This window comes from Thalassophryne amazonica, chromosome 18, assembly GCF_902500255.1.
Source record: "Thalassophryne amazonica chromosome 18, fThaAma1.1, whole genome shotgun sequence".
Taxonomy (NCBI): domain Eukaryota; kingdom Metazoa; phylum Chordata; class Actinopteri; order Batrachoidiformes; family Batrachoididae; genus Thalassophryne; species Thalassophryne amazonica.
The window spans coordinates 66,456,357-66,596,652 of NC_047120.1; the positions used below are offsets into that span (position 1 = coordinate 66,456,357).

A 140,296-nucleotide genomic window follows, 5' to 3' on the forward strand; every position below is an offset into this window, starting at 1 on the left:
AATTCTGGGCCAAACCCGAATAAAGGGAGAGAACCAGAATAAAAAAAACAAAAAAAACATTACAACTATATTTTGGGAATGATCCATATACATGGGAACACCAGGAACATTTAAATCCTTTAAATATGACCTCAATGCACGGAGTGAGTTTGAGGCCTTGGGAGAGGAAAGCACTCCAAGAGTTCACTGAAGATTCCGTAAGCTGCAAACGGTTCGTCTGGTGATCTGAAAGCACACATATGGCAGATGTTACCTGAGTGACGCCAACATGTCTGCTTTGTCTCTGGTCTCCACAGCTTCTCTTAAGGCATCACAGCCCTCCTCACCCAGACAGTTACCTGTTAAAATGTGCACAGTGAACCTCGTCAAACAGCAGAGTCGCAGCATCTCAGTTAACATGCGACAGCAGCAACTGTTTCATCAGTTAAACCCTGTCGCAAGAATTTGTCCTTTTTTTTTTGCATGAAGGAAGCAGCAAAAATTTCAGTTCCTGAACCTTTTATCCCAAGACCGAACTACTGCACAATGAAAAGGGCAGGGATGCAGCCAAAAAGTACCCCCCCCAAAATCGAACTTCATCACACACCATCAATTGTGACAAATGTTACTTTGTTCAAATATCCTTTTGATTCCTTGCAAGTTGCAGTAAAGCTCAACTGTAATTTCATTAAATTTGATCTCAAACAAAATTCTGTAAGTCTATTAATATTCCTTTAGAATGCACGATGTGCCTGTGAAGTGTGTATTTGACAAATACACTGAGTTCTGTGTATCTTGTGTGCACCAGATAAATTTAAATCAGAAAACTATCATTTGTGACTAAAACACACCCGAAAATGACCATTCTAACAAATATAAGTATCACAGCGGAATGCAACAGTGACGCCTGACAATTACTGAGAGTTTTTCTTCAGACTTTGCACCTTAATATAATTTTAGTGGGTGTACTGCGCTCCACAGATACATTACATTCATTTTGGTGGATATTGTCACTGGTGCAACACCAGCTTCACACAGCGCTTTGGGGATTTCTGTGTGTGAGTGCTGCTAACGCAGGTGCAGTGAGACGGGTTTTTGTGTACCGTTGAGATCCAGTTTCTCCATATGAGGTTTGTCCATGACAGCCTGAGCAACCATGAGTGCTGCTGTCTCAGTGATCTCACCAAAAGACAGATTCAACTCCTAAAAATCAGACACAAACCACAGGATTGCAGTCAGTCTGTTCAAACACACACATACACACAAGACCTGAAACTGGACCATGAACCAACCTTGAGGATGGGCAGACCCTCACTCAGGACTGCAGCCAGGGCGACCACTCCTTCAGAGCGGACCAGACAGTCTCCAAAGTTGATCACCTGGACATTCCTCAGGTGCCTCAGAGCCTGGCAGGAGATACAGTAGGACTCCCATAATGCTCGACTACACATTCACCCTGAATACACCAGAAAGAAACAAGCCTCACTTGTGCCATGACCACCGCCCCCCTCTTGATGAAGGTGTTGTCATTCAGGTTGAGGACACAGAGGTCTGGATTGTGTCTCATGGCTGAAGCTATTGCTACCACTCCTGCATGGTTGATACCGTTCTGGGGCATGTGGACCTCTTCCAGGCTGCCCATCAACTATCATGAAGACAAAATAAAGAGAATCATCATATAACAGACCTAGAAATCTGTTGGCATCTGATTTTTTTTTTTGTACCTTAAAGGCCTCGGCCAGGGCGCTCGCGCCTTCATTTTCCAGGTGGTTCCGTCCTGCTACAAACACTGTCAGTCTGAGCGGAGCACCGAGAAGCTTTGACTGTCTGTGACATTCAATCAGAGCTTCAGCCAGGATCTACAAAGCAGACAGGAGCCATCAGAGTCTTTGCTCCCACATAAACATTCACAAGCACCTGTTCTGTGTCTCATAAATACATGTTACAGGTGCAAGCGCCAGAAAGCCACCACTCTACAGAACTGATGCAATGCAGCTACCTACAAGTGAAGGCAGGCAGCATCACTGCCCACAAACAGCAGCTGCTCGATTCCCTTCACGCCATCTGGTCCGAAGGCGTTATCACTCAAGTCTAATTCAGTCAGTCTGGCTCCCGCAGTGATCAAAGCCCCACCCAGGTGCCTCTGAACAGAATACAGGTCAACACGCAGAACAGGAACACATGAGAAAGTGTCGATATTGATTGCTCAAATATTATGTTACTCCATTAACCCCCTACCACCCGCCTCATTTTGGCTTGTCAGTATCTCACAAATAAAAAAGTGAAATTTCCCATTGATGGGATATACAGGCTTAGAAGGGGTTAAAATTAACCTGAATGTTCTGAAGGTAGGAACAAACATGACATTATGAAAGAAGTGCACAATGAGCTAATGTGTGCACCTCACAAATTGCAATATTAAACAACAAAAAGTCTAAATTCTGCTACAATGTGCGCCCACTGGTCTACAAACCAGATGTAGTCAGAAGTAAAGCTGATGCATTGATATTGTCCTTTTCCACATTAGACCAACAAAACCATGTCCAAAAGTCAAGCAAAGTATAAAATGTGCACAACACTCAGACACATTTTACATAAGCAGGTTTCCAACACATAAAACCTATTTGCCTGCACACATCACCAACACAAAAGGTGTAGTACTACAGCACATAATGGCTATTTTAGGAGGTGAAAACAGCAAGAGGAGTGAAGAAAAATGTTTTTTGTTAGTATAACAAGAGCTTGCGCTCTTTCTTTTGGGTTTTTTTTTTTTTTTTTTGCATCTGTCTGTAAGATAGTGTGTGTGTGTGTGTGTGTGCATGTGTGTGTGTTATGAATGGATTTGTTGTATAATGGGGACAATTATTCTGTGGTGGACATTCTCACCAGTGCTGTTGGGATTTCAGAGCGCAGTCTTCCAGTGAACATGTCATTCCAATAGCACCTCTGAAACATACAAGAAGACAGTTGCATCCAAACTGATTTAGCCGGTTTCCACACTTTTTTGACTGGTTTGTAAACCTAATATGGACCCATTTTTGTGCACCTGATGCTAACCTTCCAATTCACTGTCATTCTGAATTGTCAATGTCCTGGTACTGGTGATACCTTGCTGGTCTTTGGGCTCCATAGGTCAGGATTCAAACACAGTTACTGCTTTGGCGCATTCCTGTACAGTGATTAAAACTTCACGTGTATCTGGAGCTCAGCTTTGCTCTCCAGAGCCTTGGCAATGATTCGCGCTGCTTCGACTCCTACAGTGTTCCCTTCCAGACGTAACGCCCTCAGATTGTGATACCCCTTTTTATCATGGGCCAGATCCTCCACTGAAAGCACAAACAAGCTATTCAGGATTGAAGATAAAAGAGACACCAGTCCACTGCTCTCAACAGCCAGACAGCACAGAACAAGTCCTTCCTTTACTGATAATTATGGAAATTACTTTTCATTTAATTAATCAGGACAGGGTGGTGGCCCCAAGTGAAAAAAAAAAAATTAATTGAACTCAATTCAATTTATTTCATTTATATAGCAAAAAATCACAACAAAGCTGCCTCAAGGCGCTAACCTTAAAAACCAAACAATTTATTTAAACCACTTGACTCTGAAAAATTCAAGGAACCCATTTTGTATCAATTAACATAACAGAGAATATTTATTTATGTGACTATACTGTTGAGGTCAAAAACTCAAAGGTCAATTCACACCTTTTTTTGATGACACCTTACACTGTGCAGTTAGTGTGTAAAATCAGTGGACAACTGAAGTGGACAGTAACTGTGGGGTTTTATTGTTGTGTTGGGTGTTATAATGCACACAATGACACAAAGTACGTTTAAGAAAGTGGAGCAAGAAAATGTAATTTGTCTCTGAAATGAAAGCTTAATTTAAAGCTAAATGTCTACACTAAAAACACATTTGTTTAATACCAGTTACATTTTAGTTTGTATAGTAGCAGCATTACATTACATATTTTTAAAGCAATTTTGATTATGTATATAAAAGGAGAGTCAGATTTTTTTGTCAAAATTTTTGCTAAATGGTTGATTACATTGATTATATAAATTATTTGCAGTCAAAGTTAGAGTCACTGAACTGAAGTAAAATGTCAGTCATTATAAAGGAAACATTTTTACAAAAAATTCTGCACAAATTTCTCTGTAAATGAAACCAAAAAGCAGTGGAACAAAAACATTCTACAACAACTGGCTCGATAATTTCCCCCATCATTTTTTCCCCCATTTGTGTTGCTGTGGGACTGACAGGAGAAAAGAAGCTGACCTGACTGTGCGTGGTCCCAGACCTTTATAGCTTAGTTCTCCATCACTGACGTGGGTTTTAGAAAAAGCATCAACCAGCTGAGAAATGTCTGAGGCCATGACTCTGTGCAGGTCTGCAAATTCAACAGGCAAGTAAAATGACAAATACAGGAACACAACAATTATGAGAACACAAAAAGTACAAGATTTATTTAAAGAAAAAAAAATCCAAAACTGAATATTCAGTTTTGGATTTTTATTTATTTATTTATTTTTTGAATAAAAACTATTAAATGTTCCTTTTTTTTAAGAGCTGACGTAACATGTGAATTTCTTCTCTGTGAGATCAATAAAGTTTATCTTGTGCTGAATTGACGAGTTTTAATGACGTTCTTAAAATAACACCTCCATTCACACCAGTGTATTTAAAACAACCTTTTCAGAACCTGAACCTGACTAGATCTTTTTGATATTTTTCTTTTAAAAAAAAAATAGGTTTATTGTGAAAAAAAACGACTAAAAAACGGGTTTTTTCCCGACATCAGATCAGAACACTAATGACGTCACGTAGCACCACCCACTCTGACTGTTACAACTGTTACAGTATCATCCTCGCGTCCCTGATTAATCGATTCAGTTATATCGACCTCGTTAAAAGTCCTAAAATGGTTTAAAGTAGTTTTAATTTACCACAAAGTTCCAGAATGTGAGCGAACAAGCGCCGGTTCTTCTGGACTCCACGGAGCGCGCGCCGGCGGAATGTGAAACCCGGTGACGTCACTGACTAGTCTTCTTCTTCTGAGTTTATTGGCGATTTGGAAACCGAAGCGGTGCAGTAGCGCCACCAATTGTTTGGGTGAGGTGCATTAATGGTGTCTGACGTGTATATGGAGAGATAAGGGAGGGGAGAGGAAGAAAAAAGAAAGGGGGGGGGGGTATCCCGTACATTCCTCCAAGTAGGTGGTGTAAGCGTAGTAGTATGTGTTAAACTGTTTTCTTCTCGTGTTCTGACATTGTCTAAGAGAATTTTTCTTTGTCTGTTATAGGTTTGGCACATCAGTAACACGAGCTCCACCGTCTTCCTTCTGCTGCATCTCAAACAGTGACCAGTTTCATGTTTTTCAGTGATGCTGAGAGTCTGATTTTAACCTGTGTGACCTCTACGTAGTTGTGCGATTACTTCTTCTTCCCTGTGGCTCCATCTCCCCCGTCTCCCTGATACAACCTGTCCTTGAACTTTATGTAAAAAGTGACCCTTAGATTGTTTTGACTTCAGATTTACTAAGTGGAACGCTGATCTGTGTTTCTGATTTCAGAGCTGCTTTTGCCATCTACTACTTCATGACCCTCATTTCCAGAATGAGATGGAACCCACATGAAACGTACTGAAATATTCTATTGTTGTAGTTTAAATAAGCTCTGAAGACTCTAGTTGATCAGATCTGGCCTGCAAACAGATTTGCCATTTGAAATGCTGAGTCATCTGAACAGATGACCAGGAGGTGACTGAACTTCAGCTCCTCCACCCACCACAGTGGAGAAAAATCAGTTTCAGAGAAAAAAAAGACGGCTAAATGATCCGATGGTCTTTTTGTGATCTGCTTATGAAACTGGGGAATACAAACCGCTGCTCCTGTTTTTCCTGTGACTGGATCTTTAGATCCATCTGTAAATATATGAATCATATCTGTATATTTATTACACATATTAACATACTGCTGAATTACACCGTCCATCCCTCTGTAGTTATTACTTTCCTTTGACAGTTTCTCCATCTTAAAGTCTACTTGAGGCAAAAAACCCAAGGGTGAATAACAGACCATGGTACTACACAACTACTGTATGTGCTAAGTTAGACAAGCCTAGTTTCCTAGCATGACTATTTCCTACCCAACCAAAACTATTAGACTTAATCTTACCATGCTCCCAATATGGGTTTAAAACAGATTTGTTCGGATGTGTCTGTGACTGTAAATTTGTCCAATACCCCATAGATGTCTCACTCAAGGTTAAAGGTAATTCTCCAACCTCTACCTGAAGATCTGTGATTGCTGACGTCTTGAAAGCTCCCCAACACGAGCTTGTATCACATCAAACTTTTGTAGAAGAGATTTTGCATCTGATCTGTATATGATGCATGCATAATCTAAGGGATTATTCTGGCAGTATAGCTTTGCTTCAGAGACTTTCCTCCAAACACCTCATTATACAGTATTTGCTGCCTTTTTACACCTTGTACAAGTTGTCATGTGACAACTCTCTGGGTATGATTTCCAAAGGTCAATTTACAAGCCATCCAGACACCCCCCCCCCCCCCCCAAAAAAAAAAACCACACTGTTTGAACCTGCTTAACTGACTGCACATAAAGATCAATTGGAATTGGTGATTACATTTTTTTTGGAGAAACATATGGTCTGTGTTCTTATTGCCCCATCTCTCCAATGTGTAGACAGACGCCTGAAGCTTTTTCCCGATCAGTGCAGCATTTCAACCCTTAATCCACAACCCACCATCATCTGCATACAAAGACCTTCCAAGAATAAAGTCTGCCTCTGAGAAAATATCAGTAATCATTATGCTAAACAACAGGACTGTACACTCTCCCTTGTGGAACTCCATTGTCTATTGGATAAATCCTAGATTGGGCTGCTACAAATCTTACTTCAATGATTCTGTTGTTCTTCAAAAAATCCATAATTCAGTTAGTCTGCCACCTATTCCCTTGGCTTCAAGTTTGATAAGGAGACCTCTCATCTCATGTTTACCAGGGAATTGTTTTCCGATAGTTTCAGAAGAACCACAAAAAATATTTTTTAATGTTGCACTTTAATCAACTGTAATGTTTTTAAATAATTTTACTAGTTAGTGCCATCTGTTGTCTATACTGTTACAGCGCACCCCAATGAATAAAATAATAGCACAAGAACACAGTAAAATAGCACAAAATACACGTTGCAAGGTTTTTATTTCTTTACTTATTAAATTAGCTCTTCTTTTAAAAAAACAATAAATCATCATTTCAGGTCAGAAAGATTGTTAAACACCCTTACAACTAGAAGGCACTCAGAGAGCACATAACTCCACCGAGGCCACATATGTCCCAGAAAATATGTTCTGGATCAAATTCAAATAAAACCCCTCATAGTCTAGGATATCATCCATGTGTTCAAAGTTTTTTCAACATATACTCTCAATGTTTTGAGTTAAATGTAATGTGGCAAATATCTCTCTGGATTTTAGTTCCAGAATATATTCCAGATCACCACCCAAAATTGGATCCCTTATTTCACAAAGTTTCATTGAAATCCATTCTTTACTTTTTGAGTTATCCTGCTAACAGACAAATGCAAGTGAAAACAATATAGTACCTCATTAGAAGTTGAGGCTACCATGAAGTTTTATTTTTCAATTTCAAATGTTCTGTTTACATTTGGCCTCTTAATTATTTTTGCACAAAACTAAACTGGGATTCACCAAGTTCTGACTCAAACTTTGCATCCCCTCCTGTCTGCCTCTTGAGAATGTGTTTGAGCACAAAGCTGCAGAATAGATATCAACATATGGTCATTTTAGTCTTTACATTCTCACATCGGTGATAGAAACTGACATGATGGGAAAATACTGTAAGCAATATTGAGATCACTGTGGGGTGAACTGTTCCTTTAAGAGGTTGAGGAGCAAGGAGCAGCAGCCTGCAGGAGGAGCAGGAGGAGGTGCAGGAGTCATGAAGGTCAGGTTTTAGTTTTGGATGAGAGAGCAGAGACCCGGACTGAACCACAACAGAACCACAGTGAGTCGCTTCTGCTTTTACACAAATAAGATAGAAATTCCATTTTTAAATACTGCAAATTTATTCACTTACAATGTGTGACAGATAACATGGACACAAAGAACCTGAACTGAATTTGAGATATTGTTTTTGTAATAGCCAAAATATAAATATATTTAAAAAAAAAACACCATAGCTGCATCTAATCTGATGAGACTTGACTAGTAGTTTTATATTTACGTCAGAAACTGAGCAAACACGGGTCAAGTAACAATCCAAATACAGCACAACAGTTTCTATTGCTTTTAAAAAAAAAAAAAAAACATCCATCCCTTTACAAATAATTTCACATTCTTGCACATGGAAAATGAAAGAAGTCTCAAAAGCTATAAAAACACACACGAGAAAATGATAGCCAGTTAACAGTTCAATATAAATAATAGTAAAAATAATTTAAATATTACAAATTACGTGCTCAATAATGAGTAATAAGAAACTTTTATTTATTCCTACCACGTTTTCCAACTAACCAGTATTTCACAATTTGGACAAAAATATTGACATTTTATTGTCTGTTTACATAATGCATCTTGATTTAGCTGAGCACTGCACTGAAATGGCAAGTTCTCAATATATATTATTGACCTTTTGATCAACAGTGGTTTGAAGAATTATTTTTTTTTTTTAAATCACATTGTATGACATATTTTGATAAGATTTAAACATCTTATTTGGTTGAACCATATTTATGATAACAATAATTCACTTTATTTGTGAGATGTTACAAAAAACACAATATAAGACAAAGTATAAGCAAATTTTTTTTCATGTTGATAGCTGGGTTTCCTCAAACTGCACTTGTACAGTTCCATCTGAAATTTTAAGTCAATTTACATAAATTGAACCGATACCCTGTTAAGGGGTTCCACAAGGTTCAGTACTTGAACCTCTGCCATTTAATGTGCAGTGTTCTGAAAGGATTTTGCATGAATGGTGTCACAGATAATTTAATGAAGTCAGAGCAAGAAATCAATATTTTATGACTGTAGCACAATCAATAGGAAGGATTTTGTGTAAATGTCTATGAAGCAGATTTTTCAGTAACAAAGTCAACTCACTGGCTTCCAGCACATTATAAAATCAACTTCAAAATTCTGGTCACGTTTTTAAAAATTAAATAATCTGGCTCTTTGTTATGTGCAGTAACTGACTGATTTATGATTCCTAATCCAACTAAAACTCATCAGTCAGTGAATCTGGAGTTTGCTTGTTTGTAGGGATGCAGATTTTAGTTGCATGAATGAAAACAGGTTGTGTAGCTCTACGGAGAGCCGTCTTCCCTGGACAGAGGCCAGTATTTCTCAGGAGAAACATTTTGGCTCAACCCCAGCGTGGAAAGACAGTGTCCGTCTTTGTGCCCAGTCGGCTCGCCGGCTCCTCTGCGGTCTGCAGAACTGATCCCAGGGGAACAAACAGTCCAACCTGAGGAAATTCCTTCTCTAGTTTCTTTGCGCCTGTCTGCTCAGCGGGTCTTTGGACTGAAGCAAGGTTCACTGAGAAGCTACATTCAGCTGGTTACTCCTGCAGTGTTAACTGAATGGTCACAATTCAAACTGAGGGCAGCATTCTGGGAATTCTATGATGCAAACACTATTCGAGTGTCAAGAGATCATTTCAAGTCATGAACATGAAGTCTGAACATACCTTTGTAGCTTCTTTCATCAAACCATGGTGTATGCTGGGATTTTTTGGGCTCACTTGAGTCCTTTGGTGTTTCAGTTTTTTGTAGAGAGCGACGGCACTCTGTCAACATCCAGCCTGGAGTCTGGAGCTGGAGGATTTTCACGACCATTCCTGCAGACCAAGACTGTTGATCCCACATGGGAATGTGGTTTTAATGCATTCCAGTGAGGACTAAGCAAGCTCGAGCCGACTAAAACGACACTAATCCCCAAAAGAACACAATAAAAGATATTTCTCAGATAAACAGCTTCAGTGAGACTGGATTTCTGATTAAATGTGACAGACGTGTTTGTAGGGGTCAGAGGAGACAGACCTCATCTGTGTTTCCCCATTTGACCCTTGAAACTTAAAATACATTGTTTAAAAATAGTCATCAACATTCAGAACTGTGGATGGAGCAAAACTGTCTAATTCAGTATTATTAACTTCCAGAGCGACTGGATCTTGATTACACTGATCCCAATTTACAATTCATATATCAGCTGTGGGAGGATAATTCTATGGTAACAGAACTACAATCTGAACAAATTTTTTGATGGTAAGCTACAGTGTGGTTACTTCCATTAATGTAGAATTGCCCAGTAATGCAATATAAACTGTTTATATAAAGTTTTTCTCGTGACACTGCCTGATATTTTTACAGTAGTGTTCAGAATAATAGTGCTATGTGACTAAAAAGATTAATCCAGGTTTTGAGTATATTTCTTATTGTTACATGGGAAACAAGGTACCAGTAGATTCAGTAGATTCTCACATATCCAACAAGACCAAGCATTCATGATATGCACACTCTTAAGGCTATGAAATTGGGCTATTGGTAAAAAAAAAAAAGTAGAAACGGTGGTGTTCACAATAATAGTAGTGTGGCATTCAGTTAGTGAGTTTGTCAGTTTTGTGGAACAAACAGGTGTGAACCAGGTGCCCCTATTTAAGGATGAAGCCAGCACCTGTTGAACATGCTTTTCTCTTTGAAAGCCTGAGGAAAATGGGACATTCAAGAGATTGTTCAGAAGAACAGCGTAGTTTGATTAAAAAGTTGATTGGAGAGGGGAAAACCTATACGCAGGTGCAAAAAAATTATAGGCTGTTCATCTACAATGATCTCCAATGCTTTAAAATGGACCAAAAAAAAAAAAAAAAAAAACCAGAGACTCATGGAAGAAAATGGAAAACAACCATCAAAACGGATAGAAGAATAACCAGAATGGCAAAGGCTCATCCATTGATCAGCTCCAGGATGATCAAAGACAGTCTGGAGTTACCCGTAAGTGCTGTGTCAGTTAGAAGACACCTGTGTGAAACTAATTTATTTGCAAGAATCCCCTGCAAAGTCCCTCTGTTAAATAAAAGACGTGCAGAAGAGGTTACAATTTGCCAAAGAACACATCAACTGGCCTAAAGAGAAATGGAGGAATATTTTGTGGACTGATGAGAGTAAAATTGTTCTTTTTGGGTCCAAAGGCCACAGACAGTTTGTGAGACGACCCCCAAACTCTGAATTCAAGCCACAGTTCACAGTGAAGACAGAGAAGCATGGTGGTGCAAGCATCATGATATGGGCATGTTTCTCCTACTATGGTGTTGGGCCTATATATCGCATACCAGGTATCATGGATCAGTTTGGATATGTCAAAATACTTGAAGAGGTCATGTTGCCTTATGCTGAAGAGGACATGCCCTTGAAATGGGTGTTTCAAAAAGACAATGACCCCAAGCACACTAGTAAACCAGCAAAATCTTGGTTCCAAACCAACAAAATTAATGCCTCGCAGATGTGAAGAAATCATGAAAAACTGTGGTTATACAACTAAATACTAGTTTAGTGATTCACAGGATTGCTAAAAAAGCAGTTTGAACATAACAGTTTTGAGTTTGTAGCGTCAACAGCAGATGCGACTATTATTGTGAACACCCCCTTTTCTATTTTTTTTTTTTTTTTTTACTAATAGCCCAATTTCATAGCCTTAAGAGTGTGAATATCATGAATGCTTGGTCTTGTTGGATTTGTGAGAATCTACTGGATCTACTGGTACCTTGTTTCCCATGTAACAATAAGAAATATACTCAAAACCTGGATTAATCTTTTTAGTCACATAGCACTAGTATTATTCTGAACATTACTGTACATACTTTTGCCGTAACATTATTGAAGAAAATAATAAAGTCCCTGGATCAAGACTGAAATCCAGGCTTTCAGTCACTTTCTGGACTCAGCCATTGTGAAGTGTCTCAGCAGTGGCATTTGTGTCTGAGTTCCAGGCCGGGGAAGAGCTTATGGAATCAGAAAGTCAGTGGACACAGGTGTTTGGCAATGCCAATACTTTTGCAGAATGGCAATGCCAAATCTTTAAGGTCCGAGTGCTTCTTGTGTGGTTGTGAGAGTGGGAACTGTAGCTGGTCACTGATCCATTTGGTCTATCGCCACCAGTCACCCGTAGAGATGAACCACCAGTCTGCCACTGTTTGTTATCCAGCCCCAAAAGGTGGTTCTGTAGGCTCGCTTGCACGCTCTCAGACCTGACCAGTGTCATGGAAATGAAGTTGTAATTTTTGATATTTGCTGGTTTGGTGACTAAAATGCAAACCCACTGGAGCAAAAAAAATACTAATCTACTTGTATATACATAAAGGGCTACGTCTGTCTGTCCGGGATAAACTCCCAAACTATAATATGTAGCCCTAAAAACTATACATATTCTGAATACTCATGACATGGGGAACAAACTGGTACCATTTTTTTAAAAGTTGAACTGAAAATTACCCCCAAAATACCCGGCTGCGGGTGTGACCAGGCAGATTCAAATTTCCAGCCCTGTATATGTGTTGGCCATCTCTGTTTATTTAATCCCTTCCTTCAGCTACTTTATGTTCTCAACGGTTAAGCACCTGACTGTCCGGTACAACCCAGTTTGCCTTCCTGTCTGAATACATTCATTTTTTTTTTGTAAAATTGCAATGTAAAAACAGTGAAATACACCACTACCTCAATTTTGATTCATTGATATTGACATTTACTGTTACCTACCTTTTGTGTGTAATTTTGTTATAAATTTGATTGCAAAACAAAGTCTGCATGAAGGACTTAAAATGTGTTTGTCTTTTAACCAATTATTTCACCTCACTGAGAATGATCTTTTTGAGCCACTGCAGTCTGCTTTTAGGAAATATCACTCCACAGAGAAAGCGCTCACTAAAGTTGTGAATGATCTTCTGCGAGCAATGGACTCAGACACCACTACGGTTCTGGTGTTGTTAGATGTCAGTGCTGCATTTGATACCGTGGATCATCATATTTTGCTCACATGGTTGGAGAATTTTTTTGGGATTACTGGAAGTGCCCTTGCCTGGTTGACGTCATATCTGTCCAGTCGTTCTCAGTGTGTCTTGTATAATGGCTCCCTGTCTCTGTGAGAGCAGATTAAGGTTTTGTTATTGACTTATCAAATCAAATCAATTTTATTTATATAGCGCCAAATCATAACAAACAGTTGCCCCAAGGCGCTTTATATTGTAAGGCAAGGCCATACAATAATTACGGAAAAACCCCAACGGTCAAAACGACCCCCTGTGAGCAAGCACTTGGCGACAGTGGGAAGGAAAAACTCCCTTTTAACAGGAAGAAACCTCCAGCAGAACCAGGCTCAGGGAGGGGCAGTCTTCTGCTGGGACTGGTTGGGGCTGAGGGAGAGAACCAGGAAAAAGACATGTTGTGGAGGGGAGCAGAGATCAATCACTAATGATTAAATGCAGAGTGGTGCATACAGAACAAAAAGAGAAGGAAACACTCAGTGCATCATGGGAACCCCCCAGCAGTCTAAGTCTATAGCAGCATAACTAAGGGATGGTTCAGGGTCACCTGATCCAACCCTAACTATAAGCTTTCGCAAAAAGGAAAGTTTTAAGCCTAATCTTAAAAGTAGAGAGGGTGTCTGTCTCCCTGATCCGAACTGGGAGCTGGTCCAGAGGAGAGGAGCCTGAAAGCTGAAGGCTCTGCCTCCCATTCTACTCTTACAAACCCTAGGAACTACAAGTAAGCCTGCATTCTGAGAGCGAAGCGCTCTATTGGGGTGATATAAGATGGGACCTGACTATTCAAAACCTTATAAGTAAGAAGAAGAATTTTAAATTCTATTCTAGAATTAACAGGAAGCCAATGAAGAGAGGCCAATATGGGTGAGATATGCTCTCCCCTTCTAGTCCCCGTCAGTACTCTAGCTGCAGCATTTTGAATTAACTGAAGGCTTTTCAGGGAACTTTTAGGACAACCTGATAATAATGAATTACAATAGTCCAGCCTAGAGAAAATAAATGCATGAATTAGTTTTTCAGCATCACTCTGAGACAAGACCTTTCTAATTTTAGAGATATTGCGCAAATGCAAAAAAGCAGTCCTACATATTTGTTTAATATGCGCATTGAATGACATATCTTGATAAAAAATGACTCCAAGATTTCTCACAGTATTACTAGAGGTCAGGGTAATGCCATCCAGAGTAAGGATCTGGTTAGACACCATGTTTCTAAGATTTGTGGGGCCAAGTACAATAACTTCGGTTTTATCTGAGTTTAAAAGCAGGAAATTAGAGGTCATCCATGTCTATGTCTGTAAGACAATTCTGCAGTTTAGCTAATTGGTGTGTGTCCTCTGGCTTCATGGATAGATAAAGCTGGGTATCATCTGCATAACAATGAAAATTTAAGCAATGCTGTCTAATAATACTGCCTAAGGAAAGCATGTATAAAGTGAATAAAATTGGTCCTAGCACAGAACATTGTGGAACTCCATAATTAACCTTAGTCTGTGAAGAAGATTCCCCATTTACATGAACAAATTGTAATCTATTAGATAAATATGATTCAAACCACCGCAGCGCAGTGCCTTTAATACCTATGGCATGCTCTAATCTCTGTAATAAAGTTTTATGGTCAACAGTATCAAAAGCAGCACTGAGGTCTAACAGAACAAGCATAGAGATGAGTCCACTGTCTGAGGCCATAAGAAGATCATTTGTAACCTTCACTAATGCTGTTTCTGTACTATGATGAATTCTAAACCCTGACTGAAACTCTTCAAATAGACCATTCCTCTGCAGATGATCAGTTAGCTGTTTTACAACTACCCTTTCAAGAATTTCTGAGAGAAAAGGAAAGTTGGAGACTGGCCTATAATTAGCTAAGATAGCTGGGTCAAGTGATGGCTTTTTAAGTAATGGTTTAATTACTGCCACCTTAAAAGCCTGTGGTACATCGCCAACTAATAAAGACAGATTGATCATATTTAAGATTGAAGCATTAATTAATGGTAGGGCTTCCTTGAGCAGCCTGGTAGGAATGGGGTCTAATAGACATGTTGATGGTTTGGATGAAGTAACTAATGAAAATAACTCAGACAGAACAATCGGAGAGAAAGAGTCTAACCAAATACCGGCATCACTGAAAGCAGCCAAAGATAACGATTCGTCTTTGGGATGGTTATGAGTGATTTTTTTCTCTAATAGTTAAAATTTTATTAGCAAAGAAAGTCATGAAGTCATTACTAGTTAATGTTAAAGGAATACTCGGCTCAATAGAGCTCTGACTCTTTGTCAGCCTGGCTACAGTGCTGTAAAGAAACCTGGGGTTGTTCTTATTTTCTTCAATTAGTGATGAGTAGTAAGATGTCCTAGCTTTACGGAGGGCTTTTTTTTTTATAGAGCAACAGACTCTTTTTCCAGGCTAAGTGAAGATCTTCTAAATTAGTGAGACGCCATTTCCTCTCCAACTTACGGGTTATGTGCTTTAAGCTGCGAGTTTGTGAGTTATACCACAGAGTCAGGCACTTCTGATTTAAAGCTCTCTTTTTCAGAGGAGCTACAGCATCCAAAGTTGTCCTCAATGAGGATATAAAACTATTGACAAGATAATCTATCTCACTCACAGAATTTAGGTAGCTACTCTGCCCTGTGTTGGTATATGGCATTGGAGAACATAAAGAAGGAATCATATCCTTAAACCTAGTTACAGCGCTTTCTGAAAGACTTCTACTGTAATGAAACTTATTCCCCACTGCTGGGTAGTCCATCAGAGTAAATGTAAATGTTACAGAAGGGGGTTTTCAGGGAATACTGTTAAGTCTTCAATTTCCATACTATAAGTCAGAACAAGATCTAAGGTATGATAAAGTGGTGGGTGGACTCATTTACATTTTGAGCAAAGCCAGTTGAGTCTAACAATAGATTAAATGCAGTGTTGAGGCTGTCATTCTCAGCATCTGTGTGGATGTTAAAATCGCCCACTAGAATTATCTTATCTGAGCTAAGCACTAAGTCAGACAAAAGGTCCGAAAATTCACAGAGAAACTCACAGTAACGACCAGGTGGACGATAGATAACAACAAATAAAACTGGTTTTTGGGACTTCCAATTTGGATGGACAAGACTAAGAGTCAAGCTTTCAAATGAATTAAAGCTCTGTCTGGGTTTTTGATTAATTAATAAGCTGGAGTGGAAGATTGCTGCTAATCCTCCGCCTCGGCCCGTGCTACGAGCGTTCTGGCAGTTAGTGTGACTCGGGGTGTTGACTCATTTAAACTAACATATTCATCGTGCTGTAACCAGGTTTCTGTAAGGCAGAATAAATCAATATGTTGATCAATTATTATATCATTTACTAACAGGGACTTAGAAAAGAGAGATCTAATGTTTAATAGACCACATTTAACTGTTTTAGCCTGTGGTGCAGTTGAAGGTGCTATATTATTTTTTCTTTTTGAATTTTTATGCTTAAATAGATTTTTGCTGGTTATTGGTGGTCTGGGAGCAGGCACCGTCTCTACGGGGATGGGGTAATGAGGGGATGGCAGGGGGAGAGAAGCTGCAGAGGTGTGTAAGACTACAACTCTGCTTCCTGGTCCCAACCCTGGATAGTCACGGTTTGGAGGATTTAAGAAAACTGGCCAGATTTCTAGAAATGAGAGCTGCTCCATCCAAAGTGGGATGGATGCCGTCTCTCCTAACAAGACCAGGTTTTCCCCAGAAGCTTTGCCAATTATCTATGAAGCCCGCCTCATTTTTGGGACACCACTCAGACAGCCAGCAATTCAAGGAGAACATGCGGCTAAACATGTCACTCCCGGTCCGATTGGGGAGGGGCCCATAGAAAACTACAGAGTCCGACATTGTTTTTGCAAAGTTACACACCGATTCAATGTTAATTTTAGTGACCTCCGATTGGCGTAACCGGGTGTCATTACTGCCGACGTGAATTACAATCTTACCAAATTTACGCTTAGCCTTAGCCAGCAGTTTCAAATTTCCTTCAATGTCGCCTGCTCTGGCCTCCGGAAGACAATTGACTATGGTTGCTGGTGTCGCTAACTTCACATTTCTCAAAACAGAGTCGCCAATAACCAGAGTTTGATCCTCGGCGGGTGTGTCGTCGAGTGGGGAAAAACGGTTAGAAATGTGAACGGGTTGGCGGTGTACACGGGTCTTCTGTTTAGGACTACGCTTCGTCCTCACAGTCACCCAGTCGGCCTGATTTCCCGGCTGCTCGGGATCTGCCAGAGGGAAACTAACGGCGGCTAAGCTACCTTGGTCCGCACCCACTACAGGGGCCTGGCTAGCTGTAGAATTTTTCACGGTGCGGAGCCGAGTCTCCAATTCGCCCAGCCTGGCCTCCAAAGCTACGAATAAGCTACACTTATTACAAGTACCGTTACTGCTAAAGGAGGCCGAGGAATAACTAAACATTTCACACCCACAGCAGAAGAGTGCAGGAGAGACAGGAGAAGCCGCCATACTAAACCGGCTAAGAGCTAGTAGCTGCGCTAAGCTAGCAGATTCCTAAAAACACACAAAGTGAATAATGTGTAAATAATTTAGAGGTGATTCAGCAGAGGGAGTGCTTTAGTTAAGGCACGTGAAGATTACACTGTGAAACAAATCGTTATCTAGTTAACTAGATCAATGTAACTGCGCAGATTAAACAGCTAACAGATACAGCAAAACACAGCTGTGCTCCGGAACAGGAAGTGATACAATACCACAGTGAGCCAACCACTTATAAGGTCGTTCATGGACTGGCACCATCTTATCTGGGTGACCTGGTGGAACTCTACGTGCCGGCCCGGGCTTTGCGGTTGCAGGATGCGGGACTTCTGTGTTCCCAGGGTGAAGAAGAAGTCAGCAGGTCAAAGAGCCTTTTCGTATCATGCACCCACCCTGTGGAACAGTCTTCCTGCGACCGTGAGGCAGTTTGAGTCTGTGGACATTTTTAAGTCAAGACTCAAAACCTATTTTTTGGGTGATTCTTAGACTACGGGCACTTACTATGTCCTTTGATCATATTGTATGAAAAACGGAAAAAAGGGGAAATGTCACACTTTTATAGTTATCTTTACAATGAAAGTGTGTTAAGAAATTTGTTCTAGTAGTCTGATGACTTTTTCCAGCATCATTATATGCAAATATTGCTGTTTTGTGCTTGTCCCACACCCAGAGTTATGGTGTTCAATGATAAAAATGAATGGTAAAGAAATGTTTTTTCTAATGTTTTAAAATATTTCTGAATATCAGTAAAATAATCAAAACATAATTGGGGTATTCAATGTCATACAACTTGTGATTTTTTTTCAAAATGTAGTTGTCCCACACTATTGCCGTAATTTCCACCACAACACTGTAATGTCCCTTTAAACAGTTTGTATGAAAGATTGTTTGGGTAGTTTCTATGGAGATAAACAGTGACATCAGAGCACATGTATATAGCGCCAAATCACAACAAACAGTTGCCCCAAGGCGCTTTATATTGTAAGGCAATGATGTGGTGGAAATTACATATACAAGGCCAATAGTGCCCGTAGTTAAAGAATCACCCTTTTATTCTCTTTCTTATGGATAGTTTTTGTTTTATTCTTTTGTTTTTATTTATTTGAATTTTTTATTCATTTTTAATTATCTATTCAATTTTATGTTGACTTGTTTTATTTAAGGCGCCTTGAGACTGCTTTTGCTGTGATTTGGCGCATTATAAGCTAATTAAATTAAATTATTTCCACTTAGTTTGGGGAGTAATACTCATAGTTCTGCTGGACAAACCTTAGCCCATTAACTATTATATTTATAAGACATCAGCATTACAAAAACAAATGTTGGGCAATTGTTTTGATTAAAATGATTGGCACTTGGATGTCTAAAACAGGTTAACCTGGACAATGCCGGGTACCCCAGCTAGTAATACTAAAGTACCACACTCAGTAATCTGAAGTAACTTTTTTCTTGAACAGATGTACTTCCACCTCAGCCCCGACACTCAGGGGGTTCTGCTGGCCACTCTGCTGCTCGTCTGCATCCCACCAGTTCATCTGGCCAAATGTCCACAGCCGTGTGTCTGTGACCAGATCCAGCTCACTGTCGCCTGCGTCAACAAGAACCTGACCAAAGTTCCTCCAACAGTTGATGAGGTTCCTCGTTCACACGTGCATGCAGATGTCTCACTTTGGAGCATCTAAAGTTACTGTTTGTGGAACAATAAGATTTTTTTGGTGAAAACTGGTGCAGTTTTGATCAGATCAGATCTTCAACAATGTATGAGCATGCAGTAGGTTCAGGGTGGAACACAGTCCCTCGCACCGTTGAGTGATTTAGAATTTGAAAGGCAGCTGCATCGATCACAAAAGATTAGACTTTACTGATACTGTAATCTGAGAAACATTTGTTTGAGCTATAACTCCCCCAAGGGGCTTGGATCAGTTTCTACCAAACCTACAGTCTGCATGCAGGGTGACACCAGATTCACTTCAGGGGTTAGTTTAGTCAAAGATCAGGGTAATCGGGGTCAAAGGTCAAAATTATAATTCCCATTCAATGTCCACCAGACCTGGTATATATACATTGGCGAGTTCTGGATTTGACTAGGAGATCAAATTTACCAAGAATCAACAGAATTGAGGTCAAAATGTTAATTTTTTCACTCAGATTTCCACTGAATTTGGCACACATAAATATAGGATCAGTCAAATTTGCCAAAGGTCAATCACTGGGGTCAAGGTCATGTCTGTCAGCTTACTCCATCCTTTTAGCCGTTTTGTAACCTTAGTAGGTCAGTGAAGGTTGACCGTGGATTTTTTTTTTTTTTTTTAAAGAGCTGAGCACTGAACTTGATTTCTAAGCCAGTGTGTTCCAAACGTGGCACACACACTCAAGCAGATTCCAGAATTGTGCTGGCAATTTCAGAGGTCAATCATTTGGGTGAAGTTCAAGGTCATTGGGGTTAAATGTCAGCTTGCAGAGCTGTTGCTGGTTTCACATCTACATGTAGTATTTACTACACACTGACTTTGCCTTAAATTTGAGACAGCAGACAAACTCTGTGGTCACATTTCTGACTCACCAGCAGCTCAACTGCACGTGTTCTAGTTCAGCCGCATCACATTGGACCAAATACAAACTGCATCAGTTACACAGAATTTTAGCTTGATCAAATCACTGCTTCTCCTTCCAGATCACAGTGAAGCTGGACCTTCGAAGCAACAACATCCAGGAGCTCCCCACAGGTGCGTTCAGACACACCCCCTACCTGACTCACCTGTCGTTGCAGCGCTGTAACATTCACAAGGTGAAGGAGGGAGCTTTTCGTGGCCTCGGGCGCCTCGTCTTCCTCAACTTGGCAAACAACAACATCGAGATACTCTACCAGGTGGTGTCTCACTCTCTCTCTCACACACACACACACACACACACACACACACACACACACACACACACACACACACACACTACGTCTGGACACAGTCAGTTTTGTGGAACTCTGTCCTTCCCTCGTTGCTGTAGGAATCGTTAGACGGCTTGTCCTCGCTAAAGCAGCTCATGATTGACCGGAACCGTGTGGAGGAGATCCAGCCGGGAGCGTTCTCTCAGCTCGGCTTCCTCAACCTGCTCTCGCTCACACACAATCAGCTGGTCTACATCCCAAACATGGCTTTTCAGGTTTACACACACGCGCACACCTGTAATTCAAATGCCTTTTGAAAAACAAATGAAAAAAAAAATGATGACTAGAGCCAGGTATCAAACGATTTGGGTCTTGTTTATTGTTTGAGACTTTAATCGTAATCCTATGCCAGCTCTTTGTGAGCAGTAACTCCATTATGATTTTTTTGACCTGTTCGTATTTTGCACAGCACTTAAGTATATGTGACCTAAACCTGATGAGCTCATATTGTCAGATGGACCACTTTGAGCAGTGGCAGCTCTAGTTTGTTTTTTGTTTTGATGGAGTATTGATAATTTAGTAGCGACAGAATTTTTAGAAAATCAGATACACATTTTATAGTACATTGAATGTGCCAACCGCATATTCAAACATCTACGTCTATAAGGAACTGGTTGGTTGTTGCTATGTCCCAAGGTTCTTGAAATGGAGCAGTATCTCCACCTGGTGGACATTTACTATTAATGCAGGTACAATAAAATTTCACCAAGGGCTCTAGTACAAGTAGATAGAACAAAAGTAATTTTAAAAAGCTCATTTAGAAACTGGGGAAATTTTCCAACAATGATGATAAAAACTTACTCAGCTAACAACAAACAGTCAGGATAGAGGTTGCTCTCCTTTAGGAGGCACTATTCTCCATGCCTTTTATCACTTTGTCTTGATCATCGAGCCTGCTATCAAAGTAGGATCTGGATCCACATGGTTTAAGCACCGAGGAGGCAGTACTGGAGTTAAAGGATTTCTAAACCTGAACATCATGCATTGATTGGCTGAAAGCTTCTATGTCTTCACTGCAACCTAGTTGTCACTCAAGCATGACAGACTTGATTATTTTAACTGCAGAAAAGTCAGGATTAATTATTAAATACAATTTAAAACAAAAACTACTCAAATGCTTGTAGCTATTTTTGAAAAAGAGGGATAACTTGTGCAACTGGGGTAATAGTTTTCTGTAGACCACAGCGCACTCTGGTGGTCAGATGTATATTTGTCAGCAGTCCGTTATGTCCGACTACTGTAGTGGAAAAGGTCCGACAGAGAGAGGGAGAATCACTAAGTCCTGCTTCATGGGCAGAATTCTTAGTTGATCCCAGTGCCGTACTTAATGTCTCTTTGATGCTACGGGAGCTGGGGGGTGGCTACAGGACCAGATCAGTCAGAATGATGCTCGGTGACCCAGTAACCTCTTGAGCTCAGAGGGTGCCGGGTCAAAGACGTCCACGTGTTCAAGGCCTGCCCCGGGGGTGAGAGAAACTGAGGTTGAAAACAGGACTTTAAATGGTAGAGGTCATCTCCTGGTGGGGTTACAGTGGAGGTACTGGTACTGGGAACAAGGTATCATGGCTGCAGCTGATCTCTGGTCCTTGCAGGGTTTACAGAACATCAAGTGGCTTCGGCTGAGTTACAACTCTTTAAACTACCTGGACACAGAAGCATTTGCTGGCCTCTTCACGCTTACCCGTCTCAGTCTGGACCACAATGAGCTGCAATTCTTCCCCACTGAGACCATGACCAGGTGAGCTAGTTCCCAGTGCGACAACACAAACATGAAGATTTACAGAATCCACAAGACCAACATCAGGAAAGCACAGTAGAGCTACAATAAAACCAAACTGTTGTTGTAACCGACTTCCACTTCTGGCCCCAGACTGCCTGAAGTGACCCGCTTGGACCTGAGCTACAACCCCATGACGTACCTGGGGGAAGAGGCGGTGTCCATGGCTAAACTGACCCACCTATTCCTGGATCATATGTCCCTGCAGGACCTGACCAACACCGCTATATCAAAATCACCCAGCCTTACTCGCCTGGATCTCAGCCACAACCAGCTGCGTGTCATCCAGCCTTTCTCCGTCGATTCGCCCAAACTCACTCACCTCAATCTGTCCGGCAACCCCATCTACTGCAACTGCTACCTGCGCCCACTCAGGTATGCAAGTCCTTTGAAGATTATCACCTCAACAGTCACAGTGCTTTGAACTGAAAATGTTGTACACAACAAGCAACTTGGAGATCAAAGATCACTGGAGGGTTGCTGTTATTGTTTGGTTTGTTCTTATATGTTCTCCAAAATCACGACAACCTTTGTGATGTGATGTCTAATTGTGAAGTTTTTATTGACTTGCAAAAAAGTGAAAGCCATTTTTCAGCTGTATCTCAGGCCGTATTGACTCATGAGCAGTGAAAGACAATCCCAACGTCCAGTAAGACGACTGATCATAAGAAAATCTGAAGTTTGAGGAAAATTGTTCAAAATTGAATTATGTTATCTAAGGTTCTTGGACACCCGGGTGAAGATATCTAGAATTGAATGAAAATTGCATGTACTTCTTGTTGTTGTGTTCATGATGTTTCACCACTCATCTACCTAACTTCTGCAGTCTAAACTAGTGTTTCTCAAACTTTTTCAGCCCAACGACCACTTAATCCCAGACCACCTAACTCTCCAAATATCCAAAAATAGGTTGGCTTAGCGCTCCAACAGTACATTACAAATCACAACCTAATCTTAATAGACAGGTTTTTAAACTCCAGCACCTACAGTAGTGTTCAGAATAATAGTAGTGCTATGTGACTAAAAAGATTAATCCAGGTTTTGAGTATATTTCTTATTGTTACATGGGAAACAAGGTACCAGTAGATTCAGTAGATTCTCACAAATCCAACAAGACCAAGCATTCATGATATGCACACTCTTAAGTCTATGAAATTGGGCTATTAGTAAAAAAAAAAAAGTAGAAAAGGGGGTGTTCACAATAATAGTAGTGTGGCATTCAGTCAATGAGTTCATCAATTTTGTGGAACAAACAGGTGTGAATCAGGTGCCCCCTATGTAAGGACAAAGCCAGCACCTGTTGAACATGCTTTTCTCTTTGAAAGCCTGAGGAAAACGGGACGTTCAAGACATTGTTCAGAAGAACAGTGTAGTTTGATTAAAAAGTTGATTGGAGAAGGGGGAAAACTTATACGCACGTGCAAAAAATTATAGGCTGTTCATCTACAATTATCTCCAATGCTTTAAAATGGACCAAAAAAAAAAAAAAAAAAAAAAAAAAAAAAGACGCGTGGAAGAAAACGGAAAACAACCATCAAAATGGACAGAAGAATAACCAGAATGGCAAAGACTCACCCATTGATCAGCTCCAGGATGATCAACGACAGTCTGGAGTTACCTGTAGGTGCTGTGACAGTTAGAAGACGCCTGTGTGAAGCTAATTTATTTGCAAGAATCCCCCACAAAGTCCCTCTGTTAAATAAAAGACATGTGCAGAAGAGGTTACAATTTGCCAAAGAACACATCAACTGGCCTAAAGAGAAATGGAGGAATATTTTGTGGACTCATGAGAGTAAAAGTGTTCTTTTTGGGTTCAAGGGCCACAGTTTGTGAGACGACCCCCAAACTCTGAATTCAAGCCACAGTTCACAGTGAAGACAGTGAAGCATGGTGGTGCAAGCATCATGATATGGGCATGTTTCTCCTACTATGGTGTTGGGCCTATATATTACACACCAGGTATCATGGATCAGTTTGGATATGTCAACATACTTGAAGAGGTCATGTTGCCTTATGCTGAAGAGGACATGCCCTTGAAATGGGTGTTTCAACAAGACAATGACCCCAAGCACACTGGTAAACCAGCAAAATCTTGGTTCCAAACCAACAAAATTAATGCCTCGCAGATGTGAAGAAATCATGAACTGTGGTTATACAACTAAATACTAGTTTAGTGATTCACAGGACTGCTAAAAAAGCAGTTTGAACATAATAGTTTTGAGTTTGTAGCGTCAACAGCAGATGTTACTATTATTGTGAACACCCCCTTTTCTACTTTTTTTTTTTACTAATAGCCCAATTTCATAGCCTTAAGAGTGTGCATATCATGAATGCTTGGTCTTGTTGATAACTTGTTTCCCATGTAACAAGAAATATACTCAAAACCTGGATTAATCTTTTTAGTCACATAGCACTACTATTATTCTGAACACTACTGTATATGCAGTTATCTATTTAGACTTGAGTCACTTTGAAAGTTTGAGAAACACTTAAGTTAGAAAACGATATAATTTTAAAAACACTTAAGTTAGAAAACGATATAATTTTAAAACTTATTTTACCAATATTCTCACAGACCAGTTAAAGAAAGGCTGGTCTAAACTTAAAAAAAAAGCCTATCAGGAAAATCAAAGCCACTTCACGTGTCTATCAAGAAATCCAAGTCAACAACCTACTTGAGAGACAGGTGACCTTAAGGAGATCCAGGGCAACAATGGCACGGTCCTCTATGGACCACATGAGTAATCCTGTTATTTTTCCAAGAGCAACTTCCATCCAGGAGGATTGTAATTTGGGTATATAAACCAGTTTACTTTTGGAAGTAAGAAACCACTCAAGTGACAAACCTTTCAAATTACAACAATAATTACAGGTGCTTCAGACTCTACTTCTAGGCTTGGAAATGCAATATTTCCAGTCATAACATGACTTCTAACTGAGCTCCTCTCATCTAAAAATCAACATATGAAAACTTAAGAGCTGATTTCTGACTACTGAGCAAGACATTGTCCCATGGCTGTAGACCCGACAAGCTACCTCTAGGCTTGGTTCCAGGAGGAGGCCCTGATTTTCCTAACCTAGCTGAGGAGGCCATCTCCTCATAGGGAGATCTTCCAGGCATATCCAACTGGGTGTAGGCTCTATGAAAAACAGAGGATATGGTGGCGGGATTGTATCTCCCAGATGGTTGGGAATTCCACAGACTCCCCCAAGAAGAGTTAGAGGACTTGGCCAAGAATAGGGAAGTGCGGGATAACCTGCACTTTCCATTCATGAAAGCACAGCATAAATGGGACACCATCTTTAAAGCCAGATATCATATTTTATTTCTCTTTTATTTTGATTATTGTTTGAGCTTGCTGTGTTTTGACATTGCCACAGGGAGTGGGCAATCCATAATAAGGTGAAGTTGATTGGGACATGCGGCGGACCGGCACTTTTCTCTGGAGAGAGCCTAGAGACCATCCAACCCCCAGACATGCGCTGTCAGAGCCAGGAAGCCATGCTGAAGGCGGAGTTTGAGGAAGCAAGCAGGCTTACGCCACCAACAGAAGAGCCAGAAAATAAAAAGATCCAGTGTCCTGCCAACTGTGTTTGCGAGGTGAGTGCAGGGTACAAGGTGGACAAGGACTCCAGGGGATTCCACATTCTGTGATTTATTTTGTACACAGCTCAGTGTTTGGTTCCTGGTTTTGTTTCCAACACCTCACTTTCCTTGTCGTCTCCAGGCTGAGACCAAACACTCCTCATGTGAGAATCGCGGTCATACCAAAGTTCCTCGAGGTTTTTCTCCCAGCACTCGCCTCCTTGACCTACGAGGCAACCACTTCCATTACATCCCCAGCAATAGTTTTCTTGGTGCCACCAACATTGTGTCCCTGCACCTGCAGCATTGCAAGATTGTGGAATTGGAGGGCGGAGCTTTCAATGGGATGAAGGGATTGATCTACCTGTACCTGTCGGAGAATGAACTTAGTACCCTACACCCTGATGCCTTTAAAGGTCTCCAAATGATTGCTAGTTTTGAGAATCAAATTTTGTGTCCATGTGAAAACACCTTCAATAACAGCATTTTAATTTGCTCTAAATGTTTAGTTCCAAAAAGCCCAAACTGAGATTATCTAAATCTACAGGTCTCCCTCAGCTGACTTACATCCACCTGGAGAAAAACCGCTTCACTGCTTTCCCCAAAGGAGCCTTCAAACTGCTGCCAAGCCTTCTAGCACTTCACTTGGAGAACAACTCCATTGCCAAACTGGAACCGGAGATCTTGACTGGAGCCGGAGGTCTTAGAAGCCTCTACCTCACAGCGAACACCATCAATCACGTGTCGCCGCAAGCTCTGAACCAGGCAAGCAACCTGGATACACTCCACCTGGGAGGAAATAAACTGAAGGTGGTGCCCACGGAGGCACTAAGTAAGGCGGAAAACCTCAGAGACCTGAGGCTGTCGAGGAACCCCATTCTCTGGGTGGGACCAAATGCTTTTCAACCTTTAGACAGATCACTGAAAGAGCTTTATCTGGATCACATGGGACTGGAGAAGGTAAGTGGACTTTTGAAAAAGACAAGCCTTTAAAGTCAATTTATCACACTGAAGAAAAAAAAAGTGTTATAAACATGAGGCTTTATGAGAGATTCATCTGGAAGGAGCAGGAATTTATAGCCCAATGAAAGAATCAGACCCTGATCAGGCTCAAATTAACATTTAACAACCAACATTTACCGACATGTTGTCAAGTACACCATCTTATGACAAATGTTCCGTTGATTGAAGCTAGCTTTGGATCGCCTCTCTAGTCCGACTGGCTGTGAAGATGTCCTCAAAAATGTGTTTGGCATTTAATGCCATGCTTTTGACATCATACATCACTCAAACCAATTGATTATAATGGATTTACTGATTCACAGTCTCTCAACCCCTTTTGTTGAGGATGTACCCTGGAAAGTGTTTTACAGACTAGTTCTAGCAACCTTGACCGCTGATCTGCTCTATAAATTAATCATCTGGAGTCACTCACCCAAAGAACATTCTTGCTATGTTTGGAAAAAATCTGGTCACCCATTTGAATTATTTTGTACACAGTCATAATTGATTATTCAAGACTGTGTACATTTTACTGAGCAGTTTTCCGTAATAAATTCAGAAGCGTGCATACAAAAAAACTAGTTTATTTTGTGATCTTTTTTTCTGTTGTACATCAGATGTCCCAGAATTCTCTGGCAGGTCTTGGTCCACGATTGAGGAGTCTGTTTCTGGAGGGGAACAAGCTAGAGGAGGTGCCTGACCTCCACCCCTTCACCTCGCTGGAGGTCATCAACCTGGCCGACAATCCTTTGATGTGTGACTGCCCCCTGCTGCCACTACGCATGTATGACAGCTAGAACATACAGAACAGTTCGGCCGTTTGTCTGATTCGTTTAAAATTTAATTTTTAATCAAATCCTTTCAATGTTGCAAAGCAGAGTGAAACGGGTTTTATGTCACAGTGATACCTAATTTTTGTTTATGCTGGTACAAAGGAAAAAAGATTTAAGCAGAATCCAGCAAGCAAAACCAGTTAACTTAAAGTCCTGGTTCCATGTGTGGTTCTAGTTTAATGACACCACCACTTTTGCGCTCCTAGGTGGATCGAGAAAGTCAACCTGAAGGTGCGAGCCACCTGCGGCAACCCTCCTGAGCTCAAAGGTCGCCGGGTCAAAGACGTCCATGTGTTCAAGGCCTGCCCAGGAGGCGAGAGCCTCCCTTCCTCTCCTACAGTCACCCTGAAGCACTCCAAACCACCCAAGGCATCCAAACCCAAACCGACTCACCTCAACGGCCTTCAGCACATCAAAATGCTCAAAGGCAAATTCAAACTCCGTAAGAGTCCCAACCAAAAACCAGCAAAGAAATCTGCAAAGACACGCAGCGTAGGTTAGACCTGCTGGATTCAGGACTTTGAGTGAACACTGCTCTCATGGACCGACCCTGAACCATGAATGCTGTGCTCCATTTTACCTCCTGCCTTCTACAACTACAGACAAGCTTTAAAACGCTGAAATCGTCAACCAGTTCACTGCCGTACTTCTTTTCTTCTCAAGGAACCAGTGTTTTAGGGAATCTAATGGTTCGGTCACAGGCTCTCTAAGCGCCTGTTGAAGCTTGCAAATTAAATCGATTGTCCAGATTTGCTTCATTTGCCAAAACAAACCTGCAGCTAACAAATAAATATTGATGTTAAAGAAATACGCCACAATTCTGCAAGCACCATACAGCAAATCCTAGTTATCTGCCCCGTGGCAAAGTCTTATTTTTAAATTAGTACAGGTCACAGCTCTCGGGCTCAAACTCATATTCTGGGGTTGCAGGGCTGCAACTTAATTATTTTAACAATAAATCAATTACTTGTTAAGTCTATAAAAATTACAAAAGGGGTGAAAACTGTCAAACACTGATCTTGTTTTGTACACAGTCAAAACATACTCCATTTACTGCCAGATAGGAGTAAAGCAGCAAGTAAAATAAACCAGAAAATGTTCACGTTTATGATAAAAAAACTTGAACTTGAAATGATTGTCAAAAATGGCAATTCATGTAACAGTCAATGCAATAGACCCTGTGCAATAACGTCACTGGGTACCGCCCCCCCCGCCATGTTGGAGGACAAGCAAACACTCCAACATGGCGGACGATGTAGAAAGAAGCGTTGAAGAGAGTGAATATCAAGCTAATTTACGCACGGAGGATAAAGTTACAAAGAAAAGTTGAAAATTGCGCACCAAACACATTAAAAAGCACACGCGCCAAACACTCGCGCGCACCAAACATTAAAAACACATTAAAGCACATGCGCTAAACACTCGGGGAAAAAAAAGCGCGCACCAAACATTAAAAACACATTAAAAAGGACACGCGCTAAACACTCGGAAAAAAGTGCGCACCAAACATTAAAAACACATTAAAAACACATTAAAAAGCACACGCGCCAAACACTCGCACGCACCAAACATTAAAAACACATTAAAGCACATGCACACACGCGCCAAACACTCAGGAAAAAAAAAAAGCGCGCACCAAACATTAAAAACACATTAAAGCACATGCGCTAAACACTCGGGAAAAAAAAGCGCGCACCAAACATTAAAAACACATTAAAAAGCACACGCGCTAAACACTCGGGAAAAAAAAAGCGCACCAAACATTAAAAAGCACACACGCACCAAACACTCGGAAAAAAAGCGCGCACCAAACATTAAAAACACATTAAAGCACACGCACACACGCACTGTGGTTACTCAACTGCATGTAGATATTATGACAGTTTTGCATATTCTAGGATTTATAAGTGAAATAAATACTGTACATGAAACACACTAGTTAAATAGGGAGACTGACCTTTAATGAAATGATCCGAACAGATCCGTAGAATGGCCAAACTGGACTCGGATGTAAGGTCACTTCTAGCTATCCGTGCTAGCCAGATTGCTCGCCTCTTTGAAGACAGTTCTCGCGTATTTTCTCCTTGATGCTCGATAATTGCCGGTAACCTGAAGAAACTGATTAGTTTCCCTGTTCTTACGATTACTACAGCCGATTATACCACAAAAACTCGGCATTTTATCGCAAATATCTGCAGCTAGCTAGTGTGCGTCTATAATGTGCGCATCTTGTTTGTCCCCCAACAAGACGGAACGGACGTTTCGTGACGTCATTTGCACAGGGTCTATAGGAGATTTTTCGTTGCAGCTCTCGGAGATTCAGTATCTTGCTTCCACAGCTACCAACTGTAGACGTTACTGAAATTTAGGACCCATTTGTGTCAGTTAAGATGTAACAAGATGAACAAGAGGTTTTAGGTTTTTTTTAGTGGTTACATTCTTATATCATCATCATCAAATATGGTAAGAAAACAGAAAATAAAAGTATTTACAAGTTCTCTCTGAACTGATTACAAGCTAAAGTTCAACTCAAACCAGAGGACACCTCCTCTGCTCACACAGCATTAACCTGTGGTCCAGACTGGCTAGAATGAAACAAGGGAGGTCGGTTTAAACTGGCTGAGAGAGTGATTATGGAAATATCCTACAGGCTCACTGGTGCTTATCCAGATTATAGAGTCTGCGACTTACCCTGGACGGGATGCCAGTCAGACACAGGTTCCTTCCCCAGCCAAGGATAGTCCCAATATACAGCTGGGTAGGTTCAGACAAGCAGCTTAAGTGTCTTTCCCCGAGGACACAGATGGGTAGCGTGACTAGGAATCAAACTCAGGTGTACATATTGGTAGCCCAACTCCTTATCCTACTGAGCTACCTGCTCCACATCGTGGAAATACAGGGTAGTATTAAGTTAAATCAACTGACCTACCAAACATCTGTACCTTATGTGTGAGCAACGTCTTCCTCATGTCACTGTTCGGACGTCTTTGTCCTTTCAGCAGACATGTTTGATCTGGTCTCCTTTAGTCGAGTTCCATCGATGGTGCACCAGCAGTTCTTTAGCGGACCAGTCGCCTCAGGCCTGTGTCGTTTACTCCCCTGCTGCTCACCGCTCTTCCAGGTCACTTCCATCACTTTTATCTCAGTGTTTTCCAAACTGCATCGTCACAAGTTCATTCTTCTCAACACCTTCCCTCCTGTTTCACCGAGGTGACAGAAACTTGTGGAGAACTATCCGGAGTAGCGATGGGGGTCTCCATCTCCACCTCTTCCACTTTCACGTGAACTGGAAAGACTGATGAGACATTAAGAATTCACAGTGAATACATTTTCTTTAAAAATGCTAGAATGTTAGAGATTTGTCCCACTTACTCTCCTCCTCTGGCTCAGTCTTGGGCTGGATGAGTGACATGTTTCCGAGCAGCCTGACGTCTGTGGGCCTGGAATCTCCAGGTAATGGTCTGGATCGGTCCTCAGAGATCACTTTGGTCACTTCACCACCTAGAAAATGGAATGAAAACATGATTTGTATCATAACTTGTAACATATGCAAAGTGAGAAGACTAGTCCAGTTTCTGGGACACCCTGGGAAGTTGACCATAAGAAGCTTTATTCTTATAGAAGGCATGAACCGGTCTTGTGGACGGGAATTTATCCACTTACTCCTTTCCGTTGGCTGCAGCTGCTCCTGGGACTTGAGCGATGGTTCTGAGGACATCTGAGGGCCCCTGGTGTCTTCAAACCCGGGATGCTGATCATCATTATCGCTGGTGTGCTGTTGGCCTGGTTCCTGACTGAGTAGTCTCCTCCTCGCATATTTCTTTTCTTCATCAGAATATTGATAAGATTGAAAACATGAACAAACTAACACTCTCATATAAATGTGACATAGCCTAGTTTTGACTGACTGGATGGTTAGATGTTCAAGGAAAGAATAAATAAATAAATAACTTACTCCTTTTTCCAAATACTGGCTTGTATTTCTTGTTCCGAGCCAGCTGGCTGTCGGGTACATCTGCTCAAAAAGACATTTTTATACAATGTGAAAAATAATCGATACACTACACAGCAACACAACTGCAAATGATAATTACTGCCGTTATTCTTTTCATTATAGTTTTACAAATATCAAATGAATCGTCATTCAATTTGAAAAATAAGACCATGAAGGTATCCTGGATGCTCAAAACATACCCCACCCACCCCCGCAATGTTCATTTCATTTTGATTCAAGTCAGAAACAGCTCCAAATTAAAGCTCGCTTTTACTTTTCTCAAAACCAGCCAATATCTGGCTTAAAAGGCATGTAAATTATTTCAAATCCACTTATTCCTCTAGATTAAACCACTGTAATCTTTAAATGAACAAAGTTACAATCGCCGTCCCTATCATATGACGGGCAAACAATGTAAAATGGATCACACGAATGTTTCCAGTGGCTGTAAAGCTTCATGTTGATCATTTTCAACACTCAGCTTCTACCTGTTAAATCCTCAGTATTCTACTCAAATAATAATAGAGGAAACACTTTTAATCTAAATAACCTCACAAGATACCGGTGGTGTTTACCAAGCCTGGGTGGTGGCTGAAGCTGGTAGCCTGTGAGCTCGCACCAGCCGGCTGGGTAGATGTCTGGAGAGCGGTTGTCAATCCATTGGTCGAATTCATCGTCCCAGCCGTCGAAGTGGATGAGCAGCAGGCGGCCCACGCAGCGCTTCACGGTGGCCACGCACACCAGGCGAGGTTCCATCAGGTCCACCGCTTCCAACTTCATGTTCGGAGAGAAACCGTGACCCGGGTAGTCCTGCAGACACAAAAAGGCAACGTGATGGCGTTTGCAGACACTTACAGCATGCACTGGTTAGAAGGAAAGGTGGAGTCACAGTCATGCTGTTAATGGCTGAAGACTCTTATGCGCTCCAAAATGGGTGGAGTTAGTTTGAAGTGAATGTTTTAACCACCATCCAGAAAGAGAAACACGACAGCCAACAGTCAAATGGCAGTAAAAGCAAACAGGAGCACGAACTGATGCTCACTAAAGGGTACAAATGACAGGATGAAAACAAAGCAAATAACACTGTCTTACAGTGTTGAATAGATGAGGAGGCACAGCTTCAGATTTAGTGTCATTCAGGTATTCAGGCCAGGTGAACGTCTCAGAATCATAACCTACAAATAAAACACACAGAATTCATACAAACTTACCCTCTTTGCAAATATTTATTTGGGGCATTCCGATTTCAGCATCTTGTTTCTTTGTGGTTTCTCTGGATAATTTTCAAAACCAAAAGATGAAGAAAATAGAGGACAAAGTAAAAAATAAAAAAGTTACCTTGTGGTACCGTGAGCTGGATGTTGTTCTTTTTACAGAAGCCCACGGGAAGGATAGCATGAGAGGAGGCATGGTAACAAAACAAGTCTGAGTTGGTGTGTGACGCGATGCCATCGATGCCGACCATCAGGTAACCATCTAACAGCACCTGGCAGAGTGAAAAACGGCCAAAATACACAGGAGACCGTTTAATGCTGGACTCAGAGTTGAAAATGTCAAAGCTCTCGCACTTTGGAAGCAAAGACTTAAATAGCTCAGTGTGAACAGTGCATAATCTGGATTTGCAGCTGATGTGTAGAACAGACACTTCTGCTCACTTCATTTGGCGTGAACATTTTTCGTACAACTCAGTGCACCCTCACACGGCTAATCTACTTACAGCTAGTGTAGAACTGCGATTTACCTTGTGTACGGTGGCCACGCAGATACTGCCCAAGTTCAGTGGGTCAATGGCCTCCAGCTTCATTCCTTCCTTGAAGAAATCTCCTTTCATATAGACAAACCGGGGCTGCAGGTGTCAATAAACCCAAACAACAGCAGAATACAGTCACATCAGCAACAATAAAACACTTATTTTCACTCTGAAACCAAAAACAATATTAAAGCTGTACAGCCCTTTAAATTTAATTTCTGACAAAACCCAAGAATTCTAATGACTTTGGGGGGGGGTGATACATTACAAAATCACAGTTCATTTTGATGACGAAAACTTATTTATCTAGGGGAAATTCCATGACGAATATTGTCTTTTCCTTCTGAAGAAGATGGACAGACAGACTCCAGGAGGAAGCGCATGTGGCTTTGAGATGACCTGTGACCTGACACATGACATAAAATGGCTTGTAAATCACTTCAGAGCTGGTACCTGGCTACAAAGACAGCATTTTTAGATTTAGACCCATTTATTTATTGCCAGCTTTTTCAAAATACATGAGAAACATATTAGATTTATACAAAAATAAGCAATTTCAGTGCATTTTCCGCCATCCTGGTTTATTTTGTTTGAGTGAGCAGCCAGCTGACGTCACACTCCCTTTCTTTACTCCAAATGGCAGTCACTGTGTCCTTCACAGCATCCTCGCACAGCTCGGTGGGAGCCCCCACATGATCTATGATGTCACTACCAAATATATGTCATGGCGTCCGATCGTTTGAATTTAAACCCATCGGGGTCCAATTTTAAATTATTTTCAGACAGCGCAAATTTTGATCATATTATGAATCCCTTATTTAAATACCAAGTAATAAAATTATAGTGATGTCAAAGAAATGTACATTTTATGACTTAAATCTTAAAAACAACAACAAAAAACTAAGGCTGCACAGCTTTAAAACAAGATAAAACAGAAAAATTAACATCTGCAGTTAGGTGTGTGTGTGTGTGTGTGTAAGGCCAATGTAAAACCGAAATCTATGAAAACATTTTTTACTACCTTATTAATGAATAGTGATGCATAATCACAGGTAGCCCTGAGAGCAGCAGCAGATTCCATAGCATTTCCTAAAAGGAGAAACATTCCTTTTCAGTATCAAATAAAAACTATAAAGATTAAAAGCAAAATGCACAGGATTTAACTCTTCTAGTCAGATCATCATCCACCTTTAAAGACTACATTTTTTCTGAAGACAAACTGTGATGAACACCTAAATCATGATGCAAAAGTGGATTACTCTTTCAAATGTGATTTTACTGGACATGTCCAAAAGACACAGACAGGGACACACAAAAATCCTGCACCCACCAGGTTCTTTAGTGGCATGTCCCACTGTCTTGGCCCAGCCTATCGGATGCAGCAGAGGACTCGCCATGTGACACCAGAAGTCAGAGACGATGTTTTCAGGAGCGTCACTTTGGTCCGTGTACACCAGCCTGAGACGTCCACCAATAATGGAGTCTACAGTGGCCAAACGGGTCCGACTGAAGCATCTGTTGTCCACCACCTCCACCCACATACCAAACTTTACCGGGTATTTCACACTTTCTGCCAACTAAGAAGGGGAAAAGACCAGACTTCACATTCTGTATGATGGTAAAATGTAAATAAAATGACACTTTTGACATGTGCAGCACATTTAATAGATATCTAAAGATTAACTCAGAAACCACTTTTATTCTAAATATATTTATTACACTTCTTTTATTGTACCGAGTGCTTTTGATTGTTACGCTTTTCAACTTTTTTATTATTATTGCCGTTTCCTTTTATGATGACGATGATGTTTCACCAGTTAGAGCAACGACAGTGAGACTGGCAACTTTAATCAACGGTTAGGAAAAATAATATGAAAGAAAACAAGAAAAAAAGAGATGACAGTTTCACATAGACGGAACCTGGCAATGCTTCCCAATATCAGGTCAGAAAGTCAGAGGACAAAACACCAAAAACAGACAGGACAGATCATCTGCCTGGTGTTTGATCACCAGTTTTACCTTGATGTAGAAGTCAGCAGGCAGCGTGCTGGCCCCCACCAGCTTCTTCATCAAATATGCTTTCCAATCTGAGATGTCCTGCTTCACATCTGCAAACACAGGATTTTATAAATATGTAGAAAATAAATCCTCTGTCACAGTTAAGCTTACAGAATGCAACAACTTTATTGAGCTTTGTTGTCTGCAAGGATTTTTTTATATATACACATATTAAACACTTGTGGTCATGAAGGTCCGTCTGTGTGCATCAGGTTTATGGATCAATTCCCACCTTGTGGTGGCACCAGCAGCTTGCTGGTCATGGCACACCATCCAACTGGGTACAGCACTCCTGAACTGAGGCTGCACCAGAAATCATGACTGCTGTCTTCCTCAAAGCCTTCATATCTAAGCAGGGCGTAGTATCCTGCAAACAGAGAGGAATAATACCTTACATTAGAATTACCACCGAGTGTCAACTATGAGCCTTTTATGTGAGATTAGACGCTGACTACTCGACTGCACATATTAATAATTTTTCCTGCATGTTTGACTACTACTATAATAATTATTGACCAACAATCTAAATTATTTTAATAAGTTTATAGTCTTTGTGCGACAGCTGTAGATATGTTGATGGGACTGATGTTACAATTGTTGGAGCATTCAAATTGAAACACTAGTTCGGGGGTTGGGGGGGGTTTCCATATGTCATTTATTCAAAAAGTGACACTTCCCTGAGAAAAAGAACAAGGAACATCTGATCCATAGTCTCTTATTGTAGCTGTATTACTCCAGACCTGCTGAATTAAATGTGGAAGTTGAAACTTTAAGGCAACCCACAAACCGCCCAACCATCTCATAGCAGAAAACCAGCCTTCTAACTTCAGGGAGGCTGACCCAGTGTCCTTTGAACAAGAGTCTCAGCAGAGCGGGTGTAAAAAAATTTTTTTTAATTTTTTTATTTTTTAAAAAGCAAAGAACACCACAACCGGAGGAAGAGAGAAATAGAAAAAGTGTGTGCCACCAAGTGAGGGATCACACACGGGTCAACCCTGGCCAGGCTTTCTTGGGATAGCAATAGCTGAAAGCTAAAGAAGTGCGCAAAAATGGATACAGACCTGATGTTTCTGCTGCTGCACTTCTAAGTACATTGAGACAAATTATGTTCTCTATGTATTTTTGTTGCTTTCTTGACTTGGCTCTTCGGATTGTATTCAGTTGTAAACAACTATATATGGACAGTGGGGGGCAGCAGTGAGTTTTTATGACAGTTTTGTGACATATATATTCCTGACCTGTAGGGGGAGCTTTGTAGAGGAAAAGTGAAAAAAGAGAGCAAGAGAGAAAGAGTGGAAAAACTGACCAGAGTTGGATAGTGTCTCTTTAAATGAGTTAACTTTTTAATAAATAATGAAAGAAAATTACAGTGAGGTAAAATACACTCTACATTTCTTTTTCCAAGACTGGTCAAGTTACACACACACACACCTTTTTTTGTGTGTTGGTGGAAATGAGATAAAACAGATATTAACCTGCGAGCTGGATGATGGTGGCAATCCAGTAGACTTTGCTGGGTAGGACGGCGTTTGTGTTCAGGACCTCTACCTTCATCCCTACAGCGATGTCGTCCCACTGTTCACAAAGAGGAGCCTGTAGGGCAGGAGGAGGCATTCTTTTCATAATGGACATATAACAGCAAGGATGGGCATTTTTAATAGGAGGCACGTCCTCTCTTTCCAAAAATATAAAGATGTTTTTGTTCTTATCAAAGGAAAAAAAAAAATAGATAAATAAATTTTAAAAAACCTCCCTTGTTATACTTTTTAACACAAGAAGTTTTGACCATGATACAATGCTTGAAACAGTTTAAAAAAAAAAACGCTTGTGAACTGACATGTTTTTAATTCTCTGAAATAGCCTTAAACCAACATTACAATTTCTGAAACTTCTTTTAATTGGGTAGATTTAAAGATAACCTGGATTTAACTGCATTTAAAACTCAAGAAGTTGTTGTAAACTGCTTTCAAGCATCTTCAAATAGCTTTTAAACAAGACATTACCAGTTTATAAAGGGGTTCCTGTAGAGTTCTATACCAATGACAAATAGGTTAGAGTTGGAAACTGGTTTTGAAATGACAAAATATCTGAAATTTAAACTGGTGAAAACAAGTTATTTTAACATGATCCTTCAGGTTTGAGATATTGTGATGGGCATGACGTGACATTTTAATAATTTATTTGTATCTTCCTTTTTAAAACAGACTGCAACATGATCAGCCTGAACTGCAAAAAAAAAATTCCTACATATTTCATTTGTTTGCCGTATTTGTTTTCATAATTCAGTCAGTTAACTACTGTTAACTTTGATGACAGCGTCTACTATTTACAGAAACTAACATTGCAATGAAAACCTCATCTGCTCAATTTAAACCTCAATCAACACTGCAAGAACTGCAGATTAATTTATTATGGTTTCTCTCCCGTCTTTGCAAATTGAACTCACATGTCTGAAGCAGGAGACAGATGCAGCCAGAGAGGTTTCCTTGTCCAAGTAGATGCCCCAATCAAAAGGTATACCTAAAAAAAAGTCACCACAAAACATTAATCTGAGCAGATTATGAGAAAACTGATATACCGATGCATCAAATTGATTATGAGAGCATAAATAATGAACTGGATTGTTCTAAATCACATTGTGAAGCATCGATGTTCTCACCATCATCCCCTGGTCTCGACAGACCTTTGGTCACCTTGTTTAGCACGCTTATCTTTTTTGATGGGTGTTTTTCCTGGAAACAAGCACAAACACAAATTATATAAAATATTTCTTATCACAAATATATTAGCCATAAAAACGTAAATCAGTCTCCAAAACTACAGACAGGCATCACGAAATTCATATCACATTTAAAAATGTTTATGTGGATGACAACATTCAATTTAAAAATCACTTGTAGGTCATATTTGTGCAGCTTAAAAAAATAAACACAAATATATGCAGAGTCAAATACAAACAATAATAATTGCAGGTCTCCAGGTTTGCTGTTGCTTGTGTACAAACATGGTTGTCATAAATGTGCTTCACTTAAGAAAAAGAGCAACAAAAAAAAAGTCACAAGAGGTGTGTTAATGTCTCATTAGATCTGAAGATTTCACGGTGTTGGCCGTGATATGCTGGCTAACATTTACTATACCATCTTAGGGAACAACATCAAATGCAAAAGCTGGGGTTACAAACCCTTTCCCAAAATTAGAGAAGAAATTCTGACCTCTGATGGTCTTTTCTTTGACCCCACCCAGCCATCCCACCCTAAGTGAGAAAACACAACTTCAAAGTTCTCACTTTCCATCAAATGCAGCATAATGCTCAGTGTCCCCGAACTAAAAATGTCTGGCTGCACCCATGTCCAGGAGCCAGATATCTACAAAATTCCAGTAACTTGTTGCAATTTTTTCACAAAATATTGAAGGGAGGGGCAATTTTAAAATAAATTAATAAAAAACAGATTTTAAATCTTGTCTTATCGAATGGAATTACAAATTTAGCATTGCAGCTGCAACACACTATTATTAATCGTCTGATTAACCGATTTGCTATTTGGTCCATAAATTGTCAGAAAAATGGGGAAAAATGTTGTTCAATGCCTTGTAGTGTTTCTTCGGCCCTTCTATGGACCATTTTCCTTCCCTCAGCTGGGAGTAGATCTGTATGGGAATTCAGCATTCATCCATCCTAATGACATGACCCACCCACCAAAGCTGGTTCTTGACACACTCAATGCTCTGGAGCTTGGCTTCAAGCAAGGGTGCTGATGTTGGCACATTAGTCTTCCTAGTTCCAGGTCAATTCGCCCACTCCCAAGTCAGCTTTTTTTTTTTAAATCATCTGATACCCACTCGTACCTTTTGCCAATTTCTGCTCAAAAACGAGCACAAACACGATATGCAAAACCCAGTACAGTCAATGAATGAATAACATGATCTTCACATGATAATTTCATGATGTGTCATTTTTGGCGAGTAATCGAAGTGTGTGCGCAACTTCGCGGCCGGCTGTAGTAAACAGCAAAGTTGTCCAATTCTAGGGTACGTGAATGTCTTTCACCATTAATTACTTCTTTATGGCAAATGATCTACCTTTGTGGCCATTTGCACGGAAAAATATAGCACAGCGTGAGATTTAAAAAAAAAAAAGACAACTTGAGAGTGGGTGAGTTTGTGGAATGGTGATTGGACTATGCGCTGTCTTCCCACCTGACACGGTGGATAATCCTCAGTCAACGTTGGTGGAATCGCTCGAGGGTCTTCAGACGGTGACAGTAAGTGGTCCTGGTCTCAGATCTACTCGGGGTGGAATGATAGACTATCCCATGCCGAAGTAAATCACTAGTCACACTACAGAAAGTAATCTGTGGTGAATTTTTGTTTTAAAAAGTCTAGTTTTTGAGGACAAATTGTATTGTTTGATGTATGAATAATTTATTATTCTGAAAGAGTTAAACATTTCTTCCATGCAAAGGTGACTTTTCATGGCATCACTATTTTTTTTAACGACACGATACATCGTCACTTGTAGCTACAAATTATATTTCTTTTTTTACTGACTTAAAGCCCGCTGCGGGTTGAACTGACCGGTTGGAGCGGACACTCGGTTCCGTTCGCCGCCTGTTCGGTGCTTCGTTGCTCGGACGGGACGGCGGTGTTCTTCAGCAGATGGGCCCGGCGACTCGGAATATTCCCGTAGTCGAGGTAGTCTTCGAGCCTGAAATGTTCTTGACAAACGAACTTATTCTGGAGCATGTGAAGCGGCGTGTCGGCGTCGATGTTCAGCGCTAGCAGCCACTGCTTCACCCGCTCCGGGTTGGCGATGGGAAACCGGTGGAAGACGAGACGAGGACATTTCAAATTCCGACACGACTCCACGCAGCAGTAGGACGGCATTCGTGCAGCTCAGGGGAGGATTTAAAATAAAAATATAAAAGCAGGCAGGTGGTAGTTTTTTGTTTGAAGTACGCGCGGTCTGTTTACTTCTTCTGTACTTTTAGGTTGGCAAAGAGCTTTTTGTGGAATACTGCCACCTATCGTCCAACAGGTGAAACTGTAGAAATTAACTTTTTTTTTCTTCTTTTTTTTTTTTAACTGAATAGGCACGCCCCATTGAGTGAGGCTGATTTATGTACAGTAATCCAAAGTAAAGATGGAACATTCCGGAACTGTACCTGAACCATATTGGTATTCAACAATAACAACATATATATTTGTTTTGCACTTTCATTTTCATCCTGAGGGGAGACTGCACTTTTAATTTTGTTGTGCTCACATGCACAATGACAATAAAGACATTCTATTCTATTCATTTTAACACATTTCAAAGTGCTTTACATCATCAAATTCGCAGTATTCCTTTCTCTAAAACTGAGAGATCATGCTAGAAGGAGACGAGTGAGGGAAGACACCAAGACACCCACACAGCCCTGAGGAATTTATAGGCTTCTGTAATTGTGGTTGGACAAACTCTGCAAAGTGCAACTTTTGTCTGTTGCTTCACTGGCAGCACAGTGGCTTAGTGGTTAGCAGTGTTGCCTCACAGCAAGAAAGCCATGGGATCAATTCCCACCTGTGGCCTTTCTGTGTGGAGTTTGCATGTTCTCCCTGTGTCTGCATGGCTTCCTTCCACATCTAAAGACATACAGGTTAGGTGGATTGGAAACTTAAAAAAAAAAATTGTCCAGGGGCCTCATGTACAAAGACTTGCGTTGACTTTCTACTAAAAGTTGGCATACGCCAAAACTCTGAATGAGGCGTAGCACAAATATATTAAGATACATCAAAGTGTGCGTAGGCATGAATCCACGCACATTCGGTTTGTACATCTCAGTGAACGTGGAATTTAGCACACGCACCAAACTCCTCCCCGACCACGCCTCTATCTGAATATGCAAATGCATTCAAATAATCTGATTGTGTTGTGCTCACGGTACCATAAGTGTGGAGTGTTGTGTGTTTGATGACACCTGCCGTCGTCTGAGTTTTGTGTGTAAAAATTAAAGAACTTTCAGAGGCTCATGCTCAACCGCTTTTCTGGGTTCGGATCGCGGGGGCAACAGCTCCAGCAGGGGACCCCAGACTTCCCTTTCCCGTGCCACATTGACCACCTCTGAGTGGGGGATCCAGAGGTGTTCCCAGGCCACTGTGGAGATATAATCTCTCCACTTAGTCCTGGGTCTTCCCTGGGGTCTCCTCCCAGATGGACGTGCCTGGAACATCTCCCTTGGGAGGCGCCCAGGAGGCATCCTTACCAGATGCCCCGAACCACCTCAGGTGGCTCCTTTCAACGCAAAGGAGCAGCAACTCTACTCCAAGCTCCCCACAGATAACCAAACTTCTCACCCTATCTCTAAGGGAGACACCAGCCACCCTCCTGAGGAAGCCCATTTCAGCCGCTTGTACCCGCGATCTAGTTCTTTCGGTCATGACCCAACCCTCATGACCATAGGTGAGAGTAGAAACGAAGATTGACCATTAGATCGAGAGCTTCACCTTTTGGGTCAGCTGCGCCAATTCTCCGGCCAATCTCACGCTCCATCATCCCCTCACTCGTGAAAAAGACCTTGTGGTACTTGAACTCCTTCACTTTCAGAGGCAACATACAAAAACAACAAAAGCTGTGGTTAGATCACCATTCTCTCAGCTCGCTGTAATGTAAAACCGAAATTAAAGAAGTATGTTTGTGTAAATGCTGAACTGTGCTGCGCGCACACACTGAAGTAAAAAGATATAAGGTGCACAACGGCACAGTGTGTGACATTAACATTACACAGTTTTACTGACAAATAAAATAATAAAAAATAATTACTGACAAATAGTGAACACAGTCAGGGGCTTGTTAAGAGGCTCTCTAGTTCCACCATCAGGAAAAAGAAAACACATTATTAATAATAATAATAATAATAAAACATATTTGAATGTACACATGCCCCAATGTGTCTGCGCTGGTTTTCTTCGTTCAATCAATCAACGTTTATTTATAGAGCCCTTTATAATACCGAAGGTGACCAAAGTGCTTCACAATAAAACAAAACAATTTAAAATGTATAAGACAATTAAAACAATACATAAGTGCACACAACTAAAAGAGGAAAATACATTCAAGTAAAGTGTCACTGTGCTACTGCATGTTGAAAGCCAGTCTGAAAAGATGAGTTTTAAGCCTAGATTTAAAGAGGCCAAAGTCAGTGATAGTGCGCATGTCTGGGGGCAGTTTGTTCCAGAGTCTGGGCCCCGCGACTGAAAAAGCCCGATCACCCCAGTGTTTATATTTCACTCGAGGGACGTCCAGCAGGAGCTGATCTGAGGACCTCAAGGCTCTGGTCGAGCTCTGAACCTTCAGGAGCTCGGACAAATACAGAGGGGCAAGGCCATTGAGGGCTTTAAAAACAAAAAGCAAAATTTTAAAATCAACTCTAAAAGAAACTGGAAGCCAATGCAATGAAGAAAGAACTGGGGTGATGTGCTGACGTCTACGTACGTTTGTTAAAAAACAGGCAGCGGCGTTTTGTACCAGCTGGAGGCGATTCAGACAGGACAGAGGGACTCCAACATAAACCACACTGGCAATCTGGTTTTCAAATCTTAAAGAACTGTTCAAAATGACACCAAGGTTTTTTACTGTAGATTTAAAATTAGAAGCCAGTAACCCAAAGTCTTCAAATGAGGTTCTTCACTAGGAACAATTACACGGATAAATTATTTAACCACCAAGCAGCCCCCCATTGCACACCATGCAGCCTTCAGCCTGACGCGCATTTGCGCACCACACGATTTGAACACTGATGGAATGAAAATGTTTCCTATGAACAAAAACAAACTCATCATGTGATGGCACCTTTATAGCAATATGTGTGCAGTTAATAGGTTTGATTAATAGGTCAGCGCTGTAAATCTGGATGAGATTTGGATGACTGCATTCCACACAGCTGCCATGGCTTGGCACAAAGTTGACTGGGACACTCCTGACCGATCAGCCAACTCACGCTGGACTGTCCATGATGCCACGATGCACAGCGGGGTCAGCACCTGTGTGGGCACCGACAACCCCTGGCTCCTCGCCGTATTGCATTCTGACCGGGCCGCATTTCTGTGCGCAACTCGAGTAACAGTGGCCTTGGTAAACGAAATTGGTTTATGAGCCAATTATCATCATTTGCAAGTAAATCGTCATGTTACCTGAGTACATGATCACGTCAGGTTGCACTATTTGCATGGTCCTCTAACAATGCTAACGCAGACACTGTTAGTGTCATTTTACGCATCACTTTGCGCATGTTTTATATCCACCCATATAACTGCAAACATGTGGGTGCGTTAACTGTTCATCACTGTGTCGCTGATGTGCACATCACTCTGATGACTTCTTGTTTTCACACTATTAATGGTTCCCAGCATTTTACGTGTCCACAGTGGAACAATAGCTGTAGAAATGTGCGTACGCGAGCCAGGATTTTTGCGTGACACACCGCACATTTCCACGGTCATTTAATTTTTGATACATCTGAACAATGGTGTGGAGACGGATGTACACGAGGTTTTTGTGCGTAAGCACACTTTGTACATGAGGCCCCTGGTCTCCCTTGCAAAACAGATCTCAATCTCAATGGGACTAAACTGGTTAAATATTATATACCCTAACTATAGAATTCTCTTCCTGCCCAAATTCCATCCATTAGATCAAGGGCCAGCTTCAGCTTTAATCGCTTTCTGGGTGCTACTTTCTAAATGATTTTTTTTGTCTCTGCTGTTAATCCCCAGTTATGTCATGTCATAAAAAAACCCTGGATGTAGAATTCCACCATCCTATCCAAGAATCAACCAAGAGGCAATCCTGATCGCCACCGAGGGATTGACACAACAGCTTCACAATGATGTGGTACAGAGGAACATTTTCTTAAAAAGAACATGTGCAATTTCAGCTGCAATTTGCCAGAAGGCACATGGGAAACCAGAGTGTACATTTGATCGGCTTCCCTGTTTTACAGTCTGTCTCTACTCCACTCCAACATGAAGCTGTGAATGGGGATGAGACAGGCAAATGTTGTACCATTCCCAGTTTCTCCACTCACATCCACAGAAGCCTATAACTGTGTCAGAGCCGCCATGTGAGTCTTGGTGGCTTCCCTCACTCATCTCCATTCAGCATGGATGACTACATTTTTGAGAACTGCCTATTCCAGACAAACTGACCATACAGCACAATAACTACACTGCTTTTATTTGTTAATGAGTGAATGTTCATGTTTGGGAATGTTCATGTGTTCCTCCCTGATTTGTCTCCAGAAAACCGGCTGTAAGAGTGATGACTTAAGTCTGTGAACAAGATGACTAAAAAAAACCAAAACAAAAAAAAAACAAGATAACTAAAAATTGGCTGGATGGATTTTTACCAAATTTGGTTGGAATATTACTTGGGCAGATACCCTGAGTTGATTAACTTTTGGAGAGGATCAGACAAAAGGTCACCAAAAACATGGTGCGATAAAGATATTTTCTGCTGGATCTCTGTAATCAATAGACATAGAGGGAGGAACTAAAGCTTATATTGATCAGCAGAATATCTGTGACTGGTTGGTGTAAGCGGTGTCATGATGAAGTCACAACAAAGTCATAAAAGGAAGTCATGTTTGCTGAGAGTGCGCAGGGTTTGCATCAGCCCTCTGACGCCTTCACAACCTGCTTTGAGGTCTTTGAGGAAAAGCTTTAGCAAAAGTATCCAACAAGCTTGTAATGAACACTAAGTTTGTAACTTGAAGTTGCAACAATGTAAAGCTTGAAAAACTGGAAAACCACAGTAACTAATGTCAGATACAGTAGATCTTATATTCTTCACTGTAAAATATTTCATCTTAAGCTTGAGAGAAAAGTGCCAACAATCAAGTTAGATATTCCTTACGGTATCTCTGTACCAAGGTCATGTCCTGTCTTACCTTCAAACAAGCCAATATGGAAGACTTCTTTGAGATGGACGAACAGGAGCGTGCGCAGGATATACTGCAGAAACGCTTGGACCTTGAATAGAAGGTGCTACGGATGCCGGTGGAACCACACAACTCGCACACCACTGTAAAAATAAAAGACTGTGTCATGTGCCTCCAATAAAAGCTGTTTTTTTTTTTGTTTTTTTTTACACAATAGCTCATGTCATTAAAAAGAGTCCCTGTAATTTAGAGACAGGATGATTAAGTGATCAGGTGATAGGTGGCTTGAACTGAAATTATTCATGAGGAACTTCACATTCAATGAGTTCTGTAAATATATACCTTGTTGCCACTTTAATACATTTTCACACATGAGGAAACACATTAGTTGTCAAACGCTGCATATAACTGTCTCTATTTTAGATTGCCAAAATTCTGTGGCCCATCCTCAACTGACAAAACAACCAAAACTGAAGTTTGTTTAATTTACTATAAGCAAAAAACAAGTCTCCACTTTCAGAGTTGAAGATCATCACATCAGGACATCTTCTGGCTCATTATATCAGAACACATGACTGTTGTTGAAGTCAATCCTAAACCTCATAGGATCAATCCGTGACCTTAAATTCTTTCCAGAAATTAAAGGTGTTCATAATCTTTAAAATGGCATCTAAATTGTGCAACCTCACCTGTTCTGTCATCACTAGGTTTTGATTTAAGCGGCAGCTTTCTCACTTTCCGATTCTTCTTGATTTTGTCCACCTGTCCATCAAAGTCATCAGACTCGCTATCGGACAGTTCGTCACCTTGTGCCTGTGGACGGAAAACAAAGATGTAAATGGAAATCAAAAAACTGATTTTTTTTTTTTCTTTTGCATCTGCTGTCACAAACATCAAAAACTTGAGTTCATGTAAGCGCTAAAGCTGTCAAAGTGCTACACACAGTGGCCATAAAAACAAACACACCTGCTCTTTATTACAGTCCTGCAATAAACAGTAACATGAAAACAATCATTTTAGTAAGTGTGCAATGTTGAGCACCATTACTAGATTGCACTGTACTCTATATTAAGATCAATTTTATTAGTTTTTTCTTCATATATGTAAATTAGGGTTCATCAAAATAATACAAAGTGATCCACCTTGAATGGCAGAAAACCACCAATTCACAATCCTCCAACTGGGAGTTTGCTATTTTTTAGGTTGTAGATGTAGCAGGAACTGAGTTATGGTGGGGAAAAAAGAAACAACTGCTTTTTCTAGACATTTTTCTTCTCAAATTTCACAAAGTAGGTCAACAGAAAACAGTTACCCTCTTGACAATATGTTCAGAGAACTTTAAATAATCTGTAATAATTATTCCTAAATCTGTTTCTTCTGATATGCAACTCAAAACATTTTCATATTACATTATGCCCACATGGAGAACTTTGCACCTGTCTTTGTTGAAGCCAATAGAATAGAATAGTCTTTATTGTAATTGTACGGGGGGTAACAACGAAATTTGGAACCACTCTTCTGACCATCATAAATTATTCAAGTCCTATTGCAAAAAATCATGGTACACTATGGTCAAGATAGGATGATAAATAAGACAAGCCCAAAAACAAATCCCTGGGGCACACCGCGAGTTACATCAACCCATTCTGATTTGGAGTTATTAATATAGATACATGCTGACTGCAATTACTTAAGTTCAATCCATTTACCCAATTAACCTGCAATACTGTAAGAATAACGCTTATTCACAAGTCTGCCATGAGGTACTGTATATCAAATGCTTTGCAAAAATAAACAGCCTCAAAAGGCATCCCATTCTCATATAAATATGTCCAGTGCTCAAGAGCTGGTAGCAAATTTGTAAGACATGAATATCACTGTATAATCCAATGTTGATCAGGCAACATATGACATGATTTTATCATTATTATTTTAAAGGTACATTAAGTCACCTAGGGTCTGTGTTGCAGTTAAACAATGAATTGAAAACAGTCAAATGTCAAATTTACATCTCACACAAAGGACCTAAACTTTGCAAGCGCCTTACTGCTGAGTCCACAGCAACTGGATCAGCCTGTGGGAACACTCATATCATATCTGGCTGCAGGAGACAGATGGACATTTTCAGGAGATAATGATAGTTCTACGCATCATACAATGTCAGAGCCTCTCACATGAGGCCATCAGGCTTTTGACACATTCTGCATGTGTAACTACGTTAAGTACAATAATCTGATTTATTGTCGTTTTGTAAAACTCCACAAAAAATCTCAAGCATTTTGCTCTTTACACTCTCATGATGACATTAATTACTTACTGGATTGTTAATTTCTCTTGATTCAGCCAAGGTCTTTTTGCATCCACCAGCAGGTACAGAGGCAGTGAAGCCAACTCCACTGACGTGTGGCCGGACAAACACTGTTGGAACAGCTCCAGGCCTCAACTTCAGAGCCCCCATGGAAGCTCTGAAGGTGCTAGAAGGTGGCTTAGACTCAAAATACTCCTTACCAAAATGCTCACTGCACAGGTGAGAGTTGGGTGTGGCAGACCAGTGAGGTCGACTGCGCTGGACCTGTTTCTCCCATTTGCAAAACTCATCAGCATCCTTGGGAAATTTAAATAGTGTCACATCATCATCGGCAGTTTTTCCACAGCCATAAGCCACGCAGTGGACAGGCATCCTGTCTTCTTCTGAGCCAGCGGGCTGTCAACGCTGATTGCAAGAAGCCTGAAACTGGATTCAGAGACAATGGATCCCTTTCTTCTATTGATCTGTGTCATGTCACATTTCATATTTTAGAGCAAAATAGCAGATCCAAAAATCCTATTATTTAGCCCCCTGTGCTTCCACCACCCCACCAACACCCCCCGATGATTCATGTATATGTTTACTCTTACAACACTTGAGATTTGGGCGTCTAGGTTTGTGCATAAACCTAATTAAGACAGAATAATTCTGTGTGGTGAAACAATAATTAATTTACAGCATCTGTTTGACCATTTTATTTACAATTCAAAATTAAAGTTCTGAATGTGATGTAAACATTGCTTGATACAATCATTAAAAACCATAAATGATAAAATGATTACTGGTCAATTATGGGTGATGATTTTTTTTTTATTATTATTATTGATTAATTTGCAATATTTTATTTTTTAAAGAACTGGTTAATCATTTGCTTTTCATAAACTGCCAGAAAATATTTTTTTCAAAATTCAATCACAATTACTCAGAAGCTAAATATTTTCAATGAAATCATAAACTAAATATTTTAAAAAGTGTTCAATTAAAATCCATTCTCAGCTGTCTACAATCCATAATGCTGGGAAATTATCTTAATATTTTAATTTTGTTTTGTTTAATTTTGTTTAATGTACTTCCTCATTACTATTTACTAATTAGTGTATTTTGAATGTTTGGTGTTTTAATGTCTATTGTTCTTTTTTTGAAAAGCACTTTGTATGTCTGACTTGAAAGCGGTAAATAAGCAAATAAATAATCATTATTATTATCAATATTATTATTTAGTGCAGAAACAACCACTTGATCAACAGAAGAAACTATCACATAGTTTGATGATCAACTAATTTTTAAAAAACCATTTTGTTCATTTTCCAGACAAGTCATTGCTTTCTTTAAAAATAAAAAAGCATAACTCAAGAAATGTTAATTTTCTTTTCACATTCTTATGATTGTCATATTTGGTTTTCGGATAGTTGCTGGGATAAAACTAATTTAAAGCTGCTGACTTTTTAAATTTTAGTCACTGAAATATTAGGTTAAATTATAAACAGATTCATTTACAATTAAAATAGGTTTAGGCCACCAAACAGTATATACATTATTAAAAACTACGACGTTAGTGAATAAACATTTTGAAAATAAAATTTCTTTTAAAGTGTCAGCAAATAACCAAGTTCACAGGCTAGCATCATAGGTTAGCATGCGAGCGTTAGCATCAGCATGTTTATTCAAAATCACTTAATTGGTGACTTAACTTTAAGAATATTTTGTAAATCTTCACTATCATGTTCCGTTTATCCAGCAAAACTACTATTATATCCAATGTTTGACAACATTTTGCCAGTATATCACCGCTGTCACATACCTTTTACGTCATCAACACTCTCATCGTCGTGCAAGGAATTATGGGAAATGGTGTTTTAATTCGAAGGTAAAGTTGATACAGTAAGTAATACACTCAAGAAAAATATAAACGCAACACTTTTGGTTTTGCTCCCATTTTGTATGAGATGAACTCAAAGATCTAAAACTTTTTCCACATACACAATATCACCATTTCCCTCAAATATTGTTCACAAACCAGTCTAAATCTGTGATAGTGAGCACTTCTCCTTTGCTGAGATAATCCATCCCACTTCACAGGTGTGCCATACCATGATGCTGATTAGACACCATGATTAGTGCACAGGTGTGCCTTAGACTGCTCACAATAAAAGGCCACTCTGAAAGGTGCAGTTTTATCACACAGCACAATGCCACAGATGTCGCAAGATTTGAGGGAGCGTGCAATTGGCATGCTGACAGCAGGAATGTCAACCAGAGCTGTTGCTCGTGTATTGAATGTTCATTTCTCTACCATAAGCTGTCTCCAAAGGTGTTTCAAAGAATTTGGCAGTACATCCAACCAGCCTCACAACCGCAGACCACGTGTAACCACACCAGCCCAGGACCTCCACATCCAGCATGTTCACCTCCAAGATCGTCTGAGACCAGCCACTCAGACAGCTGCTGAAACAATCGGTTTGCATAACCAAAGAATTTCTGCACAAACTGTCAGAAACCGTCTCAGGAAAGCTCATCTGCATGCTCGTCATCCTCATCGGGGTCTCGACCTGACTCCAGTTCGTCGTCGTAACCGACTTGAGTGGGCAAATGCTCACATTCGCTGGCGTTTGGCACGTTGGAGAGGTGTTCTCTTCACGGATGAATCCCGGTTCACACTGTCCAGGGCAGATGGCAGACAGCGTGTGTGGTGTCGTGTGGGTGAGCGGTTTTCTGATGTCAATGTTGTGGATCGAGTGGCCCATGGTGGCGGTGGGGTTATGGTATGGGCAGGCGTCTGTTATGGATGAAGAACACAGGTGCATTTTATTGATGGCATTTTGAATGCACAGAGATACCGTGACGAGATCCTGAGGCCCATTGTTGTGCCATACATCCAAGAACATCACCTCATGTTGCAGCAGGATAATGCACTGCCCCATGTTGCAAGGATCTGTACACAATTCTTGGAAGCTGCAAATGTCCCAGTTCTTGCATGGCCGGCATACTCACCGGACATGTCACCCATTGAGCATGTTTGGGATGCTTTGGACCGGCGTATACGACAGCGTGTACCAGTTCCTGCCAATATCCAGCAACTTCACACAGCCATTGAAGAGAAGTGGACCAACATTCCACAGGCCACAATTGACAACCTGATCAACTCTATGCAAAGGAGATGTGTTGCACTGCATAAGGCAAATGGTGGTCACACCAGATACTGACTGGTATCCCCCCCCAATAAAACAAAACTGCACCTTTCAGAGTGGCCTTTTATTGTGGGCAGTCTAAGGCACACCTGTGCACTAATCATGGTGTCTAATCAGTATCATGGTATGGCACACCTGTGAGGTGGGATGGATTATCTCAGCAAAGGAGAAGTGCTCACTATCACAGATTTAGACTGGTTTGTGAACAATATTTGAGGGAAATGGTGATATTGTGTATGTGGAAAAAGTTTTAGATCTTTGAGTTCATCTCATACAAAATGGGAGCAAAACCAAAAGTGTTGCGTTTATATTTTTGTTGAGTGTACAAAAGTGTTACTACTATGTCTGGTGTAATTAATAAATGCACATAATTATAGCTGAAACAAATAGTTAGTCCATTAGTCAGTTGACAGATGCAGAAGAACTACTAAGGAAGGTGAATGAGTGAACTATTTTAAATAAAATAAACTAAGAAGAGTTAACTTTACATTTTTATTCAAAGTAACATTTTGTGATGGAAGTACAAACTGTTTTTGTTGGCTTAACATAATTTTTCCAGGCAACCCTTGACATTATATTTGTAAGTTGACCCAAAATGTTAAACTGTGTTTTACAGAGCAAGTAGCTCAGTAGTATAAGGAGTAGGCCCGACCTGGGTTTGATTCCTGCTTACACTACCTGTCTGTGTCTGCATCATCTCAGCCAACCCCCAACTACAAATAGGTTCTGGCCTTGGCTGGGGAAGTAATCTGCGATGACCCGGTGTCCCATCATGGAGTCATAGACTCTCAACTGCATCACACCATAGTATTCAGGGATAAGCAATGTTGACCAATCTACCTCAGTACCTTTCTGCTACTTACTTTATCTTAACATGGGGATGGGAGTTTGGTTTTGATCTCACTCTGACCCTGATCATTGACTGATCCTCAACAAATTCAAATCACTTTTTCCCATCCATAGCCCCAAAGAAGCTCCTACGTATTATCAAAATTGGACTAGGCATTCTTAAAATATATTATTGTCACACATATAAATAAATACAAACATGAATGCAACCCCAAATGAGAAAAAAGGTGCAATGGTTTGGAAAATGTAAATTTTGAAAAAAGTGATTCTTTTACATTAACTTCTATTTCATTGCAGACTGTATGAACCCAAGATATTTCATGGTTTGTATGATCAGCTTCACTTCATTTATACATCCATTCCTGAATTTAATGCATGCAACACATTCCAAAACTCAAAAACAAAAATGAGGAAAAAAAAAGCAAGTCAGGATAATGTAATGTGGTGATTCCTTCTTACAACACTTAAAAGCATTTTTTCATATCAAAATTCTCCACACATTCTCTATTGGGGACAGGTCATGACTGTAGGCAGGCCAGTCCAATACCCATACCCACTTCTGCCTTTGTCATGTGTGCAGAATATGGTTTTGCACTGGCTTCTTGAAAAATGCATGATGTTGTCTTGAAGGCAGCAAAGTGAGATATTGTAACGGATGCTGGTTGGAGCTCTAAAATCTCAATATACATTTCTGCATTAATTGCTAAAAGTACTATCACAACCCCAGAACACGACAGACCCTGGCTTTAAGACTTGTTACTGAGTGATAACAGTCTGAATGGTCTTCTTCATCTCTGGTCTGGACCACACAGCCTCCATTTCTTTAAAAAAAGATCTGGAATCCTGATTTGTCTGACCACAATACACATTTCCACTGTGTGGTGGCCCAATACAAATGCCTCCGAGCCTCTCACATATTTATTGACAAAGCCCATCTTTGCTCTTCAAAGACTTTGTACCAAATCATGATTACAAGCACCTTTTGATATCAACTGTTTGAAATAGCATTATTTATTTATTTTACCTAATTTCTAGCCCTAAAGTGCCCCTCTCCCAACATTTTTCGAATATGCTTAAGGCCTTAAATGCAGGAATAAATGCACATTAACAAGAGAAATTAGGTCAAAACAAGAAATATCTTAGGTTACTAACTGCGATGAAACTGAAGTCAAAGTAAATATAATTATCACTGTGGGTTTTTGCTTGTTTGCATTTTTCATACAGTCATAGTTTTTTCTCATTTACAGTTGTGCTCAAAGTTTTACATACCCTGTGAGAATTTTTGCTTTTTTGGCCATTTTTAAGAGAATAGGAATGACAACACAAAAACTTTTTTTTCACTCATGGTTAGTGGTTGGGTGAAGCCATTTATTGTCAAACAACTGTGTTTCCTCTTTTTAAATCAAAATGACAAGAGAACTACCCAAATGAACCTGATCCAAAGTTTACATACCCTGTTCTTAATACTGTGTATTGCCCCCTTTAACATCAGTGACAGTTTGGAGTCTTTTGTGGTAGTTTGTGGACGAGGCTCTCTGATGGTGAAGCTGCCACTGAATATGTCTTGGATTTTATTTACATTAATTACAAAGAAATACAAGCAGTATGGCACTTTATGGTAAATCTGCATGGAGTAAACAGTTCTCAAAAACTGAGTGACTGTGCAAGAAGTAGAAGAGTGAGGAAAGCCACCAAGACACCCAGACAACCCAGAAGAAGTCATGGGCTTATGTGGCTGTGATTGGAGAAATTGTGCACAGTGCAAGCTTTGCATTTTGTATGACTACTCTTAGCTTCATAGTGGAGTAGAGCAGAGAAGGATTTTCTTTCACCAAAACAGATCAAATCCAGGCTTGCATCTCAGATGTACCTTCTGGCACTTTGTAGCTAAACTTTCAGGTCTTCTTTTTAAGAAAAACTTCCTCTTATAACACTTCAACATGAAGATGGATAAGTGATGATACAAAATGCAAAGCTTGCACTGTGCACAATTTCTCCAATCACAGCCACGTAAGCCTATAACTTCTTCTGGGTTGTCTGGGTGTCTTGATGGCTTTCCTCACTCTTCTTCTTGCACAGTCACAGTCACTCAGTTTTTGAGAACTGTCTACTCCATGCAGATTAACCATAGAGTGTCATACTGTTTGTATTTCTTTGTAATTAATGTAAATAAAGTCTGAAACATATTCAGTGGCAGTTTTACCATCAGAGAGCCTCGTCCACAACTACCACAAAAGACTCCAAGCTGTCACTGATGTTAAAGGGGGCAATACACACTATTAAGAACAGGGGTATGTAAACCTTTGATCAGGTTCATTTTGGTAGTTTGTGTCGTCATTATGATTTAAAAAGAGGAAACCTGGTTGTTTGACAATAAATGGCTTCACCCAACCACTAACCGTGAGTGAAAAAAAGTTTTTGTTGTCATTCATATTCTCTGAAAAATGGCCAAAAAAAAAAAAAAAAAAAAAAAATCTGCCAGGGTATGTAAACTTTTGATCACAACTGTACATTGTATATAAAAACACATTTTGAGTTTCATATTTAGACTTTTGTATTGGGGTAAACTGTTTTACATCAAACAACAGCAAGAATGCTTTGCAATAATTTCCATCCAAGTCAAATTAACTTAAATATTGAACTTGTTATAACCATGATATTCTAAGTAATTTATGAAGCAGCGGATATGCAGAAGACATCATAAATAAAATATTCAAGCCTGAAAATTGACCAACTTTGGCCTGGAATTATATGACAAGTTTGTCAAATGAAACATACAACATTCTTACCTTGGAACATTTTGAACACTCCCCATACTACAGAGTGAGACAAAATGAAACCGTCAGAGGTAATAAAAGAAAACCTGATAACAGGTCTGGAGCAATCGGCGTGGCAGAAATAAGACCTTCTGGACAGAACAATCTATTGGCACAATAAAAAGGATTATTGCAAATGAAACAATTGTCAAATGTGTCTACAGCATTCAGAAGCTTTCTTGTCAGCTCTTTTGATATGATAAAAATTTTGAAAATGTAGCAAGTTCCTCTGGGCATGGTCAGCACACAGTTCCATCAGTGTTGAAAATCCCACCAATTGGGAAAGGTCATGAGGACACCCACATTTAATCTGACTGTGAAAGATAGGTACTTTTAAGAGGGGGGAATGGACCGCTTGTCCATCTGGGTAGTACTCTCCAGGATCCAAGGCAGTTCCATAGTGAGGTGGATGCAGTGGCACATGGCACCATGAGCATGTTCCCAGACCTGACCTGCATAGAAAGTCATCTTATCCTGTATCCCAAGGATGATCTCCAGAACATTTCAGAGAAACTTGCAAACAACTCTCTGAGCCATAATGTTCACTGATAAACGTAAACAATCACATAACCTCCAACCTCCTCTGCAGGTTCAAGAATTAGAAGTACATCCTGAAGCCTCTCATCCGAATCAGAATCAGCTTTACTGGCCAAGTACGTACAAGAAATTTGACTGTGGTTGCCCTTGCTCACAATGATAACAGTGCAAAGTGGGTGGACTCAACTCTCAAGCCCCTTGAATGTTTGTATAAGACATCATTACAAGTATTCAACAAGAAATCGCGATCATATCATTATTGTAACATCTTAGATAAACATGATTTCTTAAGTTTTGAAAGCTATATAAATTTTAAAACAGCTTGCTTAGTCTTCAAAATGTTTAATGGCCTAGCCCCACCCCCCTAGGGTTACGTCATCAAAGCCGCTCCTCTTGCAGCCCCGCGGCCAGAACCACTCGAGCATCCAACTGAGGCAACTATGTCATCCCATGTAGACACACCACCTTTGGCCAGATTGCTCTATCTGTCAAGGGTGGTCATTTCTGGAACACCATACCATCCACTGTTAGGGAATGCCCCACTTTTAGTACTTTTAAAAAACATCTGAAGGGATGGTTGATGTCCACTCAAACTTGCCCTCACAGTTAGTAGTGTTTGCTATTATGTGAAACTTGTACATTGTGTAAAGGGCTGGGAATGTGATGCAATCTGTGTTGTAGCAGCGTTGAGTACACTGTGTTTGATATGGTTTCATTATGTGTTTTTTGTTTTACTATTTTAGGAATTTGCCTGTACCATCTGGCAGGGGGACTGACAATGGAAATCAGCCTATTGCTGCAATTGTGTAAATTTACATTTTTATTTTGTATTTATTTTAAAAAGGAAACGTTCATTAATGTACTTTGTCCCTCTTAGTAAATAAAACTGAAATTGAAATGTATGTGCAATGTGTGAAAACATATCTAGATATTTGATACCTGCTGTGTGGACTCTGATGAGAGTTTGATGTGTGTTGTCATAGGTTTATTTGTCACAGACAGTATGTCTAACTGTTCATTAGAGTGATGGCGTGGGGGAAGAAACCGTTCCTGTGTTTGTTTGTTTGTTTGTTTGTTTTAGTGTACAGTGTCCTGTTGCACCATCCAGAGGGTAGAAGTTCAAAAGGTTAAGACCAGGGTGTGATGGGTCTGCAGGGATGCTTCCTGTCCCTTTCTTCACCCTGCAGTTGTACAAGTCCTGCATGGAGGGCAGCTTAGCACCAGTGATCAAATCAAATAAATTTTATTTATATAGCGCCAAATCACAACAAACAGTTGCCCCAAGGCGCTTTATATTGTAAGGCAAGGCCATACAATAATTACGGAAAAACCCCAACGGTCAAAACGACCCCCTGTGAGCAAGCACTTGGCAACAGTGGGAAGGAAAAACTCCCTTTTAACAGGAAGAAACCTCCAGCAGAACCAGGCTCAGGGAGGGGCAGTCTTCTGCTGGGACTGGTTGGGGCTGAGGGAGAGAACCAGGAAAAAGACATGCTGTGGAGGGGAGCAGAGATCAATCACTAATGATTAAATGCAGAGTGGTGCATACAGAGCAAAAAGAGAAAGAAACACTCAGTGCATCATGGGAACCCCCCAGCAGTCTAAGTCTATAGCAGCATAACTAAGGGATGGTTCAGGGTCACCTGATCCAGCCCTAACTATAAGCTTTAGCAAAAAGGAAAGTTTTAAGCCTAATCTTAAAAGTAGAGAGGGTGTCTGTCTCCCTGATCCGAATTGGGAGCTGGTTCCAGAAGAGAGGAGCCTGAAAGCTGAAGGCTCTGCCTCCCATTCTACTCTTACAAACCCTAGGAACTACAAGTAAGCCTGCAGTCTGAGAGCAAAGCGCTCTATTGGGGTGATATGGTACTATGAGGTCCCTAAGATAAGATGGGACCTGATTATTCAAAACCTTATAAGTAAGAAGAAGAATTTTAAATTCTATTCTAGAATTAACAGGAAGCCAATGAAGAGAAGCCAATATGGGTGAGATATGCTCTCTCCTTCTAGTCCCTGTCAGTACTCTAGCTGCAGCATTTTGAATTAACTGAAGGCTTTTCAGGGAACTTTTAGGACAACCTGATAATAATGAATTACAATAGTCCAGCCTAGAGGAAATAAATGCATGAATTAGTTTTTCAGCATCACTCTGAGACAAGACCTTTCTAATTTTAGAGATATTGCGCAAATGCAAAAAAGCAGTCCTACATATTTGTTTAATATGCGCATTGAATGACATATCCTGATCAAAAATGACTCCAAGATTTCTCACAGGATTACTAGAGGTCAGGGTAATGCTATCCAGAGTAAAGATCTGGTTAGACACCATGTTTCTAAGATTTGTGGGGCCAAGTACAAAAACTTCAGTTTTATCTGAGTTTAAAAGCAGGAAATTAGAGGTCATCCATGTCTTTATGTCTGTAAGACAATCCTGCAGTTTAGCTAATTGGTGTGTGTCCTCTGGCTTCATGGATAGATAAAGCTGGGTATCATCTGTGTAACAATGAAAATTTAAGCAATGCTGTCTAATAATACTGCCTAAGGGAAGCATGTATAAAGTGAATAAAATTGGTCCTAGCACAGAACCTTGTGGAACTCCATAATTAACCTTAGTCTGTGAAGAAGATTCCCCATTTACATGAACAAATTGTAATCTATTAGATAAATATGATTAAAACCAGCGCAGTGCAGTGCCTTTAATACCTATGGCATGCTCTAATCTCTGTAATAACATTTTATGGTCAACAGTATCAAAAGCAGCACTGAGGTCTAACAGAACAAGCACAGAGATGAGTCCACTGTCCGAGGCCATAAGAAGATCATTTGTAACCTTCACTAATGCTGTTTCTGTACTATGATGAATTCTAAAACCTGACTGAAACTCTTCAAATAGACCATTCCTCTGCAGATGATCAGTTAGCTGTTTTACAACTACCCTTTCAAGAATTTTTGAGAGAAAAGGAAGGTTGGAGATTGGCATATAATTAGCTAAGATAGCTGGGTCAAGTGATGGCTTGAGAGGTCTGCAGAGAGTGATCCTCTCTGCAGACCTGATGGTCCATTGCAGACTGATCCTATCCTGTTTGGTTGCTGAACCAAACCAGACGATGATGGACGTGGATAGAAGAGACTGAATTGTTGCTGTGTAAAACTGGACCAGCTTCCTGAGCTGCATTCAGGAAGTACATCCTCTGCCGGGCCTTCCTGATGAGTGTGCATGTGTGTTTGCTGTTCACATGGGAGATGGTGGATCTCAGAAACTTGAATGTTTCTACCATAGAAACATTATTACTGAGAATAGCGATTGGGCAGCAGTGGGGAGCGGGCAGGGGGTGCTCCTCCTGAAGATCACTGTCATCTCCAGTCTTGAGCGTGTTCATGCCAGTTCATGGACAGGTAATGCCGTATTCATACTGCAGCTTGAAGGGGATGAGAGTCTCCTGCTCTTGACGGACTGGATACCAGTTAGTCAAAGGTTACTTCCCCAGGTAAGGTCACAACTGGGTGGACTGGGAAGATGCATCTTGTCCAAGGACACAGACAGGTAACCTGAAGCACAGACCAGGAACTGGTTTTTGGTTGTTGTTGTTGTTGTTTTTGTGAGGTATACTAAAATGTTTTGGGCTAAACCATTCTGAGACTCACTCAACCAGTGGTTAAAATTTAGAGAGTCTGAGTCAGGAAAGTCTGAGTCTAAGGGCTCCATCACACTTAGTACAAATGAGCACGAGCCAAACCTAATCAGGCGGAATGTCAAAAACAACACAATTTGTGCCACATCTGAGAGGGAATAGCAATTGCGGAGGACAGCCGTCCGAATACCCAGACTGCACTCCGACCGGCCCAGACTGATTCGTGGACATGCCGTGCACGAGCCCCAGAACACAGTACAAATGTAGGTGGAACACTGTCAAAGGATCTGGATAACTGCCAGAATGCAGTAAGAATAAGAAAGCACTTACAAGCCGTACAATTGCGATCCGACTGTGGTTCGGCAGAATATATTCCAGCAGCACTAGAGGTGCACTCATGTTGCGTTCAGGCACATTCGGGACATTCAGCCAGGATTTGGCGTGGTGGAAACATACCGAACACCCCCCCAAACCTGATCTGAATGTCACTCCGTCTGATTGTCAAGAATGCAGTTACACTGCGGTCAGACGGCACTTCGACTGCCGTTCTTTATTTTTCCACTTCGACTGCGCCCTGACTGTTTTGAACATGAGTACAACATTCAGGGCGGCTGCATGACTGTGCCCGACTGTTTGGATGTGCTCAGACTGCTGTCCAATGGCCACAAATGCACCTCGACACCTCTCGAAAGTGGGGCAAATTTTCATTCAGCCTCTAGTGTGATGGGGGTATAGCGATTCCACAGAGTGCCGTTCCTTCCCGTTTCTTCCAGAATAGCAAATTGGGGCGTGTTTTAAAGCATCACAGTAACTACTTGATCCATCTTTTGTCAGTCTTGAGCAAACTTGGCATACGCAGTAGTTACGGCCACCATCGGCACCAATTTTGAAATTGGGGTGAAATTTTCTGTTTAAAAAATTTCATCCTGATTAAACCATTCAACGTAATTACAGGGTCACTTCCGTGTGTTTGTAGTCTTAACAGCTTCAATCATATTCAAACATCTTTAAACGGGGTAGTGAGTACAGATACTTGTTTGATTGTGCTCCATCGGGGTACAAATTTGAAGCGAAATGCAACGTTTGTTGCAGTTCTGGCTGAGAATGCAGCCAGTTTCCAGGTCTGCACTTTATAAGCCAGCCTGATAGGAGACATGCTGGAATAAGCCATTTCATCCCATATTTGCACTTTTTCTGGATCGTGGGGGATCGTAATAGAATAGTGCAAAGGGGTGTAAAGTTGTGCATAACAATAATCGTTGTGAAAATAGGCTGAATTTTCTTGTCTTTTGCATCTATTAGATAACCTGGAACAATCTTGCTTTAATCAAATGATGATGTTGAAGTTTTCTGGTCCATTAGTCTTCTTGAAAACTTTTTGACCACAGCAGCTACAACTTGAAGTGGGTTCTTGAACTCATGAAGAACTCTTGAAAGTGCTCCTGCAGGATGGCTTAGAAAATTTAATCATCTCTTTCCTGAACCAAAGATCATGTAGCCCCCCCCCACCAAAAAAAAAAAAAAATTATATTGTGATCCTTTTTAAGAAAAATCATTATGGGCATGCTACCAGCAGCAGCACTTTGCAGCCAAAGCAGCTCTTTCTGGTGGACATTATCTTCATCCACATGCTGAAGGAAAGAAGGTGACCCTGGTGATCTTGGAAAAATCCTCTCTTGATGTGAGTTTCGCCTCCTGTCTATGCCATCTTGGCCTTAGACCAGGACCAACCAGGACCAACTGGGTGGTCTAAATTTTAGACCTTTCAACTAGGTCTAACTTGCTTAGTCCCCATAGCATGCCACCATTTTTACTCTTTGATTAAAGTTTGAGTAGTCTATCTCCCAGTACTGTTTCATTAAACTGGGGGCTGGAATCTAACCTCAGTCTATATATTTGTAGTCTACCAATTGGTGCTGCTCATAATTAAATGTGAATTAAACTGTTTCACATGATGAAACAATGTATAATTCAAATCTCTTGCTTTAATCAAATGATGATGCTGAGATTTTCCGCTTTGTTATAGTCTTCTTGAGAAGTTTTTTACCACGGCAACTAGATCTTCAAGACTTCAGGAAGTGGGTTCTTGAAAGAGCCCCTGCAGGATGGCTTAGAAAATTTAATGATGTCTTTCCTCAACCAAGGTCCTCCAAAATGACATTGTGATCCTTTTAAAGAAAAAATAGTATGGGCATGCCACCAGCAGCTGCACTGTGCAGCCAAAGCAGCTCTTTCTGGTGGACATTATCTTCATCCACAGGCTGAAGGAAAGAAGGCAACCCTGATGGTCTTGGAAAAACCTTTTCTTTTCTGAGTATGGCCTTCTATGCCATCTTGGCCTTAGACCAGGACCAACAGGCTTAAACCACCCCAACTGGGTGGTCTAAATTTTAGACCTTTAAACTAGGTCTAATTTTTCTAGTCCCCATAGCACGCCACCATTTTTAGTCTTTCACTGAAGTTTGAGTAGTCTATCTCCCAGTACTGTTTCATAAAGTCGGGTCCTGTAGTCCACCAAGGTAGCGAGTGAAGCCACCCCACTGAGAACTCGCCCCAAGTGAAGTCACCCCACTCCAACTATCCATGCTTATTTTTTAAATAATTAAGAATGACTAGTTTAAAATTAAGGACCTGCCAGTGTGATGTATAGAACTGGGCAGTGCTCCCTGCTTCTCCCATCATGGGGCTTGTTACCTGACAGTTACATTCCCCGACCTTAAAGCATCATCTCACTTACAAAATGTGATTAAGAACAGTGTATTATGCTATTGGTGTGTATAAATAATGTATTACATGAACATACAAGAATTGAAATATTGTGTTAGTAGAGTGGGGTGACTTCACCTGGGGCGAGTTCGCAGTCGGGTAACTTCACTATACCGTCCACCAATTGGTGAAGCTCACACACACACACATACACACACACACACTCTCATCTTCAACCGCTTAGTCCAATCAAGGGTCAGAGGCTGGAGCCTATCCCAGCAGTCATAGAGCGTGAGGCGAGGTAGACCCAGGACAAGACACCAGTCTGTCGCAGGGCCACAAACAGACAAACAACACATTGACACCCACTCACACACCTATGGACAATTTAAAGATTCCAGTTCACCTAACCCACGTCTTTGGATGTGGGAGGAAACAGAAGCACCTGGAGGAAACCCATGCATGCAAACACAGGGAGAACATGCAAACTCCACACAGAAAGACCACATGTGGGAATTGAACCCATGACCTTCTTGCTGTGAGGCAACAGCGCAGACCACTAAACCACTGCTGCCCCAGTTGGTGAAGCTCATATTTTTATTTAAGGTTTGACATGATGAAACTGCTTATAACTCAAATTATTGGCACAGCAAATGTGTCCTTTAATCAAATTGATGACGCTGAGGTCTTCCGAGTCTCCTTGTGAACTTTTTGACCACAGCAGGTAGAACTTGAAGACTTCATGAAGTGCGTTTTTGAAAGAGCTCCTGCAGGATGGCTTCCAAAATGTAACCTATTTCCTTAACCAAAGAACACGTTAACACACAAAATGACTGTGATATTTTTCTCTCTTTTTTTTTTAATTATTACTGGCGCGCCACCAGCAGCAGCAGTAGCACTTCGCAGCCAAAGCAGCTCTTTCTGGCCGACATTATCTTCATCCACACGCCTGAGGAGAGGAAGGCGACACCGTCCTGCACACTTTGTGTTCACGCCAAGAGGCGGCCGTGTAGTTTGGAGACAAGTCGCCGTGTCTGTGTCTCCCACTTTACTTTCACCTCCGCCTCCTCCTGCTCCTCCGCTGGCAGAAATTTATAAAGAACAAAAAATCGGAGCGGGGAGGAGGGAGGGGGGTTCATCTACGCCGAGGCTGAAATCGAGAGGCGAACCCAGGGAAAGAGGAGTCATTTCTACACGGGACTTTCCCCCTCTTAGGCCCCTTGAAGGAGGGGGAAAAGTCGCAATATTGGAAACAAAGAGGAATGCGATTGTAAGGGCGTGAAAACGCCTGCCATTGTGGATACTTTATATATTTTTATTTCGACAAAATATGGCCGAGAACGTTCTGGACTCTGGCCCGCCTTCAGCCAAGAGGCCTAAACTCTCCTCTCCGGCACTTTCCGCCTCCGCCAGCGATGGAAATGGTAAAGTATTGTTTGATGGTATCATTTGTGACGGTACTATGGTGTTTTGGGGCAGTTTTTGTTGGCTTAAAAGCCGAAAATGACGCAGGATTGCTGTTGTTTTTGTCGTAGTTGGCTAATGCTAACCGCGAGTGTCTGTGTCGTTCCTCCAGCTAGCTTGTCTGCTATAACAGTTAGCTTTAAGCTAAGCTAAGTAGCTGAACACGACGCTCCCGTATCGGAAGGCTGCTTCAGTCGGTCTGATTGTAAGATGGAGCATGAAGTTTCCGGGCGTTTTATAGTGATACCGATTGGACAGCGTGTCGCAGCTCATCCCGTGATGTTGTTTGAAATCGTTAACATTTAAATCTTTACGTTTTCCCCCATCATATTTCGGACCCTGGCGCTTTAGTCAAAGAAGAGGCTGTCGATGGTACAAGTCGTTTGGGAGAGCTAAATTTAGGCCCACGGGTCCGACGATTGTGCTCAAATTGCCATTGTTGGTGTGTTTTTGTGTGGCCCTGGAACGAAACTGAAGCACAGCCATGTTCAGCCACCAGCGAGTCATCACATAAATCATTTCATTTTCAGGACCTGCTGCGTATTTTGCTCAGTGGCACAGCATCTCGATAACTGGGCTTTTACCTATTCAGAAGTTGTTTGAAATATTTTTGAAGATCGTAGTGATGTCAGGAAATACCGATTTTATAGTTATAATAAACTTTGTGTGTAGCACCTTTTGTCCAATAACTACAGTTTAAGTGACAGCAACTACAAGAGGACAGGGATCTGTAGGTATTTATGATGTCATAAAGCAGGTTCTTTAGAGAGAGAAAAACTGTTTTTGCGGTGTTAAAGTGAGAGCCCAACAAGCAGAATGACATGGATCTGCTCACTTAAATAAATAAATAAAAGGGACAAGCCAAAGCAACTTCCTTACTTACTAATTAAAGTGAGAGACGAAAAAAATGCACTAGCATAACAAGCTCTCTGCATGTGTTTACAACTTTTTGCAGTACAGCCAGGTACAGAAGTATTAGGACAAGGGAAGTATGATGATGCAACCGGTTCATGCTACCAAAAGAAACGGTGCCCCATTCTCTGAGTACATCAGAAAGAGCATCCAGTTTAAAATGTACCAAAATGACACGCACATCCGACACGCACATCCACGTCAGATTCCCTGTGCTGACTACGAGTAATAAGAGAGAAGACAAAATAAATTACCCAAGTATTTGGAGAGTCACACAATTTTTGTAATTTTGCCTCTGTACATCCCCAAATTGGAGCTGAAATGATACAGTCAAGATGTGACTGTGAAACTGACAAAAAAATAAAACCGTTACATTAAGGGTGTTTGAATTACAACCATTTTTATACACATCCCCCCCCCCCCCCCCCCATTTTTAGAGCCTGTAAGTAATTGCATAAACTAAATATAAGGATTATTGTTAATATATTAGGGATAGATTATAGAATGTATTATTGAATATAAAATATAGCCTATATAGACATTTTTTAATGTATAAAAAATCGATGTAGTTATGTCAAACAGCCTGTCAAACGTGAAATGTTATTAACCATATCTCATTTGGTTCCAACCGGTTTGGTGACGCTAATTTTTATAGTGGACCCCAAAATCAGAATGAACCGATTGGTCGGTTAAAATATTGGTTTGAAGCCCTGTGTGTGGGCTGTTTACAACTAGCTGGCCGTCCAGCTTCGTAAATTAATTTGCCTCAAATACAAAATTATTTTGCATGCCATGGCTCTAGTTAGCAGAGGTGGGATGAAGTCACCAACAAGTCATTCTCAAGTCATGAATTGGCAAATCTCAAGTCTTAATGACCACCAGTTGTTTGCAGACTGACTTGAGACTTGCCGATTCATGACTTGACAGTGACTTCGTCCCACCTCTGCTAGCTAGGGCCACATAATGACAGTAATCCAAGCATATTCTCATGGACCACATTAAGGCTCAGTACTCTCTCTTTGACTGACCTCTTCTTCCTTTCCTTTATTTTTGCACATTCACGTGAATGTCCTGTAATTATACAGCTCACATTAACTTCACTATTGAGTAATATTTTGATAATTTAATCATCAAACAGCCAGAAAGTGGTTAAAATGGTAGAAATACACACTGCATTCTCCTTAAGATCAAGATATTTAATTTATTAGTTTTTAAGACTGTTAGGTGAGAGATGAGTAAATTGTAATATTCATGATGCTAGAACCAGTCAAAGTTCAGTTTTTTATACTAATTATTTACCAATTAATCAGTTATCAAGTTGGTCAAATACTTTGTATTTATCTAATCATTTCATGAATATAGTGTTGGTTGGTTATATCCTTTAATTTACTGTTATGTACCAGTGTCACAAACAAATGGACATCACACAGCAATTACTGTAAAGGTGATGACTTAATGGTAGGGATGTCCAGATCTGATGAAGGCAAACTGGGCCCAATCAAGGCATTTTTGGAGTGATCGTTGTCTGATAAATCAGACCCAAGTCACCAAATAAGTACCTGTCCTTCTCTCTTATTTTGTTTCAAACGCGTAGTGTCGGTGAAGCGAACAGGCAGTCCATAGTGCTGCTGTTACACAATAGAGTCATAGTGCATCTTTTAAAAACACATTAACACTTTCCTTTAAACATGCCACAAGTCTGTCTTATTCACACAGATCATCAACAGTGCGCATCAGTTTCGCTCGGTAGCTCCAGTTTCCTCCCTCCATCAAAAACATGCACATAAGGAACTCCTCCTTTCACTGCTTTTGACCAAGGTAGCGTCTCTACATGTAGAGTTGGTCCCCGACACGGGGCTGTGGCTGCCCATTGCTCTTAGTGGTTGGATTTGATGTAACTGTAATTAGGATGGGTTAAATCCTGATGTCAAATTTTGTGTACAATGACGTGAAAAGGCTCTTCTTTTTTGTCCCTTTCATAAGCATTGTGCTGTCAGTCAGTGTTACCCTATTTATGCTACTGGAGCAGTCTGTGTTTTAAAAATGTATTTCACTCTCCTTCCCTGGAAATATGCAACAGGTCTGTTTCTGACAGATGCCACATGTGATATAACCTTCTTACGGTTCAGGCGGGTAGCATTTTCCACATAAATAGCCAAGTGTTTATTATTGTTGTGTCTGTTTTCCTCCTCCTAATAGGCGCACTTTTGAAGACATTTTTTGCACATAATATTGATATGCACTGCATTTATGTTTGATCCCAGTCAATAAATTGACAGACCGGTGTCGCAGACTGGACAATCCCCCTGCCTTCACTGTGTATGCGTCATTTCGGAGCATCAGCAGCGATTCACCAATTATTGCCTTGTTTCTGCTTAAAACTGAGCTCCAGTCATCTATCTTAGTGACCGATCTCTGAAGCTTGTGTACAGCAATAATTTCCACATAAATTCAGCATTATTTCATAATGAAAGATGGGGACCGATCAGAGTGCGACACCAGCGCATGTGAGATTAACTCTCTGAGTCTGACTCTCTACCAATCAAAAGGAATAATGTTATTGATAATGAAGGCAGGGGGACTGATCAGACTGCGACAGCGGGTTTGCATATGCGCATATTAGTATAGAGGATTGCTCAGACTAGGGAAGTGCTGAGGCCCTGCCACTGGTATGAGTTTCTTGCAGATAAATTTGTATTGCCATTTATAACGGCCGATAAAGGACTATGAAAAGAAACTGAGAGATGGAAGATCAACTAAAGGATGCAATGATTCATACTTCAACGTGGCTCGTGTCATTGGCACATTAAATTTTTAAAAGAATGCATCGAAAAGCTCCAAAACCTGATATTAAAGGATTATTAACCAACCGTGAGGTCTGTATGGGGAAATATCTGACCGACGTGTTGACAGTACGTACCGAGTGTTCGTGAGCTCCGTGCAAAAAACACATATCCCGTACAGACCGAGCAAACGAGGTTAATAATTTGTTTATTATATGGCTGTTTTATTCATATATACGAGGTCTCTTAGATAATAAACCGACCCTTTTATTTTTTTTTTTAACTATATGGATTTGAATGACATGCGATTACACCAATCATGCTTGAACCCTCGTGCGCATGCGTGAGTTTTTTCACGCGTGTCGGTGACGTCATTTCCCTGTGGGCAGGCCTTGAGTGAGATGTGGTCCCGCCCTCTCGGCTGAATTCCTTTGTTTCACACGCTGCTCGAGACGGCGCGCGTTGCTTTATCAAAATTTTTTCTGGACCTGTGAGGAATATCCGAGTGGACACTATTCGAGAAATTAAGATGGTTTTCTGTGAAAAGTTTAACGGCTGATGAGAGATTATGGGGTGTTTCTGTCGGTGTAAGGACTTCCCACGGAGCGGGACGTCCTGCAGCGCTTCCAGGCGCTGTCGTCGGCCTGTTTCGAGCTGAAAACATCCTAATTTAAGGCTTAATTCACACAGGACATCGTGAGAGAACAGAGAAGATTCAGAAGAGGCCGGCATGAGGAATTTATGCGGACATTCCACTGTTTAAGGACATTTTTTTAATGAAAGACGTACGCGCAAATTCGCTGAGTCGTTTCCGTGACGACTCGGCAAATCTGTGTGCGCCGCGACAGGAAAAACACCTCCGTGTTGAAAACCATTTGTAGAATTCAGGCGGCTTTTAATGGCTTTCAACAAGTGAGTAACTGAGAAATTGTTTAACAGCTTGGGCATGTTCCAACTTGCCCGTTAAGATTTCCAACGGAGGTGTTTTTCCTGCCGCGACCCCCCGCGGTTGGGTCCAGCCCGACATGCGACTCTGCCCGCACGTTCTTTCATTACAAAATGACCGTTAACAATGGAATGTCCGAATAAACTCCTCATGCCGACTTCTTCTGAAAGTTCTCTGTTCTCTGACGACTTACTGGGTCAACAGAGCCTGAAATGTGGAAGTTTTCAACTTGAAACGGCGAGACGCTGCCGCCTCGAAGCGCAGATCGCCGTCAGGCGCCATGGACCGTCCTTAAAGCGACACTACCAGACCAAAATCTCTCATCAGCCGTTAAAATTTTTACCGAAAACCAGCTGAATTTATTGAATGGTGTCCACTCAGTTGTGCCTTACAGTTTTGAAAACATTTTTATCAAACAAAGCAACAGTCTCTGAGCCATTCCTAAACAATGAAAAAAATCGACGAGTGGGTGGACGACTCCTCACTCAAAGACTGCCCACAGGCGAATGACGTAACCGACAGGCGTGAAAAAACTCTCGCATGCCCACGAGGGTTCAAGCATGTCTGATGTAATCACACGTGATTCAAATCCATATGGTTTTTGAAAAAAATAATAAGGTCGGATACTTTTCTAATAGACCTCGTATATATATATATATATATATATATATATATATATATACCGTATTTTCCGGACTATAAGTCGCACCAGCCACTTTATCCATTGTAAAGAAAAATAAACCATAAATAAGTCGCACTGGACTATATGTTGCATGGACATACAGGTGTGTTAACATGAAAAGTTCAGATGATAATATTGTGACGGCTACCGTTTTCGGATGCATATTTCATCAGTCACAACTTGTAATCTGCAGAGTATGATTTTCTTTTTGGTGGCATTTTTTAGGGCCTTCCCCGTTGTCTTATTAAGTTATCAGTAATGTTGAAATTTTTATTTGTCTATGGTAGTCAGAAGTCGCAGGAACAGTCACACAATTCTTGAGCGCCCTCTCGTGAGCTGCATTTTACCTACGGATATGTTTGTATTTTGCGGACCACACTGCGAGTTGAACCATAACCCGTACCATCACTGAACGGTTCTTTTCTAACATATTACCCACTGTGGACCATAGTACACACCAGGTGTCAGCTGCCGATGTTCGTGCAGCACCTTCCTGCACAGCTCATGACCTCCCCGTGGTGTTGATGCCAGCTCCTTCCAAGTGCAGACGTTAATCCTCCGCCGTCGCTCACCCAGTGCTCCCACGCAGCTGTCAGCGTCAACTTAAACACTCTGCTCACACTGATATCCAAGGGTTGAAGCTGTTTTGTTAGCCCTGCCGGAATAATAGCAAGCACTGTGTCGTCTGCTTCACACGCTGTTTCACAATCATTGTCTGGGTGAGGTGAAGAATACGCGCCCAATTTTCTGTTCTCTGATTGGTTATCGTGACCACGGTGACCTGTTGGGCGGCCACCATACTACAGTGCCCATTATGCATTGCATTTCCGTTTCCGGTGGCCATTTTAAAACATAGAGCGACTCTCACGTAAAATTGTTTTATTACGGTAAATTAATTGAGAATCTACTGGTATATTTTTCATTTATAAGTCGTTCTGGAGTATAGGTTGCACCCCCGGCCAAAACATGTAAAAAAAAGTGCGACTTATAGTCCGAAAAATACAGTGTGTGTGTGTGTGTGTGTGTGTGTGTGTGTATATACGAGGTCTGTCAATAAAGTATAGGTCCTTTTTATTTTTTTCAAAAACCATATGGATTTCATTCATATGTTTTTACATCAGACATACTTGAACCCTTGTGCGCATGCGTGAGTTTTTCCACGCCTGTCGGTGACGTCATTCGCCTGTGATCACTCCTTGTGGGAGGAGTCGTCCAGCCCCTCGTCGGAATTCCTTTGTCTAAGAAGTTGCTGAGAGACTGGCGCTTTGTTTGATCAAAATTTTTTCTAAACCTGTGAGACACATTGAAGTGGACACGGTTCGAAAAATTAAGATGGTTTTCGGTGAAAATTTTAACGGCTGATGAGAGATTTTGAGGTGATTCTGTCACTTTAAGGACTTCCCACGGAGCGGGACGTCATGCAGCGCTCCCAGGCGCCGTCGTCAGCCTGTTTCAAGCTGAAAACCTCCACATTTCAGGCTCTATTGATCCAGCACGTCGTGAGACAACAGAGAAGTTTCAGAAGAAGTCGGTTTCAGCATTTTATCTGGATATTCCACTGTTAAAGGAGATTTTTTTAATGAAAGATCCGAGAAATTGTGCATGAGCTGGACATGCCCCAACATGTCCTGTGAGGCTTCATCACGGCGTTGCTTTGCGTCTGCTCCTCTTTCCATGACAAAAACTCCTGTAACAGTGGAATGTGCCATTCATTTCTAAACTGGACGCTGTGTTGATCTGGGACGTCGTCTGACTAGCACAGAAATTGCGGAAGACGTGGACATCAGCACTTTTTCTGCACATTGAGACAGCCTGTCGATCGGCGCTCGGAGTGCACCGCGCTCTCAGACGCTGTGGGCGGTCTTTAAACCGGCTGGAGCACTCCTTAATCTGTGTAATCCCCATAAAATCGTCGCTGAAAGCCATATGAATTTTCCGAATGGTGTCCACCTGGAGGTCTCTCACAGTTTCTGGAAAGATTTGATGCAGCAAAGCTCCAAATCGTTCAGACATTTATTCACAAAAAAAATCCGACGAGAGGGTTGGACCACTGCTCACACAAAGCCTGCTCACAGGGGAATGACGCAACCGACAGGTGTGAAAAAACTCACGCATGCGCACGAAGGTTCAAGCTTGGCTGATGCAATCACACGTGATTCAAATCCATATGGTTTTTGCAAAAAGTAAAAAGGTCAGATACTTTTCTAACAGACCTCGTTTGTGTGTGTGTGTGTGTGTGTGTGTATATATATATATATATATATATATATATATATATATATATATATATATATATATATATATATATATATATATATATATATATATATATATATATATATATATATATGCAAACTTACAGTATTGCTCGAATATGAAAGCTGCTGATTGTTTTGGGCTTGTAGTCAGACCTGTTCACCTCCATGAAGAAATTGCTAACAGATGGTCCCGTCATTAGCTAGTAAGGTTTCAATTTGTGTTTTTTTTTTTTTTTCTCTGAGATGCTGTTTAGATATTTATCAAATATGTTTATGTCCGACTTGGATTTTGTAATCGTGGTTTTTGCTTCCTGTTTAGTAAAGAAAATACATGTTGTGGACTGATTGTCATGGTAACCGATCCGGATATGGGAAAATATCCGACCGGTAATCAACCAATAAGACCATGCATAGCGTCACAGCCATATAATAACTTACCTTATTATTCTAAAAATATTAACCTAAAAGTATACTGAGCCATGCACTGTCCCTGTTCAGTCCACCTTACGGCCATCAGCAGCACGATATGACACCACTAAATAAGCCCTTTCAGCTTCTCCCTTTTTTCACCCGGGGTCACTGCAGCAGTTCAGAGATGGATCTGCATGTTGATTTGGTACAAGTTCTATTCTGATTGCCCTTCCTGATGCAACTCCATATTACATGGAGCACGGCCACAGGTGGTCTTTGAACCAGGAGCTTTCTGCTCTTGAAAACAGCTATGCTAATCGCTTGGGCAGGACAAGACACCTCCACCCTAAAGCAAAAGTTGGCGTTTAATATGAATGTGTATAAGATTTAATAGAAGGGATGTTTGTCGAATAGCGAGTCTACTTACGATGATTTGGAATATTTCCAGAGTGATGCTTTCTGAGATGGTGCCATTTGCCCAAAGTCAAACTTTTTTCAATCTCTATTACTCTGAAATGTTCTAGTTTTACTACTACAACTCTGCACTAAGTGGAATTGATGAGTCATATAGAAAAATCTGTTTACCTAATTAAAAAATATTAAGGAGCAGTTTGGTGTGAGGCCCCTGCCCTCTTATTGTTTTGCAAACCTTTTAAACCTGTGTGTTTTTTCAGATGCGGTTTAGATATTTATGGAGTATGTTTATGTCCGACTTGGATTTTCTAATCATGTTTTTTGCTTCCTGGTTAGTAAAGAAAATATGTGTTGTGGACCGATTGTCATGGTAACCGATCCGGATATGGGAAAATATCCGACCGGTCAGAGCGCACGTAGCGTCACAGCCTAATCTATCTAATCTACTTGCAGTGTGTCTGTGTCTAATAACTAGGAAAATACAAGTATCCAATTGGAGCTCTGTATTGATAGATACTCAAATAAAAAACAACAACAAAAAAAACCTGATTAGGACAGCCTTACTTAATGGTCTAGTTTTACCAGTAGTCAAAATGCAAGATTGTGTGTTTCTTTATATGAAATTGAGACTGGAAAGCTCCTTTTTTCTTCTTCTTCTTTTTCTTCTTGAGAAAATATGATTTGAAATTGTCTGGTTGTATCCATTTCCATTTTTCAAATATTAATTACTCAGTCTGTTTAATTTTTCTTTTGGCCTCCTTCAGTGCTTTAGTAGTTTGTGCTGGTCAGCTATTTACAGAAATAAGCCATGATTGGGGAAAATATTATCAACTAAATTGATTGATTATGCCATCTACCAAGTGTTCTCTGGTTTAATTGAAGTTCCTCAATGCAAGTTTTTTTTCTCTACATTTCTGTTTCTGCTAGAAAAGTGTCCATTGAAATTATTTTTTATTTTATTTTTTTTATTTTATTTTTTATTTTTTTTGCTTTGGCTGGTCAAAAATTTGAGGATGTGAAGGAATCTGTGAAACATAAAGACATCATTTTAAACTTACAGACCAAAACGTTAATTCAGTATAAGCAATGGATTAAATGGCAGTGAAAATAATGATTTAAGATCTACTTCGTGTTTAAAAGATGTGGTTTATGATAGGAAAGAAACCTGAATGAAAATATTTTGCAAGATTGGCAGCTGTTTGGTCAAGAATGGTCTTGATGTAACAGTAAAATGGCTTATTTCTTAAACTTACATGGGGCTCTCCTCAGAAATTTAGAACATGGTGGTGGTAGAGGTGAGGTGTGGGGAGTCCAGAGGAACCCATTTCCTGCAACAACAGCGTTACATCTTATCTAAAATTACAAACTAAGGCCTTGTCCCCACGGAAAGGGATATAGTCTTTGTCATTTTCAAAACTTGTTTCGTAACCACTGCACCATTTCAAGAAATATCTGCGTCCATGTGAATCCATTGAAAACATTATAGTATATATGCCAGGCCTGTATGTGGCACTGTAATGATTCCACCAAAAAACAAAGATGACAACATGGAGCATGTGCTTATGCATTATGAAATAAATGCAGTCAGATCTTTGGACCAAAAAATGACTTATATTTACACATAAGATCCTTCTGAATGTAGTAAAGTAAATCTGCAAGCCCAGATCTGTCATTCAATGGATAAATCTTCGTTTAAATATGACAAATTTACAGCTAAAATTTAGCCCTTCGCAAAACTGTCATCACATCCGGGACGCTACCGAGACGTCACAGAGAAGACCCTATCCCAGCATGCATTGCGCGTGCTAACTGTAATTTGTGGATTTACGTCAGTTTGCATCTGCACCTTTTTCTTGTCTTATACGGAAGGATTTACTTTTTTAAAACTTCATATTGTCTTGCGGCATGTTTGGTGAGTACACATTTCTTTTACTTGTGCTTGAATATTATTTTGGGGGACTTTTTCATATGCCCGTTTGATTGAGTGGTGTCGCATTGAAAATCTGTCTTTCACCTCCGGTGTTACCGTCGCGGGGTACGGAGGCGGGACCCGCAAAGAATCCAAGTCATTAAAAAGATATAAACCTCTCTCAGCGGCCATGGAGCTCTGCGGCTCCGATTACCAAGATGTGCTGTGCTGCGGATTTTGCCGCAAGAAGTCTTTCCTTGCGTGCAACAGGTGTCACCGGCCGCTTCGCATTAAAACAGCGAGCGTAGTATCTGGACTTGTGCCAAGTTGGCTGCACCTCCATTCAGTACACAGAGAGGTGGTGCCGGCTGCACAACAGACACGGGGGCGGTGTGAGTGGCCCGCTGCAGCGTTTACCGAGCCTGCAGACTCGGTAAGCGCATCGGAGGCAGAGAGTGAGGGTTTGGGGAAGAACGTCGCCCGCTGTCGATGTCACCGCTGACCTGAGCATGCAGAGCTGTATCTCACATTCATTGCTGCTTACTTTTGGATGTTGAAACCAGGATGTGTATAACAGTAACATTACTAACAGATAAAATCAATTTCAATGCGGGATCGGACTGAAGGCGCGAGTGCGCCGTCTTCTGCCGGACGTCACTGCAATGTCCCGGATGTACAAATAGTTTTCGCTGAGGGCCAAATTTTAGCTGCAAATTTGTCATTTTTAAACGAAGACTTCTCCGCTGAATTACAAATTTGGGCTTGCAGATTTACTTTACTGCATTCATAAGGGTCTTATAAATACATATCAGCTATTTCTTTCTGAGATCTGACCACATTTATTTCAATGCAGGTCTACTTTAACCAGTGTAAGGAGCTACTCAGTGTAGCATCATAGCAGCAGAAGCTAGAACTTTACAAAGTCTTTTAATCTGATCTTTTGTGTTCTTTTAGCCAGATTGATCATCATAGCCTGCCAAAAACTGTTATCCACATACTCTGTTTTAGAAGACTACGTGTGGAAATGCTTTAATTCCTTATCTTGGAAATTGCTTGTGAATAAATGCAAGGTGGAGGTGTTTTTAAAGAAATCCCTCTGTGTTTGTCTGATCCGAGTGCTTTTCTTGATATTTTGCAAGAAAAAAAATGGCACGATGGCACTGAGATTGTAGCTTGATGGTATAAGAAGTGTGTGTGTTGGATGCAGATTTTCATCCTTAGGGTACCTGCCTGCCTCCACTTTGTGGCATTCTGTGAAATGATCTATCCATTACGTCTTCTGTGTGCATCTGTCACTGCAGAATGACTTTTCATCAGGATTCAATATGATAGCTGGTCATTTTATGTTGCTTCAAATACAAGTGAATTATTCTGTATCTCACTTGCTGCTTTATGTTCAGATATGCGTTGTTGTTGTTTTTTTTGTCATTTTGGAGTATTTAATTTTTGAATGGTCAAATATTAGGCTTACCTGTCAAAATAGCTTTTTTCAGTTTCCAGTGCCATGCAAACAGTTGCATTTTCAGTCAGTCATTCTGAAAAAAATAAGGATTATACCAGATTAACATGGCTGTGCCCTTCTTTGTCCTTCTTTCACCCTTTTATACTCTGCCTCCCTCCCTTCCCACCATTTCTTCTCCATTTCAGATTTTGGCTCACTATTTGACCTTGAACATGACCTCCCAGATGAGCTCATCAGCTCTAATGAACAAGGTCTGGTCAATGGCGGTGACCTCAACCAGTTGCACACCACTCTGGGAGGAGGACCTGCTGGCCTTGGGCCTGGAGGAGGCAGTGGAGGGACAGGAGCAATGGGTCTTGGGCTTGGCCCAGGAGGGGGTCCTGGAGGTGTTGGTGGTGGCCAGGATGCGGTGGCCAAGCACAAACAACTGTCTGAGCTCTTGCGATCAGGGGCACCACAGAGCTCTGGTCAGCAGGGACATCAAGGAGCTATGGGTAGCCCGGGAGGCCTCAGTGGTATGGGGTCACACTTGGGGAACATGAAGGCATCTCCTGGCCAGGGAGCGCAGCAGATGATGGGCCAGGGGCAGCAGCAGCCGCAGCACCTCTCCCCTCAGCAGCAGGCCAATATGATGCAGCAACAGCAGAATGCTGCAGCTGGAATAATAGGTGGCATGAACAGAGCCATGATGGGGGTGCAGCAGAAAGGTAGTAATGGACAGCAGCAGCCGGGTATTATGGGGGGCCAGGTGATGAATGGCTCTCCCAGAATGGGCTTTGGCAATCAGGGGATGGGAAGCAACAGCAACTTGTTGGCTGACACACTACAGCAGCAGCAACAGGGACCTGGAGGCCAAGTTGGAATGAGATGTCAGCAACCTGGAACAATGAACAAGGTAAGCAGTCTTCCAGTTCCTTTTAGTGCAATTTAGAGTTGCAACTATTGATTATTTTTAGTCATGATTTTATTGACTTATTATTAATAATTTCTTAAAAGCCTGGTTTACTGAGAGGAATTGTAGTAATGTATTCTTACCGTATCCGCGCGTCAGAATGCCCTGGGTGTTCTGTGCAGTTTTTCTCTCCTCGAAATGAATAAAATGTGTATAGGAACGTCTCCCTAGTATCAAAAATCAACTATTCTGATTGTCAGTCATCAAGCAAAAATGTCTGATTATCTAAATCTTCTGCTTCTTTGATGAGAGGCACATTTTGATTTGCTGTCAATTTCCAGCAGTTTTTCTGTTAACACATATGCAGCAGGATTTCATGTTCTTGGTTATTCAGAAACTCAGTAGTGCTTTGGGTCTGTGTGTCTTTGTTCCCCCTTCTTCTCCTTCTTTTAAATAACCATGTGCAGTGTAGGGGTGTGCAATATGGACGAAACCTAGTATAATGCCTTATTTTCCTATCTGTGTTTGAGATTATGTTTTAAGCCATAACCCCAATATAACTGCATTGAATCATTTAAGTAAGGATTAAACAGCGAGAAGCCGTGCATTATATGGTTTGAATGCACGACGCAGAGTCTGAAACACCACAAAGCGGAGTGGTGTTACTCTGCGAATACCATGGTCCCACACAGTGAGCTAATACACAAATATTTAAGTTAACAGAACTTGATAAAAATGTGTGAGTATTTGGAACTATTTTATGTTTTGTCTCCGATGCGCTTACCTTGTCTGCGGGCTCGCGCCGCAGCGGGCCACTCACACCGCCCCCCTCTCTGCTGTATGGAACTGTGGCAAACTCTGGCAAACAGGTCCAGAAACTATGCTCGCTGTTTTGATGCGGAGTGCTCGGCAGCCCGCAAGGATAGAACCATTCCCTTCTTCTTTCCCGTCTTCAGTCTTGTCCAATTCGTCCAATGTTAAATCTTTACGTCGTTGCTTTTGCTGTTCTTCTCGTTTGCTCTCCTCTTTCCATTCCTCAAACATTTTATTTTGGCCAAAAATATTAAAATTCACTTGGAAATCCATGTTTTATCGCGTTTGTCATTCACCTGTCAAAACACAGCTGATCTGCGCCAACTGATTTGTGCATTGCTGTGGTGACAACCAGAACGGAGTGATTATAACAGTGACTTAACTCGCCAAACTACGTGTGCGTATACACGAAAATAATGCACGCCAGTTAGACATGGAATTCTCACTGACCATGGTATAAAAAATAATAATTGCATTCTTATTTTCATTTGTTGGCATCTTTGGATGTGGTTGGCTCCTTTTATATTGTCATTGTTGGGTTTCTGCAAAGCCATGATGTGTAGATTTTAAACCGGGTTTAAAGCAGCCAGATGCCGGCTCACTAGGATTAACATTTTTTATAAAGGACATGGTTTAGTCAAGAAACAAGAGAATGCTCTTGCCTAACATAAGATTCTGCTTGGCTCATGCAAGTAAACTAATGCAAAATTTCAAGACCTTCTCAATTATGCTGCATTCTCAACCCTGTGTAAGTGTTTTCAGCTTCTCAACATAAAGTTTTGTGGCCTGAAGGCACCCCCCCCCCCCCCCCCCCCCCCCCCCCAAATGACAATGCTGTTGTGCCATTTTTTAGAGAAGGTAGCTGAGTGGATAAGGAGCTGATCTGCCAGTATGTATAGATGGATTCGTCCCGTCTGTCCTTGGATAAGACATTTAATCTGCATTGTTTCAGTCCACCCAGTAAATGGGTACTGGCCTCATGTGATGTTGTTGAGGGAGCTGTACTCAGTGCTCTCTGTGAAGGTGTGACTATGATGTACAGCTGGAGCGCACTTCCAGCCCTCTTGCATATGTGAGTGAGTGATTAGTTATTAAATGGGTTCTGTTTTGGTTTGTGCAAGGCAGGACGTTCGAAGGCCCAGATAGGATAAGGATACCATTCTGATGAGGCTGTCTGAACCAGAAAGAGACACAGAGCGAACAGACCAGCGAGTAAGAGGGAAAGAGCAAGAATGTTCATTTGAAACAGTTTACCCCAGTTAATACACTGTAATGTGTCCCACACCATCCTTTTGTCTGTCTGTACCCTGATGGAAGTTGAACAGCTCTGATGTTACCCATAACTAGGAATTTTTTGTTTTTCCTTCTGGTTTACTTGCACAATGTGCCCTGTGTGAGTGTTTTGGTTATATAATCACTTCCTCATTTTCCCTAATCTTGCTGTCTTTTTCCTTTTTCATTTCTAGATGGGGATGATGGGCAGCCCAGGTGGCCCATTTGGAGGTCCGTATGCAGGACAAGGGAATCAAGGTCTGGGAGGGGCAGGGCTGGGCCCTCAGCTCCAGAGCAAAGGACCCATGACCAACAGCCTTGCCCAGTTTAATGTGGACAAAAAGAACCAGGCCATTCAAGGAATGACAAGCATGGTATGAAATAAATAACATGTACCATACTGCAGTTTATGCCAATATCAGATTTTGTAGTTGAGTCTCATTCATTTCATTTTTTGGGGATTCTCTCTGACTTCTCTTACCAGGCTTCCCAGCAGTCACAGACAGGTGTGAGCGCTCCCTCTGGTGCGCCTGTTGGAGGGGCTGCGGGAATGGTGCCCACAGCCCAGGGAGGACTGGTTGGTCCTGGCAGTCAGGTCTCTACAACATCAACAGCAGCTGGAGGGCCACCTACAGCTGATCCTGAAAAGCGCAAGCTGATCCAGCAGCAGTTGGTACTCCTGCTTCATGCACACAAATGCCAGCGGCGGGAGCAAGCTAACGGTGAAGTCCGACAGTGCAACCTGCCCCATTGCCGGACCATGAAGAATGTCCTCAATCACATGACTCACTGTCAGTTGGGCAAGTCCTGTCAGGGTGAGTACATGGCAAGACTGAGAAATATATGGAACTGGTCTGTAGGGGGAGAGCCAGATGCATGGCTCAGTCCTTATATGCTGTAAAATAGTAAGTCCCTTCAACTGCTCCCTTGTTTTCCCTCGGGGTTGCCACAGTAGAGCCAAGGTGGCTCTGCATGTTGATTTGGCATAAGTTTTGCGCCGGATGGCCTTCCTGGCGCAACTCAGTGGATAGCATTATTGCTTTACATAGAATTTTGATGCATTTTTGAGGATTCCTTTTCTGGTCTTTTATTTGCTATCGCTCTGAAGTGAACCTGTTCTGAACACAGTTGCAGTACACTACAACACTGTTGAAGTTAACTAAAATCCAGAAAAAATTGGAAATGTTGTGTCCATCCCCTGACATGTCAAAAAAAAAAAAAAAAAAAAAATCTGGCTGTAAAATCTTGCCATGTGGTATGCATGTTTTGGAGGACTCTGCACAGAGTTGTGATTGACACGTCAGTCCTTAGAGAGAGGATGTTTTTTATTTTAAAATATTATTCAAATATTGGACACCTGGTTTTCATTTAGGACCATCTGCAAAACTTTGGCAGTTCCTTTGTAATGAAATTGCAGTGACGGCAAAATATGGCCATAATTTAGCTTACCATTTAAAGATTGCCCCGATTGTAATTCTGTTACAGTACAATTACCCATTTATGGGTTTTCATTGGTCTTTAAGTTTTTTTAAAAAATGGAAAGTTATATATGTCCCCTCCCCCTTTTGTTCTGATCTGAAAAATGACTTGATGCGTAATTTAAAAAAAAAAGAAAAAAAAAAAGGTGATCTAAACCATGGATTGAGTGAGCCATTGCACCCTTACTAATATATGATTTCAAAGGATGGTCTTGTGAGTATCAGAAATAATTTGGGTCTTTTTGTTCTTACTTTTGCTGTTTGGTATTTTTCATCTTTAGTGGCGCACTGTGCATCATCGAGACAGATCATCTCCCACTGGAAGAACTGCACGCGACATGACTGTCCTGTATGTCTGCCGCTGAAGAATGCTGGGGACAAGAGGAACCCGCAGTGTGAGTGTCTGTATCTGACCAAACAGACCTTAAACTGTGTAGTACACCTGTATGTATCAGAACCCAAAATTTAATAGGCGAACATGCAGTAGTTCTTACGGAGTCACGTGCAGACCACCTCAGTGATGGACTGACCCCATTATTCCTATGCGTGACCTGCTAATCACAGAAATATTGTTTTTCCTCTCCATACACTCTTTCATTGAGAACCATTTATCCAGTTTTACGCTGTTCACAGCTAATAATATTATGTTTGCTTTTTAACGTGTCTTTGATTGCATCCATAATGCACCAAACACAAATCAATCCAGTGATATATTTTTGCTTGTGATCATAATCAACATTTTTTTAATTAAACTTTGTCCTCATTGGTTGTGTTCTGACATAACCACATTAATGTAAATTTGATGCATTCAATGTGTTAAAGGAGTTTAAATTGTATAAAGTTCAATGGATTCCCCCACATTGAGTCCCATCAGTCACATGAATTCAAATGTTTGCATAACATGTTTTTCTTCATATTAAACATCATTTTTAAATTTTTTATTTATTTATTTTGTTGGCAGACATTTGGAAAATGTTTTTTGGAATGGTCCATTTAACACTATACTCCCATTCTTTCATGTCCCCACAGCTCTGATGGTTGGAGCTGCTGCTGGTCTTGGCAGTTCTTTAGGGGCAGTTCCTGGTGGCCAGACGAGTACTCCCAGTCTCAACCCACCAAGTCAGATTGACCCCAGTTCCATAGAAAGGGCCTATGCAGCTCTGGGTCTTACCTACCAGGGTAACCAGATCCAGGGTCAAACTGCTCAGCCCAGCATGCCCAGCCAGAGCCTTCAAGGTCAACCTGGCATGAGGCCCTTGAACCCAATGGGTGAGTTAGGTTGAATCTTCCCACTGTCATCCAAAAAAAGGATTGAATGGACACATTGCATGTTCATGCAGCTGCTCTTCTTGCTAAGTCTTCCAGTTTTTGAGAACTGTCTACTCCAAACAGATTTACCTTACAGTATCACATGCTTTGTATTTCTTAATGATTAATATAAATGAAGTCCAAGACATACAACCCCTGGCAAAAATTATGGAATCACCGGCCTCAGAGGATGTTCATTCAGTTGTTTAATTTTGTAGAAAAAAAGCAGATCACAGACATGACACAAAACTAAAGTCATTTCAAATGGCAACTTTCTGGCTTTAAGAAACACTATAAGAAACCAAGAAAAACTAGGACTGCAAGCAGTCATATACGGGCCCTCGTTCCGCGCGACCGCCTACCCAGTCCAGTGGATGCCCTTGTGACCACATGTGGGCATGTGCGTGCAGGGGCAACCACTCATCACATAGTTAAAATTTTAAACAAATCACACAGTGCATCAAGGAGTTATGACATGTTGATTGTTCATCCACTAGGGGGCGCTCAGTGTACAAACAGAGGGGCTGGGTGTATTCAGGAGCCAACCGTCATCATACATGTGAAGTTTCACGTCAATCAGGCAAAACATGAAGGAGTTATCATGACTTGATGTTCCATGGCAAAGGGTCAAAATGGCGGCACCATAGCGGCCTTTCGATAACTTTTGGTCAGTATCATCTTTGGATGTTGTCAAAGAAATTTGAAGTGCATTGGACAAAATCCCTAGGAGGAGTTCGTTCAAATACAACATGTGGAAATCACGCCAAAATGAGAAGAAAATTCAAAATGGCCGACTTCCTGTTTGGAGTAGACTCATGGTGCAAGAGACTTTTTTTGTACGTCTATGCAAGTCACACATGTGTACCAATTTTCATCTCCCTACTCCAAAAAAAACCCTATGGGGACGTGTTTTTGAAAGATTAAAGGGGGCGCTATTGAGGCATTTTGCCCCGCCCATGGGCGAGGCCCCTATGAATTGTATGAGGTTGTCATGCTTGACCTGTGTATCAATTTTCATGATGATATGACAAAATTAAAGCCGTCAAAAGGAAGAACGTAATTTCATGGCGAAGGGGCGATATTTGGTACACCACCACACAGAAGCCGTTACTCGTAAGTTCACGGCGATCATCGCCTACGTTCAACAACTTGTTTTGCATGTTTTAGAAGTGGAAGGAAGTTCATGGGGTTAACTATGTGACTTCAGTACCTGTTTAAGTATAATGTTCCATGGCAAAGGGTCAAAATGGCGGCACCATAGCGGCCACACCCTTCAACATAGAGAAAAGCTTACGATAACTTTTGGTCAGTATCAACTTTGGATGTTGTCAAAGAAATTTGAAGTGCATTGGACAAAATCCCTAGGAGGAGTTCATTCAAATACAACGTGAGGAAATGATGGCAAAATGACAAGAAAATTCAAAATGGCCAACTTCCTGTTTAGAGTAGACCCATGGTGTAAGAGACTTTTTTGTACGTCTATGCAAGTCACACGTGTACCAATTTTCATCTCCCTACTCCAAAAAAAACCCTAAGGGGAGGGGTTTTGAAAGTTTCAAGGGGGCGCTATTGAGGCATTTTGCCCCGCCCATGGGCGACGCCCCTATGAATTGTAAGAGGTTGTCGTGCTCGACCTGTGTATTAATTTTCATGATGATGTGACAAAATTAAAGCCGTCAAAAGGAAGAACGTAATTTCATGGCGAATGGGCAATATTCGGCACGCCGCCACATGGACGCCGTTACGCGTAACTTCACGGCGTTCACTGCCTACGTTCACCAATTTGTTCTGCATGTGTTAGAAGTGGGATGAAGTTGATTGGGTTAAGCATGTGACATCAGGACCTCTTAAAGTAAAAATAGGACATTTCCCGCCACCACCGGGGGGTGCTATGGCGCAGGTGGGAACTTAAGATATGTAGACGTTCAGGGCGGAGCCCTCATCATGTTCAGCAAGTTTGAAGGATCTACGATGAAGTATGTGGGCGTGACAGCCGTTCGAAGTGAAATGGCGTGCTCCGAAAAGCTCGCCAAAGTTTGACGACCCCTAGCAGCCACGCCTTTTGACTTAATTAGAATCTTTTGATAACTTTTGATCATCATTGTGTTGTGATGATTTTGACCAAATTTGAAGACAATCGGATGAAATCCCTAGGACGAGTTCGTTCAAATGTAAGTAGTGGAAATGGCCAAAAGCGGCACAAGTTTGCTCAAAATCGAAACTTAAAATCAAAATGGCCAACTTCCTGTCGATATTTCACCATGACAGTAAGAGACTTTTTCGTGCGTCCTGGCATGGTAAATATGTGTACCGAATTTCGTGAGGCTACGACAAAAAAAGCCCAATGCGGAGGGGTTTTTGAAAATTTCTAGGGGGCGCTATTTCGCGAATTCGCTGCAACCATGTGCGACGCCCCCAAAATATCGAATTTCGGATCCGGCCGGATGACTTCGGAAAGTTTGGTGAGTTTTTGAGCACGGGAACAGGCCGAAATTTTAATTTCAAGAGTGAGAATAATAATAATAATAACTAGGACTGCAAGCAGTCATATACGGGCCCTCGTTCTGCGCGACTGCCTACCCAGGGCAGTGTGTTTTCTTGTGACCAGATGTGGGCATGTGCGTACAGGGGCAACCACTCATCCCACAGTTCAAATTTCAAGCAAATCACACAATGCATGAAGGAGTTATGACATGTTGATGGTTCATCCACTAGGGGTCCCTCAGTGTAGAAACAGAGGGGCCAGGTGTGTTGAGGGGCCAACCGTCATCATACATGTGAAGTTTCAAGTCAATCAGGCAAAGCATGAAGGAGTTATCATGACTTGATGTTCTATAGCGAAGGGTCAAAATGGCGGCACCACAGCGGCCACACCCTTCAACATAGAGAAAAGCTTTCGAAAACTTTTGGTTAGTATCATCTGTGGATGCTGTTAAATAAATTTGAAGTGCATTGGACAAAATCCCTGGGAGGAGTTCGTTCAAATACAACATGTGGAAATCACGCCAAAATGAGAAGAAAATTCAAAATGGCCGACTTCCTGTTTGGAGTAGACCCATGGTGCAAGAGACTTTTTTGTATGTCTATGCAAGTCACACGTGTACCAATTTTCATCTCCCCACTCCAAAAAAACCCCTATGGGGAGGGGGTTTTGAAAGTTTCAAGGGGGCGCTATTGCGGCATTTTGCCCCGCCCATGGGCGACGCCCCTATGAATTGTAAGAGGTTGTCGTGCTCGACCTGTGTATCAATTTTCATGATGATGTGACAGAATTAAAGCCGTCAAAAGGAAGAACGTAATTTCATGGTGAATGGTCAATATTCGGTACGCCGCCACACGGACGCCGCTACTCGTAACTTCACGGCGTTTATCGCCTATGTTCACCAATTTGTTCTGCATGTTTTAAAAGTGGAATGAAGTTGATTGGGTTAAGTATGTGACATCAGGACCTCTTAAAGTAAAAATAGGACATTTCCCGCCGCCACCGGGGGGCGCTATGGCGCAGGTGGGAACTAAAGATATGTAGACGTTCAGGGTGGAGCCCTCATGTTCAGCAAGTTTGAAGGATCTACGATAAAGTATGTGGGCGTGACAGCCGTTCGAAGTGAAATGGCGTGCTCCGAAAAGCTCTCCAAAGTTTGACAACCCCTAGCAGCCACACCTTTTGACTTAATTAGAATCTTTTGATAACTTTTGATCAGCATTGTGTTGTGATGATTTTGACCAAATTTGAAGTCGATTGGATGAAATCCCTAGGACGAGTTCATTCAAATGTAAGTAGTGGAAATGGCCAAAAATGGCAAAAATTTGCTCAAAATCGAAACTTAAAATCAAAATGGCCGACTTCCTGTCGATATTTCACCATGACAGTAAGAGACTTTTTCGTGCGTCCTGGCATGGTAAATATGTGTACCGAATTTCGTGAGGCTACGACAAAAAAAGCCCAATGCGGAGGGGTTTTTGAAAATTTCTAGGGGGCGCTATTTCGCGAATTCGCTGCAACCATGTGCGACGCCCCCAAAATATCGAATTTCGGATCCGGCCGGATGACTTCGGAAAGTTTGGTGAGTTTTTGAGCACGGGAACAGGCCGAAATTTTAATTTCAAGAGTGAGAATAATAATAATAATAATAAACAGCGCAATTACAATAGGGTCCTCGTAGGACGTTGCCTACTCGGGCCCTAATAATAATAATAATAAACAGCGCAATTACAATAGGGTCCTCATAGGACGTTGCCTACTCGGGCCCTAATAATAATAATAATAATAATAAACAGCGCAATTACAATAGGGTCCTCGTAGGACGTTGCCTACTCGGGCCCTAATAATAATAATAAACAGCGCAATTACAATAGGGTCCTCGTAGGACGTTGCCTACTCGGGCCCTAATAAACAATAATAATAATAAACAGCGCAATTACAATAGGGTCCTCGTAGGACGTTGCCTACTCAGGCCCTAAAAATTGTGGCAGTCAGTAACGGTTACTTTTTTAGACCAAGCAGAGGGAAAAAAATATGGAATCACGCAATTCTGAGGAAAAAATTATGGACTCATGAAAAACAAAAGAACGCTCCAACACATCACCAGTATTTTGTTGCACCACCTCTGGCTTTTATAACAGCTTGCAGTCTCTGAGGCATGGACTTAATGAGTGACAAACAGTACTCTTCATCAATCTGGCTCCAACTTTCTCTGATTGCTGTTGCCAGATCAGCTTTGCAGGTTGGAGCCTTGTCATGGACCATTTTCTTCAACTTCCACCAAAGATTTTCAATTGGATTAAGATCCGGACTATTTGCAGGCCTTGACATTGACCCTATGTGTCTTTTTGCAAGGAATGTTTTCACAGTTAGGGTTAGGGTTAGATGCATTATCATCTTGAGAAATTATTTCATCATCCCCAAACATCCTTTCAATTGATGGGATAAGAAAAGTGTCCAAAATATCAACATAAACTTGTGCATTTATTGATGATGTAATGACAGCCATCTCCCCAGTGCCTTTACCTGACATGCAGCCCATATCATCAATGACTGGACATTTACATGTTCTCTTCAGGCAGTCATCTTTATAAATCTCATTGGAACGGCACCAAACAAAGGTTCCAGCATCATCACCTTGCCCAATGCAGATTCGAGATTCATCACTGAATATGACTTTCATCCAGTCATCCACAGTCCACGATTGCTTTTCCTTAGCCCATTGTAACCTTGTTTTTTTTCTGTTTAGGTGTTAATGATGGCTTTCCTTTAGCTTTTCTGTATGTAAATCCCATTTCTTTTAAGCGGTTTCTTACAGTTCGGTCACAGACGTTGACTCCGGTTTCATCCCATTTGTTCCTCATTTGTTTTGTTGTGCATTTTCGATTTTTGAGACATTGCTCTAAGTTTTCTGTCTTGACGCTTTGATGTCTTCCTTGGTCTACCAGTATGTTTGCCTTTAACAACCTTCCCATGTTGTTTGTATTTGGTCCAGAGTTTAGACACAGCTGACTGTGAACAACCAACATCTTTTGCAACATTGCGTGATGATTTACCCTCTTTTAAGAGTTTGATAATCCTCTCCTTTGTTTCAATTGACATCTCTCGTGTTGGAGCCATGATTCATGTCAGTCCACTTGGTGCAACAGCTCTCCAAGGTGTGATCACTCCTTTTTAGATGCAGACTAACGAGCAGATCTGATTTGATGCAGGTGTTAGTTTTGGGGATGAAAATTTACAGGGTGATTCCATAATTTATTCCTCAGAATTGAGTCCATATTTTTTTCCCCTCTGCTTGGTCTAAAAAAGTAACTGTTACTGACTGCCACAATTTTTTTTTTTCCTGATTTCTTATAGTGTTTCTTAAAGCTAGAAAGTTGCCATTTGAAATGACTTTAGTTTTGTGTCATGTCTGTGATCTGCTTTTTTCTACAAAATTAAACAACTGAATGAACATCCTCCGAGGCCGGTGATTCCATAATTTTTGCCAGGGGTTGTACATTCAGTGACTTGAAATGTTCACGTATGTATCCTCTGTTTTGTTTAAAGAAAACTGCCTGTAAATTGGTAATTTGTATTTTGGGGGGAGCAGGGGGTTCTCCTTATTTAGTTTGTCCATTTATTTATGGCCTCTGAAAATAGTGGACCTGTATAAAAATCTGACTGTAATCTGACTGTCATTTGTACAGAACGCTACAAATCAAGTTAAAAGTCAGCAATAAAAGTGCATTGTGGTGGTGTACAGAGGAAAAATTACACAAAAAGCCACAGCCTAAATACTTAAGAATCTGACTATATTGGATTTACATGTCATAATTGCAGATGTGGTCATTATAAATGATAAATAGTTGCAGCTATTTTAATATCAGAAGATTCGATACAAGGGCTACAACTTGTACTTTTGTATATGTAGGTGCAAATCCCATGGGAGTCAATGGAGGTGTTGGAACCCCTCCTCAGAACCAACAGACCAACCTGCTGCAGGATACCATGATGCACCTCAATGTGAACAGCCAAGGGTGAGAAGGAACACAAACCATGATTTGGTGAAAGCTGTGCAGTTCAGACTGCAGCAGGAAGCAGAGATTCTTCTGTTTTTTTGTTTTTTTTCTTCTTCTTCTTTCTTATTAAACTAATGATCCTTCTTCTGTCAGTCTAATGAACGAGGCAGGTGGAGTTGGTGCCATGCCCACTGCTGCGCCTCCCTCTGCTGCAGGTATGAGGAAGAGTTGGCATGAGGACATCACACAGGACCTGCGAAACCACCTGGTACACAAACTGTAAGTAGTGAAACTCAAAGATGTGCATCTGTTATGTTAAATGAAATTGCAGTTATTGGTTTGCAGTATATGCTTTTGAGTTCATCTCTCTGATTTGTTTTAAGCGTTTTCTTGCATGAAGCTTGTTTCCCAACGTTATCTACCAGTACCAAGTGTTGTCGTCCCTGCCCAGGCAGTGCTTGTACAACAGTGTGCTTTGTAATGTTTCAGAATCCCAAGATTTAGCTTTTTTTTGGGGGGGGCTGTACCTTGAACAACAAAAAAAATTGTCTTGATTCCACATTTCACTGTTAAAAAAAAAAAAAAAAAAAAAAAAAAGATTTGAAGGACTTGCTCTTTCAATTGTTTAGTGCTATAAAATGGAAAGGATTCAATAAAAGAAGTTTTGCCCCAAATAATTGATTATAGTCTTACAAAAGAAATCGTCATTTTTTTAAATAAACTCTGGTTGTACCCGCTGATGCCCTTTGTTGCCACATCCACCACACTACAGAACTGCCTTGGGTCCTGAATGGCAAGAACTCAAGTGGACAAAATTAAACTTGGATGAGGGGATTTGAATGAGAGAGTGGGCTGATGCAACAGATTTATTGGGACAAAAGCTAAGTTTAAAGTCTGTTTTCAGTATAACACAGTGCGAGGTAATTTCTTGTAACTCCTCTTTCCCCGTTGTCTTTGTTGTACCGCCTGCAGTGTTCAGGCCATCTTTCCCACTCCAGATCCTGCTGCCCTAAAGGACCGCCGAATGGAGAACCTGGTGGCCTATGCCAGAAAAGTTGAGGGGGACATGTATGAGTCGGCTAACAGTAGAGTAAGTTGCACCTGTAACATTTTTTACATGGTCTGTCCGACTACCAGGATCCCTGTCCTCCCCTTCCAGTTTGGTTTGTTTTCGAAACTTTGTTCTGTAGCAGGTGTATAGCATTCTGACCACAACACATCCCCATTTCATGAAATATTTATGTACCAGTTTGTTGACTGTCATGCAGCTTGCGAACATGATAACTTGAGAACAAATGACGGCAGACCCACTAAACCTGGTGTGTAGATGTCTCTTATGAGGACCCTGGATGAGTTTGCATACCAGTTGCCCCAACTTACTTTTCAAGGTTAAAGAGGTCAATTTAGGAAGTTCTTAGGGAACATAACTTGAGAACAAATAACAGCAGATTCACCAAGTTTGGCATATTGATTCTTGGAAAAACCTTACTGACTTCAGCCATTATTTCATTTGTGGATACAGCTCTGGATACACCTACCACTTTCCTGCCTGTTTTGCTGCCTAATGATCACTCACAGCATGTTAAACAGTCCATGAAATGATGATATTATCATGAGGCATAAGCATGCCGCCACTTTAATTTACACAAACATTTGCAGGCGGAGTACTACCACCTGCTGGCGGAGAAGATCTATAAGATTCAGAAGGAGTTGGAGGAGAAGAGGAGGACTCGGCTCCAGAAGCAGGGCTTGGGCCTCGGGCCTCCTGGCATGGGTCAGCCACCCACTGGACTGCCTCCAAGTAAGTGGACATACAGCACATATAAATTAGGATGAACTGTGTACCAGTTTGCAGGCATTCATGTGAATAAATTTATCCTGCAAAGTAAGTGAGTGTGTGTGTGTGCGCGCGAATATTGTAGAATTGCCAGGGCAATATCACTTGTAACTCTGATATTATTAGTGGTGGGCACAGATAACCAAAAAATTAACTTCGATAACAGATAATCAGATAACTGAAAAGTTATCTTCGATATAGATAAAACAATAAACCACCCAAAAATGTATCGGAAGTTACAGATAACTGATAACAGATAAATTCCAATATTATCTCTGGTACATTTACAACTACTAGTAAAACAAATTTAATAGCTTCTAATAATATTAAAAATAACAGTCTCAAACAATAAGACCACACTTTTTTCTTTCAACAGTCTGCCCCTGCTGGAAGCTCTTGTTTACTACAGCGCTCCGAGCACAGAGGCACCCCGAGACCCAAACAATGAGACCACACTTTTTTCTGTCAACATTCGGCCCCTGCTGGAAGCTCTTGTTTATTATAGCCCTCCCAACACAGAGGCACCCTGAGAGCATTAATACCGATAGAATAACTCCATTAATGTCAATTCTGTCATTTGTACAAAGTTAAAATATAACATATCATTTAATGTTGAATAATGCACTAATTCTCACGTTTTGTAACAAAGAGACAGATCGCAGAGAATTCTGGGTAAACGTGCCTCTGCTAAACACTGATTGGTTCAGTCATTCATTATGTAAACCAACACTTTAATGTGAAGTCTGTTGTGTGTTGGTGTTTAAATGTGCTTTTGTAAAATATTCCATTTTTTATTTGTAAAAACAGGCATTTTACGGAGCCCTGGAAGTGTCATCACAAAATGTTTGTATGTGGAGAGAATGTGCGCATGTTTGCGCACATTCTCTCTTTACAACATTCATTTGATGTTGTAAAACATGCTTTACAGTGTGCGAGATGATTTTTCATGCAGGAATTTTTTGGACCAAGTTTCAGGTTAATCGTGCGTCCTGCATCGTGTAGTGTTCATGGAGTATCAAGCTGCGGTCAACATCTAACGACCACCTCTGATCGCCGATCGTATGGTCGAATGAGACTCAAACCTGTTTGATATATTATTGTGGTCGGCCGTCGTGAGGGTTTCCTGCTGCTGAAAGCTACAAGCAGCATCCAACCGTTGGCAATGTGCCTGTGCAAACACTGCAGAGCTGTCTTGTAATAATGTTATTATTATTATTTTGCAGTTGTTTTGTTTTTAAACTTCATTTGTAAAAAAAAAAAAAAAAAAAAAAAAAAAATCCATTTGCAAAGCAAAAAAGTTGATTTGACAATCATCTGACATAACCGGGGTCAAAATAAATAGAACACTGCCATCTACTGGTTCACTGCCATGAGCACTACTGACCAGTAGATGCTAGATGGCAGTCGAGGCTTTCAAAACAAATTCTAGAGAATCCCTGTCTGCTCACATTTAAAATGCGTGGAATTTAACAAACGCAATTAAAAAATCGTCTATAAACGCAGAGAATATATTCGAGAGAGTTTTAGGCACTAGAGTTTAATGCTGTTGTCCGTGGAGCCTGAACAGAGTGTCTGAAATGCATTTGTCCTGTCGTGACGTACTGAGATTACATCATCCTACCCAAAATGCACTGCGGGGCAGAGCATGTGCTCACAAAACCTTAAAAATTCGCACATTACTTTAAAACTAAAACATATATCTGATATTTTTACTTTATGAAACTTCAGACATGACAGTAATTTAAATAACTTGTCCAAAATTAGTTTGGTTAAAATTTGAACCATAAGTTAAAAATGTATGCCTCTGGATGACTTAGGTCATATTGCGAGCATATCGGTATGGTGTTAAAGGAAATGTTTTTTGTTTTTTTTCCTTTTGGGGCTGTTTTTCCTTTGTTTGCAGAGGATTGAGATGCTTTTTATACAAGCAGTTCTCTTCTGTTTGCAAAGGTTATAACTATGCGTCTGTTACAAAACTTTTAACAGGTGGGTGCTGAACTAATTTTAAAAATGCTCGTCGCTGTTCAGCTTTGTTTATTTTGTTTATCGGTTTAAAAGTTATCGGATAAAAATTAATCGGAAGATAATTGGTCCGATAATGGTTTTTTAAAGTTATCTAAAAAGATAATCTGATACTGAAAACATCATCTTTGATAATTATGTTATTGGATTATCGGAAGTGTGCCCACCACTGGATATTATGATGCTGATATTGCAGATTTTTAACTCGACAAAGGGGACAACTCCAAGAACTATACACGAAGAAACTTGCATAATTTTCCCTATTGCTGAGGCGATTAGCCAATGTGCAGAAAAATCAATGTGGTAATCAATAAATATTTTGTCATCTTTGATTTAAAAAAAAAAAAAAAAAAAAAAAAAATTTGTTTCAATCTTTCAAATGTGGGAATGGGTAATTTACCCCAGCCTTGGAGCTCAGGGGTAAAGAAAGTTGGCCTTTTTTTTTTTTTTGTCTTGTGAATGTGATTATTTGATCATCTGCTAACTGCATGTGAATGTTCTTCACATTAGATTTCTCAGATTAATTTAACATTGGTGTTCCTGTGACTGTTACATCCAAGACTGGCTGGCTGTGCACTTACAGAACAATATTCTCCCCCCCCCCCCCCCTCCCTATTTGATATTGCTATAAATTTTGTGCCTTGGATTGTTGGTCAGACAAAATGAATGTCACACCTTGAAAACACTGAAGTGATTATTTGCAGAACCCACAGAAGAGTTGGACTGCCACTCAAAACTCCAGCTGACACTACCATTCTCTGTCCTTGAATAAGACACTTCAACTGCGTTGTCCCAGGCCACCCAGCTGTACATTGTTACCAGCCTCAGTTGGTGCAGTAACCTGTGATGGACTGGCATCCTATCCAGTGAGAGTCTGGGGCTTTCTTTCTCAACATGCTGCAATACCCAGGGGTGGTCATTGGTCAGATGGGCATCAGGACCCAATTTCTTTTGATCACAATGCCAGGTTCAAAAATGTGAAACTGTCACATTTATTAAAAATTACCCCTGACCTTTTGACATAATCTTGGTTTGCATTTTCAAACATCTCTGCATAGTTATTTGGTGTCAAATGAGTTAAAGTACTGGTCATCTCTTCTCCCCCCCCCACACACACGTCTTGTTTGCAGTTCTCATAATCAGAACTATTTGGTTGTTTACTTGGATCCATTCTGGTATTTGACATATTGACACACAGACATTGGACTCATACAGTGACACTGGCGTTGGTACAGGGTTGCGACCAGTGGAAACCAGTAGACTGTGGACCTCTGTTTCTCGGTCTTCCACTTGTATATTTGTTTTCTCCAGACAATAACTGGACTTGCTTTATCTCCCCTTTCTCTGTTTAGATGGCCCCCTCCCAGACCCGTCTATGGTGCGACCGACGGGTCCAGGTCAACTGGTCAACAGGATGCAAGGTCCAGGTAAATAAAGATTGGTAAAATGTTAATTTTCAACTGAAAGGTTTTCCCCTTACAGTCATGACATAAGATTTTTATGATGATTAACTTGACAATAAATAACATTACAGCTGCTGGACAATATCAGTCTTTAAGCTTCTGGCACCACCTGCTTGCAAGGAAGTGCAGATTAATTTCATACTGCAAATTGAGAGTGGGACCACAGTAATATTTTCTGGGAGATGATGAAATATGGCACAGAAGATAATGGGGTTCGATTTCACTTGAAACCCTATTGTAATTGTATTCTGTCAGGTATGAATCAGTTCAATCAAATGGGGATGCAGCCCATGGGCCAGAGGTCGACCCCTCCTCTTCCCATGGGCCTTCTGGCAACCAGGTGAGTACTGCAGTCTAGGATTGTCGATTCCAGAATTTTATAAGAATTTTTAAGAATCCTTTCCTTGCCTCTTTGTTTGATCAAGATGGGAATGGTTGGAGCCAGGATGGGACAGCCGGGTGTCAACCAGATGCAGAACCAGTTTTTGTCCCAGGGACAGTTTCCAGGACCAGGGGCCGGCACAGCTCAGCCTGGAATGGCCCAGCCTAGAGGACAGGGGGGCATGGCTCAGGTAAAGTGTAGTCAGAACTGCATTTTCATAGATTGTGATAAGTTGCTGTGTTTTATTTATTGTTATTGAGAAGGGTGGTCAGAATTGGCCTGTGTTTTAAACATGTTTGATAAGATATGTAATGCTAAAGGGGTAACCAATGTAATTGCTTCTTTCTATGAGGCTGGGGTTTCCCTGTTGGTCAGAACCCAATTAAAAGTCCTTAACAAAATAAGTGTCAAGACCTCCTTCAGACTTTTGTACCACTCTGAACTAAATCCATCTGCTCCTGGGAATTTATTAGCTTTCAATCTGACAATCGCTGAATGAATTAATTCTTTAGGTATTTGTGAAATTAGTATTTTCTTCTACTGTAAGTTTAAAGATCTGAGTAATGTTTCCATTTCCTGGTCAGCATTTACACTGACTTGAGGTCTGGTCTGCTTGAGGGAGTTTTTTTCTTACAGCTTTTACCACTGTGCTTAGTCAGAGGGTGGGTAAGGTTAGACCGTACATTTGTGAAGTGCCTTATTGTGATTTGGCACTGCATAAAAGAATGGAATTTTTGTAATTTTCACACTTTTTGTAAATGTGATGTACAACCCCTGGCAATAATTATGGAATCACCAGCCTCGGAGGATGTTCATTCAGTTGTTTAATTTTGTAGAAAAAAAGCAGATCACAGACATGACACAAAACTAAAGTCATTTCAAATGGCAACTTTCTGGCTTTAAGAAACACTATAAGAAATCAGGAAAAAAAAATTGTGGCAGTCAGTAACGGTTACTTTTTTAAACCAAGCAGAGGGAAAATAATATGGACTCACTCAATTCTGAGGAATAAATTATGGAATCACCCTGTAAATTTTCATCCCCAAAACTAACACCTGCATCAAATCAGATCTGCTCGTTAGTCTGCATCTAAAAAGGAGTGATCACACCTTGGAGAGCTGTTGCACCAATTGGACTGACATGAATCATGGCTCCAACACGAGAGATGTCAATTAAAACAAAGGAGAGGATTATCAAACTCTTAAGAGGGTAAATCATCACGCAATGTTGCAAAAGATGTTGGTTGTACAGTCAGCTGTGTTTAAACTCTGGACCAAATACAAACAACATGGGAAGGCTGTTAAAGGCAAACATACTGGTAGACCAAGGAAGACATCAAAGCGTCAAGACAGAAAACTTAAAGCAATATGTCTCAAAAATCGAAAATGCACAACAAAACAAATGAACGAATGGGAGGAAACTGGAGTCAACGTCTGTGACCGAACTGTAAGAAACCACCTAAAGGAAATGGGATTTACATTCAGAAAAGCTAAACGAAAGCCATCATTAACACCTAAACAGAAAAAAAAACAAGGTTACAATGAACTAAGGAAAAGCCATCGTGGACTGTGGATGACTGGATGAAAGTCATATTCAGTGATGAATCTCGAATCTGCATTGGGCAAGGTGATGATGCTGGAACTTTTGTTTGGTGGCGTTCCAATGAGATTTATAAAGATGCCTGCCTGAAGAGAACTTGTAAATTTCCACAGTCATTGATGATATGGGGCTGCATGTCAGGTAAAGGCACTGAGGAGATGGCTGTCATTACATCATCAATAAATGCACAAGTTTACGTTGATATTTTGGACACTTTTCTTATCCCATCAATTGAAAGGATGTTTGGGGATGATGAAATCATTTTTCAAGATGATAATGCATCTTGCCATAGAGCAAAAACTGTGAAAACATTCCTTGCAAAAAGACACATAGGGTCAATGTCATGGTCTGCAAATAGTCCGGAAATAATAGTCCAAATAGTCCAATTGAAAATCTTTGGTGGAAGTTGAAGAAAATGGTCCATGACGAGGCTCCAACCTGCAAAGCTGATCTGGCAACAGCAATCAGAGAAAGTTGGAGCCAGATTGATGAAGAGTACTGTTTGTCACTCATTAAGTCCATGCCTCAGAGACTGCAAGCTGTTATAAAAGCCAGAGGTGGTGCAACAAAATACTAGTGATGTGTTGGAGCGTTCTTTTGTTTTTCATGATTCCATAATTTATTCCTCAGAATTGAGTGATTCCATATTTTTTTTCCCTGTGCTTGGTCTAAAAAAGTAACTGTTACTGACGGCCACAATTTTTTTTCCTGATTTCTTATAGTTTTTCTTAAAGCCAGAAAGTTGCCATTTGAAATGACTAAAGTTTTGTGTCATGTCTGTGATCTGCTTTTTTTCTACAAAATTAAACAACTGTATGAACATCCTCCGAGGCTGGTGATTCCATAATTTTTGCCAGGGGTTGTATATCATGTTAAATTGGTACACAGCATATATTTTGCTTCTATGTATTTTGATCTAATATATTCCTGTGTACGTAATTCCATAAACTAAAATGGTTACTAAAGTAACTTTTGTATGGAATTGAACCAAACTGGATGTGATCTCAGTTTTAAATATGAATTTGAATTGATATGAATATTTTGTTTTCCTACTAAGTGGCAAATTTTAAAAATTAATGTAAAATAAAATGCAGCTATTCCTGAAAAAATGCATTGATATAGTGATTACTATCTTAATAATAATAATTATTATTATTATTAGGAATTATATTATCCCTTAATTTAAAAATGTCAGATGTCAATTTTTGCTAAAGAAATGTTCAATGCATTTTACAGTTGTTACTTTATCAGTTACATATTGAGCTTCCTTGTGCAATTACTGCTGAATCTTGCATCTTAATGTTGAATGATCAGTTTCTATCTATCACTTTTTATGCAGATGGGCACTCCTCCTCTTCCAGTTACCAGTCCCCTGCCACAGCCAGGTTCAGCTGGTGGACCACCCACAGGGGGGCCTATTGGTGCCCAGAGTTTAAGTGGTACAGGTCCCAGCTCAGTTGTTGGAGGCCCGGCCACATCTTTGACTCCATCTAATACAAATCAGCAGCCTGGCTCCATCTCCCATCTGGGAGCAATGCGTGGCAGCTCTCCTTCTCCTGCTCATAGCCGATCTCCTACCCCTCACCAGACTCCCCCCAGACTAGCAGGGTCCCAGACCCCACAGCCACACACCCCGAATGCACCTCAGCCGGCTCCACCTCCAGCTCCTCAGCAGAACCAACTCGGTCAAGGTCCAGGCTCAAACAAGTCCCTCCAGCAACAACATGTGGGGGCATCTGGTTCCACCACTCCATCTCACCCTGGGTTGTCCTCCAGCTCAACGCCACATGGCACTCAGCTGCCACGCACTCCGGTCAGTGTCTGAGTTAAATCAGTTTGTGTGAACTCACAGATCGGGAGGGGAAAAAGGATTTAAAAGTTGCTCAGTTCATATCAGTAACTCATGAAGCGTAAATGTACTTCTGATAATAATAGTGTTGCTTTATGTCACTTTGCTGACCGTAACACTTGTTTTAAAGGGATTTGCAAAATTCCATTTCCCTTCGTATTGGATCACAGTTTGAGGAGAAGAAACTTAATATCTGGTTTAAAGCGTTACTTCAGCCCATCATTGATACAGAACAGTTTTTAAAACCAGATTATTTGTAATTTAGCCAAATTATAACTAGTTTAAAACAACCCACCCATTGATACAACAAAAGGAGCAAATATTACATTTGAGTAGCAGACACAGTTCAAAATTACTTCCCTCCCCAAGAAAAATAATTTCACTAATTTGTCATATTAATTCGCTATTCTAGCTCTCACTTGTTGAAAACATCTAAGTAAAATGTCTGTACCATGAAAGCATGCATTTTCATAACCTCAGATGATATTAAACTTTGTCATGGTTTTTCCTTTCTGTGTTTTGGCCTGTGCAAGGCCTTAGTGTTGACATTATCAATTTGTTGATTTCCTGTTGATGCATCAGTGTTATACTTTTTTAAATTCATTAATTTGTTTTTAATGTAGTTGTCCCAAAAAGGTTCATTCCCACCTGACAGTCAGGCCCAGACTCCCAGCCTCCGTCAGCGGCCTGGACACTTCCTCTCAGCTCCCACAGTCTGATACGACGTCCGGCACCCTGGACATAAAGATGGAAGTCAAACAGCAGGATGATGATGATGAAGGAGAAGGGGACAGTGGCTCCAAAGGAGGGAAGCCCAGTGGCCTCAAAATGGAGGAAAAGCCTGTGAAAATAGAGTTGAAAAAGGAAGACTGTTCTGGGGAGGGAGGTAATGGTGTCCCTATGGATACGTCAGCACCACTGACGTCAACTGTCAAGATGGAAGACAAGAAGCCGGAAGTGAAGAAGGAGGAAGAAGAGTCATCAGAAGCTGCTGTTCCACAGGCTCCAATGAGAAAGAAGAGTAAGAATGATTTATTTTATGGAAACAGACCTTTTTTTTTTTTCGTATCAACCAATCAGCTTTATTTGTTAAGCACTTTAAAACAACCACAGTGGAATAAATAAAAACCAACATAAAATACATAATTCACTTAAATTTGTAAACAAAATACAACTAAAACTAGAAGCACTTGGAGAGCGCAAACCTCCACCAAGGCCATGGGGTCACTGACATCACATGGAATACCCTTTGGCAAAGAGACTTACAGTAGTGTTCAGAATAATAGTAGTGCTATGTGACTAAAAAGATTAATCCAGGTTTTGAGTAGATTTCTTATTATTACATGGGAAACATGGTACCAGTAGATTCTCACAAATCCAACAAGACCAAGCATTCATGATATGCACACTCTTAAGGCTATGAAATTGGGCTATTAGTAAAAAAAAAAAGTAGAAAAGGGGGTGTTCACAGTAATAGTAGTGTGGCATTCAGTCAGTGAGTTTGTCAGTTTTGTGGAACAAACAGGTGTGAACCAGGTGTCCCCTATTTAAGGATGAAGCCAGCACCTGTTGAACATGCTTTTCTCTTTGAAAGCCTGAGGAAAATGGGACGTTCAAGAGATTGTTCAGAAGAACAGCGTAGTTTGATTAAAAAGTTGATTGGAGAGGGGAAAACGTATACGCAGGTGCAAAAAATTATAGGCTGTTCATCTACAATGATCTCCAATGCTTTAAAATGGACAAAAAAACAGAGACGCATGGAAGAAAACGGAAAACAACCATCAAAATGGATAGAGGAATAACCAGAATGGCAAAGGCTCACCCATTGATCAGCTCCAGGATGATCAAAGACAGTCTGGAGTTACCTGTAGGTGCTGTGACAGACGCCTGTGTGAAGCTAATTTATTTGCAAGAATCCTCCGCAAAGTCCCTCTGTTAAATAAAAGACGTGCAGAAGAGGTTACAATTTGCCAAAGAACACATCAACTGGCCTAAAGAGAAATGGAGGAATATGTTGTGGACTGATGAGAGTAAAATTGTTCTTTTTGGGTCCAAGGGCCGCAGACAGTTTGTGAGACGACCCCCAAAGTCTGAATTCAAGCCACAGTTCACAGTGAAGACAGTGAAGCATGGTGGTGCAAGCATCATGATATGGGCATGTTTCTCCTACTATGGTGTTGGGCCTATATATCGCATACCAGGTATCATGGATCAGTTTGGATATGTCAAAATACTTGAAGAGGTCATGTTGCCTTATGCTGAAGAGGACATGCCCTTGAAATGGGTGTTTCAACAAGACAATGACCCCAAGCACAGTAGTAAACAAGCAAAATCTTGGTTCCAAACCAACAAAATTAATGCCTCGCAGATGTGAAGAAATCATGAACTGTGGTTATACAACTAAATACTAGTTTAGTGATTCACAGGATTGCTAAAAAAGCAGTTTGAACATAATAGTTTTGAGTTTGTAGCATCAACAGCAGATGCTCCTATTATTGTGAAAAACCCCTTTTCTACTTTTTTTTTTTTTTTTACTAACAGCCCAATTTCATAGCCTTAAGAGTGTGCATATCATGAATGCTTGGTCTTGTTGGATTTGTGAGAATCTACTGAATCTACTGGTACCTTGTTTCCCATGTAACATAATTTTGGAGCCGCAACAGTGAATGCGTGGTCCTCTGAGTTTCTGCTTGATTTTAGGTGCACTCAGGAGCAGCTGATCAGCTGACCTGAGAGCAGGTTGGTTTATAAGGATGTAGTAGCTCAGAGAGGCAGGGTGGAGCAAGAGCATTCAGGAATTTAAAAACAAATAAAAGAATTTTAAAATGAATCCTAAAATGTGTGGCCAGTCAGTGGAGTGAGGCTAAAATTTGGGGGGGTTTGCTCATATTTATGTGTGTTGGTTAAAAGATGTGCAGCAGTGTTCTGTATCATCTGAAGTTGGGTGATGGAGGACACATTAACCCCCACATACAGTGAATTATAGTACTGTACAGTAAATGTTCAGTACCAGTACATTGTGGGTGATTCTTCTTTGGTCTACTGTAGTTTTTAATGTCTGTCAATCTGTTCATTCTCGTGTTTCTTTGAAGTTTTCAAACCAGAGGAGCTCCGGCAGGCCCTCATGCCAACTCTGGAGTCTCTGTACAGACAAGACCCTGAGTCGCTGCCCTTCAGAATGCCTGTTGACCCACAACAGCTGTGCATACCTGTAAGTATTCTCAATGAAGGTGGGAGGGCTTTTTCTTCTTGCACCTTGTGTTTTACTCAGGCTTTGGTATGTCATGCTTGACTGCGTTTGTGTGGCTGGTGATAGTGCAGGAGTCTTGCAGGAAGTGGGCTTTGCCTTTTCACAACCCTTGGAACAGCACAAAGGCCATGATGTTGGCTGTTCAAAATGGAATCAAATTATCATAATCTGCATTATGGAACCTTAGTGTCGCACTTGCTATCTCAGCTCATCTAGATTATTTATTTATTTATTCACACCCCCCTTGAATTTCCAACTTGTTCTGGATCTTAAGTTTGATTTTTGGAATGAGCATCAACCTCTGTCTATTCCATTTTTTAATCTTTCAGCTATTCCAAATAAAAAGAAGAGACAGAATAAAAAACTGCAATGATGCCAATAAACTCAGTGTTTTTGAAGCAGTCCCCTCAATGTTTGTCTGCTCCGGGTGCGTTTCTCAGCATGAAACACATTTTTGGAACATAAAAGTGCAAAATACCAAAAGTTTTTGTTTTCGTTCCACGAACCGGTTCAAAGCCTTGCTCTCTTTCACCTCTCTACCACACTTTCCGTTACACTGGCTAGTTGACCCCAAGTATTTAAATGCATCTGCCGCCACCAACTCTACTGTTTGCAGTTTCACTATTCCACCACACTCCCCTTCTTTCACACACGTACTCTGTCTTGCTCCGACTGACTTTCATTCCCCTTCTCTCCAGAGCATATCACTGCCTCCCTAGGCTAGTGCTCTTTCCAGAACTATTACAGATTGTTGCTTATGATACGAAAGCATTCATATGTTTTGCTTTACTGTTGTCTATAATTAGTCACTGTGACGTATACTGTATCTGTTTTGAATTTGTAGGATTACTTTGACATTGTGAAGAACCCCATGGACTTGTCTACTATCAAGCGAAAGCTGGATACAGGTCAGTTCCAGCAAATGTTCCACCATTTGGAAATTACTGGTTAACTTAGTGGACTGTTGCATTTGTTTGCAGGTCCTACACTGTGTTGTCACTTCTGTATAATTTCCTCATGTAGATAGATAGATAGATACTTTATTAATCCCAAAGGAAATTATGCGTGTTCCTTCACTGTAGGTCAGTACCAGGATCCATGGCAGTATGTGGACGACATCTGGCTAATGTTCAACAACGCCTGGCTGTACAATCGCAAGACATCCCGAGTGTACAAGTACTGTTCCAAGCTGGCTGAGGTTTTTGAACAGGAGATTGACCCCGTCATGCAGAGTCTTGGTTACTGTTGCGGGAGGAAGGTGAGACGGAGTACGAGTAGACTTATAATTGAGATGTGACATGCCTGTAAAAAAATATATATATGTAGAAAGTGGTGGTGAAAGGTAAATCAGATAATCTGGAGTTTTGTCTTTGTAAACCACTTCAGCTCCTCAACTGTAGTTACTATTCTGGTGTAAGGAGCCCCTGACCGATCTAGAGCTGCCACAAACGACTATTTTGATAGTCGACTAGTCAATAATTATTTTTGCGATTAGCCGACTACTCGGATCACACGTAAATTGCAGCTTATCACATTTTATTGATATTGATACCATTATTGATGCCGCTTATCAGTCCGATTCCCTTATCGATACCTCCTGTGAATTTTGTGTATGCTACAAGTAGGCTTTACGGGTTTTCTATGTCAACAACATTTTATTGAGTCTCAAAATAAATAAATATGAAATTGGTCACTGGATCCTTAGAAATAAACAAAATTTGTAGTTTTTCTCAAAAGCATTTTATTTCAGACATTAACGGCATTGATGTCATTCCATACGTCTGAGCTGAGCTCAGCTGGCTGCTGGAGTCTGCAGGTCTGCAGCCATACAGTCTTGGGGTCATGCATGTCAGTCAGGACGTCTCATTTTGGGAGAAAAAAAAACATTTTGATTGATTGCAGTTTCTAAGTTTGTATTACAACATTTGGAAAGAGGTGTCATTTGATTTAAACAGCGATTTGCTTTGAAGTTATTAATTCCAACCGGACTCTATCTTTCTAAAATGACTCAGCAGCACAGCGTTTGGAGCAATGGAATGGAGGACGATTCTCATTTCTTTCTCACAACAAGACAGAAGTCCCAGTTAGTCACTTTAATCTGCACAAAAGTGATTCAAGATTGACATACTTTAATGGCTGTGAGAGGGGATAAGAAGCGGAGTTGCCATTTCTGAAGAGGAGCAAAGCAAAGATCCAACGAATCAGTGGATCAAAGCAGTGCTTCATTGGTTCAAGGTTCAAAGCAAATGACTCGACTACTAAATTAGTTTTCGATGGTTGGAATAATCGACGTAGTCGTGACTAGTCGATTAGTCGTGGCAGCCCTACCCCGATCAGACACAAATTCCCACTAGCCAAAGCACGTCTGGACCAAGCGGCAACACTAGAGCTTGCATTTTTACCCCAACCAAGAAGTGCAGTTCCTTGACTGGCCGCTTTAGGCTGGCTCCAAAATGCAGCACGTTCCTGTAGAAGCCCATTTTAACACATCCAACTTTAGAGTAGAAATAAACATGTTTACAACCTGGTACAAAAAATGGTTTTGGTCTCAATAGATAGTTTCGTCCTCCATGATAACTGTACAAGGGGATGATTTTTTTTTTTCTAACTTTTTAGTTTAAGACGTTTTGATTAATCACATCCTGTATAATTGTGGGCATGTTTGCTTTGAGTGACAGTGGCTGTGTCCATCAACTCATTTCATAGTCTCCAACCGTAATGGGGCCACTTATTTTTGGGTCTGTTTTGAGAATTTTATTGGCTTGTTGTGTAGTGAAATGCCGTAACGGATCATCTAAGACAACCCTTTTGCAATATTCATGCTGAGTTGAACTCTCATCTTTAGAGGTGTTACCGTGCACAAAAGTGACGGTTTGGTTCATATTTGTTTCAGCATCACGGTTTGGTGCGAGTTCAGTACAAGAGCTTTAATCTGATCAGCACAGAGCTGCCATCAGGCACTTTAGCGTTGTGAGACAGTGTAAATGTAAACTTTTTTCATTAAATATTTATGAATTGATTACATCTCTCGTCATCGGTGTTGGAACAAATTTGGAGTTAAATTTGGCTTTTAATTACATTAATGGGAAAAATATGCATTGAGTCAAAGCTACTCCTCAGTGTTTTATTTGTAGATTTATTTAAAAAAAAAACGTTAAATACATATAATGTATAAAATGTTTAAATTGTCTTGTCAATTCCACTTAATGCAGATTATAGTAGTAAAAGTAACGCACTTGGTATAATGTTGATTATACAGTGTTTTAGCTCTTATAAATATATTTATTACTATCATCAAAAGTGGACCTTAACTTGAAAGGGGTCATGTCAATCCTTTGCCCCACTGGCTACGCACCTATACACTCTGTTATCAGGAGGGGAATAGACATGACAGGAAGAAAAATTCATTTATGTGGGAAGCTCCATCTCACTGAGTGGTAAGAAGGTTTTATCACATGCGCCGAGTGTCAGAAGCGGACTTTGTGCATATTTGAAAAAAAGCAAAGCCTAACATGTTCTTAAAACTTGCACCGTGGGTACGCTGACTGTTACCACTGCATTTGGGCTGTGCTATGAAACAGAGCGAGACTAATGCGAGCTACTGATGATCTGTCTGAATAAAATAGACTTCTTGCATATTTAAAGCGAAGGAGAGTGTTAATGTACTTTTAAAATGTGTACCGCTGCTCTTTAGTGAACTCAGCACTGGGTGGCTGCTCACTTCACCGGCACTGTGCATATGAAACAAAACAAAAGGGATCGAATGATACAGTAAATCAGGTAAAATTTATCCAATACCGATCAGTTTAAAAAAAAAAATGCCTGGATCAGACCTGATTTAAATGGCTTCAATCAGATTGGGACAATCCTTAATGAATTTTATCCTTACTTTAAAGCCTTTATTGTAAACGTAAATGGAAATTTCTTATTCTGATGCTCAAGAAAATAATATCTCCCCCACCCCCACCCCCAAAAATCTCTTGTATTCCTCAGCTGGAGTTTTCTCCTCAGACACTGTGCTGCTATGGGAAGCAGCTGTGCACTATTCCACGAGACGCTACGTACTTCAGCTACCAGAACAGGTATGGCAGGAGCTAAACACCATGGAAATCATGGGATACACAACTGGATGGATGGGTGGCAAACATTATCTTGTAGATTAATTATAGATTAAACCAGTTTGGGTATCAAAACATGTAATTTGTCTCTTGCCCTTAATTGTATTCTAAGATGTGTAAATAATAATAAATAAACACTTCATTTCTTGTACCTGGCTCTTTATCCTGAACCCAACTCTAAATTTAATGGTTTCTCTTTCACAGCAGATTCAACTCTTGGGAGTTTAGAGAAAATCTGTCTTAGGTTTTAAGTGATGCTAACAAATAATAATAAAATGCTGGTTAAATCATAATCTGCTTCATATGGGTATTACTGGCACAACACCGAATATTGAAGCAGTTTTTGTTTGCATAGAAACAACAAATGGTACTACACAAAACAAATTTTCCCCTTTGCTGCTGTTTAATGGTTAATGCCTTTTACTGAGTAATTTTAAGTTGTAATCAGTGCACAGTACGCTATTATTTCTTTTTTGGTAAGAAACTGCAATGATGCTAAAATATTTTGTTGCTGTGCTCAAACTCTAAAACTGCTCCTCTGTTAAACCTGGAGCTGAACTAGTCAGACAGTTGACCATGTGATGTACAAAACGGCCAGTTTCGGCAGTCTTGCTTGACGTATGAAAGGTAAAATGGCTAACTTTGATTGGATATGGCTTCTTTAATGACCAATATTTTTGTAGGTTTTAAACTGCTGTCTGGATATAAGAAGTAATGTGAAACTGTCACGTAGGTCTCTGGAAAATAGAATAGGCTTTTTTTTTTTTTTTTTTTTTAATAAACTGTCTTGACGAATAGTTTAATTGTAAAATAATCTAGTCTACAGTGATAATGGTCATTATTTGCAGTACTTTAATGGCGTCTTCATTCTTGCTCCAGTCACATGATGTTCAATGAGCAGAATATGAAATAACAGACTTCAGAATGAGCTGCTTTCTGAACAGCTGAGCAGTTACTTGTGCTTTCGTTCATGTTTGTTTACGGCCTGCATTATGTCTTGTGTTGCTTACTCCTTTGCGCCGTTAGCTGTGGTGGTGACTGTTGTTGCTCTTCCAAACCCATTATTCCCTGTGTCCCTACCCTCAACCCCCTCTGCTATCCTGCATTCCTACTTCCTGTTTGTTCTATTTGTGGCCCCCTCTCCTATCCTGTCCTGGTGGCTGCCCTCCCGTGTGCTGTCTGTGATTGACTGTGCTGTGTAGAATGGTGTATTTCACCAAAATGTATGCTTTTTGCTGACAGGTACCACTTCTGTGAAAGTGTTTCAACGAGATCCAGGGAGAGACGGTTTCCCTGGGCGATGACCCAACCCAGCCCCAAACGTGAGTGCTAGTATGTTGATTTACAAAAAAAAAAAAAAAGTAATCCAATTTTACAAATGCATATTTTCATTGAAATTCATTCAAAATTTTTGCATTTTATTGTTGAAACATTTGACCTGGATAAATTTGATAATGGAACAGTAAAACATCGGATGCAGCCCTGTAATGGTGTCACCCCGAACATTTTGTAGGACCCCTTGTTTGAGGTTGGAGAATTTGAACGTTGGTATGAGTGTTTCTTGTTGTAAACATCTTTGTATTGAATCTTATCGATTACAGGTCCATTAACAAGGATCACTTTGAGAAGAAGAAGAATGACACACTGGACCCTGAGCTGTAAGTGAAACACCAACATCAGCGGATATTAGCTGGAGAAACCCAGGCAGATGGGAGTTGAGGACGAGACATGAAAGTTTGATGCAGTTTTGTTAAAATCTTTGGAATGTGCAAGTCGTATCTTATGCTTTTTCCTTGATGTTTTTTAGACTTGCTGAATGTTTGGACTGTGGGCGCAGAATGCACCAGATTTGTGTCTTACACAATGAAACAATCTGGCCAACGGGGTGAGTGGCCATTTTTATTTTTAGTGTTTGTATAGCTACAAAAACAACTTGATGAGTTTAATTTAATTCAAACAACCTAAAGTCATTCTCCACCTGCCTCCTTTGCTTCAGTTTTGTATGTGACGGCTGCTTAAAGAAGACCAATAAGACAAGGAAAGAGAATAAGTATTCTGCCAAACGTAAGTATGGGAGCTTCTTCTGTTCATCTGTGGATATTACACCTTTAGAAATCTGTGCCTGCTGATTACCTTATTGTGGCTGTTCTGTGAATGCACTTACCAGAGAGTGATGATATCTTCACACTGAACTGTTGATATTGTCATCAACAAATGGATTTTGGTATCCTGTGTGTTGAAATTGCATAGAGTTGAATAATATCTTGGACAATTTTAAGAGTCGAAAGCTTAATGATTTGTTGTTGTTTTTATTTTTATTTTATTTTTTTGCTCAACTCAAGATGCTTTCAGTAAGAATGATGCACCTCTATGTTATTTGCTATTTTTGGAAAGCTGTAACGTTTCATGAATTTCTCTTGTTCTTTAATCCTTGTGACTCTTTTATGGTGTAGTTGGTCCTCATCCTCTGAACTAAAAATGTTATTTCCTGGCTACACAGGGTTGCCTCAGACCAAGTTGGGCTGTTTCTAGAGACAAGGGTGAATGACTTCTTAAAGCGTCAGGGTCACCCAGAGTCTGGAGAGGTCTCCATTCGGGTTGTCCACGTGTCTGACAAAGTAGTGGAGGTCAAACCTGGCATGAAGTCCAGGTACAGGAACTGATATAATAACAGCAGTTGTTTGAGATGTGTATTTTATTTGTTTATTTTTTAAACAATAAATTCATGACTAAACATACAGTAATACACATTTTTGTGTGAGAAAATTTGTTGCAAGATTTTTCCTAAACTGTGTAGTTAAAATGGCTGTATGTAGAGCTGCATTGTTTTAAAGGTTGTTAAGCTTTTAATAGTATGTTCGTGGTAGTGAATTGGTACAATATGTCCAGTATTTCTCATTTTTGAGCCCATTTTTGTGTTATAAGAGGAAGGTAACATTTAGAATCAAGGGCTTATAAGAACACTCTGCCAGTACATCATACATTGAATGCATACACACAAATATGGTGTAAAGGTCTAAGTTTGTTGATCGAACACACAAGTACCCAAATAATAGGTTAATATATTATAAGGAATGACTTCATACTTGACGTTTAGTCATTTAACATTGAACATATCCTCTCTTTTAATATCTAGATTTGTGGACAGTGGAGAGATGTCAGAGTCTTTCCCGTACAGGACAAAAGCTCTGTTTGCATTTGAAGACATTGACGGAGCAGATGTTTGTTTCTTTGGTATGCACGTACAAGAGTATGGATCGGATTGCCCTCAGCCGAACCAGAGGTGACGACATCGCCATGCTACTTTCTCTGCTTAAAGCTGAAGTGTTTCTGTGGTTGTGAAAGAGTTAAATAAATTCCTTTCTCTGCAATCACACAGGCGAGTATACATCTCCTATCTGGACAGTGTGCACTTCTTCCGACCTCGCTGTCTAAGAACGGCCGTCTACCATGAAATCCTTATTGGCTACCTGGAGTATGTCAAGAAGTTAGGGTGAGTGCTGACTCATAGAAAACATATAGTCATGAGTACTTGAATGCAAAGTAACCAACCACCAGAAATTGTATAATTTTTTTGAAAAATTGCTAATCCTGCATTATTGTAAACCTAATAGGACAGTGTTTATGTATAGTGCCAAATCCTGTTCTCATTCACAGCATTGTGTTACTTAATTTGTGAATGTATTGTGCTCATCTAGTCTTGCTTATTGTGTGTCCTCCTCAGCTACACCACCGGCCACATTTGGGCCTGCCCACCCAGTGAAGGAGATGACTACATCTTCCACTGTCACCCTGCAGATCAGAAAATCCCCAAGCCCAAACGCCTCCAAGAGTGGTACAAGAAGATGCTCGACAAGGCCGTATCGGAGCGGATAGTACACGACTACAAGGTAGACTGTGACAGGACTGCACGTTTCCCAATCTCTCTGGTGGATTTCAAACAACAGCTTTTCAATTTACCCATTTTTTAACATGTTAATTTACAGTGTGAAGATGTTGGTCTTTAAAAGAATTCTTAATAAAACAAGGCTTCAGTATTTTTGCCCATTCAGGTATAAATGTCAACAGACAATAATATTGTTTCATATTAAGGATTTGAGCTGCACCTGAATTTATAGGCAGTTTCTAGAACCCCTAGGCTGTTTTTCCAGATGTGGGTATCATAGTGAAGATTAAAATCCATCTAAACACTCATGTCTTTTGTTGTTGTTGTTGCTTTTAGTACAGCAGGTAACTGTAAGAATCATTCAGATCTGGTTACAAGCACCAAAATTTGACTGCATATACCTTTTGGTACATATTGGGACCAATTTTATTCACTTTATACATGTTTCCCTTAGGCATTATTAGACAGCATTGCTTAAATTTTCATTGTTACGCAGATGATACCCAGCTTTATCTATCCATGAAGCCAGAGGACGCACACCAATTAGCTAAACTGCAGGATTGTCTTACAGACATAAAGACATGGATGACCTCTAATTTCCTGCTTTTAAACTCAGATAAAACTGAAGTTATTGTACTTGGCCCCACAAATCTTAGAAACATGGTGTCTAACCAGATCCTTACTCTGGATGGCATTACCCTGACCTCTAGTAGTACTGTGAGAAACTCTTGGAGTCATTTTTGATCAGGATATGTCATTCAATGCGCCATATTAAACAAATATGTAGGACTGCTTTTTTTGCATTTGCGCAATATCCTAAAATTAGAAAGGTCCTTGTCTCAGAGTGATGCTGAAAACTAATTCATGAATTTATTTCCTCTAGGCTGGACTATTGTAATTCATTATCAGGTTGTCCTAAAGTTCCCTGAATAGCCTTCAGTTAATTCAAAATGCTGCAGCTAGAGTACTGACAGGGACTAGAAGGAGAGAGGCATATCCTCACCCATATTGGCCTCTCTTCATTGGCTTCCTGTTAATTCTAGAATAGAATTTAAAATTCTTCTTCTACTTATCAGGTTTTGAATAATCAGGTCCATCTTATCTTAGGGACCTCATATTACCATATCACCCCAATAGAGCGCTTCGCTCTCAGACTGCAAGCTTACTTGTAGTTCCTAGGGTTTGTAAGAGTAGAATGGGAGGCAGAGCCTTCAGCTTTCAGGCTCCTCTCCTCTGGAACCAGCTCCCAATTCGGATCAGGGAGACAGACACCCTCTCTACTTTTAAGATTAGGCTTAAATCTTTCCTTTTTGCTAAAGCTTATAGTTAGGGCTGGATCAGGTGACCCTGAACCATCCCTTAGTTATGCTGCTATAGACTTAGACTGCTGGGGGGTCCCATGATGCACTGAGTGTTTCTTTCTCTTTTTTGCTCTGTATGCACCACTCTGCATTTAATCATTAGTGATTGATCTCTGCTCCCCTCCACAGCATGTCTTTTCCTGGTTCTCTCCCTCAGCCCCAACCAGTCCCAGCAGAAGACTGCCCCTCCCTGAGCCTGGTTCTGCTGGAGGTTTCTTCCTGTTAAAAGGGAGTTTTTCCTTCCCACTGTCGCCAAGTGCTTGCTCACAGGGTGTCGTTTTGACCGTTGGGGTTTTTCCGTAATTATTGTATGGCTTTGCCTTACAATATAAAGCGCCTTGGGGCAACTGTTTGTTGTGATTTGGCGCTATATAAATAAAATTGATTTGATTTGATATTGTAGAAAAATAACTTTAGCCATTTGATTTTCACTAGGGGGGCTAAGTAGGTGTCAATTGAAGAATTGCACAGGGTCAAAATTAAAAAATGTTCCAATCATATTGAAGCTATATCACATTATGTGTCGGATGATAACGATTCCAAAAGGTATAGTTTGGACTATCTATAACTGAATGTTCTGGAGTTATGGGGGTAATAACCGCATGAATGGCGACAAAGGTCAGTTTCAGTTGGTACTGGGGGTCAAAGTTAAATAGTTTGCTCCAGTTTTGGTTAAAACGTGGTGCAAATTATTGGTTGAACCTAATAGGATTAACAAATGGATAGTTTGGACTGTGTTGAATGTTTGTTCTCCAAAGTAAAGGTCAAACAATGTCAATGTCCATTGGATTCTATGACATGTTACATATGTTACATGATAACTAAGCACGACACATGCAACTTTACTTTTTGACCCCTGTACAAACTGAAAGTGACCTTTGTCGCCATGCTTGCTGTTTTTACCTCTTAACTCCAGAACATTCAGTCAGATAGTCCAAACTATACCTTTTTGGATTGTTTGTGATCAGACACGTAATGTGGTATAGCTTTCAATATGATTGGAACTTCTTTTTTTTTTAACCAGTATGCAGTTCTTCAATTGACCCCTACTTGGCCCCTATTGAAAATTCAAAGGGCTAATGTTGTTTTTCTAAAATATGTACCAAAAGGTATACACAGTTAAACTTTGGTGCTTGTAACCAGATTTGACAGATTCCTCTGCAAATATTCTGTTACCTGCTGCACTATTTGAGTGTAGCCATTTGCTAGACCTTTAGAACTTAACCTGTGGGTCTTGATCTGAATTATTTGTCAAGTCATCTTCACCATTCTTGACTGTAATTTGTAAATTTCACTGTTTGGGTGTCCAATGACGTCATGTCACTTGTCGCAACAAGTGGGTTTTTTGTATTGGAGCTGCATTCAGCAACATTTGAGGAAGCATCGAATTCACTTGTGGTAGAGATGCTTATCTGGTGATAGAGTTGTTTATCAGGACCTCGATATTAAAGGATTATTAACCGAGCACGAGGTTTGTATGTGAAAATATCAGGCCGAGGGTACATACAAAAAGACCGGGGGTCTGATAGTCCCGTACAGACGGGGCTACCGAGGGTTAATAATTGCTTTATTATATGGTTATTCGGAGCTGTGTTTTCATCTTACTGGTCTTCGTTTTGTCCACTTTGAGCTTGTTTGCTCTTAATTCCTCCAATTCAAACTCGTCAGTTTAATAAAATTCGCTCGGAGAATGGTCCTGTTTGTCACTCATAATCTCTTTGTTCGCTTGTTATTTTCACACCATGAAAATTGTAAACAAAGTCACAAATCTGATACGCATTCTGGACCGATTGTCATGGTAACAGTCTGATATGGGAAAATGTCAGACTGGAAATCAGCCAGTTACAGTGCGTGTACCGTTGTAGCCATATAATAAAGTGGCTTCTATGAATTAATTACAATGAATTCCAGGTAAAAAATTATGTTTACCTTTCATTCACCCCATCAGGACATCTTCAAGCAAGCAACTGAGGATCGTTTGACCAGTGCCAAGGAATTACCTTATTTTGAGGGTGATTTTTGGCCCAATGTGCTGGAGGAGAGCATCAAGGAGCTGGAGCAAGAGGAAGAGGAGAGGAAAAGGGAGGAGAACAGCACTTCCAATGAGTGCATTGATGTAAGAATGGTGTGGTTCTGTATGTTGGAGAGAAATGGAAAAAGGGCCTGCTTTGAGAACAAATGGTTTAATATATTGATTCACTTAAAAAAAAAAACAAAAAAAAAATGCTTTTTTTATATGCAGGACACAAAAAGTGACAGTAAAAATGCAAAGAAGAAGAACAACAAGAAAACGAGTAAGAACAAGAGCAGCCTGAGCCGAGCCAATAAGAAGAAACCTGGGATGCCCAGTGTCTCCAGCGACCTGTCGCAGAAACTATATGCCACTATGGAAAAACACAAAGAGGTATAAGAAAAACACTAAGTTGCTCACATTCTTTTAAATATACTTCTGTCACTTTAAGACAAATCTGCTTAAGTGACCTCACAATATGTAATAATTCTTTTCTTCTGTCGCAGGTGTTCTTTGTTATCCGGTTAATTGCAGGCCCGATGGCAAATGCCTTGCCCCCCATTGTAGATCCAGATCCCTTAATGGCATGTGACCTCATGGATGGTCGTGATGCTTTCCTGACATTGGCTAGGGACAAACACTTGGAGTTCAGTTCCCTGAGGAGATCTAAGTGGAGCTCTATGTGCATGCTCGTGGAGTTGCATAACCAAAGCCAGGACCGCTTCGTCTACACCTGCAATGAGTGCAAGCACCACGTGGAGACCAGATTCCACTGCACTGTCTGTGAGGTGAGTCATGGAATGGAGGTTTTGTTACTGGGTGTGATTGGATGTTATGACACGAAAATTAAACAATTACATTGCTATTAAACCAACTACATATCAGTCCTAAACATTTCTAACCAGCGTTTGTATTGTCCCTCACAGGATTACGACCTCTGCATCACCTGCTACAACACTAAGGGCCACGAGCATAAGATGGAGAAGTTGGGTCTTGGTTTAGATGATGAGAGTAGCAACCAGACTGCTGCTACCACGCAAAGCCCTGGAGATTCTCGCCGCCTCAGCATCCAGCGCTGCATCCAGTCCTTGGTCCATGCTTGCCAGTGTCGAAATGCAAACTGTTCATTGCCGTCCTGTCAAAAGATGAAGCGCGTTGTTCAGCACACAAAAGGCTGCAAGAAGAAAACCAACGGTGGCTGCCCCATCTGCAAGCAGCTCATTGCACTGTGTTGCTACCATGCCAAACACTGTCAAGAGAACAAGTGCCCAGTGCCTTTTTGTCTGAACATCAAGCACAAGCTCCGCCAGCAGCAGCTGCAGCATCGGCTCCAACAGGCACAGATGCTCAGGAGGAGAATGGCCAGCATGCAGCGGGTAGGCCAACCCACACCTGCAGGAGTTCCTGGGGGCAATGGCCTGCCCTCCCCAGGAACTACCAACAATTGCGCAACTGGTCCAGGTACCCCCACGTCTGTGGGCACTCAACCTCCCACACCACAGACACCCACCCAGGGGAATGTATCTGCAGTCCCCCAGCAGCAGGGAGTTGGCATTGTGGGAATGGCAGGAATGAGTACTCCAGGAAAGCAACAGCAAGTCCAGCAGCAAGGTGGTACTATGCCTCCCCAACACCACCTCCATCACCAGTTTCAGCCAATGGGTGGAGGAGCAGCAGCGGGGATGATGAATTCTCCTCAGCAGCAGATGGTGTCACAGCTTCAGCAGCAACCTCAGAATGTCCAGCAGCTCCAGCAGCCACATCCTGGTGGTTTGCCGCCGTATAACCCCAGACCACCAGGGGCCTCTACTCTTCACCAGTCCATGGGAAAACCTGGACTTGGTCCAGCCACCCCACCTCAACAGCAGCAGCAACACAACCAGGGTCAAGGGTCAATGTCTGCGCAAGGTCAGCAGCCAGGGCCCCCTCTGGCTGCTGTAGAGACGGCTCTTAAAATCCAGCGTCTAGCAGAGACCCAGAGACAGATGGCTCAAGCACAGATCCTGCAGAGACAGGGGCAAGGGGGAATGATACCCACACATTCTCACCACCAGAATCCACAGGCCCAGATGGCTATGTCCCACATTGGGGCCCAGGGTATGCCTCCCCAAGCTCAGGGAGTAGTTGGCAGGACTATGCTAGACCCACAGCAGCAAGGAATGTTAGCAGGGATTCAGCAGGGAGGTCCTCAGTCTCAGTTACCACCTCAAGTTCAACAGCAGCTCCAGCAAGTCCAGCAGGGAGCCGGTGGACAGCTTCAGCCTACAACCAGCAGTGGGGTCCAGGGGGCCCAACAATGAATCCACAACAAAGACCAGGCTTGATGGTCACATGGCGTCACAGCAGCAGCCAGCGGTTACCCAGCAGCAGCAGATGACCCCGCCAGCAGCAAGCAGGAAACCGTGGGCTGATGCAGCTGATGGGAGTGTCTGCAGGGGCAGCTCCTTCAGCGGCTGGTGCAGGTGGATCAAGTAACCCTCCCCAGGCAGCACTACAGGATCTCCTGCGTACACTTCGCTCTCCAAGCTCACCCCTTCAACAACAGCAGGTTCTCAGCATTCTTCGAGCCAACCCCCTCCTTATGGCTGCTTTTATTAAGCAGCGAGCAGCCAGGTATCAGGAGCTCAGGCTGGAGCCGGGGCTGCTGGAGGTCCTCCACAAGGTGGCCCTGCCGGGGTGAGGTTCCAGGGGCCTGCTGGAGGGCTATCTGGTGTAGGAGGTCCTGGCGGGAACCAAATGCCAAACATGGATGGGCAACAGCAAGTTAATGTGAGTCAGGCTGGCCAGCCTGGGATGACCATTGGTCAGGGTGGAACACAAGGAGGGAATATGCCCACCATGGCTCAGCTTCAGCAGCTCCAACAGCAGCAACAGCAGCGCCCAATGCTACCCGGGAATCTACAGCAGCAAATGGCTGCACTGCAACAGCAACAAGGGGGTGATGCAACCGGGACAACAAGGAAACATGTCTACCATGAGTCCACAGTACAGAGAGGCTTTGCTTCGGAAACACCTGCAGCAGCAGCAACAACAGATGGCAACCACGGGCAGTTTCAGCAGCAACAAGGGCAGCAAGCCTTCATGCAGCCTGGGCATGGACAACCAGGTATGCCTATTTCATCCCAACCCCAGACTGGAGGTGGAGGTGTTGGAGGTCCTCAGCAGCCGCAAGTGGGTCCGCAGGGAGGTCCAGGACAGCTAAATCAGCAAGGTTACCCAGGCTCCATGTTGCAGGTAACAGCAGCTTTGCAACAAAAGCTGCAGCATCAGATGCAGATGCAGCAGCAGCAGCAGAATTCAATGGGTGGGCTACAAGGACAAGATGGAGGGCCCAGTGGAGGTACTGGAGGATCAGGTGGACCTCCACTGCAGCCTGGACATGGGCAACAACAGCAGGGTGGAGGTGGTGGAGCACCACAGCCTCAGGGGTCCCAAGGCATGTTCCAGCAGTCCATCCACCAGAGGCTCCTCCAGCAGCAGCAGCAGCAGCAGCTTGGAGGGGCCTCCCCAGCCCACCATAGCAGTCCTCTGAGCCCACAGCAACAGATGGCACAGTCCCCCCACCTCCAGGGACAAGGAGGACTCGGTCCAGCAGGGTCTCTCAGCAGTCAGGTCCGCTCCCCTCAACCCTCTCCACGACCACAGTCACAGCCTCCACACTCCAGCCCGTCCCCCCGTATGCAGCCCTCTTCCCAACCTCAGCCCTCACCTCACCGTATCTCCCCACAAACTCGGACTGGTTCGCCCCATCCGGCTCACATGGGCTCACATCATCCCAGTATGGCTCCACCTCAACCTCCACAACCCCAACAGCAGCAAGGAGGTTCTGCAGACACTAGTCAGTTTAGCTCAGACCAGAACTCAATTATGTCCCAACTGAGCGGCATGGCTGGGATGCAGGGCGGACAGGGGCCGCAGTCGGACATGTTGGGTGGGAATAACAATAACAGCAGCAACAGCCAAGAACTGGGAACGAACGTGAACCACAATAATTTAGAACTAATGTAGCCTTGACTGCACACTGTCAAAGTTCTGATCAGTTTGCCCAAATGACAGAAGGGAGGCTCAACGACTGCTTTGGGGATCTAGAAGTTTTTATTTTATTTAAATATTTTTGTCATGTGTAAAATAAGAACTGAAGCTTCCTCCTATGGGAGATGTAACATGAATCATAGAAGTCAATAAATGAATAAATTAAACAATGGTAAGTTATTGTTGTTATATATATCAATATATTTTTTTGCCAAGTGTGTACAAAGGTGGGAGGGCAATGTTTCAGGTTGAAGATATTTCTTACATAGTCTGTCATTTTTTGAGGGACTGAGATTTTTTTTTTTATGAATATTTTTGAGACTTTAAATGTGGCTTAAAGTGTTGACAAAATGTCCCATTTCTGAGGGTTTTTTTTTTTAATATCCAGTCATGATTGTATCAATTTTGCAAAGCATATCCCCCCCCCCCCCCCCCCCCCCCCCCAAAAAAAAAAAAACACCACAGTTAAAAATGGGCATCAGCAAACTGTGTGTCCGGAAAGTATTCACAGCGCTTCATTTTTTACACATTATGTTATGTCACAGCCTTATTCCAAAATGGAGTAATTAATTTTTTTCCCTTCAAAATTCTACTCACAACAGCCCATAATGACATGAAAAGTTTTTTTTTTTTTTTTTGTTTTTTTTTTTTTTTTTTTTTTTTGCCAATTTATTACAAAAAAAAAGAAATCACACGTACATAAGTATTCACACTCTTTGCTCAATACTTTGTTGATGCACCTTTAGCAGCAATTACAGCCTCAGGTCTTCTTGAATATGATGCCACAGGCTTAGTGCACTTATCTTTGGGCAGTTTGGTCCATTCCTTTTTGCAGAACCTCTCAGGCTCCATCAGGTTGGATGAGGAGCGTCGGTGCACAATTTCAGATCTCTCCAGAGATGTTCAGTCAGATTCAGGTCTGGACCACTGAAGGACATTTTCATGTCATTATGGGGTATTTTGAGGGGAAAAATTAATAAATTTCATCCATTTTGAAATGAACCTGTAACGACAAAATGTGGAAAAAGACGCTGCTGTGAATACTTTCCACATGCACTATATGTTCCATTGCTGTTTCTGGCGTTATGTTGGTTTTGACATGTAGAACTTGTAGTTTGTTTAATGATGTGATTGGATAGGTGAGTGACATTAAACTTGAGCAGTGTCCTTTTTTATTTTTTTTATTTTCTGTGCTTACTGTATGGGTGGAGTAGACTTGTACTGAAAAATGATGGCTAGATGCGCCTTGTAGCAATCTTGACGCTTCTGGTAATTTGACCCACTCCTAATTCAAAAGCCTAAACTTGAGTGGACCATAACAGTTCCCAGTGTGATGCACCAAAACATAGCTTTCTCACACTCTAAATGTGTTGATATTGAATCAGAATTCTATAGCTGGAGTCTCTAATTTGAAAAGACATTTAACCTCTGATTTTAATTATTTAAAATTGCTTAATTTTGGTCAGAATTTTGCCCCTAAATTGTTTTTTTTTTTCCTCCAGAGATTAGCCACCACATGCTGTCTGTAACTGTAAAAGTTATTTGCACACAAAAGCTTTTTTTTTGCTCGTTAGTCAGCGATTAATTGAACTAGTCTGGACTGTTGCCCAGCTCAAGTTGTTTGCTTTTGTCAGAGCCAGCTATAATTTTTAATTTGATTCACTCAGGTATTTGACACAAACCCACATTAGAATGAGTCCCGACTAGGACCTGCTGAGCCAGATATCTTTACACCTATGCCATCGCACACGATTTATTTCTCTTGTGAATGTACACACCCACTGGCGGTTGCATGTGCTTCTATTCCGCCTAATTTACGACCTGTGAAGACGAGCACGTGGTTAAAGTCCATTTTCTGCAGCAGAGGTGGATTTCCCATTTGTTCCTAATAAAGTTTAATTCAATATTAGTACTGTACAATGTAAGGAAATTAATTTTATTTTCTTTTTGTAGTGAAAGGATAGTGTAAACAAAAATAAAAAAAACAAACTTTAAGCCCTTTTTGAGCAGAGAAACTATTACCTGCTGCGTCTTTCCCCTCTTTGAAATCGGATTGTTGTATCTAAAAATTTCTAAAGTACTTGAGCTACTGTACAGTGTTGAGATTGTTTTTTTTTTTTTTCTTTTTTGTAAAGGTACAGTATGGGGTGTCGTAGGTCACAAGCACCAATGAGCCTTTTTGTATATATTTTTTCTTTTTGACACATTTGCGTTTGGGGTCGATTAGAGGTGTGAAATAATTTACATTGGTTATTTTAGCTTTTTAAGGGAGAGAACTGAAGATGAGTTTCACTATTTTTCTCAAACGTTGGGGCTTGTTGCGTTGTTGCGAGAAGATGCATCAGAACGAGGTGGCAATATATCTTGAGACTTATTTTATAAGGAAAACAAAAAACAAAACAAAAACTCTTTTATATATAGATATATTTAATTTTATTTTTTGGAAATAAAACTTGAAGCTTCATGGACTATTAGAATAAAAAAAAGGTTTTTTTTGTATTATGGTGATGCAAAAAGACACTGCAGACAGTGGAAGAGTTTGACCCTGGGCAGGCTGCCGATTTCACCTGTTTGAAGAAATGTTTCATGTACATGAATATAGATGTAAACATACTGAATCACTGTATAAACTGATGGCAACTGAACAAATAGGTTTTTTTATTCTATCATTTCTTCTCCCAAAAGAGACTGGAAATAAGACTATTTAAATATATGTTTAGTATTCAAATGGAATCTCTGACCACTTTTTTTTTCCTCTTGTTGACTTTTTGGTGCTTGCTGAGAAAGCAAAAATAACTGTTGCTCCAATTTCATCTTTTTTAAGTTATTTTGGTCTGTTTTTTTTTTTGTTTTTTTTGGCCAATAAATTAATTGTACAATAAAGTATGTTTGTACCATTGGAAAATTACTACACTGTTCTTTTTCTTGAAGGGGGTTGGGGGGAGGGGGTACGGTTATATTTTCAATCTTCATTCAGCTAATCCCTTTAAGATGCGCCACAGCAGATCACCTCAGCCTGACCTCTGCATCTTCTGTCACCTTGCTGCATCTGTAAACTCCCTCTTTGACCCCCCCTCCTGTTGCCTGATTGCTCCCATTTATCCTCGTCAGTCTGAATGAAGATCACATCTCTGCTGTGTCGTTTTGTCAGCGCAGTTAGCTCCAAGTCATTTTGACGTAGCTACGATTACATTACTCTTGCCAGTTTCCACCCTGTGTGCACTCTTCTTCGCCTTTCTGACACTCTCATTACATTGAACTGACTCAAAGTATTGAAACCCTTCAGCACCTCATTCACACAGCTACTCAGTCTTGCTTTGATACTGACTTTTTATTCCCCTTCTCTCCACAGTTGACCCCAAGTATTTAAACTCATCTATTTTCACCACCTCTGCTCCTTGTAACCGCACTATTCCACTGGGCTCCCTCTTATTTACACACATGTACTCAGTCTTGTGCCTACTGACTTTCATCCCTCTGCTCTCCAGAGCATATCTCCACATTTCCAGGCTAGACTCAACTTGTTTATTTACATTTACCTATAGCAGTGAAATTTAATTCCTACTCTCCCGTACTCTTCCTGAACAAAACTGTTAACTGAAATGAGGCTAACTTTAAGATCATGTTCTAATGCATTGAGATTTTCATTTAGACTCTTTTGTGGCATTTAGATTTTAGAGTTATGCTTGTTTTTTTGGGGGGGGGGGCAAATTTTTAACAGCCCTTTTTCAATGGACAGTGGCTGACAGGTGAAACAATCAAATTTATCACTGCATTTACTGGGCAGCTGTGGACTGAACAACCTTATGGAACTTTGTAAAGACGGAGGCTGATCTTGTCTTGAAATAAGCAGCTTTGGTAAATTTAATTGATTTTTACATATTATTGCTGCTGGTGTGAATGTCTAGCAGCTTTGTCAGAATCTGTTTAATTCTTCGTGTTTGTGTTTTTTGTTTGATTGGTGGTTATATGAATATATATGGCTGTTATTTTGTATAATGACTTGCATGACTGTAGTTGGAAAGGTTTTCTCTTTTCCTGTGCACTGCACACTCTCTTACTCATCCACCTAATCCATGCACGTGCTACCCATCTCCTAAAGGAGCCATGCAGTTCTTATAGCGTTTGGTCATGATAGTGATTAGAAGATGTGTGATGTTTAATCATTAGTGATTGATCTCTGCTCCCCTCCACAGCATGTCTTTTTCCTGATTCTCTCCCCTCAGCCCCAACCAGTCCCAACAGAAGACTGCCCCTCCCTGAGCCTGGTTCTGCTGGAGGTTTCTTCCTGTTAAAAGGGAGTTTTTCCTTCCCACTGTCGCCAAGTGCTTGCTCACAGGGGGTCGTTTTGACCGTTGGGGTTTTTCTGTAATTATTGTATGGCCTTGCCTTACAATATAAAGCGCCTTGGGGCAGCTGTTTGTTGTGATTTGGCGCTATATAAATAAAATTGATTTGATGTCTATTTGTGATGCTGCATCACATGATGCTGTGTTTCACTAGTTGGGGATATGAATGCATGGTGCGCCACTGAAACCCAAATGCACAGTGTAATGCCTTCTAGCCTTCCCTGTACTTCACCATATGCACTCAGAGCAAACACTGCATCTGTAGTGCTCTTGATCATCAACTTTATACTGCCTCTACAGTTCCAACTCCTCTGCACATCACCCTTATTAAAAAACAAAAGTACACTTCTTAACTCCGGTATCAGTCTGGATAAAAACTAAATTTATCTCAACTGATCGTCTTTCATGAAACCTAGTTAAAAGGTTGCATCTAACTTCCAATAAAAGCCATGTTTTATGTTCTGATGTAGATCTGCAAGAAGAAAAAAAATGGTGGGAAAAATGTAACACTTCACAATGAGGTGTTTTGAGGCTTGGCAAATGTGTGCTTTGTCATTCTGTGCTAAATGTGTTGTTGCTGTCCGCTGCTCCTAGTGGTTGGATTGTGTCTAACTGTACGTAATTAGGATGTTATGTACAATGACAAAGGCTCTTCTTCCTCTTCCTTTTCTTTAAAATGTTAATGCCAACATGTTGGGAACACCAGAATAATCTTAGTCTATGAACAAGGGACCAAAATGAGCTTAAATATGAGCCACATTTATTTTTCCGTACAAATATCTCATATACACAATGACGATGGATGGAGCAGCTTCACTACATCACAGCAAGCGACCTTCTTTGTTTGGTGGGAGATGAAAGCAACACAAGTGACCACATTTAAACTGGTGTCACAGAGGTATGGCATCATCTCGACACTTTAACACAATATTTCATTACAACCGCCACAAGCCTCTGAAGAATAAATAACTTTACATTCACGTCAGCGTAAAAAAATAAATCCTCCCTTCATCTCACCTGTTTCCTTGTACTTCAAGTAGTGTTCAGACAAAAAGAGACTGCAGTAATGGTGCCATGGCAACGTTATCCTCTTGACAAATCCAGCGTCCACATAAGACTTTTTTTTAAATGCATACAAAAAAAATCTAAGTTAATTTTTTAGAAGACACAAACTCTACAGTCAAAGCTAAATTATGAAACAGGCACTTCCGCTCCATGCAGCTTCACAACTGCATTGAGACTGTTTAAGGGTCACAGATGCTGACCCACAACCCTCTGTGCAAGATAAACAACATCCAGTGCAGCGGTCAAGTCAGCAGGCTCACAGCGACAGACGGGACCCGTGTTTGTACTGCGAGTCGGAATCTGTTGTTTCCGTCGGACGTCTCCGTGGAAACTCACGTTTCACGCCGTGTGTTCTTGTTTTACATCAATTTTTACTTTGTTGACTCATCCTCCATGACGTTTTCATGCAGCTACCAATCTGTCACCACGCTGCACGCGCAGCCGTAGAACTCATGAGGCGACAAAACCAAAAGTCACTACAGCTGTTTGGGAAGTATTGAGGTGACATTACTTGCTTTGCTCACTGAAGGAGTTTCAGAAGTCATGTTCAAGGATGCAAATTAATCCTTCAATGTGGGTTTTGAAGTTGCTGATAATAAAACTTTGCAAAACTAATTTTTTATGAAAACAATAAAATGGCAAAAAAAAAAAATAAAGCCAAACGCAAAACCACAAGTTGTCCTCATCACATCCAACATGAAGGAAGTCTACCAAGTAGCTGCTAGGATACTTGGCAGTTTCATGGATGTAAAATTAAATTTTTCACTTCACTGACTGAGTGGCATCTATCTGAATTTTAGTCCATGAGTCCAACAATTTTGACCTAATCCGTACCACTTAAGGGGACTAAATGATACAATCCAGCCTCAGTGTACCACGGCCTACTCAAAAATGTATGACAGTCATCCCAGGGTGGCAGCTACAGCCAGCAAGGTTGGGTAGGATTATTTGAAATGTAATCCAAAGTAATCAGATTACAAGTACTCCAAATGTATGTACATACATACGTGTAATCCACATGTATTCTTTCAAAGTAATACTACCCAACCTTGACAGCCAGGTAGGGGTCAAAGAAGGGTTACACAGAGATCAAAATGTACAAATCCTCCAATCATGTTGAAAAATATACCATCATTTGATCATAACAATTCAAAAAAGGTTAGTTTGGAGTATCTATAACTGAATGTTCTGGAGTTATGGGGTAAAAACGAGAATGGTGACAAAGGCCAGTTTCAGTTTGTACAGGGGTCAAAAGCTAAAGTTGCTCCAATTTCACTAAAAACGATGCAGATTATTGGCTGAAATAAAAGAAGTACTAGTGGAATAGTTGTGACCGTGCTGAATGTTTGGTCTCCAAAGGTCGACATCCATTGGATTCTACTACATGTGACATATGTTACCCTGGAACATGATAACCAAGCGTGACAGATGGTGCAAACTATTCCTTGTTCAAACCCTATTAAGTCAACCAATAATTTGCATCACTTCTTACCAAAACCGGAGCAACTTTAACTTTTAACCCCTGTACAGACTGAAACTGACCTTTGTCACCATTTTTTGCTGTTTTTGCCTCCATAGAATTCAATCAAACTATACCTTTTTGGAATTGCTATGATCAGACAAATAATGTGATATATTTCTCAATATGATTGGAGCATTTTTAAATTTTGACCTCTGTATAATTCTTCATTGACCCCTACCTGGCTGTAACTACCACCCTGGGATGGCTGTCAGACATTTTTGTGTAGGCCGAGGCTGGATTCTAAGTGTTGTTTCCTCACCTTAAGTGGTACCAAAAACCTGCTTGATCCATGGACTATTTTTAAACGATGCACAACAGACCAGGATTCAGTACCAACATTACACATAAAGTGCCTTCAGTAATTTTTGAGATGTAGCTCCAGACTGCTGGACGACTCTGCATATGAACCTCTTGCCTAACGAGGGACAATCATTTAGCTTGCAGATGAACTCAAAAACACGTTTCTGAAACTTGGGGCATTTTCACCACTAAAACCTTTGTTTGTCTGTCTGTCCATTTTCTAAACCGGCTTATTCCAGCTAAGGGTGCCAAGTGGCTGCAGCCTATCCTAGGGGTCACTGGGTGAGAGGACACATCACCAGTCTATTGCAGGGCCAACATAGACAAACATTCACACCTACGGCCCATTTAGAGTCACCACTTCACCGAAACTGCACGTCTTTGGAGGTGGGAGGAACCTGCATGAACACGGCAAGAAAAGGACCAGGACGGAAATGAACATGGGACCTTCTTGCTGTTAATCACTAAACCCTAAAACCTTTTGTGATGCTGACAATTTTTTTCAACAGGGATAAAAAGTCATCTTTGGACAGTACATCATCAGGTATCACTGATGGTCAAACTCTACGGAAGTCCCTCACTTGGACCAAATCCATAAATATAGTGCAATTCCATATACATTCAATAATCAAATATCATCTCAACTAGACTTTTCTGAGAGCGAGGACTGAACATCTTTGCGTTGATGTAACCGTGTGAGGAGAAATAAGCCATGCGGGCGGTTCACGTAGGCTATCGGAAGAAACGCTTACGATGCTAAGCCACGTGGTGCACAGCAGTAATAGCCCATGTTTACAGCTTTTACAGGCATGACACTTAGAGTTCGGGTGGGATGGAACAGCTACGCCCACCTCACTGTGGTCTGTATGTACAAAACCCGTTGAGTCCAATACTGAACGGTTACGTTACACTGGGTTGGCCTTGAACAAGGTAGGAATAAGTTGAAGAAAATGTCTATTAAAGTCCATCTGCGAAGGTCAGGACCAGGTTATGAAGTTCTTAATGAGGCAGCCATGTTTATGCTAGCAGAAAACTAGCATGGTGGCTGCAAGTGACGCAATTCTCCAGTAATAACTTCAAAGCTCCCAAGTAAGACAAACGCACCGCTTGTGTGGGAGAGAAAACACTAAACCTGTTTACATGCACAGGGAAGTAAACCGCTTTACTGCGCCACTGGGTGAGGGCGCTATTGTACGCTTACGCAGTCGAGAAGTATCTCTTTTAATATCTGGAAATTATCGTTCAGTTTGTTTGTCTTTGGAAAGTTTTGGAGTTTTATTTAATGGCGATCTTGTCCTTGGTGCTCTGAGCAAACATCTACCAATTTACCAAGTCCTGCCACTAGGAGACACTGTTGCACAGAAGCTACAGATTAAGTCCCCTACTGGAAAATATGTTTTTAAAAACCCTGCAAAATCTGTCAGGCTCTTATGTACGACAGAGTTTTAGGGCCACATTGAATTTCTTTTTTTTTTTTTTTTGGACTTCAAGAATGAAGTCGTAATTTTACGACTTTTTTCTCGTAATATTACGACTTTATTAATATAAAATAAAGTCGTAATTTTACGAGAAAAAAGTTGTAATATTACAAGAAAAAGTTGAAATATTATATTATGACTTTATTCTCGTAATGACTTTATTCTCGTAAAATTACGAATTTATTCTCGTAATATTACGACTTTATTCTCGAAGTCTTAAAATTACGACTTTATTCTCCTAATATTACGACTTTATTCTCAAAGTCTAAAAAAAAAAAAAAAAAAAAAAAAAAAATTCTATGTGGCCCTAAAATGCCGTGGTACTTATGTGAGTCTTTTAATCTTAGTGCAAACTTTTTTCTGTCTCTCTAAATTAAAATTCTGATTATTGTAATTCTGGATGTTATGTTATTAATTTGTGAGCTGCATAATGGCAAAAAACATAATTAATCAGTGCAGAGTTGGGTTTGTCAGTGACCCTGTGCATGTAGACATATCGCTGACCAGGCTGGAAGGTTCTGAGTCCCCACCTCCCCCAAACCCCCCACAGTGACCTCCGGGTCTCAGACCTCCAGGCCCCAGTCTCTGAAGAAGCCTTTGGCCACTTGTGACTCTCGGAAAGTCACCGTGAGGGAGTTGATGGTGACGTCTGTGACTGTCACGTCCCCGGCTCCAGTCTCGGGTCGCCAGATGTCAGACCTCACCAACGCAGTGACATCATCTGGTCCAACAACAGTGCTCCACTCGTCCGCTGTCCTCTGTCCTGAAAGACGAAGGTACACAACCAGGAGAAATGAATATTTAGGGAAAGCTGGATTTTGGGGGGGGGGGGGGGGGGGGGGGTAGTTGCAGTGGGACAGCGATTGCATCACGTCTACCGTGTGTGTCCTGTTACTGAGTTAATCTCTGAGGACAGGATTCATGTGTTCACAGGAACAAAACAGACAGGTGGATCAGTTGATGCTCAAAATATCCCTTCCGATATGAAGGAATACGGAAATCCTGAACCCATCACCTGACAAGGAGGTTCTGAGTCACTGCACCTGGTGTGGAAGACTTCATCAACCATTTCTGGGTAAATCCAAGTAAAAACTTGGGAGGTGGAGAATTTGTAAAGAATTCTTTCATGTTTGTGCATTTATAAAGCACTATTTATTTTTATGAAACTCACTGGAAAATATTGGGCCTAGTCTGGATTAGGACAGGGTCCAGGTGCTGTGGCAGAACAAGAGCAATGGAAAAAAAAAAATCCAAAGTTCAAGATGCACTCTGACTGCTGGGATAGGCAAATGAATGAAGATGCATCATGTTTACACAAACAACTTTCACACAATTTGGTTGAAAAGATGAGCCCAAATGACAAGAGAACCCACTGAATTTTGGGTCAGATCCTCATAAAAATGTAATTTTTCCTCATTTGTCTTATTTATTAAAGACAAGAACTCTTAATGCAATTATATTGTACCTGCATCAATCATAAATGTCCACCAGGTGGAAATATTGCTCCATTTCAAGAACCTTGGGTACCAGCTGCTGTGGGACGTGATGACGACCTTGGTGCTTATCAAGGTTGGGTAGGATTACTTTGAAATGTAATCCAAAAGTAATCAGATTACAAGTAATCCAAATGTTTGTACATACATGTAATCCACATGTATTCCTTCAAAGTAATCCTACCCAACCCTGGTGCTTATATTAGTAGATGCACTGTTTTAGGTCTTGATCGATGTATGCACTGGGGTGAGCGCGCATCTAGTTACTACCACTAAGTACTTTAGGTGTTTGTTAGTAGGATAGCTTAACCTGCTAAACCCCAAACAGATTCTGGATTACTGAATTAGTTAGTTTTTGCTCCAGTCACATTTTTAGTCACTGTGGAATAATTTTTCACTGCACCTGCAAGTCCTAGACCTCTACAGAAACAGCACAATTATAGCTAAAATAAAGCAAACTCGAAGATGTGATTTTAAGCAGGATAACAGTTTTAATGTCATAAATCTTAAAATAAAAAACATAAGTTGAATTTATTTGATATTTTACTTTATAAAACTGGAAAAATGTGGAATATATATATATATATATATATATACACACACATACGAGGTCTGTTAGAGAAGTATCGGCCCTTTTTATTTTTTTCAAAAACCTGATGGATTTGAATCACGTGTGCTTACATGAGCCAACCTTGAACCTTCGTGCGCATGCGTGAATTTTTTCACACCTGTCAATTGCATCATTTGCTTGTAAGCAGCCTTTGTGTGAGGATGGGTGGAGTCTCTCGTCGTTTTTTCTTTGCAAGGAAATGGCGGAACAACTGGAGCAGCGCGACTGCATCAAATTTTGCCAGAAACTGGCCGACAGCCAGGTGGAAACCATTTGGAAGATTCAGACGGCTTTCGGTGAAGATGCTATGGGTATCACACAGATTAAGGAGCAGTACAACCAGTTTAAAGACGTCCGCACAACGGTGGAGAGCGAGCCACGCTCCGGGCGGCCATCAACATGCTGAAACGACCAGATCATTTCCAAAGTGAACGCTGTGGTGATGCAGGACCGTCGTGTGACTATCCAAGAAATTGCGGAAGAGGTGGACATCAGCACTTTTTTGGCACATTCCACTGTGACAGAAGATTTGGCCATGAAAAGAGTTGCAGCGAAATTCATGCCGATGGCTTCAGCACGAAGCTGATGGCGGAACAAAAGCGCCACCGTGTTGAAGTCTCACAGGACATGTTGTGACATGCCCACCTCTTCCACAATTCGGAAGATTCAGACGGCTTTCGGTTGCTTTTCAGTTGTGTGACTTTCTGAGAAATTGTGACAGGTCTGTTAGAAAAGTATCGGACCTTTTTATTTTTTTCAACAACTATATGGATTTGAATCATGTGCGCTTGCATCAGACAAGCTTGAACCTTGGTGCGCATTGGGTGAGTTTTTTTCATGCCTGTCGGTTGCGTCATTCGCCTGTGGGCAGGCTTTGAGTGAGCACTGGTCCACCCCCCTCGTCGGATTTTTATTGTTTAGGAATGGCGAAGTGACTGCCGCTTTGTTCCATGAAAATGTTTTCAGAAACTCTGCCAGACAGCCGGATGGAACCATTTGGAAGATTCAGATGGCTTTCGGTGAAGATTCTATCGGTATCACACGGATTAAGGACCATTAAAACTGGATTAAAACGGCCCACGGCAGTGGAGGGCGCACCGCGCCCCGAGCGGCCATCGACAGGCTGGAACAAGCAGATCACTAACAAATTTAAGGCTCTGTTGATGCAGGATGTCGTGTGACTAGCAGAGAAGTTTCATAGAGGTCGGGATCAGCACTTTATTGGCACATTCCACTGTTAAGGAGATTTTGTAATGAAAGACATACGGATGGATTCGCGCGTCGGGACGCAGCCGCTCATGCCGCTAGACAAACAACACCTCCGTGTTGGAAGTCTCACAGGACAAGTTGGAACATGCCCAGCTGTTAAACAATTTCTCAGATACTCACTCGACTTAAAAGCCATCGAAAGCCGTCTGAATCTTACGAATGATTTCCAACACGGAGGTGTTGTTTGTCCAGCGGCATGAGCGGCTGGGTGATTCTTAGACTATGGGCACTTATTATGTCCTTTGATCATATTGTATGAAAAACAGAAAAAAAAGGGGAAATTTCACACTTTTATGGTTATCTTTACAATGAAAGTGTGTTAAGAAATTTGTTCTAGTAGTCTATGATGACTTTTTCACCTTTTTTCAGTATCATTATATGCAAATATTGCTGTTTTGTGCTTGTCCCACACCCAGACTTTTGATCTTCAATGATAAAAATGAATGGTAAAAAAACATTTTTTCTAATGTTTTAAAATATCTCTGAATAAAATATCAGTAAAATAATAATACAAAACATAATTGGGGTATTCAATGTCATACAACTGTTGTGATTTTTTTAAACAAAATGTAGTTGTCCCACACTATTGCCGTAATTTCCACCACAACACTGTAATGTCCCTTTAAACAGTTTGTATGAAAGATTGTTTGGGTAGTTTCTATGGAGATAAACAGTGACATCAGAGCACATGTATATAGCGCCAAATCACAACAAACAGTTGCCCCAAGGCGCTATATATTGTAAGGCAATGGTGTGGTGGAAATTACATTTACAAGGCCAATAGTGCCCGTAGTTAAAGAATCACCCGGCTGTGTCCCGACGCGCGAATCCGTCCGCATGTCTTTCATTACAAAATCTCTAACAGTGGAATGTGCCGATAAAGTGCTGATCCCGACCTCTTCTGAAACTTCTCTGCTAGTCACACGACATCCTGCATCAACAGAGCCTTAAATTTGTTAGTGATCTGCTTGTTCCAGCCTGTCGATGGCCACTCGGGGCGCGGTGCGCCCTCCGCTGCCGTGGGCCATTTTTAATCCAGTTTTAATGGTCCTTAATCCGTGTGATACCGATAGAATCTTCACCGAAAGCCATCTGAATCTTCCAAATGGTTTCCATCTGGCTGTCTGGCAGAGTTTCTGAAAAAATTTTCATGGAACAAAGCGGCAGTCGCTTCGCCATTCCTAAACAATAAAAATCCGACGAGGGGGGTGGACCAGTGCTCACTCAAAGCCTGCCCACAGGCGAATGACGCAACCGACAGGCGTGAAAAAAACTCACGCATGCGCACGAAGGTTCAAGCTTGTCTGATGCAAGCGCACATGATTCAAATCCATATAGTTTTTGAAAAAAATAAAAAGGTCGGATAGTTTTCTCACAGACCTCGTATATATAGTTTAATCCCTTTTCTCAAGGTGGAACTCCAGCATCGATTTAGAAATTATTAAACTGCATCTCACATTTGGTTTCATTGTTATTTGTGTTTTGGTGAAGGTGCGATACCATGTAAAGAGACCGAGAGCTGCTGGGCCTCGGCAGACTAACACACCGAGTGCCAGTCTACTTTGTTCTAGTATTGAGGACGTCACCATAAAAACAACTCAGTGTTTACAGATATTCTCATGACTTTTGATCCACATAAATAAGGGCACTTTTTTAAGGGGGGGGATCATAGTTGAGAGTTCACTGGCGGATTAGATTTTTTTTTTTTTTTTTTGTGGATAACTGCTGTTTAACAGGAGAATTCCTGTTCGTTTTGTGATCCGGGTTGTGATGGCGACTGTTATGTGTTGGATGCAGGACGGAGAACCGACCAGCGTTTGAAGGACCCAGTATAAAATAAGTAGAGCACGGTACAAAGGATAACTGAATTTAATAACATAACAGTGATGTGCAAAATACAAACAAATAAGTGCGCGGTCTGGCGTGGTGGAATGCCGGTGTGCTCCCAGCAGCACTAACGGTCCGGAGCCAGAAACAGTTCGGACCCAAGGACCCCGCCGACACCCCCCAGGTGGCCGCGACAAACCGAGTCTGTGAAAGAAGAAACCATGTGAGTCCACACTCCACACACAGAGAGACCACTCAAAGGTGTACATAAACAGCAAACACTTCCTGGCTTAATCACTAATCAGCTTCCCACCCTGCAGGCATGGAACACCCAGTTCACATTCTTCACTGCAGTGGAAGCTGAATAAACGACTAACATAACAGCTCAATATAATAAGGTGTGAGGGACACCACATTTACTGACTGTACTAATGTTAGTCACAAAACCTAAAGTACCTCAGGAAGTGTGCTGACGAGCGTGAGACCTCACCCCCTCCTCTTTCACAGACCATGGCATCAAACCTGGACGGTCTTTGCATCCATGATGATGAGATGGCTCTCAAGACGACGATCTCACCCGTCTGGTCACAAGGTCGAGTCTCTGGCAAATACACACTGTGTACTCCAGACTTAAATGCAACCATGCCCCAATCCATGTAAATGCACCACAGCTGTGAGTCCTGACGAGCTGCACATAGCAAGCTTCAGGTGATCAGGGTGAGGTCCTGATAACTCAGCCACACAGCCACTCAGTCCTAAACGCAAGCCACCTGGAAGGAAAAACAAAAGACAGAAACAAAAGGCAGCCAGACACCCCCAGCCATACAACAGTGACGAGCGTTTCCTGCCTGATCGACTGACACACTTACCGTTTAGAACACCGCCGCTCATGTCCGCCTTATCTTCACACCCGTCCACCTCCTCTTCCTCCCCATGGCCTTCCCAGCCCTCTCGTGTCGGAGTCGGGGGGTTTGAGTCAAGGTACTCGAACGGCGACCTGCTGGGCCGGGCTGTGCGATGCGTTTGCTGCCCGCAGGTACGACTGTAGGGCTGATGGTCAGCGTCTGGAACCGGCGAGCGAGTCAAGGAGAGACGCAGACGAGGAGTTTCTGGAGCTTTGTGTGCGCTCCGCAGATCCATGGTGTAGACCGCGTCCTAAACGGAGGTCAAAAAGACAAAGCACAGTGTCCTTTAAGAGACGGGGGTCATGTTTGGAAGCACGTTCCATTTCCTATGTGCATGTAAAATTATGACGCGTTAGCAGACGGAGAAGAGGTCTGCAATTCCGTCATCCTGTAAGGACAGCGGCAACGTGCAACTGCAGTGCACGCTCCATCTCTGTGGTCATCAGGGGTCATAAAGAAAACAGAAGACAAACTTTACCTGTATGACTTTTTTGGCTTTGGGTCCTCTCCTCCTGTGACCCAGAACTCTGTCCCTCTGCTCTCTGTGAAAACCGGGAGCAAGCAAACAGAACCAATGTGAACACTCTTCTGTATGCATATACATAAATATTAAAGAAATTCAATCCCTACCGCTGCTTAGTTATTTACATGTGGATTCACGGTTACATGATATATCGCGTATTGTGATAATCGTATCGCGGCGCCTGTATCAAATCATACGAGTATTGCGATAGTGCAAAATAGTCGTCTCTCTGGGGAGGTCTTCCAGACATGTTCAACTCTGAGGAGGCCCTGGGAAGACCCAGGACACCATAGAGGGATTATATGTCCCAAATGGATTAGGAAAGGATGGATTTAGGAATAGTTTCCTTCATTTTTGGACATTTTGATTCATGTCTCCAAAAGTGATCTTCAGGAGAAAAATCATTCATATGTATCCCAGGATTGTCTATCCGTATGTGCACTGAGGTCCATGTCCCGATGATGATCGGTATGTGGTGGACAAACCTGCATTTTGGTAGGAGAGTAGACTCAGGGTTGAAATTTAGTTTGCGATGTAACTTGAAAGGGGGCTATGAGGCTCTGACCTCAGGCGATGCTTTACCGAGATCCCTTCTGGTTTGTGCCTGTATTCATGTGAATATTAATCATGACTTTTTAAACGTACTTCTCCTCGTAAGCCTGCACTAAGCGCTGGTCCAGAATGTGCTCCTCGGGTTCCCACGTGCTGTACCTGCAAAAAAAAAAAAAAATTAATAAATAAAAAAACTTGTTTTTCCACTAATTACTTCAAAAAATATTTCATTCAGTCCGACAATGATTCTAACTGTAAACATTTAATATTTTACATTTTAACATCCTTGTCTTTCCACCAGGGGTCACCGACTCTGCTTGTGGAGGTTCTTCTGCTCCGCCCACTGATAACTAAATCAGGTGTGCTCAGCCAATCAAGAGCCAGGAAATGCCAGACTTGACTAATCAGCTGGAGTTACAGCAGAAAACATCAGAGGATCAGAGACGTGACCCCTGATTTATGTGGACACGTTTATTTTTCCTCCCATCGTTCTGATTAAAGTGACATACTCACTTTGGAGGCCATCCTTTCCACTTCAGCAGATACTCCACGTTTCCCTGTGAGGACAAAAAGTTTAAGAGCAGTGTCGGTCACCACACTCAGAACGCTCACACTTAAACCAGGACAGAACAACACTTAAACTCTGCATCAAGTTACCTCACTGCGAGGTTGCGTCCACATTACCACCCCACCTGAAGTTGCCTGAATCTCATTTCCTGATCATGCAAGCTTGAACGCTCCAAACCTGATTTTGTTTTGTCAAATCAGATTGAAGTCACTTGCATAAGTGGTCCAACATCTGATTTTGGATCTCTTTTCAGTGTGAATGCTGTGGGAACACTCAATTCAGACTGAGGTGTACGAGAGCTGTCCATTTAAAGATCCCATCTGACAAAAAAAAATTGAATTCTGGGCACAGAATTCAATGTCAATGTGAACGCAATATAGCAGATTGGGATCCGCATTTTAAAAATGTCACTTGTTCATCATCTGTTGTGACGAACAGTCATACTGACAGGTTTCATCCCAGTCACCAGATTGAGGATGGGGGCAAAATTTGAGATCTCTATCTTGTTTACAACCAAATTTAATCATCTTTTTTTTTTTTTTCTTTTTTTTTTATGTTTGTACAATCCAATATTTTTCACAGAGATCAGCTATAAATATTTCACGTAATTGATCCAAGTGTTTAGACACGCCCCGTGCCCAAAGTGAAACATCAAGAGCACACAGAGAGCGAGGTTCACCAGGCTAATAACTAGAATTACTGATCTGCAGTGTGCCAACAGGGACAAACGCATTTCTTTCCACTCCAGAATATGGCCACTATTTCTGGAAGGGCGCTGCATACTTCTGATCTAAGGATGTAAACTTGATTATTTGTGCTGCGTTTTAGATTGAATGATTTTTAGGTTACACTTTAATTCTTTTTTTTTTTCTGATATAGGCTACATAAAAAAAAAAGTTGGAAATTTTAACAGCACTTTCGCTTCGTGCACTTCCAAGAGTCTTGCGCAGTAGCAGAATTCCGATATGGTATGGCTCCAGTTCATGAATATTTACAAATCTCAAACTGTGTGCAATTTTAACACCAGAAGGAGACAGGAAGTTCAAGTCTCACTTTAACTCACAGATAATAGCTAGAGTCTGCAGTCACACTGAGCCGTGTCCCGGCAAGGAGGCGTGGTCACCATTTTGGATCTGGAAAACTCAGTGAGCAGCACACGTAGATGCTCAATTAGTCTAGAAACAGGTGGAATATGCTAGAAAAGTGCACATGTTAGCAAAGCCACAAACGAAGGAAGAAGGGAAACAACATTTCCTTCTATAAGTAAGTGGTTTTGGTTATTCTTGTCACTATGTCCATGACATTTGGTTAATAAACAGGTGTACGTTGCCTGCTGTGCCTGTGTCGTCCGACAACACGGACCATTAACTCCTCACTTATATCTGACATTTTCCCCTGCTAGACCAATGTCTAGTTAAAATACTTGTCGTTAGTGATTAAAATTGTTCGACAAGGCCGACAGTTTTTTTTATTTTATTTTGCACCTTAAATAACTGAGCCGCTGCTCACAGATTATGACCCGCGCTGTGCCACTTACAGTCACACAGAGATGTGCACCCACACCACTGACTTCATGATTGAAACTCAGTCAATAAAGGATAATTATGTAAAAAAAAAATTAAAATAAAATTATATATATATATATATATATATATATATATATATATAAAATTTATTTATTTATTGTCATGGTTTGATGAGTCGTGCAGCGCTGAACACAGCAGCAGGACATCTCAGCTCAGCAGCTAAAACAGATCAGATCCGTGTAACTTTCAACACTAATATTTGGGAATGTGTGGGTGTCAGAGTAAGTTTAATACTTTCCTTACATAATTTAATGTAAATTAATTTTTCTGGCTTGATATCTCGGTCAGGATGGCATTTTAACGCGTATTTTGCGAGCGTTTTTCTGAGTGTGTTCAGTCGCGTACCCGCATTGAAAATGCATTAACATCCGGGCACTTCATCAATATTTTGCCCGGTTACGAGGTGTCATGTTGTTGTCCATTCGCGTTTAGTAGGCAGCATTGGGAGTGCAGACTCTTGTACTCATTATTAACCTCTGTGCTTTAACTCCATTAGAGCTCTGCGATGCCATAAGACAAGAATGTTAAAGAATGAGACAAATGGAAGGAAAAAACTTATTTGCAGACCAGTGAAACTGAAAAACAAAACCACAATTAAATTATTTTTCTAAATTAGAAATCTATTAATCTATTTATCAAATCTTGTGAAAGTATAAAGGGGGGGGGGGGTCTGGCCCCGGGGTCCCAATAACTTGTAGCTACGCATCTGCGTCTGTCAACAACACGTGACTCTAATATCACCCTGTAACCAAACAACATTAACAGTGTTGTGTGTCCTCCTCCAGCCAACACAATGACAACACCGCGCACGTGATACGAAAGCTTCGACCCCGCCCCCTTTAATGTGTAAAGCTTTGATCTAACATTCACATCCTCTGCTCCCAAAAACTGTCCCCAAAAAACAAATCCTGCTGCCGGACTGACACCTTCCGCCGTGATTCCTACCTTCCGAACTCTCTTCTTGACGATTGATTCCACAGCAAACACTTGCTCTCCGATCGCAGACAGCTCCATCATCTGCGCACGCCAGCCGTTGGGCTTTCTAACGGCCAGAGTAACGGCTGTTTTCCCGTTAAACGGCTCGTTTCCGTCCGCTCTCGCCTGCTTCTTGTTTTCCTCGCAGTTTCGGGCGCATTTATCTGGAACCGTTTCCTCGTGTTGCTGGATTTTCCCGGGTGTTCAGTGACTTTACAAAATCTGCGACACATCTGCGCACAGCGCGCGCGCGCCTGATTCCAGGGGCGCGCGCGCCCTGCACGCGACTCCACGGGCGCTTCTAGAAGGTTTCTGCTTGGTGGCTCGGGTTCCGACGATCTAATACATAAATCACATTACCAAAAGTAAAAACTACTCATTTCGTAAAATAGACTATTTCAGAATAATTCTGTTTTTGGTGAATTTGTGTTCATCGCTTTAATTATGAAGCTAGTAAATGTGGACTTATTTCATTCATTCATTCATTCATTCATTCATTTGCTTCCACTTGTCTGGGTCCAGGTTGTGGTGGCAGTAGACTAAGCAGCTCATCCCACACTTCCCTATCCTTGCTCAAGTCACCTATGCACCATGGGCAAACCTTAATGACGTGGAATACTCACACCAAGTGCTGCCCAACCTCCAATCAATGCTCTTCCTTCATGGCATGAGTTTCCGCTGTCAAGGTGGTGGGAGGTGATGGTTTAGTTAGTGGTTAAGCATTGAGCTTGAGACCAGAGGGTCCTCAGTTCAAAACCCAGCCAGACCACACAATCACTAAAGGCCCTTGGGCAAGGTCCCCAAGTTCCTGCTGGTGTGTAGGGAGTACCTTGCATGGCAACACCCTCACATCTGTGTGTGTGTGTGTATGGATGAGTGGGTGAATATGAGGCATCATTGTAAAGCAATGAGCTTTAAGCTTCTGATATAGATAGAAAAGTGCTATATACCATTCCTGGGGGGTTTCAAGATGTTCAGCATGTCCCTCCAGCATGTCCCTAAAGCCTCCACTCAGTTGGCATGTGTTGAAGACCTCCCTAAGGAGATGGCCAGGGGCATACTCACCAGATTCCTAAATCACCTTAGCTGGCTCCTTTCAGTGGTCTACTCAGAGCTCCTCCTGAATCTTTGAGTTTCTTCTCCTGTCCCTGAGGGTTAGCCCAGATACCCAAAGAAGGATCCTCATTTCCCGCTTGTATCGATGACCTTGTTTTTTCAGGCATTTGTTTGTGATCATTGGTGAGGATAGGAGCATAAATTGAAAATCTCACATTCTGGCTGCACTTTCTTGATCAAGACAGTCGAGTACAGCGTCTGCAGGACCTCAGACTCAGCCACAATCCATCTATTGATCTCACGCTCCATCTTTGACCCACTCGTGAATGAGACCGCAAGATGTTTGAACTCCTCCACTTTGGGTAATAACTCACCCCTGACCCAGAGGAGACAATCCATTTTCCAACAGAAGACCATAATCTTAGATCTGGAGGTGCTGATCTTCATCCCAGTTGATTCATACTCAACCTCAACCTCGGATCCGGTACTGCTGGCAGGAGAGAGCAACAACACACAGGAGTGGATGAACGCACCCAGTAACAGAGAGGGGAGAAGCCGCCTCCACCTCTTGGCAAAGTATAGCAGGAAGGTGAGTACTTATCCAAAGAATGAGGTTTTCAGTAGTCACCAGTCCTGAAAAAGGTTTTAACAGTCTTAGCTGATGATGCAATGTATAACTGCAGAGAATACTACCTTGGTCTTAGGCGATATCTCGGCACTGAGGTGGAGACGCCGTCCTCCTGATATACCTCGGTGCTGAGTAGAACAGCTGTGTCTGGTGATGGGTGACAGCTGTCACCCAGGCTACTCCCATGATGCGGCAGCGCCCTCTGGTGCCTGGAGCCCGCACTCCAGGCAGGGCGCCCTCTGGTGGTGGTGGGCCAGCAGTACCTCCTCTTCAGCGGCCCACACAACAGAAAGTTGATGAATGCTCAAAGAACACCTAATTGGAAACAGGTGAGTGTCATGATTGCGTATAAAAGGAGCATCTCCAAAAGGCTCAGCCTTTCACAAGCAAAGATGGGGCGAGGATCACCACTTTGTGAACAACTGTATGAAAAAATAGTCCAACAGTTTAATGTTCAGTTGCAAGGAATTTAGAGATTCCATTATCTACAGTCCATAATATAATCAGAAGATTCAGAGAATCTGGAGAACTTTCTACACGTAAGCAACAAGGCCAAAAACCAACACTGAATGCCAGTGACCTTCGATCCCTCAGGCGGCACTGCATTAAAATCCAAGATCATTGTGTAAAGGATCTTACCACGTGGGCTCAGGAACACTTCAGAAAATCATTGTTAGTTAACACAGTTCGTCGCTACATCTACAAGTGCAAGTTAAAACTCTACCATGCAAAGTGAAAGCCATACATCAACAACATCCAGAAACGCCGCTGCCTTCTATGGGCCCGAGCTCATTTGAAATGGACAGACACAAAGTGGAAAAAGTGTGCTGTGGTCTGATGAGTCCACATTTCAAATTGTTTTTGGAAATCATGGACGTCGTGTCCTCCGGAGAAAAGAGGAAAATGACCATCCAGATTGTTACCAGTGCAAAGTTCAAAAGCCAGCATCTGTGATGGTATGGGGGTGTGTTAGTGCCCATGGCATGGGCAACTTACACATCTATGATGGCACCATCAATACTGGAAGGTACATCCAGGTTTTGGAGCAACACATGCTGCCATCCAAGCAACGTCTTTTTCAGGGACGTCCCTGCTTATTTCAGCAAGACAATGCCAAGCCACATTCTGCACGTGTTACAACAGCGTAGCTTCGTAGTAAAAGAGTGCGGGTACTAGACTGGCCTGCCTGCAGTCCAGACCTGTTGCCCACTGAAAATGTGTGGCGCATTATGAAGCGCAAAATACAACAACAGAGACCCCTGACTGTTGAACAACTGAAGTCGTACATCAAGCAAGAATGGGAAAGAATTCCACCTACAAAGCTTCAACAATTAGTGTCTTCAGTTCCCAAACGCTTATTGTTGTTAGAAGGAAAGGTGATGTAACACAGTGGTAAACATACCACTGTCCCAGCTTTTTGAAACGTGTTGCAGGCATCCATTTCAAAATGAGCAAATATTTACACAAAAACAATAAAGTTTATCAGTTTGAACATTAAATATCTTGTCTTTGTGGTGTATTCAATTGAATATAGGTTGAAGAGGATTTGAAAATCATTGTATTCTGTTTTTATTTAAAAAATAAAGTGTCTAAGTGGTTAATGCGCTTGGTTTCGGGTCAGAAGGTTCCGGGTTTAAATCCCACCCCTGCCACATTTCTCCATGTAATGTGGAGTTGTGTCAGGAAGGGCATCCGGCATAAAACCTGTGCCAATTCAACATGCAGATCCACCTTGGATTTGCTGTGGCGACTCCGAGTGCAAACAAGGGAGCAGCCGAAGGGGCTTACTTACTGTATTTTTTATTTACATAACATCTCATCTTCATTGGAATTGGGGTTGTACATAGTGCAATGGAACTATGAGCGTCACCTCACTTTTTTTTACTAATGTAAAATCAGTCAGCTGTGGAATAAAGATATATGCCGATGATACAAAACTCTCCAGTTCAACTTACCTTCAACAAATTCCCATAATTCTATTCCTGTACATGTAGAAACTCCACTGCTGTAAAATAATATAGGTGTCAAACTACTTGTCCACATCTGAAGTCCAATGTTCTGTAACACTGTAACAATGTTCTGAGGTCTGCGACATGAGGCGGCGCGAGTAACAACAGTTTTGAGCAGAAAAACAGCTTCTTTCTTTGACACCTGATTGTTTTGAGGATGCACTGCCTGCTGTCTATTTTTCACTATATTGTTTCATCTCTTGCCCCCCAACACTTGATACAGTAATTGGAAAAAGGAATAAAATGTTACATTTACATCACGTAAGCTTTGACTGCAAATCAGATTCCACACAGTTTATACATAAACTGCCATGATAAGCATTTTTATTTCTATGCAAAATAAAATAATAATACAATGACAATTAGGATTCTTTTATTTTACAAAGGGATAAATGGATTGTCGTGGCAAACGGAGAGAGAGAAAGAAAGAGAAAAAAAAATGCTGAATGCATTAGTGAGACGTAGAAATGAGGTCCAAGTGTTTCACTGCAGGATTCAGTCATTCATTTAAATATATAACATTTCAGTTAACCATCAACCAAAAGACACCAAACATCAGTTTGTGTCGCCGTCTTCAAAACGAAGATTTTTTTTTTACAGAATGAGTGATAATGAAAATACCGTATTTTCCAAAGTACAAGTCACAAGTAAAAAAAAAAAAGAAAAAAAAAGAAGAAAAAAAAAGCATATGTAAGTTGCACCAGAGTTTAAGTCGCACCTTTATATATAAATACTTAATAATTAGAATAATTACTATTATTAATACCAAACATGTTTTTTTTTTGGTATACAAGTTGCACCAGGGTTTAAATTGCAGAGATTCCAAAACTAGTAAAAAAAAAAAAAAAAAAAAAAAAAAAAACTTCAGAAAATATGGTAAATGGCTGCAGCCCCTGATGTGAAAACAATGTGACAATAAATGTCTACACACAGGACACCAACTTAAGAGTAATATATATATATATATAATCTGCACATAAAGTCAAGTCCTCGGCTGTAGACGTGATGAGCGCTGGCTGTTTTCTCCTCCAAATTCAAAGTAAATGGAGTAAAACGCCACCCACCACCTCAAACTGCTTCACGTTCTTCTTCCCTCTTATTTTTCACATAAACAAATTAAGGCCAGTTAGAGTAATTAGCAGACAACACGTGAACATGAACTAGAACGGCACTCGCAGTGCATCTCTTCACTACGGGCCAGACCTGGACCCAAAGGCGGATAAATCAAAACGCACAGCCTCGACTTTTTATTTTTTAAACCAAAGGTTCGGCTGTGAGGTTTTAAATGTTTGAAAATGTTTTAAATAAAATTTCTATCTCATCCAAAATAATTCTGCATTACAAATTTTTCTCCGTCCTATCAAAAATGATTAGTTTTGTAAAAAAAAAAAAAGAAAAAATAAAACTTGTCTGTAAACACTTTCTTAAGGCTGGTTTCACAATAATCATCACGTCTGTCTGGACGCCTGCTCACTGCAGTCTACACTTCCACCTTTTCTTCTCTGCCCGCAAACTCTTTCCCAACTTGTCTTGACTATTCCCGCATGCAGACGACCCCACTGTCCGTCTCACCCCGCGCCTCATCTTGCCGCCCCGCAGTCCGTCTCACCCTGCTCTCCGTCTCATCCTGTTCTCCATTTCACCCCGCTCTCCGTGTCACCCTGCTCTCCGTTGTCACCCCGTTCTCCGTGTCACCCCGCGCCTCTTCTCGCCCTGCTCTACATCTTCTTAAATCTGCAGCTTCCGTTCACAAAATGCCCCAAACATCTTCAGACTGGAGACACACACCAGACGCCGACGCACCGTCACATTTCGCTGGGTGACCTTTGACACACTTTCAGAACTGTATTATTTGGCAACTTTAAGTGGACACCAGCTCTGGACTTCTGAGGAAAACCCTCGGCTCACCGCAGAACCACAAACATTAAGAGTCACCTTAGAGGTCGGACTGATGTGAAAAACAAACAAACAAACAAAAATGTTTTATTTATGTCTAATTAAACTGCAAATGAATGACAGTGGTGAGGCATTGCAGAGCCTCAGCTGACCCATAAGGCCCTTGGTTCCAAAACTGGTAAAAACAAACAAACAAAAAACCAAAACTGATTCATGCGACACAGATGCCAATAGTTAAACCTACATAGTAGTGCTGGTGGGGGGGATTTATTTTGGTTAAGTTTTGATCCAATATGGACCAAACTTTGTGGAATGATTCAGGGACAGTCAAGGACAAAGTGATCTGATCTTGAGAACAATTGGTTAAAATTCAAGGTCAAAGGTCAAGGTCAAAATTACAGTCCAGGGCTTATATGTAGGTCAACTACAGAGTAATGATGAGATGTCGAAAATGCACCTACGGCTACTATTAAACCATATATCACCTTTCTATTGGTAACATGACCTTTGACCTTGGATGACTGAAAGGTCAAACATGTTAAGTGCTGGTATTGCACTCTGAGTGCCCCCCCCCCCATTGCACGAGATCCAAAATATCACTGCAGATGCCAAATTCTTTGAATTGTCCCCATCTTTTGGTACACAGTCTTCCTAAAAAAAAAAAAAAAACAAACAAAAAAAAAAGTATAGAATGAAGGAGAGGAGGAGGCCCGAGTCTGTGGGCTGCTCCACCCTGCATAAAAAACACCAAGTCAAGAGGAGGCACAGAACCAGCAAATGGGCAAAAACTCTGAAAATAACCCAGATCAGCTTGACCCTCGAGCAGGGCTGAGCCACGGTGACCCCTGACCCAGTGTGAACTTTTCAAGTCACTCTGATCAGCACGTTTTGAATTATCTGAGCGAGCACAGACGCAGAGGACTGTTTAACGCCCCGCC

At 41.2% G+C, this 140,296-nt stretch overlaps 5 protein-coding genes across 6 annotated transcripts in view; 2 read left to right on the forward strand and 3 right to left on the reverse strand.

Annotated features, from left to right (window-relative positions):
* rangap1b (Ran GTPase activating protein 1b) overlaps positions 1–5,017 on the reverse strand; it is a 6,107-nt gene extending 1,090 nt beyond the window's left edge. The window contains 10 exon segments of the mRNA XM_034194744.1: positions 254–338; positions 1,083–1,182; positions 1,272–1,385; positions 1,466–1,624; positions 1,704–1,866; positions 1,962–2,122; positions 2,866–2,925; positions 3,178–3,322; positions 4,261–4,384; positions 4,929–5,017. Of these exon segments, the coding sequence (XP_034050635.1) occupies positions 254–338; positions 1,083–1,182; positions 1,272–1,385; positions 1,466–1,624; positions 1,704–1,866; positions 1,962–2,122; positions 2,866–2,925; positions 3,178–3,322; positions 4,261–4,358 (1,085 nt within the window). The 5' untranslated portion in view covers positions 4,359–4,384; positions 4,929–5,017.
* Positions 5,018–7,993: 2,976 nt separating this feature from the next.
* On the forward strand, positions 7,994–28,331 carry chadlb (chondroadherin-like b). Its single transcript, XM_034194743.1, has 11 exons — positions 7,994–8,029; positions 19,017–19,193; positions 20,234–20,428; positions 20,563–20,718; positions 22,096–22,241; positions 22,374–22,655; positions 25,662–25,881; positions 26,009–26,282; positions 26,414–26,826; positions 27,486–27,652; positions 27,908–28,331. The coding sequence occupies exons 2-11, from the start codon at positions 19,017–19,019 to the stop codon at positions 28,200–28,202; spliced, it is 2,325 nt and encodes a 774-aa protein (XP_034050634.1). The 5' UTR covers positions 7,994–8,029; the 3' UTR covers positions 28,203–28,331.
* A 1,792-nt stretch (positions 28,332–30,123) lies between these two features.
* l3mbtl2 (L3MBTL histone methyl-lysine binding protein 2) lies at positions 30,124–49,563 on the reverse strand. 2 transcript variants are annotated; one of them, XM_034194065.1, is made up of 19 exons: positions 49,527–49,563; positions 47,735–48,130; positions 46,107–46,230; positions 45,427–45,560; positions 38,163–38,235; positions 37,950–38,023; positions 36,979–37,096; positions 35,736–35,870; positions 35,465–35,553; positions 34,776–35,022; positions 34,467–34,534; positions 33,437–33,541; positions 33,034–33,181; positions 32,788–32,870; positions 32,271–32,505; positions 31,657–31,716; positions 31,365–31,526; positions 31,074–31,202; positions 30,124–30,996 (listed from the first exon to the last, which is right to left on the reverse strand). In XM_034194065.1, the coding sequence occupies exons 2-19, from the start codon at positions 48,095–48,097 to the stop codon at positions 30,884–30,886; spliced, it is 2,460 nt and encodes an 819-aa protein (XP_034049956.1). In that variant the 5' UTR covers positions 48,098–48,130; positions 49,527–49,563; the 3' UTR covers positions 30,124–30,883. The 2 variants fall into 2 exon arrangements, with proteins under 2 accessions (XP_034049956.1, XP_034049957.1); XM_034194066.1 differs by lacking the exon at positions 49,527–49,563 and having other exon boundaries at positions 47,735–48,260.
* A 12,834-nt stretch (positions 49,564–62,397) lies between these two features.
* On the forward strand, positions 62,398–115,189 carry ep300a (E1A binding protein p300 a). Its single transcript, XM_034194604.1, is given in 40 exon segments — positions 62,398–62,874; positions 74,877–75,586; positions 77,863–78,042; positions 78,153–78,483; positions 79,428–79,547; positions 80,176–80,415; positions 86,850–86,955; positions 87,091–87,216; positions 87,910–88,027; positions 88,597–88,738; positions 92,149–92,223; positions 92,515–92,603; positions 92,685–92,831; positions 95,580–96,053; positions 96,713–96,757; positions 96,759–97,110; positions 99,182–99,300; positions 100,184–100,247; positions 100,422–100,597; positions 103,333–103,421; positions 104,700–104,710; positions 104,713–104,779; positions 105,059–105,115; positions 105,265–105,342; positions 105,454–105,521; positions 105,958–105,981; positions 105,984–106,107; positions 106,594–106,740; positions 106,837–106,950; positions 107,182–107,347; positions 110,653–110,820; positions 110,947–111,108; positions 111,222–111,503; positions 111,642–112,977; positions 112,980–113,036; positions 113,039–113,090; positions 113,092–113,330; positions 113,333–113,648; positions 113,650–113,747; positions 113,750–115,189. Coding segments are annotated over 40 exon segments (8,337 nt in total). The 5' UTR covers positions 62,398–62,780; the 3' UTR covers positions 114,724–115,189.
* Positions 115,190–123,825: 8,636 nt separating this feature from the next.
* On the reverse strand, positions 123,826–134,047 carry cbx7b (chromobox homolog 7b). Its single transcript, XM_034193736.1, has 6 exons — positions 133,740–134,047; positions 131,154–131,197; positions 130,734–130,799; positions 130,044–130,107; positions 129,530–129,815; positions 123,826–124,224 (listed from the first exon to the last, which is right to left on the reverse strand). Exons 1-6 carry the CDS (start codon positions 133,809–133,811, stop codon positions 124,025–124,027), a joined length of 732 nt encoding a protein of 243 aa, XP_034049627.1. The 5' UTR covers positions 133,812–134,047; the 3' UTR covers positions 123,826–124,024.
* Positions 134,048–140,296: the final 6,249 nt, after the last annotated feature.

Coding starts and splice junctions, on each gene's coding strand:
- chadlb (XM_034194743.1), top strand. CDS start 19,017: ATGTACTTCCACCTCAGCCCCGACACTCAGGGGGTTCTGCTGGCCACT. Junction 19,194..20,233: donor TTCCTCCAACAGTTGATGAG/GTTCCTCGTTCA, acceptor TTCTCCTTCCAG/ATCACAGTGAAGCTGGACCT. Junction 26,283..26,413: donor ACACCCTGATGCCTTTAAAG/GTCTCCAAATGA, acceptor CTAAATCTACAG/GTCTCCCTCAGCTGACTTAC.
- l3mbtl2 (XM_034194065.1), bottom strand. CDS start 48,097: ATGCCTGTCCACTGCGTGGCTTATGGCTGTGGAAAAACTGCCGATGAT. Junction 38,236..45,426: donor CCATATTGGCTTGTTTGAAG/GTAAGACAGGAC, acceptor GCTTGTTTCCAG/GAAAAACACCCATCAAAAAA. Junction 37,097..37,949: donor CTGTCTCCTGCTTCAGACAT/GTGAGTTCAATT, acceptor CCTGCCCTACAG/GCTCCTCTTTGTGAACAGTG.
- cbx7b (XM_034193736.1), bottom strand. CDS start 133,811: ATGATGGAGCTGTCTGCGATCGGAGAGCAAGTGTTTGCTGTGGAATCA. Junction 131,198..133,739: donor TCAAGAAGAGAGTTCGGAAG/GTAGGAATCACG, acceptor TTGTCCTCACAG/GGAAACGTGGAGTATCTGCT. Junction 130,800..131,153: donor TGGAAAGGATGGCCTCCAAA/GTGAGTATGTCA, acceptor TTTTTTTTGCAG/GTACAGCACGTGGGAACCCG.